The 144179-nt window shown below is 38.3% G+C and overlaps 3 protein-coding genes and 1 non-coding gene across 9 annotated transcripts; 3 read left to right on the top strand and 1 right to left on the bottom strand.

Annotated features, from left to right (window-relative positions):
• The first annotated feature begins 4354 nt into the window (after nt 1-4354).
• On the top strand, nt 4355-4462 carry LOC140642096 (U6 spliceosomal RNA). Its single transcript, XR_012038663.1, has one exon. It is a non-coding gene; the product is annotated as a U6 spliceosomal RNA (small nuclear RNA).
• A 21085-nt stretch (nt 4463-25547) lies between these two features.
• On the top strand, nt 25548-46681 carry LOC140641317 (glyceraldehyde-3-phosphate dehydrogenase-like). Its single transcript, XM_072840962.1, has 3 exons — nt 25548-30627; nt 40878-41704; nt 44183-46681. Exon 3 carries the CDS (start codon nt 44348-44350, stop codon nt 45227-45229), a length of 882 nt encoding a protein of 293 aa, XP_072697063.1. The 5' UTR covers nt 25548-30627; nt 40878-41704; nt 44183-44347; the 3' UTR covers nt 45230-46681.
• On the bottom strand, nt 25560-117565 carry RAD50 (RAD50 double strand break repair protein). Of its 5 annotated transcripts, none has more exons than XM_072840955.1 (26): nt 117482-117500; nt 115357-115440; nt 114070-114307; nt 99883-100034; nt 95924-96109; nt 95365-95569; nt 79985-80113; nt 79585-79750; nt 77776-77969; nt 76194-76400; nt 74528-74710; nt 73841-73998; nt 70338-70513; nt 69555-69792; nt 63274-63463; nt 62908-63034; nt 62279-62472; nt 59781-59891; nt 59243-59335; nt 59055-59168; nt 52547-52674; nt 50478-50702; nt 30512-30597; nt 29849-29991; nt 27231-27364; nt 25560-25882 (listed from the first exon to the last, which is right to left on the bottom strand). In XM_072840955.1, exons 4-26 carry the CDS (start codon nt 99948-99950, stop codon nt 25696-25698), a joined length of 3642 nt encoding a protein of 1213 aa, XP_072697056.1. In that variant the 5' UTR covers nt 99951-100034; nt 114070-114307; nt 115357-115440; nt 117482-117500; the 3' UTR covers nt 25560-25695. The 5 variants fall into 5 exon arrangements, with proteins under 5 accessions (XP_072697056.1, XP_072697054.1, XP_072697053.1 ...); XM_072840953.1 differs by lacking the exon at nt 117482-117500 and adding an exon at nt 117061-117115; XM_072840952.1 differs by lacking the exon at nt 114070-114307 and having other exon boundaries at nt 117061-117565.
• Nucleotides 117566-117576: 11 nt separating this feature from the next.
• IL5 (interleukin 5) lies at nt 117577-129159 on the top strand. 2 transcript variants are annotated; one of them, XM_072840963.1, is made up of 4 exons: nt 126568-127305; nt 127509-127541; nt 128411-128539; nt 128658-129159. In XM_072840963.1, the coding sequence occupies exons 1-4, from the start codon at nt 127162-127164 to the stop codon at nt 128754-128756; spliced, it is 405 nt and encodes a 134-aa protein (XP_072697064.1). In that variant the 5' UTR covers nt 126568-127161; the 3' UTR covers nt 128757-129159. The 2 variants fall into 2 exon arrangements, 1 of the variants encoding a protein (XP_072697064.1); XR_012037859.1 differs by lacking the exons at nt 126568-127305; nt 128658-129159 and adding an exon at nt 117577-117815.
• Nucleotides 129160-144179: the final 15020 nt, after the last annotated feature.

Below are 144179 nucleotides of genomic sequence, written 5' to 3'. Positions count from 1 at the left end.
TTTGTAGGACATTTTCTGGGCTCCCACGCTCCAAATGTTACAGTGATATTCTTCAGGGTCTTTTTTTTTTTTTTAAGATTTTATTAATTCATTTGAGACAGAGAGATACAGAGAGAAAGACAGAGCATGAGCAGGAGGAGAGCCTGAGGGAGAAGAAGCAGATGGCCCACTGAGCAGGGAGCCTGATGCAGAACTTGATCCCAGGACCCAGAGATCCCGACCTGGGCTGAAGGCAGACAGTTAACCATCTGAGCCACCCAGGTGCCCCAGGGTAAATTTGTTTTCATCTATCATATCAGATGCACAGTGGGCCCTTTTAAACTGAAAACATGTCATTAAGTTTTGGGCAATTTTCTTTCCTGAGAAAAAATTAAAACCTCTATTATCTTATTTTATTTTATTAATTTTTTTATTTTTATTTATTTATGATAGTCACACAGAAAGAGAGAGAGAGGCAGAGACATAGGCAGAGGGAGAAGCAGGCTCCACGCACCAGGAGCCCGACGTGGGACTCGATCCCGGGTCTCCAGGATCGCGCTCTGGGCCAAAGGCAGGCGCCAAACTGCTGCGCCACCCAGGGATCCCCTTATTTTATTTTAAAATATTTATGTAAAGTCATTGTTTTTTTAAAGATATATTTTTTTTTTTAGGGACGCCTAGGTGGCTCAGAGGTTGAGTGCCTTTGGCTCAGGGTGTGATCCTGGTCTGGAGATCGAATTCCGCATGAGGCTCCCTGCGAGGAGCCTGCTTCTCCCTCTATCTCTCTGCCTCTCTGTGTGTGTCTCTCGTGAATAAATAAATAAATAAATAAAATCTTTAAAAAATATTTTTATTAGATTCACAGCAAAATTGAGCAGAAAGCCCAGAGTTACCATATACCCCTGGCTCCTCACATACACAGCCTCCCCAATTTACCATATTCTCTGCCAAAGTGGTACATTTGTTACTTCTGATAAGTCTCCAATGACACATCATTATCACCCAGAATCCATAGTTTACTTCAGCGTTGACTCTTGGTGATGTACATCCTGAGTTTTAATGAATGTGTAATGGCGTGTATCCACTGTTATAATATCATATGGAGTAGTTTCATTGCCTTCAAAATTCCCTGTGCTCCACCTTTCCATCCTTCCTTCCCTCCCAACCCCTGGCACCACTCATCTTTTTGCTGTTTCCATAGTCTTGCCTTTCCAAAATGTCATATAGTTGGAAGCATACAATGGTTAGCCTTTTCAGATTGGCTTCTTACATTCAGTAATATGTATTTAAGTTCCTTCATGTCTGTTCTTGGCTTGATGACTCACTTCTTTTTAGTGCTGAACAATATTCTGTTATCTGGATGTACCAAGTTCATTGACCCATTCACCTACTGAAGGATACCTTGGTTGCTTCCAAGTTTTGGCAATTATGAATAAGGCTACTGTAAGCATTGTGTGCAGGTTTTTGTGTGGGCATAAGTTTTCTATTCTTTTGCATAAATACCAAGGAAATGTGGTTACTGGATCAGATGGTAGGAGTATGTTGAGTTTTGAGTGTCTTCCAAAGTGAGAGAGAGAGAGAGAGGCAGAGACATAGGCAGAGGGAGAAGCAGGCTCCATGCAAAGAGCCCAATGTGGCACTCAATCCCAGGTTTCCAGGATCATGCCCTGGGCGGAAGGTGGCGCTAAACCGCAGAGCCACCCAGGTTGCCCACATTCTATCTTTAAAATAAAAAACAGTATGGTTGTATGAGTACAGAATGGTTTTAAGTATATCTGTCAATTACCCTTGTGATTGTGTGGTTGACTGCGAGATACAGCCATCATTGCTCAGCATCACAAGACAGCATTGTATCACATATTGATAAGCTGAGAAAAGGTCAAAATTGAAATTTTGAAGTGTGGTTTCTACTGAATGTGTATCATTTTCACACCATCATAAAGTCAAAAAATCATAAGTTAAACCACTGTAAGCTGGACACCATCTATAGAAATCATACAATTGCCTACCTCATGGAATTAAATTAGAAATCAGTAACAGAAAGATAGCTGAAAAGTCCCAAGACGTGGAGAAAAAAAAAAATCTAAATAACACATGAGTCAAAGAAGTAACCTCAAGGGAAATTAAATAATTTTTTGAACTAAAATTAATTAAATTAACTTTCCTTAGTCTGGAATCTTCTCTGTGAAATGATTACATTATTAATATTAGCATAGCTACTCTTTTTAAAATTAGTGTTATCATGGTACATCTTCTATATATTAACTTTTATTCTAGAATTGTCTTTATATTTAAAATCAATTTATAATTGGGCCTTGTTTCTTGACCCACTCTCACAGTCTGTAAATAATTGGTGCATTAAGGCCATTTGTGTTCCAAGTTATTATTGATGTAACTAAATTCATATCTACCATAATTGCTATTGTTTCCTATTTGTTGTTCTTTGTTTTTTAAAAATTAATTAATTATTTATGTTAGAGAGCAGAGGAGCATGAGTGGGGGGAAGGGCAGAGGGAGAGGGAGAGAATCTCCAGCAGACTCCCCACTGAGTGTAGAGCAGGATGTGGGGCTTGATCCCACAACCCTGAGATCATGTCCTGAACTGAAATCAAGAGTTGAACACTTAACTGAGCTATCCAGGTGCCCCTGTTCTTTGTTTTTGTTTTTTCAATATGCATATATTTAAAGATGTTATTTATTTATTTGAGAGAGAAAGTGAGAGAGCACAAGGGGCCAGAGGGAGAACCAGATTCTATGTGGATCAGGAAACCTGATGTGGGGCTCGATTCCAGGACACTGGGATCATGACCTGAACTGAAGGCAGATGCTTAACCAACTGACCCACTCAGGTGCCCCTCCTTTGTTTTTATTGTTGTCAACTACCCTTTTTCTGCCTTTGGTTTTAATTGAGCATTTTATATTATTCATTTTTCTCTCCTTTCTTAGTATATTAGTTATACTTCTTTTTAACTCTTTTTAGTGATTGCTCTGTAGTTGGCAATGTATGTTTACAACTAATCCAAGTACATTTTTAAATGACACTCTGCTGCTTCAAGGGTAAGGTGAATACCTTATAATAACAAAATAATCCTGATTCCCCCTTTCCATCTCTTGTCTTGTTGGTATTCATTTAACTTGTATGTAAGTATGCTTATGTATGTACATGTATATTTATATATATTTACATATAAATATAAGTAATCAAATATATGGTTGCTATTGCTTTAAACAGATTGTTATGTTAGATTAAGAATAAGAAAAATAAATGTTTTTATTTTGCCTTCACTATTCCTTCTCCAGAGTTCTTCCTTTCTTTTTTTTTTTTTTAAAGATTTTATTTATTTATTCATAGAGACACAGAGAGAGAGGCAGAGACACAGGCCGAGGGAGAAGCAGGCTCCATGCAGAGAGCCTGAAGTGGGACTCAATCCAGGATCCCCAGGATCACACCCTGGGCTGCAGGCAGCACTAAACTATCCTTTCTTAGTATAGATCTGAGTTTTGTCATTTTTCTTCTCTAAAGAATTTCTTTTTTTTTTTTTTAATTAGCATTTTTGCATGGCAGGTCTATAAATTTTGTCTGTTTGAGAAAATCTTTATTTCTCCTTCAGTTATGAAGGATAATTTTACAGGGTATAGAATTTTAGGTTCATGGGAGTTTTTTTCTCTCAAGATGTAAAATATTTCACTTTGCTTTCTTTTTTGCCTGCCTGGTTTTTAAAGAAAAGTAGGTATAATTCTTTGCTCTTCTATAGGTGAGGTTGTTTTTTTTTTTTTTTTTTCCTTCTGAGTTCTGTTAGGATTTTTTCATAATTTTTTTCTGTAGTTTGAAAATAGTATGTCTGTGTGTATTAGGGTGGGGGCATTTTTCATGCTCAGTGGTCTCTGAGCTTCCTGGATCTATGGTTTGGTGTCTGACATTAATTTGGAGAGTTTCTCAGTCATTTTTTTTCAAATGTTTCTTCTCTTCCGCTTTTTGTCCTTCTGGAATTTTGATTATGCTTATGTTACACCTTTGGTAGTTGTCCCACAGTTCTGGATATTTTCCTTTTTTTTTTCTCCACCGAGACTTGTATTATCATTGCTTTTCAGTTGTGGTGGTTTCTGTTGAGAAATCCTCATGCTCAGAGGTTCTTTTCCTTTCCTGTGTGCAGTCTATCAGTAAGCCTGTCAAAGATTTTTTTTTTTTACTACACTTTTTTTGAGCTCTAACATTTCTTTTATTGTTCATTCTTAGAGTCTCCATCTCTCTGTTTATCCATTATTGCAAGATGTCTCCTTTGTCAGAACCTGCAGCATCTTTTTTTTTTTTAAGATTTTATTTATTCATGACAGACAAAGAGAGGCAGAGACACAGAGGGAGAAGCAGGCTCCCGTGCTCGCTTCGGCAGCACATATACTAAAATTGGAACTATACAGAGAAGATTAGCATGGCCCCTGTGCAAGGATGAGAAGCAGGCTCCCTGGGAGGAGCCCGATGTGGAAGTCAATCTCCAATTCCAGGATCACGCCCTGAGCCTGAGACAGACACTCAACTGCTGAGCCACCCAGGCATTGGGAACCCTTAGCATCTTAATTGAAGTTGTTTTGAACTCCTAGTCTGATAGTCTCAATGTCATGGCCATATCTGAGTCTGGTTTCCAGGCTTGCTCTGTCTCTTCCAACTGTGTTTTTGGCTTTTTAGGTTGTCTTGTCATTTTTTTCTTGATAGCCAGGCATATGTACTAGGTAAAAAGAACTGCTGTAAATTGCCCGTTAGTAACATGGTGGAAAGGTGTGTCAGGAGGGAAGTATTCAATAGGCCTACAAGGAGCAGGACTTACTACTCATAGTCAGCCTGTGAACTTCACACATGCTTCTCGGTCCCCATGCATCTTATGTGGGACAGGATGGCTAGAATGGCCTGGAATTAGGTTTTTTTCCTTCTTCCACTTGGAAGGCTAGAGCTGCTTGGAGCTGGGTATTTCTCTTTTCCCAAGTCAGTTACACTCTGATAAAACTGCAGCAGGTTGGGCTTTGATTAAATAGTTTTTCCTGAGGGCAGACCTTGTAAAGAAGAAATAGAAGGTTCTGGCATATTTCAGGATGTTACATTTCCCTTACCCCTGCTGGAAGCACAAGATGGTTGTTCTCTTATATTCCACTAAGAGGAAATAGTGAGCTTCTGGAGACAAAACTCAGAAAAGTATGAAGCCCCCTGATGACGGAGCTTCTTGGATTTTGATCTCTCAGGCTTGACAGTGATGAGCCTCCAGCAGTTCCTCATTGAGAGTTCAAGTTTCCCTACCTCACCACTGGTTCCTGCAGAGTAATTTTATTTTTACTTCTGATTTTGAAGTTCTAATCACATGGCTCAAAAATCAAAACTGTATAAATGAAAAAAATTCAGTGGAATGCCTCAACCCCCCTCACAAATAATTGGTTTTATTAGTTTTCTGGTGTATCCTTTCTGGATTTATGTAAATATCAGAAACTATGAGCATGCAGTTTGATTTTGCTCTCCTTCCTGCATATGACATAGCATCCCCTACACCTTTTGCATCTTGCTTTTTCTCACCTATCTTTATTAAGATCTTTCTCTATTCACACTTACATTTCTTGGAATATTTTTGAAAATAATTTTTATGACTTTTTTTCTCTGCATTTCTTCTCTTCCCTCTTATTGGAACTACTTTTTTTTTTTAATTACATATCTCCTAGTGTGCTCTTATTTTCTTTTTTCCCCTTATGTTCCATCTAAAAATGTTCTCTCCTCTGGGATATTTCTATAAGATGGGATCTCCCATCCCAAGGTATTGTGCTCTTTTCGGAATGTGTCTGTGTGTGTCTAATAGCACTGTGTTCTTGTTTCATTGATGGGATGTCTTAGCAATCTGTGAATTTTACTGATAGTTTTTTTTCTTTTTTTTTAAGTTTCTCTCTTCATAGGAAGTCTATTTCCTTCATGTTTTTTCTTTTTAATTTAATTTGATCTTTTTTCTTCCATGTTACAGGTATTTCCTTGGATCAGGTGATCCTAAATTCTGTGCTCATATTTAAGAGTCAGAGGTACTAAGAGCAGATTGAAGCCAACAGAGAGAGAGAGAGAGACAGAGAGAGAGAAAGACAGAGACAGAGAGGGAGGGAGAATGCGTATAGAGGTGGGGGGAGTTCACCATAGAGCAACTGGCTTGTGTTTATCTGGGGGACCTTCCATGCCAGCTTCATTGGGCCATTTTTTGACAGGTTGGCAGATTCCCCAAAGAAGAATCTCCCTGTCTCCAGCCTGGGCTAACAGCATTTTGGCAGGTCGGGCATGGGGGACCTCAGCATCTGCTAATTATTCGCTTAGTGCCCTAATTTCAGCACAAGTAAGCAGCCAGATGCCCTCTTCAGAGAAAAAATACTTCTGTCTTCTGCTGGAGTGGAGGCCTTCAACTTTGAGGAATGGAAACGGGGATCAAACTGCTTTTTTAAAAAATTTTATTTTTTAAAGATTTTATTTATTTGTTTGTTTGTTCATGAGAGACACACAGAGAGAGAGAGAGAGAGAGAGAGGCAGAGACACAGGCAGAGGGAGAAGCAGGCTCCATGCAGGGAGCCCAATGTGGGACTCGATTCCTGGACCAGGATCACGCCCTGAGTCAAAGGCAGACACCCAAATGCTGAGCCACCCGGGCATCCCCGAACTGCTTTTTAAATCAAGTTTCAACCTATTTTCAGCATTCCTCATCCAGAGGTGCTTGGTCTTCTGCCACTGCCTGAGCATGTGGGGGCATCTCTCCATCAGTGTAGGCCTCAACAATCTGCAGCTGGTTTAGGATTTCCTTTTCTTAGTTTAGCCAGACTGTCAGCCTGTTGTCATTCTGCTTTCCACCTTTCAAAATGCTCTTGCTCGGGGGATCCCTGGGTGGCTCAGTGGTTTGGTGCCTGCCTTTGGCCCAGGGCTCAATCCTGGAATTCGGAATCGAGTCCCGCATCGGGCTCCCGGCATGGAGCCTGCTTCTCCCTCTGCCTGTGTCTCTGCCTCTCTCTCTCTCTCAATGTGTGTGCCTATGATAAATAAATAAATAAATAAATAAATAAATAAATAAATAAATAAATCTTTTTAAAAAACACAAAAAACAAAATTCTCTTGCTCTTGTCTTTTTCTCCCTTTTTCATGGGTTTAATAAACCTTTAAAAAAATTTTACCAGGTGGGAAATTACACATCTATTCACTGACTTGACTTGGAATACATGTTTTCAACATTGTGGAGAATTTGTGGAAGGGATCAGCCATGAGAAGCAAACAATAATCTTTGTACCCCTGGCACAAAGAGACCTTAGTATGTAGTAAAAGTCCTTTTCTCATGCACATTCATATTTTGTTACAAACATGGGACAGTACATAATGTAATTTTCACCGCCTTTTTCACTTAAAATGTTTCCCATGTAAGTATTCTGCACTTTAAATAATTACACAAAAATGTTACTGTGTGAAGTGTAGATATGCAAAGAAAGAAAAATACCCTGTAATGCCAGCACCCAGAGATAATCATCACTGCAATGATAAGTACTTTCTCCCTTAGCTAAAACTGAAATCTTGGGGCACCTGGGTGGCTCAATCAGTTAAGCGTCTGCCTTCCACTCAGGTCATGATCCCAGAGTCCTGGAATTGAGCCTCGCATCAGGCTCCCTGCTCAGTGGGGAGCCTGCTTCTCCCTCTGCCTCTCCCCTCTTTCCCACCTCCCTCTGCTCATGCTCTCTCTCTCTCTTTCTTTCTCTCAAATAGACATATAAATAAGTAAAATCTTTAAAAGTGAAATCTTTGCTTTAAGTATTCAGCCTCGTATGGGAGACATTTTAAAATAATTACAGATACTTCACACAACAATTATAAGTTCATTAATTCATTAAGTAAATGTTTATTGTATGCTTACTATATGCCAGGCACTAAACAAAACAGCACAGACCTCACCTTCTTAGAGATCCATTCTAGTAGGTGGAGACAGATACATAGTATGTCATGTGGTAACAAGTGCAATGAAAAAGAAAAAATGCAGAGGACAGGCAGAGGAGATATTTTATGCTCTTCTATATGGGATGGTGAGGAAAGTTCTCCCTGAGGTGTTACTTGAGCAGAGACCTAAAGTACCTGAGGGACTGAGCATGCAGATCACAGGGAAGAGGTGTCCATGCTGAAGAGCAAGTGAGGAGTCTCTGCAGCAGGAGATCTCCCAGTGTACTGAGGATTAGCAGGGAAGCCGGTATGGTGGGATGGGGTTATCCAAAAGCCTGGCATGCCATTGTGAGGATGGGCTTTCAGATGAGTAAACCAGAGGGCCACTAGAGGTTTTGAGCAGAGGAATTACATGACTTGATGTGCACTTTGTTCTTTTTCAGAAGAACTTTTTATTTTGAACTAGTTTTAGATGTGTAGAAAAATTACAAAAATAGAGAGAATGTCCTTATTTTCCCATAGCCAGTCTCCTCTAATGGTAAGATCTCACCTAGTCATAGAGCAATTACCAAAGACAGAAAAATTGACATTGGCTTATTATTATTATTTTTAAAGATATTATTTATTTATTTGAGAGAGAGAGAGAGCGTGCGTGCGCAAACAGAGGGAACCCAATGCAGGGCTCAATCCTAGGACCCCGGGATCGTGATGCTTAACTAACTGAGCCAGCCAGGTGCCCCTTGCCTGAAATACGTTTTACCATGGTGTTTGCCTAATGCTGACTTTTCAGTTTCCTTCTTTTCTTTCACAAACATAATTTGTAGACAAAACTTGCCTTTGTCCCTCTTTATCTAATGAAATACTTGTTTCCATCAGTATGACCTTTAACCCGAGTCCTTTGGGATCTAGACCCTGAAGTGGAATTGTTGGATCATGTGATGATACCCTTTTGAATTCTGTAATTGCCAGAGCGGCTCCACCATCTTGTGTTCCCGCTAACAGGGCACAAGAGTTTCAGTTTCTCAATATCCCTGTCAACATATTTTCTGGATTTTTTTTTCTAGCCATCCTAACAGATGTGAACCAGTATCTCATTGTGATTTTGCTCTGTGTTTTCCTAATGATTACCAGCGCTGAACATCTTCCCATGTGCTTTTTGGCCATCAGATTATTGTATGGGTTTTTATAGCAGCATCCTACTGTCAGTACTTTACAGAGTACATCTTACTCTCTTAGTTGGTTTGGATTGCTGTTAAAAGAAGTACCAGAGACTGGTATTTTTAATATCAGCAAGTTGCTTGAACAAAAATTTATTTATCACTGTTCTGGAAGATTAAGGCACTGACAGATTCGGTGTGTGGTGAGGGCTGGTTTTCTGCTTCATAGATGGCCTTCTTGCTGTGCCCTTACATGATAGAAGAAGTGAGAGAAGCACTGTGGGGTCTCTTTTATAAGGGCACTAATCTTATTCAGGAAGACTCCATCCTCATAACCTAATTACTTCCCAGAGGCCCATGTCCAAGTACCATCTACTTGGTGATTAGGTTTCAACATATGAACTTTGGGAGGCACAAACATTAAGTCTCTAGTAGGAAGTTTAGGTTATTTATTCGAGATTTTTTTTTAAGATTTTATTTATTCATGAGAGACAGAGAGAGAGAGGCAGAGACACAGGCAGAGGGAGAAGCAGGCTCCGTGCAGGGAGCCCGATGTGGGACCTGAGCCCGTCTCCAGGATCACACCCTGAGCTGAAGGCTGATGGTCAACCACTGAGCCACCCAGGCGTCCCTCTTTTTTCTTTATAAACATAGGCATTCATAGCTATGCATTTTCCTCTCTGCACTGCTTCTGCTGCATTCCATACGTTTTGGGTGTTGTATTTTCATTTTCATTCATCTCAAAATCTCGTTTCCCTTGTAATTTCTTTTTTGGCTCATTATTTACTTGAAGTCTGTTTTTTATATTTCCATATATTTGTGACTTTCCTAAGTATCTATTATTGATTTCTAATATCACTCTGTTGTTGGAGAACATACTTTTGATGATTTCAATCTTTTAAAATATATTGAGGCTTGTTTTATGGCATTATATATGGTCTATTTCAGGTAATGTTCCATGTCCACTTGAGAAGAATGTGGAATGTTCTAGAAATGTCTGTCAGTTTAGTTGGTTTACAGTGTTGTTCAAGTCTTTTATTTCCTTGTTGATCTTCTATTTTATCCACAATGGAAAGTGGGGTATTGAAGTCTGTAACTATTACTGTCAGAATGGTCCATTTTTCCTTTTTATTCTGTCAGTTTTTTGCTTCATATATTTTTATATTGTGTATCTGTTGTTAGTTGATGCATGTTTATAATTCTTATGACTTCCTGATAGATTGACCTTCTCATCATTATTAAATTCCATTCTCTATCTTTTTAACAATTTTTATCTTAAAATCTATTTTTTTTCATATAGTACAACCATTCCATATCTTTTGGGTACTGTTTGCATAGTATTTCTTTTTCCATAATTTTATTTTCAACCTATTTGTATCTGTGAATCTAAAGTGTGTCTCTTGTAGACAATATATAGTTGGGTCATGTCTTTTTTCTTTTTTTTTTTAATCCATTCTTCTAACTTCTGTTTTCTAATTGGAGTGTTTAGTCCATTTACATTTAGCGCAAATATAGAAAACATATGATATATGTCTCCTATTTTTCTATTTGTTTTCTGTTGGTCTCATATATTTTTTTTTTTGTTTTTCTTAGTCCTCCATTACCAGTTTCTTTTGTACTGGGTATTGTGTTAGATATTTCCTAGTACAACATTTTAATTACTTTGTTTCTTTTGCTTTATGTTTTTGGGGAGGGAGCCAGTTATTTTCATACTGGTTCCTCTGGGGATTATGAATTAACATCTTAACTTAGATGAATAGCAACCTAATTTGTATTTCAAAAGCTCCTATATAGCTCAGTCCTTTCTTCTTTATACTATTATTATCACATGAATTACATCTTAAATTATAAGCCCATCAATACAGTGTTTAAAATATTTTGTAATGTAGTTATCTTTATTTTTATTTTTTAATTTTATTTATTCATTCATGACAGACACACACACAGAGAGAGAGAGAGAGAGGCAGAGACACAGGCAGAGCGGAGAAGCAGGCTCCATGCAGGGAGCCTGAATCAGGCCCTACCTGGACTGAAGGCAGTGCTAAATCGCTGAGCCACCCGGGCTGCCCTCTCTGATTTTTGACACTTTGTGATGCATCTAAGTGCAAATATCTTCGCGTTTGATTTGTTGTTGTTGTTTAGAGAGGAATATGGGGGCAGAAAGAGAGACAATTTTTTAAAAAGATTTTATTTATTCATTCATGAGAGACACAGAGAGAGAGGCAGAGACACAGGCAGAGGGAGAAGCAGGCTCCATGCAGGAAGCCTGCTGTGGGACTTGATCCTGGAACTCCAGGATCATGCCCTGAGCCAAAGGCAGATGCTCGACTGCTGAGCCACCCAGGTGTCCTGAAGAGAGACAGTCTTATCAGGCTCCATGCCCAGTGCAGAGCCCAATGGGGGTTCAATCTCACAACCCTGAGATCATGACCTGAGCTGACATCAAGAGTCAGATGGTTAACCAACTGAGCCACCCAGGTGCCCCTCTTTGAGTTTTTAATATTAGAGACGTATAATTGACATATAACATGTATTTAGTTTCAGGTGTATGACATAATCATTCAAATTTGTATATATTACAGAATGATCATCACAATCAGTCTAGTTAACATCCATCACCATACAGTTACAATTTTTTTCTTGTGATGAGAAATTTTAAGATCTACTCTCTTCACATCTTTCAAATATGCAACACCATAATATTAACTATAGTTACCATATTGTACCTTATATCTGCATAACTTATTTATTTTACAACTGGAGGTTTCTACATTTTTAAAAAAGATTTTATTTTGTTTTATTATTTTTAATTTTATTTTTTTTAAGTAGGCTCCATGCCCAATGTGGAGCCCAGTGCAAGGCTTGAACTAATGACCCTGAGATCAAGACCTGAGCTGAGATCAAGAGTCAGATGCTTGGGGTGCCTGCGTGGCTCAGTCAACTCAGTGTCCAGCTCCTGATTTCAGCTGGGATCTTGAGTTCAAGCCATCTGCATCACCCTTACCCATTTTACCACTCCCCTAATCCCCACCTCTAGAGACTACCAATCTTAGCTCAGTTTTGTTTTTGTTTTTATTTTTTAGATTCCACATATAAGTAAGATCATACAATATTTGTCATTCTCTGACTTATTTCACTTAGCATAATGTCCTCAGTCTACTTATGTTGTCTCAAATGGCAAGATTTCTTCCTTATTTATGGCTGAATAATATAAGATTCTGGGGTGTGTGTGTGTGTGTGTGTGTGTGTGTGTGTGTGTGTCTGTGTGTAGCATATGTTTTTAAAAGTTAACTTACCTGTCAATGTTTGCTTCCATGTTTTGGCTATGTTAATAATGCTGCAGTGAACATTGAGGGTACATATACTTTTGAGTTAGTATTTTAGTTTTCTTCAGAAAAATGTCCTGAAGTGGAATTACTGGATCATATGGTAGTTCTATTTTTAATTCTTTAAGGAACCTCCATACTGTTTACATAGTGGCTGTACCAATTTACATTCTCACCAACAGTGCATAGGGTTCCTTTCCTCCACATTCTTCAACACTTATTATTTCTGGTCTTTTTGATAATCATTCTAACAGGTATGAGGTGATACCTCATTGGAGTTTTGATTTGCATTTTTCTGATAGTTAGTGATGTTGACACCTTTGCATGTATCTGTATGTCTTTGAAAAACTATCTGGTCTGATCTGTCCATTTTGTAATCAGACTGCTTTGGGGTTTTTGCTACTGAGTTGTCTGAGTTCTTTAAATATTTTGGATATTAACCTTTTATCATATAAGTGATTTGCAAATATTTTCTCCCGTTTGGTTTCTTTTTCATAGTGTTGATGGTTTTCCTTGCCATACAGAAGTTTTTTAGTATGATGTAACCCTGCTTGTTTATTTTTGCTTTTGGTGTCAAATCCAAAAACTCATCACCATGACATATGAAAGAGCTTACTCCTTATGTGTTCCTCTAGGAGTTTTAGGTTTCAGGCCTTACATTCAAGTCTTTAATCCATTTTGAGTTAATTTTTGTGTGTGATGTGAGATAATGGTTCTGTTTCATTCTTTTGCATGTGGTTGTCCAGTTTTCCCAGTGTCGTTTGTTTAGAAGACTTCTCTTTCCCCACTGTATATTCTTGGTTCCTTTGTCATGTTAATTGACATATATGCATGGGTTTATTTCTAGCTTCTCTATTCTGTTCCATTGATTCAAGTGTCTGTTTCTGATCCAATACCACATTGTTTTGATTACTATGTCTTTGTGATATCATTTAGAATCCAGGTGTGTGATGCTTTCACCTTTGTTCTTTCTCAAGATTACTTTGGGTATTCAGGGTCTTTTGTGGTTCCCTACAAATTTTAGGACTGTTTGTTCTATTTCTGTGAAAACTGACATTGCAATTTTGTTAGAGATTGCATTGAATGTGTAGATTGCTTTGGCTAATATGGACATTTTAACGGTATTAATTGTTCCAGTCCATGAGCACAAACTAATTTTCCGCTTAATGTCCTCTTTGATTTTCTTGCATCAGTGTGTTAGAGTTTTCAGAGTACAGATCTTTCGCCTCCTTGGCTACATTTATTTATAGATATTTTCTTCATTTTGGTACAATTGTGAGATTATTTTCTTAATTTCATATTCTGATAGTTTGTTATTAGTGTGTACATATGTGATAGATTTGTGTATATTGATTTTGTACCCTGCAAATTTACTCAATTTGTTTATTAGTTCTAGCAGTTTTTAGTGGAGTCTTTAGAGTGTTTTCTCTCTCTCTCTTTTTTTTAAAAGATTTATTTATTTATTCATTCAGAGAGAGCGAGAGAGAGACAGAGACACAGGCAGAGGGAGAAGCAGGCTCCATGCAGGGAGCCCGATGTGGGACTTGATCCCGGATCTCCAGGATCACACCCTGGGCTGCAGGCGGCGCTAAACCGCTGCGCCACCAGGGCTACCCTCTCTCTCTTTTTTTGTTAAGATTTTATCCATTTGTTTTACAGAGAGAGAAAACAAGAACAGGGAGAGTAGCAGACAGAGAAAGAGGGAGAAGCAGACTTCTTCCTGAGCAGGGAGCCTGACACAGGGCTTGATCCCAGGACCCCAGGATCATGACCCGAGATGAAGGCAGCAGTCCAACCTACTGAGCCACCCAGGTGCCCCTAGGGTGTCTTATATATGATACCACATCATCTGGAAATAACAACAGTTTCATTTCTTACCATCTGATTTGGGTTCCTTTTATTTCTTGTTTAATTTTTCTGGCTTGGGGGATCCCTGGGAGGCGCAGTGGTTTGGCGCCTGCCTTTGGCCCAGGGCGCGATCCTGGAGACCTGGGATCAAATCCCACGTCGGGCTCCCGGTGCATCGAGCCTGCTTCTCCCTCTGCCTGTGTCTCTGCCTCTCTCTCTGTGTGTGTGTGACTATCATAAATAAAAATTAAAAAAAAATTTTTTTCTGGCTTGGATTTCCAATATTGTGTGGAAATAAGTGGCAAGAGTGAGCATCCTTGTCTTGTTTTCGATTTTAGAAGGAAAGCTTTCAACTTTTCACTGTTGATTATGATGTTAGTTATGCGTCTTGAGTTTATTCATTTTGGAGTTTGCTCAGCTTCCTGGATAGGAAGATTGATGTTTTTCATAAAACCTGGGAGGTTTTTGGCCACTACTTCTTCATGTTCTTCCTGCTTCTTTCTCCTTGCTTTTTCTGGGATTCCCATTATCCTTGGTAAACTGAGTATGTTGGTATACCTGACAATGTTTCACAGGTATGAGTCTCTGTTCATTTTTCTGCATTATTTTTTTCTGTTTCTCAGACTGAAGTAATCTCAGTCTCAGGTTCACTCATTCTTTCTTCTCTCATTTCAGATCTGCTGTTGAGCTCCTCTAGTGTATTTTTATTTCAGTTATTATATTTTTTGAACTCCATAATTTCTATTTGGATCTCTTAAAAATAACTTCTACCTTCTTAATGGTATTCTTTATTTGGTGAAAGATAATTCTCATACTTTAGTTCTTTAGACATGGTTTCCTTTAGTTTCTTGAACATACTTTTTTTTATTTTTTATTTATTTATGATGGTCACACAGAGAGAGAGAGAGAGAGAGAGAGAGAGGCAGAGACATAGGCAGAGGGAGAAGCAGGCTCCATGCACCTGGAGCCTGACGTGGGATTCGATCCCGGGTCTCCAGGATCGTGCCCTGGGCCAAAGGCAGGCGCCAAACCACTGCGCCACCCAGGGATCCCTTGAACATACTTATAATAGCTGATTTAAAGTCTTTATCTGGGCTTCTCCAGGAACAGTATTTATCAGTTGCTTCTTTTCCCTTTACTATGCATGGGTCCTATATTCCTATTTCTTTGTATGTTTCATAATCCCTTGCTGTAAACTGGACTTTTTATTTATTTGTTTGTTTTAGAGAGAGGAAGAGAAAGAGGGGAGGGGCACAAAGAGGGGGAGAGAATCCTAAGCCTGCTACACAACTGGCATGGAACCTGACATGGGGCTCTATCTCATGACTCTAAGATCATGACCTCAGCCAAAATCAAGAGTTGGATGCTTGATTTTCTGGATGGCGTCATCAGAAATGCTCTGGAAATTAGACATTTTAAATAATATAACTCAAGTCTGAAAATCAGGGCATTTGTAAATGTTGATGTTTGATTTTACTGCTGTTTGTTTCCTGGGTAATTTTGTTTTTGATTTGATTCATTTGGTTCCTATCTTTTTTTTTTTTTTTCTTGATGAGTCTGGGTAAAGATTTATCAACTTTGCTTATTTTTTGAAAGAGTCAGCTCTTGGTTTCATTGATTTTTTACATTTGTCCATCTTGTTTTTGAGGTAGACCTATGTCTCTATAAATTTCCCTCTTATAGTGGGAATCTTTGTTCCAAAGATTTGGACCATTATGTTTTCATTTGCATTTGCCTCCAGATATTTACTTCCTATTTGATTTCTTCACTCATTGGTTGTTTAGAAGTACGTTATTTAGCTTCCACGTGTTTGTGTCTTTTCCTGTTGTTTTTTTTCTTATAATTGATTTCTAGTTTTATACTGTTGTGGCTGGAAAAGATACATGATATGATTTCAGTCTTAAATTTATTGAGACTTGTCTTTTGGCCTCATGTTATCTATCCTGAGAACATTCCATGTACACTTGAAAAGAATGTGTATTTTGTTGTTTTGGATGGAATGTTCTGAATATATATAAAGTCCATTTGGTCTAATCTGTTGTCAAAGACACTGTATCCTAGTTGATTTTATGCCTGGATGATCTGTCCATTAATGTAAATGGGGTGTTAAAGTCACCTAATTATTATATTACTGTCCATTTTTCTCTCTTTTATTGGGGGAGAGGGCAAAGGGCGGGAGAGAATTTTTTTTTTTTTTTTGATGGGAGAGAATCTTAAGTACCCAACATGCAGCCTGACTCGAGCCTCTATCTCACAACCCTGAGATCATGACCTGAACTGAAATCAAGTCAAACACTTAAACAACTGAGCTACCCAGGTGCCCCTATTTCTTTATGTCTGTTAATAGTTGCTTTATGTATTAAGTGCTCCAATGGGACAAAGATATTTATGCTTGTTATATCTTTTTGTTGGATCCATCCCTTTATCATCCCTTCTTGTTTGTTGTTACAGTCTTTATTTTTTAAAAATTTTAAAATTTAATTTGAAAAAGAGAGCAAGAAAGAGAGCACAAGGAGGGTGGGGAGGGGTAGAGGGAGAGGGAGAAGCAGGCTTCCTACTAAGCAGGGAGCTCAATACATCATGGGACTCAATCCCAGGACCCAGAGATCATGACCTGAGCCAAAGGCAGATTCTTAAACAACTGAGCCATGGGTGCCCCCAGTCTTTGTTTTAAAGTCTGATATAAGTCTTGATATTCTGGCTTCTTTTTTTTCTTTCTTCCATTTGCATGGAATATTTTTTCCATCCCTTCACTTTCAGTTTGTATGTGTCTTTAGGTCTGAAGTGAATCTCTTGTAGGCAGCATAGAGAGGCATTTTAAAAAATCCATTCTGTCTTTTGATTGGAGCATTTAGACCATTACATTTAAAGTAATTATTGAGGGGATCCCTGGGTGGCTCAGTGGTTTAGCGCCTGCCTTTGGCCTAGGGTGAGATCCTGTAGTCCCGGGATCGAGTCCTGCGTCAGGCTCCCGGCATGGAGCCTGCTTCTCCCTCCTCCTGTGTCTCTGCCTCTCTATGTCTATCATAAATAAATAAATACATAAATCTTTTTAAAAAAGTAATTATTGGTACTTATTGCCATTTTGTTAATTATTTTCTGGTTGTTTTATATTCTTTTCTGTTCCTTTCTTCTCTTGCTCTCTTCTCTTGTGATTGATGAATTTCTTGAGTGTTAGACTTGGCTTTCTCTTTATTTTTTGTGTATTTATTATAGGTTTGGTTGTGGTTACCATGAGGTTCATATATAACATCCTACAATATAGCAGTCCATTTTAAATTGAGGGTCACTTAAGTTCAAATACATTCTAAAAGAACTTCATTTTTACTCCCCCCTTCATGTTTTATGTATATGTTGGCATATTTTACCTCATTTTATTCTGTGAATCTTTTTATTTTTTCTAAAGATTTTATTTCTTCATTTGAGAGAGAGAAACAGTGAGCAAGAGAAAGCATGGGGGTGGGGGCAGGGGTGGAGGGACAGAGGTCTGTCCTCTGTGAATCCCTTTAAATATTTTTCTTGATATAATTGATTTTGCTCCTTTTGCCTTTTCACTTTCATACTAGTTTATAAGGGATTGTTCTAAGAAGTGCCTGGCTGGCTCAGTCAGTGGAGCATATGACTCTTGATCTTAGGGTTGCGAGTTCAGGCCTCATGTTGGGCATGGAGCCTACTTGAAAAGTAAAATAAAATGCTATTTATAAGTGGTTGTTGTAATACCTTTACTGTACATTTGCTTTTACTCATGAAATGCTTCCTTTCATAGTTTTCTTCTAATTATGGCCTTTTCTTTTCCACTTAAAGAAACTTCTTTAACATTTCTTGTAAGGCCACTATAGTGGTAATAACTTCGTTTAAATTTTTTTGTCTGGAAAACTCTTTCTCTATCCTTCAATTCCAAATGATAACATTGTAAAGTCTTCTTGTGGTTTTTTTTTCCCCAGCACCTTGAATATATCATGACATTCCTTCTAGCCTGCAGTTCCTGCTGAAAAATCAGCTGATAGCCTTATAGGATTTCCCTTGTACTAGTTGCTTCTCTCTAGCTGCTTTTAAAGTTCTCTCTTTGTCTATTATTTTAATTAGTATATGTTATGATATGGACCTCTGTGGATGTATTTTGTTTGTAAGTCTCTGTGCTTCCTGAACCTGGATGTTTGTTTCCTTCCCCAGGTTAGGGAAGTTTTCAGATACTTTTGCTTCAAAGAAGTTTTCTGCCCCTTTGTCTCTTTTCCTCCTAGGACTCCTATAATGCAAATGTTTGTTCACTTGATATTATCCAAGAGAGCCCTTAACCTATCCTCATTTTTAAAATTCTTTTTTTCTTTTTGCCGTTCACCTTGATGCTTTCCATTACCTTGTCTGAATGAGTGCTGATTCTTCTGCATCCTCTAATATACTGTTGATTCTCTCTGGTGTATTTTTCATTTTGGTTATTTTGCTCTTCAACTCTGATTATTTGCAGTCCCCCCCGCCCCCCTTTGTTGAAGTTCTCATTAAGTTCATCTACTCCTTACCCCAGTCCGGTGAGCATCTTTAATGACCATTATTTTGAACTCTTTATCAGGCAGGTTGGTTATTTCCATTTCATCTAGGTCTTTTTCTTTTGTTTGGAGCATGTTTCTCTGTTTTCTCATTTTGCTTGACTTTCTGTGTTTGTTTCTGTCAGTCATGTGGAACAGCTACTTCTGGACTTGAAGGAATGGTCTTATGTATGGTCATTCCCTGTATAGACTTTGTAAGCCTGATTATTTTGGCTGGCTGGCTGGAGTTGTGGCTGGCATGGGCTGGGGGTCCCAGGGTACTTTATGATCCTGAGGCTCTTCACATAGAGGGTACCCTGACAGGACAGCTGAAGCTGAAGTAGGTTTAAGCTGGGGGGTTCCCTGGGTTTTTCATGCAGAGGGTATCTTGACAGAACAGATGAATTTATTTTTATTTCATTTATTTTATTATTTTACATTTTACTTTATTTTATTTATTTTTAGGACAGCTGAATCTGATGTGAGTGCAAGCCAGGGTGTCCTGGCTGGGTGGCTGGAGCTGAAGTAGGTGCAGGCTCATCCACACAGGGGGTGCCATGGAAAGTAGTGTGGGCTTGGAATGTTCCTTTGTGTCCCGTAACTGTGTCACCTTGGCATGAGGCTGGAACTATAGTGGGTGCTGACCAGGGGTGTCCAGCTGTGTGCCATGCTGGGGCCACCTTGGTGGGTAGTTTGGGCCAGTGTGGGATAAAGGCTCAGGGCTCACTGAGGACACAGACTGGAAATGGTGCCCAGACTCTGTTCCCATCCACCTTATCAAGATGTAAGGGGGAAAAAAACCTTGGTGCTCACCAGGACCTCAACCAGAGACTTCCAGCAGCTCTCCTGCTGTTTGGCAGAATTCTGGGGCTGGATCTTTTATATTCTAGTTCCTCTTTTAAGCAAAGGTGTTGTGTTTTTTTTTTTTTTTTTTTTAAGATTTTATTTATTTACTTGAGAGACTGAGCACAAGCAGAGGGAGAGGCAGAAGCAGAGGTGGAAGCAGAAGCAGGCTCTCCACTGAGCAGGGAGCCCGACATGGGGCTTGATCCTAGGACCCTGCGATCATGACCTGAGCTGAAGGTAGATGCTTAACAGAGGGAGCCACCCAGGTACCCCTAAGCCAAGTTTTTTTCTCTTTTTTTCCTTTCCTGTACCCTAGGGCACCTCTATGTGCTTCTGACCTCTTAGTACTCTCCCTCCCCCTGCCGCTCACAGGGTCAGGGGTAAATTTTGTTTCAGGATGGTGTATCCATCTGTCTTATCATTCTCTATGTGGTCTCTCTTTTGTTATGCAGAAGTTGTTCATTCAGCCCTCAGTTCCTCTTCAGGAGGAATTGTTTTGGAAGTAGGTGTGAATTTGGAGTGTCAGTGGAGGAGGTGAGTTCAGGGTCTTCCTACATCATCTGGGACCTGAAGCCTCCTTTCCTGGACTAATTTTGTAAAGCTATATTCTTTGTTATATGTGGTCACTGAATTCTCAGCTTAGTGGTAGTTAATGTTCAGACAGAGATTTCATGTCTTGAACTAATAAGTTTCCAAGCCTTTGTTGAAGGGCTGTGTCTTAGCAGTGATTGCGATTGCGGTTAGAGGTGCTGAAGGGGGTGAACTCCATTCAGGTCAAATAAAGAACAGCCCTGAGGATGGAGATTTTCAGTGAGCTTGCCAGACAGGGCAAATAGGAGTGGTTCTCTGTGGCTGAAGATTTTGGGGCACTCCAATCCATTCTGGTCCTTCCAGTCAGTGCTGGTTTCCACAAGTACTGTAGTTATGGGGCTTCTGGTTTTCAAAGCCCCCCCCAGAGATGGGGAGTGGGGCAAAGCCACTGGCTTTTCTGAGATTGTTTTCCCTCAATAAACACTCCTTGGCTTATAGCAAGCCTTTAGTTAATTTCCAAAGTTCTGAAAAAGTTTACTAGCTTTTGCCATTGTTCTTAGTGCTTTTACGAAGAGCTGATTTTTGTCAGATCTACTATTCCTTTATTCCCACATACGACTCCATCCCTTTTCCCTTCTTTAAAGGAAGTAGAATTTCTGTAGATACTAAAATTACAAATTTAATCGACACTTTGGATTCAATCCTTCAGGATTCTTTTTACAGCCTTTCCCCTTTCCTGATACACAGACATAATTCTCTACCAGTGAGAAACTGGTTCTTATTATCTACAATACTTGTATGTGTTTGATTTTCGTGTATAAAGTGGTTTCAGAATTGCTAACCATCCTGCTTTGAGAAACACACTGAGTTGGTTTACTCTTACAAAGATGACTGACAGCTGTGTTGAGAAGCTGTGAGCGTCAGGGGCAGGTCCAACCAGTGAGAGCCATTAGGTAGCTCCTCAGATTATTCAGGTTAGAGATGATGGTGACTTGGGCCAGAACAGTGGCGGTTTAGAAGGTAAGATAAGGTGAGATGGAAACATTTTGAAAGTTGAACCCAGAGTATTAAACTGATGGACTGGATGTGGGGCAGGAGATAAACAAAATATGAAGGATGCTGCCAAGTTTTTGCCTGAGTGATTGAAAGAATGGAAATGCCATTAAGTGAGAGCCTATGGGAGGTGCAGTTTCTGGGGGAAGGATTGATTATGGTCATTTTAAGTTTCAGATGTCTGTTAGATATTCAAGTGCAACTAGATGTCCAGTAGGCAGCTGATTCTGAGTCAGGAGCTGAGACAAGATCTGGACTGGAGACACATCTGAGGAGTCAGCATCTAGGGGATCGTGGAAAGTGCTGTCAGTGCCCTGCCTCTATCATAAAAGCTTCCGGTGTGCTCCTCCCCATTTCTGTCTGCTGCTGTTAACTGAATCTTTGTCAAAAGGCTTTTCTTAGTTTTTGTTTTTATTTTCTAACTGTGAAAGGCAGCTCTGTGGAAGGTGTACCTGGCAAGTCAGTAGCTGCCCCGCTCTGGAATGGCCCTTAGTCACTCTCAGGAGGTAGTAGGTGAATACCATGGCCCTTAGGTGTGTACTCTGCCACATTTCCCAGAATGTTCATGTGGGATTCAACTACAGTTGCCAGATGTGGTGACTGGCTTAAGAACACACTTGGCTTTTTATGAAACTCCCTAGTCTCCTGTTTCCTTCTGCTGGAATCATTTCAGATTCTACTGTGGGTGGAGAACTCAAATTAAGGTAATGTGAAAGCCATGAGAGTGAATGAGATCTCCCAATGAGTGAGTGCAGGGCTCAGAGGAGCAGACTCTGAGGACCAGAGGGCTGCCGCATTCTTAGGTCAGGGAAGTGGCATGTGCAGGGAGAAGCGGGTCTCTTGCAGCAATGTTGGGGTTGTTAGGAGTTTGAGGACAGAACCTAGGTGAGACAGTGATAGAATGATAGGCCACAGAATCTAGGCTGTTGAAGGAGAAAAAGGTAGGAGGGAAGCCAGGAACTGAAAAAGTGACAATATGGTAGGTTGAAATATTCGTGGGCTCACAGGATTGCTGGGGTTGGAGGCCCCCAGAGGGAACTGTGAACTTCTCAGGGGGTTTTTGGAGAGTGAGGTGCTGAACAGAGATTATGGAGAGCTTTGTTACTAGAAGTACTAGACTCTGGATAAGACAAGGGAGTGTCTTTTCATTTCAGGAAAGAATGAGGAGCCAAGAGGCCAAGGGTTATGTTACATCATCATCCAAAGGCTGAAATCACTGTGATTATGAAGTTAGTCTTGGGAAATGATGGCAAACTGGGAGCTAAAAATGCCCATGAAGAAGGGGGAGTGAGCAGGCTGGGGGCTCAAGAAAAAGGAAGCCAGAAAGAGTAAAACGAAGATGGATTTTTCTTGAACAGCCACCTGCTACTTACATTGTCAGGCAGTGCTAAGTAGTTTATGGTTATTTAATCCTCATTAACAACCCCCCCAGTATCTGTTTTACCTATTTACCTATTTTAAAGATAAGGAAATGGAAGTAAAAGCTCTGGATCCCAGAGCCAGTGAGTGGTGGTGCTTGGATTTAGCTCAGGATTTTGCCTCCTATTCTTCCTCTCCACATTGTGCCACCTACTCATCCCATGTGTGAAATGTGTCTAGAAGCAGCAATGAAAAGAAGGGACCCTACTCCACCTCCAGGACACAGACACAAGGGGAAATGGAGAATGGAAATGGGAAATCTCTTTTTAACTTGTAAATGACTGTTCAATTGCTTCTATTTATCTTGTATTGCCCTGTCATTTCATGTGGCAATGGCTGGAGCCTTAAGAAATATGTTGATAGAAGACGTGTTTTTTATTTAATGGGAAATGCTTCCTCTTTTGCTATTAAGAGGACTTTAATTTTGATTGGATGACAACACGAAGAAAATATTTTTGGGGCACCTAGGGTGCTCGGTCAATTAAGTGTCAGACTCCCATTTGGGCTCAGGTCATGGTCTCAGGGTGGGGAGATGGAGCTCCATGTCAGGCTCTGTGCTCAGCTCAGTGTGAAGTCTGCTTGAGATTCTCTCTCCCTCTGCCCCTTCCCTTGCTTGCACACTCTAAAGAAAGAAAATCTTTAAAAAATTCTTTGCAAAGTTATTAGGTTTGCTAAAGCTAGGAGATAATGAATTTTATAAAAAAATGGTGTTTGCGGTGTCTCGGAATTTTTCCTTTGGCTTTACTATGTTGATGATTTATGAACAGATTCATCATACTTTGAAATATTCTTGCATTCCTGAGATACTGGTTACTGTGTTATTGGTTATTATTTAATATATGGCTGGAATTGAAGCACTTCTAAGTAATTTACAAATTATTGGATCTTGCTCTGAGACTGGTCTTTTTCTCATGGTACTGATGTGGAGATCATGCCAGTTTGGTACACAGGGGAATTTTAGTTTTTCAAAGCATATTAGGATGACTGAACCTTGTCAGTCAATGGATAGGAAACAGATGGCTGGAGTGGTAGCTATGCTGCTTGGCCCTTTTATCCAGGAATCGGGTGAGGGTCTGGACCAGGCTTTCTCAACCAGAGTTCTTCATGTGAATAATAGGACACAGGAAATGATGCAAGTAACTTTTTTCAGTTCTTCCACAGACAGTATGTAGCTATAGCTGCCTTTGAACTCTGAACCCAGGGGCTAGGGGAGGCCAGCCCTCAGAAGGCGCAGTCACAAATCTTGTAGAACTTTGGACTACCTCAAATCTTGTAAAACTTTGGACTAATACTGCTGACCTGAAGCAGTTGATAAACACATATTCTCTGTATTATATCATATACTGTATTTTTAGCATGAAGCTAGAGAAAATACTAAGAAAAAGGAAATATATTTACAGTACTGTTCTTTATCAGAGGAAAAAAACCCCACATATACGTGGACCTGCACAGTTCAAACCCATGTTGTTCAAGGATCAACTGTAAGATCACTTCAGATGCACAGAAACTGATTACATACAGCAGATATAGTACGAGTTTCCTACTGCTGCTACAATGAACTAGCCTACACTTAAGGTGCTTAACACTGATTCTCTTATACAACTTGGGAGGTCAGAACCCCAGAATCAGTGCTCATAAGTCACTGTGTCAGCTGGTTCCTTTTAGAGGCTCTGAGGGGCAAGGGTTCCTTTGCTTTTTTCAACCTCTCTTGGTTGCTTATATTGCTTGGCTTACAGCCCTTCCCCCTCCTTCAAAGCACAGCACTGCAGCCTCTGCCTCTGGCAGCACATGCTCTCTTGATTAGGCTATTCATGATTACATTTAGGGTCCACCAGGATGATCTTATCTCAAGATCCTTACTTTTAATCACATCTGTCAAGTCCCCTTTGCCACATGAGGGAATACTCACAGGCTCTAGGGATTAGGACTTTGCTATCTTTGGAGGTTATTCTTCAGCCTATTGCAGATACCTTAGGACCTAATTCTTTCCACACCCTGGTTGAGAAAGGCTGTCTGTACCCTAGACTCAGTAGATTTACAGATGGCTCAAAACTGGTTGTGCCACATGACTGAGACTCTGAAAGATAAAACTCCACAGTCTAATTCAAAAGTGTGTGACTTGGTAGCATTCTGTGTATAATGTGTGGGAAAAGCTTCCCGATGTCAGCTGGCAACTCTAGGAGAAAGGTGTGACTGGACTTTTATTAGAAATGACATCTGAAATGAGCATGAGTCCTGCTCTTCCAGGTCTGGCTGGACCCCAATGGAAGGAGGTTAGGACTTGGTGAGAAGGCCTTGCTTGCCTACCACACTGGAATGCACACTTGGTGAACAATCAGGATTGATGGTGAGGCAGATAGTTGATACATAGGATGGATATAGAGAGAGGGACAGACTTCTTTATGATGGCAGCTCATGCTCCAAGCCAAAGGTGGCTTGCTCTTGATCAGAGCTTTCCAAAGGTGGATGTGCATAGTGGAGAACTTCCTCTTGTCTAGAGAGCCCCAAGCTGTGATGGCTACCTGGCAAGGGCATGTGGGGAGAGACGACGATAGGTATTGATTTAAATGATTACTTAAGGTTCCTTCAAATGCCAGTGCCCCATTTGACTACTGTGAATTTTATTTGGGGGAACCGGAGTCCCAGTGAGGGAGGTCACTTCCTGGATTTCTGAAGTTAAGAGCAGAGCCAGATATTAAAACCTCTTCATTTTTGGTCACCTTCAGATATTAATAATGCTCACTAATAACTCCTAAATTATCAAGACAGTGAGAACCTACTTCTCAAAAGTACATTGGAAAGTGGAAGTTGAGTGAAGTAGCTTTAGGTAATAGGAAGCAGTCATTTCCACCAGGAAGGGAAGCAGAGCAGCTGAGTCACCTGTGTTGCTATTGAGCCCCCCCAAGCCTGTCAGAGGCTGCCTGCAGGGGGTTGAAGTTCAGGAAATCAGTCCAAATTTCATGTGGAACAATTTTAATGATTCTAGATGCAGAGCTCCTCTGAGGGGACAGATTTTCCTACTGAGTAAGTTGATACCAGAAATAAGCAGTTGCCTGAGGACATGTATTTTTAAGGCAAAATCTTGACTATTTTTAATGAACGTAAGAACCCAGGGAGCTAACATTACATGTCACAATCTCTGAGCACTGATCGATGTTCTTCTTAATCCTGTAGAATTTCTCCACATATTCAGAGCGGCCTAAGAGCTCTACAAAATCTTCATCGTGAGTGATGACCAGAAGCTGGAAGTTACGCTGCTGTGAGCGACTCTTAATTATCCTGAAACAGTATATTCAGAACATTTTATTACTGGAAAGCTTAAATAGTCCTTTCCTTTTATATGAAAAAGCCACTGAGAACCTTGTCACAGTGGATGACACCATGTGTGCTGTGATGACCAGGGCCCCTGCCAGCCATGCAGGAAGCTGGAGAGCCTGGGGTGGCCTGAGGCCTTCAGTCCAGCTGGGTAGGAGCCCCCATCTCCTCTCCAGACAGTGCAGGTGCCCACAGTTGACTCTTCACCTAGGTCTGACTCAGGCACTGATAAGAATACATGATCTAGTTTCTTCCAGAACACAAAGTTGTTACTAAAGCAGGTAGAAATGTTTTACCTAATTTTCTTTAATATCTGTGGTGTTCAACTTTAGGAGTCTGACTTATTCCTTTGTCTGGGGTTTTTGTGTTTTGTGACCTGTTACTAATTCTCTCTGGAAGAAGAAGAAAAAAAAGACCAACTACAGGCAAGGGAAATTACATTTGCAAGTCCCACTACCTTCTTGGGAGCTGAGTCTACTTAGAATTCTGCCACCACCAGTTACCAGATGCATCATTAGTATGACACACAGGAGACCTGAGTGGGTGTACTGGGAACATTTTTGCTCATTATCTATATGCTGAGGTAACTACCTAAGAGACTGAAATCAAACTTTTTCTTTTAACTACTCATTTATTTATCCCTTGCCTACAGCTGGATGCACTTAGCTTTCAAAAGTAGTTGACCTTGTGTGATGGGCACACAAGACTACCAAGAGATGGCTGAGAAAGGGGCCCCATCCCTTCATCTCTGCCAGAAAGAATGTGTCTGGAGCCAGAGTACCCAAAACAGCTTCTCTAGCTTGGAAAAAGTGCCTTTTCTTTGCCAGCACAGTCTTTCAACTGCTGTCCATCCCTGGAGCCTGTACCAAGGGCATGTGAATGTGGCAAAGGTGTGTGCAATTTTACTTTCTAGATTCTACTTAACCACTATTCCACTTTTTGAATAAGAGCTGTCATTTCTCATAAAGCTGGGGAGATGGGCAAAATCCACTATTACCACCTACAAATGTTTTAGCAGGGCAGCTAAGGCCTCTACATGATGTGTGGGCATTGCTGGTGCATTTACAGAAAAACCAAACCAAGCCAGGAAACCCTTCAGTTTCCCTATGAACACACTCGGGGAGATGCAGGATGTGTCTGGGACTGCTGTTCACCACCTAGTTCTTTTTTAAGTATCTGAAGAATTACTATCAAAGGTCTGGCACCAACCAGTTTTCCCACAGAACACCCATCCAGAGAGGGTTTTCACCGTAATTTTTAAAGTAAGGTAAAGAGTTCTATCATAACCTGCCCCCAAACCAGAGATTCTTACTCAACAAGAGCATGTGCAAGAGACTCAATGTTTTCTCGGTCAAGATTTGTTGTTGGCTCATCCAAGGCAAGGATGCCACAGTTCAAGCAGAATGTTTCAGCCAACGCCAGACGAATGATGAGTGAGGCCAGTACCTGGAATAAAGCACCAGAGCTGAGTTGTGCATTGACCTTTTTCTCATTCACTTTAGGAAAACAGGCAGACCTGGCCTAATGTCTTTATAAGGGAAAGGATCAATGTCACGAGGTCACTGACTTTAGGCAAATCATTGCTCTTTTATATGGGAGAGTCTGGCACTGTGATCAGACTCTTAAACCCTTCCAGAAGGTGAGCCATCAGGTATATTATCTCAGCCTATCGTGCAGTGAAATAAGATGCTAAAAGCAATGGTGATTTTACTACCCCCAAATACACACAAATCATGTCAGCTATAATGAAACTTGAGAGCACACGTTTGAATCGGAAATGCATTACTTTTACTCAAAGTATAAGATTAACAACCTTAAAAAATTCAAGTCCTATTTTACTTTCCTGATAATGATATTTGTTAGAAAACGTAGACACGTTACATCTTCCAGAGTCCCACACACACTTTTCCTCTGTGAGTTATCTTTCAATCTCTATGTTCTATGGTGCAAAAGGGGCACCAGGTACTGTGGTGTTATTTACCTAGACTTAAGTGTAAGCCAAGAGAGAGAGAAAGAATAGTCCTGGATCAATTTACCAGGAGTGTAGGAGTATGGTTTTATTTAAGCTTACCTACAGGACATCCAAGGAACTGACACTTTGAGGTACTTTCTTGGTTAATTAAAAACCTAATGCTAAAACTCTCAGATGCAGCTGAAGCCATCTGAGGTATAAGGGGCACAGAATCAAGAGTGACAGAATAGTCTAGAAAGTAGAAACTACTTTTGCGTGAGCCGTCAATATCTCCTTCCACCAGTCTGTGAGCAAAGGAGCATCAGTGAGTGGAGTTAGTGATTTCAGGGCAGTTTAGAGCTTCTCTCTGATACCCAGGGCAGACTGGCAGACTGAAGCCAGGATCATAGCTTGGCCCTTTGGGGAAGACACCTTTTTCCTGTATTTGAACCCTACTGCAGCTGCCTCTTTCACCACCATGTACTCAGAGTAGAGTCTAAATGAAGTTCCTGGCCAACTTCTTTTTTTTTTTCCTGGCCAACTTCTAACAAACTATTTGTCTTCTCCCCCAACACCAAAGAAGCAATTAATACTAATTTTTATAATTTAGAGTGTCTATGGGAAATCTACTTTGTTCAGAAAATAATTTTCAAAAGTATTTTTAATCCAAAGGGACATGTTTCAAACTCTATTTTCTTATTCATTACCACTGAAAATCACCAAAGCAAGTAGGAATACTGATTATAGATCATAAATTTGTCATTTTTGCAAAATATGATTAAGATAATAATCTGCATGTGCCTTAAATTGGTATCTGCCATCTGGGCTGACAACAAAATACATACACGCAGGATTGTCTTTAAGCAAAAATTGAAAATTATGAAATACCTCAGATAATGTGAGCAGCCATTTCTAGAATCTTAAGATTTTGTTAAGAAACCCAGGAGTTCAGAAATGTTATCAAATATAATCCGCTTCTAATCTGAAAAGAGGAAGCTCAAGAATCTAAGCCACCATGGTTACAAACCTGTGCACAAAGGACCCAGCTTTGTTTCCAAAGACACAGACCAATTTTCCTGACTCTTTATTTAAAGCTTTACTCCTCTTTCTGATTTGCTCTGTGCTCCCTATCCAACATAGCCTGTTCTGCCAGCCTCGTGTGGAGCTAAGTAGCCTGGCTCAGTAGCTGAGGGGTGTGTCAGGGTGTATGTGGTACACGCACAGAGGGGAGAGGCAGCTGTATGTGTCATGGCTTCTGGTCTAGCAGAACCTTCTTTTAACATTTTTAAGCAATCTTTACACATGATGTGGGGCTCAAACACAACTCCAAGATCAAGAGTGCACATTCTACCAAATGAGCCAGCCAGGTTCCCTTAGAGGATCCTTCTTTCAGAGGGTGTGCAGGCCAGACCCATTGGCTAGGCCGATGGCAGAGGTTGGCAGGGACTCAGTCTCATGATGGGGCAGCTTTCTCAATGAGAATTTTACATTTTAGTGCCTCACCTGGCTCAGCCTAGGATCTGACTTAGTAATACTGCAGGTCACTCAGTCTATCATCCCACCCCACCTTTGATTGTTCTGAAATCAGAATGCACTCTTGCAATTAGTTGCATTTTTTTCTTTCTTGGTGACACATAAAATAGTGTTATGTCTTAGAACTGATGACACATTAACTTTATTCCTGTAAGGAGTAATATGATATAATGGTCACAAGCTGCATGTTCTGTGTTTGGCCTGTCACGTGAGAATGTTTCCGACCTTTCTCCTAAAGGACCATCTATGTTGCAGGAAATGCTGATTAGAACTAGAAGAGTGTAACGGGATAGCTGATCTGATCAACTTGATGCGGCAACAAAGAGCGCTGTGAGGAGCTTCTCAGCATTCACAGGCAGCCCTAGTTGCTTTCACTGCACTGACAGCAGTTTCTTCCCGTCAATTCACTGTGCACAGGTTACTCCCTAGGCTTTCGAGATACCTGCCTTTTGTCCAGCACTGCATCGTCCTCTCATATCCAAGGCTGTGTCTCCTTTTAGCATCACCACGCGGTAGTTATAATTCCGCCTTTTATCAGAAGCGGATACATTTTCATCGGCATCAGACCGAATTTCTATGTATTCAATATCTAACATACAAAAAAGAAGATTTCAGAGAAACCTACATTCTGTAGCTTCTTGTCACTTGCAAATATCAAGTAAGCCCCCATGAAACAACGTGTGAAGCTGACATTACCATTCAAACTGGCTGAGATGGTTCATGAGGCAAAAGCAACCCCAGATGCCCCAACCTTCAGTCTCCACTCTGCCTTTCTTAGTTCCCCTATTAAGAGTTTCCTCCTGCTGGTTTTCTTCTTATCGCCTTTCAGCTTATCCATATCTATGCTTCAACAGAATCTATTAGGTCATCAGTTAAATATAATATGTACATAGCCAAATATGTAAGTCCTGTCAGGCTTTGGAATAGAAAACTTTGCATTTTTTTTTTCTTGCTACAAGATGTCGTCAAGATAAGAATTCTTAGAAAATCTCCAAGAGATGTTTAGAAAGGGGTCTAGGAGGTAATGCTGGCATGATGAGAGATCCTATGTGCCAAGAACTAGGGACGGGGCTTTGGAAAAAGCATTCACAACAAACCATGTCAATTACCTTGTCCACGATAGGTACTTCGCCAAAGGTCACGTATAATTTTGTTGATTTCCTCCATTTTCATACTGTGAAATTTCATGATTGCTCTGGAAGAAGAAGCCATTGATACTTAAAAGGTAAAATAATGTAATGGTAAGATTAATGATATGTAATAGTATATTTTAAGAATATATGAAACATATAATGTATACTGTAATAAAAGAAACATCTTAACAATCTCATGAAATAACGAGTATTTCCAATGATAAAAGCAGAATACAGTAAGAGCTAGAAACAGGAACCAGAGCTACAACACTGCTGCATGGTCATGAATGAATGCAGCCAGGCACGTTCCCGGGCTCCTGAGTCCTGGCCCTGCCCATTGTCACTCCATGACAGGACAAATACTCCCTGAAAGAAATATTTAAATACTGTGAAAATCTCAGAAACTTTGTGGACAACTTTTTCCTTGGCTTACTGGAAGGACTGTAGCCACTAAGGCCTACCAGGTACAGAAGGACCTGTTGAATAAATGGATGGTAGTGAGTTAAATATGGGGGGCGAGATGTACAGGGTCCTCTACTCTGTGGGGACATAGTGTGACTCTGAACTGCTGTCTTTTTTCACTTTCTGTTACTATTAAAGTTTACCACAAGTGAGCCTGTTAAGGTATTTTAAAATTCCTCAGATGTGTGAGCTTTTCACCAACCAGAAGGTGTGGTTCAGAGAGAACAATTTAGTAAGAGACTTAAGCTGAGCTGAACCTCAAAATTTCTATTTTCCCTTCCTAGTTGAGGGATTAAGAAATCTTACCTCCAAGTATATGCATTAATTTCCATTTGGCCTGTCAGCTTCCACCCCCACTCCACAACATACTTTAAAAAACTAATACTTTCTGAATTCCAAAAAAAAAAAGGGGGGGGGGAAGAAATGTTAGTTTTTAACAGGCTACTTTTGTTTTTACAAACTTCATTCTTACTCTAGTCTCCTTTCATGAAAAAGCCCTTTGGTTCTTTGGAAATGGGTTTATGAATTAACAAATGTTGCATCGGTGACAAAAAGGCAAACATCATTGCCATGACCATACAGAGGATGTGAGGTGGCTCTACTTCCATTTGCAAGTCTCTTATCTGATATATACAAAAAAAGAAACTGAACGTAATGCTACTGCCTCTGCAGAATCATTTCATGATCTTTTGGTTCACCAGCAAGAGAGAAAGAAATGACTCAACATAAATACATTTTAAATATCAGATGAAGGATTTTGAAGTAATCAGACTGGAAAAAAACCGTATATTGTGCTTGCTGGTGAGAATGCTGCAAGCCTCCATTTTCCAATTCACACGCCTATCCCAGCCTGACATTTCACATTCCTGTCAAAAGGACGGACCAAATGTCTAAGTATTTGCCAAATAAACAACAAAATTCCTTGAGAATGTTCTTGGGACCAATCACGTAATCCATAGCTCTTCACACATTATAATCCTAATTTTTCAAATAATTTTATAAAAAGGTCATCTTTTCATTCAATTTAAAGATCTTTTATAACTAACCTAAATAAGCAAACCCACGGTGGAGAACAAACTCCAGGTGTCCAAGGTATACACACACAGCCCCTGCCATGGGTTCCTTATAGAACAGAGGTGGTGTATCCTGGCCTGAGAGAGACAGCACTACAAGAAACGGCTCTAGGGGATCCCTGGGTGGCTCAGCGGTTTTAGCACCTGCCTCTGGCCCAGGGCACAATCCTGGAGTTCCAAGATCAAGTCCCGCATTGCGCTCCCATGTCGGGCTCTTGGTGTGGAGCCTGCTTCTCCCTCCTCCTGTGTGTCTCTGCCCCCGCCTCTTATAAATAAATAAATAAATAAAAATAAATCTTAAAAAAAAAAAAAAAAGAAGCAGCTCTAGTCCTGAGAGAGATCTGGATCCCCCAAGAGGTGTGTCACACCAAGTTGATGCCTATTGGTTGGCCAGACCATCAGCTAATCTTTGTATTGTCTCTCTCCAGTATGGAGTTTACCACACCACTTGCAACAGTAGGGGATGATGAAGATAACCACATTAAATCCACTTGAGAATAGTGACATTAGTTGTTACTACTAATGACCATTTACTTTCTGGTAAATAATTAAATGTCATTTAATCCTTACAACAACACTGAAGAGTTATCTTTATTTATCCTCATTTTACCATCAAGAAAACTGATACTTTAACAATGAATTTTCTGAAAAAGAAATCGATCCCATTTATAATAGCATCAAAACCAATAAAATACTTAGGTACGAATCTAACCAAGGAAGTCAAAGATCTCTACTCTGAAAACTTCAAGACACTGTGAAAGAAATCAAAGACACATATAAATGTAAAAGTACCTCATGTTTGACTGGAAGAATTACTATTATTAAAATAACAGAAGCCATCTAAAGATTCAGTGCCATCCCTATTAAGATCCCACTGGGATTTTTTTTACAGAAATAGAGAAAACACTCCTACTATGGAACCACAAACTACCCTAAACAGCCAAAGAAGTCCTGAGAAAGAACAACAAAAGCAGGAGGCATCACACTTTGATTTCAAGCTATAGTCTTAAAAACATTATGGCACTGGCATAGAAATAGATCAGAAGAATTTAGAGCTCAGAAACAAACCCAAACATAAGCAGTCCAACTAATATTTGCCAAGGAAGCCAAGAATACTCAATAGAGAAAAGACTGTCTCTTTCAATAAGTGATGCTGGGATAAATGGATAGTCACAAGTCAAAGAATGAGACTGGACCCCTATGTTCAACCACTCATACAAAAATTAACTCAAAATGGATTAAAGACAAATTTGAATGTAAGACCTAAATCCATGAAACTCTTAGAAGGAAACATGGGAACTAAGTTCTCTGACATGACTTTTTATAAATTACACTGAAAGCAAAAGTAAAAAAAATAAAAAAATAAAAAAATAAAAAATTGGGGTGCCAGGGTGGCTCAGTCATTTGAGCATGACTCTTGATTTTGGCTCAGGTCATGACCTCATGGTTGTAGAATCGAGCCCCACATTGGGCACCCAGCACATGGAGTCTGCTTGATATTCTCTCTCTCCCCCTCTGCCCATTCCCCTGCCTTGTTCTCTTTCTCTCTCAAATAAATCTTTATATATATATAAAAAAAAAAAGCTTCTGCACAGCAAAAGAAATCATAAATAAAATGGAAAAGAAAGTCTACAGAATGGGCAAAGTATTCACAAATGATGTATCTGATGGGGTTAATATCTAAAATATATAAAGAACTCAGAGGTACCTGGGTGGATCAGCAGGTTAAGCATCTATCTTTGGCTGAGGTCATGATCTCAGGGTCCTGGGATTGAGCCCTGTATCAGACTCCCTGCTCAGCAGGTAGTCTGCTTCTCCCTCTCCTTCTGCCCCTTGTGTTCGCTTCTTTTGTAAATAAAATCTTAAAATATATATAATATATATACACAAACATATACATACATATACAAAGAACTCCTTTAATTCAATAGCAAAAAAAAAAAACGTTGACTCTTGAACATGGAGGTTAGGAGTATCAAGTACCACACAGTCAAAATCCATATGTAACTGTGGCTGCCCTAAACCTAACTTCTAATAGTCTATTGTTGACTAGAAGAAGCCTTACCTATAACACAAAAAGTCAATTAACATATATTTTAAATGTATTACATACTATATTCTTATATATACAGAGATAGCCAATAAAGTACATTAAAAGATGCTGTCACTAGTCTTTAGGGAAATACAAATTAAAACCACAGTGAGATAACATCTCACACCTGTTAGGATAGCCATCATCAAAAAGACAAGTGATAATGAATACCAGCATGGATGTGGAGAAAAAGGAACCCTTGTGCACTGTTGGTGGGACTATAAGTATAGCCATTATGGAAAGCATTATGAAGGGTCCTTAAACAAAAAATTAAAAATAGAACTACCAAATGGATCTAGCAATTTCCACTTCTGGGAATATATCCAAAGGAGATGAAAACACTAAAGAGAAATATTTACACCCCATGTTTATAGCACCATTATTTACAATAGCCACATTGTGGAAACAACCTAAATGTCCATGGATGGATAAAGATATGTAGTGTATATATTCAATGGATTATTATTCAGCCACTTAGAAAATGAGGAAATCCTACTATTTGGGACAACATGGATGGGCTTTGAAGGCATTACTTTAAGTGAAAAAAGTCAGAGAAAGACAACACTGTGTATGATCCCAATTATATGTGGAATCTCAACAAAACAAAAACACCGAACTGACAAAAAAGGGATCAGATTTGTGGTCACCAAGGTGGAGAGTGGAAGGAGGGAAAACTGGAAGAAGGTGATCAAAAGGTACAAACTTCTAGTTATAAGTAAGTACTAGGGATGTAACATATACCATGAATGAATACAGCTAGCACTGCCATATGATATAGAGGAAAGTCGTTGAGGGAATACATCCTAGCAGCTGTCATCACAAGGAGACATTTTTTTCCTTTTCTTTTTATTGTATTTATGGATTCTTTTACCTATTGTATCTTTTTTATTGTATTTCCTTTATTAAGAAAATGGATGTTAGCTGAACCCATTGTACTAATCACTTTGCAATATACGTAAACCAAACCATCACACTACATCTTAAACTTAATACAGTGGTGTATATCAATTATTTCTCAACAATGAAAAAAACCTGAAGTCTGACAAAATTACTAACATGGTTACAATTAGAGAAAAGTGATTACGATGTTAACAGCACTTGGATATCATAATTAAAATTAAAAAGACAGTTAAAATGCCACTTTAAAAAATATTTTACTGATTTTATTTGACAGTGAGTGAGCCTGAGAGGGAGCACAGGGCCAGAGGGGGGAAGAGGAAGCAGACTCCCCTGCTGAGCAGGGAGTCCGATGTGGGGTTCGATCCCAGGACCCCGGGATCATGACTTGAACCGAAGGCAAATGCTTAACCAACTGAGCCACCCAGGCACCCCAAAATGCCATTTAAAAAATATTTTATTTATTTATTCATGAAAGAGAGAGAGAGGCAGAGACACAGGCAGAGGGAGAAGCAGGCTCCATGCAGGGAGCCTAATGTGGATCTCCATCCCCGTGACCTGAGCCAAAGGCTAATGCTCAACCACTGAGCCACCCAGGTGTCCCTTGGTATGTCTTCATTATGTCTCTCTCACCTCTTCCACCATCCCATCTAGGTAACCTAGAAGTTGATGCTTATTTTACAAAATGCCATCTTGAGGGCAGCCCAGGTGGCTCAGCGGTTTAGCACTGCCTTCAGCCCAGGGCCTGATCCTGGAGACCCAGGATCGAGTCCCACATCAGGCTCCCTGCATGGAGCCTGCTTCTCCCTCTGCCTGTGTGTCTACCTCTCTCTCTCATTAATAAATAAATAAAATCTTTTTAAAAAATGCCATCTTGAAAGACACAAGGCTCAAATAGTTTTAGGAGTAAATGTTAGCTCTAAAGTATATAGAGTATTACACAGCAAGGAGAGATATAAGAAAAAAAAGGATATAAGAAAAAAAGTACAGGCTTAATTATTTTGCTTATAGATGCAGATACAAACATTCTAAATAAAATCAAATTTGGTGCTAAGGTAGTAAAAAGACCAAGCAATATCATGATCAGTGTTATCATGACCAAGTAGCATTTATCCCAAGGAAGCAAGACTAGTACAACAGGAAAAATAATTTAAGATAACTCACTGCATTAACAGATTAAAGAAAAAAATGATTATCTCAAAAATTTGTCAAAAAAAGTATTTGATATAAACCCTGAATTCTGACAAAAATACTCAGAAAGTGAAAAACAGAAGAAATTTTTTTAATTTGACAAAATGACTATCAGATATCCACAGCAAGCATCAAATTTTACGTTAAAATAGGAGTACTTCTAAAGTACAAGAGAAAAATGCCCCTTCTTATGGCTACTTTACAACAATATCCTCGAGATCCCTAACAATTCAGTAAGACAATAATAAGAAATGGAGAATAAATGAGGGGAAAATAACTTGTCATTGTTTCTGCAGGTGATATAATTGTGCACTTAGAAAGTCTAAGAAATCAACTGAAAAACTATTAAGACTAATAAGGTGATCAGAAATAAACATAAAAAAATTATAAGTATTATTATGTAGTAAGCAAAATCCAATAGGAAACATAATAGAAAATAGGATTCTACTCACAGTGGTAATAAAAACTATGAAATACCTAGGAAGAAATCTAACAAAATGGTACAGGATCTAGAGGAGGAAGCTATGAAAGCTATAAAAGCTTACACGAGAATAACCCTTACAAAAGAACAGAAAGAACTAATTAAGTAGGAGAAACTTACTACTGGGTGCAAAATGGGAGATAGTTAATGTTCCAGAGAAGTCCATTCCTTCCCCTAAGTAATCCATTAAATTAAATGCACTCCAAATAGAACTCCCAACAAGAGTAAAAAAAAAAAAAAATATTTAAATGAAATCCACAAGGTGACTCAAGTTAGTATGTAAGACATAACAGGAATAAAGATGAAATAAATCCAAATACAGAGAGAACTTTAGTTTATAACTGCTATTTCCCATCAGTGAGAAAAGATTCAAGAGTGTTGGGAAGAGGGAAAAATCAAAACTTTATTTCTTTTGCCTTTTATTTTTTAAAAGAGTCATTTATTTTAGAGAGAGAGTGTGAGAGTTAACAATGAGTGAGGGGAGGGGCTGAGGGAGAGAAATTTGAGCACTCCTTGTTGACATAGAGCCTAACATAGGGCTTGATCTTATGACTCTGAGATTATGAACTAAACTGAAATCATGAGTTGGACACTCAACTAACTGAGCCACCCAGGCACCCCATGCATCACTATCTTTATTAGACCTTAAATTTCAAACTAACTAAAGGATTAAAAGTTAAATAAAATTATCAGAATAAAAATTAACAATTATAAATAAATAATAAAGAAATAAATAAAACCATCAGCTTTGTAGTCTTAGGACTGGAAAGCCTAAGGGAGAAGCTATAAATAAGACAACTAAAGGTTTTCTGGGACTCTTGAGCGGGTCAGCAGTTGAGCGTCTGCCTTCGACTCAGGGCATGGTCCTGGGGTCCCAGGATCGAGTCCCGCATTGGGTTCTCTGCAGTGAGCTTTCTCTTCCCTCTGCTAATCTCTGCCTCTCTCTCTGTGTCTGTCATGAATGAATAAATAAAATCTTAAAAAAAAAAAAAAAAGACTAAAGATTTTCCTACCTAAAAATGAAAAGTCACAAAAAATACCATAAAGTTAAAGGTCAAATGACAAACTGGGAGTAACTACTTGCAAGCAATGTGAAAAGGATTACCATCCAAAATCTATTAAAAAAAAAAAAAGTAGTACAACTCACTAAGAAAAAGATAGCCTAGTAGATTGGTAAAGAGATATGAACAAGCAATTCTCAGAGAAATACAAATAGCCAACCTATGAAATGCCGTTTAACCTCACTACTAAACAAGGAAATGTAAAATTCAAGTGAGAACTTTTTTGTGCAATGGATTGGCAAAAATTAAAAAGGTTGATAATATGAAATGCAATCATGGAGAAATGGGCACTTTCACACACTACTCATGGAAACACAAATTTTGTGCTTTGGGAAGGCATTTTGGCACTAATGAGCTAAAAATGTACACACCCTCTGTCCTAGTAGTAACTGTTTCTAAGAAGCTATCTTTCTGGTATATCTGCCCAAGTGTGCAAAGACATATGTTGTAGCATGTGTAGTATCAAACATTTAAAAGCTTCCCAATATGTCCACTGGTGGTTAAATCAATTAGGTAACATCCATTTCATAGAATATTATGTGGCTATTAAAAATAATGATATACTTACATATATGAATATAAAAAATTTTTCATTACCTGTAAGGGACATAACAGAAAAATACCTACAGTGTGATACTATTCACCTAAAACAAAGATCTATTTGTGTGTACATAACATGCAAAAAAGCAATGGGAGGGCAATGACAATGTCATCAATGTAATAATATCTAAGTGCTCAATAAATTCTAGTCATTGTCACAGAAATGAACCTAAGTCTGCTATAAATCTTGTTCTGTGATTTACATAGTAATGGACAACAGGTGTGCTCGCTTCGGCAGCATATATACTAAAAAAAGTAATGGACAACAGGGAAGCACAAATATCTGTAATACATGGCTAAATGGTATAAGTAGTACAAATATCATGGAGTACAGGGAAGGAAAAATCACATCAATGGGAAGGGCTTCAACAAGGTAACATTCCACAGAGGATAAAGAGCACAGGGAAATGTGAGGTGTCTTCAGGGAACAAAATGGTTCGATTTGGTTAGAACATAGTGAATAGTGAGAGATGAGATGGGCAAGACCAGAGGTGGAAAGTCTTTAATATTACAAGTGAACAGGGACCACTACCTTTAGGAAAATACACCTGGTAGAAGTATAATGGGTGGTGAGGGGGAGTGCAATACAGGACTCTGTGGGAGCTGACTGATGCAGGCCCAAAGATGAACTTCACAACACACTTTGCAGCCTGTGGACTTTACAAGTAATAGACATTTAAGAATGACCTTGAAATCCCTGACCTGTAGTAAACTATCATTCTGCTCAGGCAAAGGTAAGTATTTCATGGGCTGGAAAGTGTTGTGGGTAAGTGGTCATCTGAGTAGCTGCACCAGCCCTACCATGTGCCTGAAGTGTGTAGGTCACTCTGTTACATTTATCCTCACTCTTGGGAAGTAGTCTGTTTTGTGAAAACTGACTTTCAGAAGAAAAGGTCCAACATCTAAGACAACAGTGGTTTATAAATTATTTAGTCTTATGTTTAAATACTTTTTTCCATGTGAAAGATTCCCTTAAAAATTTCAGTAAAAATTGGTTGGGTTCAGTAAAAATCCTGGCATCCCCAGGACAGTAATTCAGGATTTTTGCCACTTCTCTGAGTCTATTTTTTTTTATTTTAATTTTATTTTTTAAGATTTTATTTATTCATGAAAGACAGAGAGAGAGAGAGGCAGAGACACAGGCAGAGAGAGAAGCAGGGTCCATGCAGGGAGCCCAATGTGGGACTTGATCCCAGGACTCCAGGATCAAGCCCTGGTCCAAAGGCAGGTGCTATACCACTGAGCCAAGGATTCCCTGAGTCCATTTTTAAAATCATTTTGGACCCAGCCATTAGCAGAGAACTGAACATCTGAAAAGGAGTCAGAGCAGGTACTAAGGGGTTGGAAAAACATCACAAAACCTTACCTATCAGGGAAAGATCTTTCTAGTTCTTACTTCTTCCATTATTTAAACCATAACCAAGGCTCAAAATACTAGGAAAGAAAACTATCATTCTACAAAATTTGAAGTGACGCTTAAAATCTGAAGAGCACATAAAATGGCAAGTGGAAGTGGATTTCTCCATAGTCTCAGCTATTTCACTGAATAAAACATTAAGTAAAAGAGTCAAACACATATGTCTTATTAATAAAAAAATTAGTTCAGAAGTATGATAAAAACTACCAAGTTAATGAAAAGTTACCAAGTTAGAAAAAAGCAGTAAGATAGATTATACTTGCAAAAGACATTTTCCAAGATTATCCTCACTCTTGTATTTAAAAGTGTGCCAAATTTTGAGATATATAAATTGCTAAAAAAAAAAAATTAGCTATGATCACTGCTATTCGTGATCACACTGGATACTCTTCCTTATTGCCCTATTATTTACCACCGTGAGAACTTCCTGTCTCCCTACATTTAGGTCAGCGGAAGCACTCTTCTACAAGGGAATCTTCAGTGTTATGTTCTACTGAGTATCACGTCCTAAACAGTGACTTTCACTGCTTAGCAAAACTCAAAATCTGTCACTTACCAAACCGAAGTTGTACTTTTTTTTTTTTGATTTTTTATTCATTTATGATAGTCACAGAGAGAGAGAGAGAGAGAGAGAGAGAGAGAGAGGGGGGCAGAGACACAGGCAGAGGGAGAAGCAGGCTCCATGCACCGGGAGCCTGACGTGGGATTCGATCCCGGATCTCCAGGATCGCGCCCTGGGCCAAAGGCAGGCGCCAAACCGCTGCGCCACCCAGGGATCCCCGAAGTTGTACTTTTAAAAGAAAAATGACCTCTTTTTTTAGATGAAACCCTTAAAGGTTATTAAACTAATTTCCTAAAACCCTTAAAACTGTTGAGCTAATTTCCTTTAGCCAAATTCTTAAATATCAGCTTTTAAAATTCAGGGAGTGGTTCAATCACTGTTGAATGATAAACATTTGGTTAAAGAAACAAGCAGTGAGTGAGAAACGCCACCAGCCATCTTTTGGTTTTGTAATCTACCTGTGATGCTAGAGAGGCTGCTGATGTGGAACTGTACTGTATTCACAGTGATGGCAAGAATGGTGGCTATGAGGTGAACCCTGATCAAGCCCTCATCCCTAAGTTCTCCTCCAGTACCAGGAGCCGGGTCTGACAGACTCAGAGCTGGATGCCTCAGCTGCAAAACTATAAAAGTTAAGTGTTTCCAGTGAGTTTCAGAAGAAATGTGACTTAACAGGCAACATTCTGTATTTGGGGGAAAATAATAGTGGAAAACCTGGGGCACAGGATAGAACATAGTACTGAATGATTTATTCCAAAAATCACTTAATTGATGCCTTCTTTTTAAAGCAGTAAGAGGTAGTATATTCTAAATGATGTAGTTTCCCCCCATTCTCATATAGTGTTAGTGTCTCTGACCACTGGCAAGCTTATAATCAGTGATGTTTTTAGATGATTACTAATAACAGATGGTAATCAGCTTTTCTTGAAAATGCACTGCTAATTTCCTGTGTTACCCTAAATAGACAGCTGAATGCAACAATTACACTGATTGCATGCTTCATTCTAAGAGGTGAAACAATAAGGGAAATTTTGGACCTTTCTTCTAGGTGAGAAGGCAAATTAAAGGCTCACAACATGAACCTTACGAAGGCCACTATTTGCCAGCATAAGCCCACAAAGACTCAATTTTGGGGAAATCTGTACCACTTTTCTTCTCATTTAGAAAAATCCATTTGATTAGCAGATAACAGAACACAGTAAACAGCCTGTCTTTGTTCCTTAGGCAAGCCTAAATTGCTGGAAAGCACCTCTGCACCTCCCCACCCCCACAAGCTCCTCCTCACTGGCCCCATCAAGCCCACTCTGCTCAGTGTGATGGATCTGGCACTAAGGTACTTTTCTCTACTGAAGTGCCCTTTGTTCATTATTCAAGGCAGAAGGCAGATACAGACTGTTACTGTGGAGCACCTACCATGGCTCCCCTATTGGACCATTAGCAGTTTGCAGTAGGGACAGGGTATGATACTTCTGTCTTCTCACAGCCTGACAAGAAAAGACTAACGGGGTTTTTGAATGAACATGTGCCTGACAGAGGGAATTCATTTTCTACCTGCTGTCAAGGCTTCTTAGGGTATGTAGGGATAGCTGGAAGGTTCCTAGATATAGTCTTCTATTCAGTTAACACATATGGAAACCCCAAGTCTGCAGTTTAATGTAGTATGAGGAGGAGTTACCTTATAGCAGAACACCTACAAGTAAAATTTAAAAGAAGACCAACATGCCTAACTTGGCCCCTCAGTCCTGTCTACCTATCACCCCACTTAACAGCTCCCCCTTCACAGAACTTTTCATAAGAATTAACTATGCTGTCTCCACTTCTTACCCCCATTTTCTCCTCATCCAACTCCAAAGCTTCAGTTCAAACCATGCCACTGACATTGTTCCTCAAAATCAATAACATTTCCATTTGTCAAATTCAAGGGTCACTTCTGAGTCCTCATCTCATCTGACCTCTCAGTAACTCTAGATTCTTTTCTTTTTTAAAAAATTTTATTTATTTATTCATGAGAGACACAGAGAGGCAGAGGGAGAAGCAGGCTCCATGCAGGAAGCCCAATGTGGGGCTTGATCCTGAGACTCTAGGATCACGTCCTGAGCCAAAGGCAGACACTCAACCGCCAAGCCACCTATGCGTCCCAGTAACTCTAATTCTTTTTTTTTTTTCTAGATTCTTGAAATACTTTCTTCACTCAGTTTTCAAGATACCACACCTTTTACGTGTTTCTCCTACTTCAACTTCAGAAACATCTTGAGTCATGGAACCCTTCTCTTCTTTAAGTCATGTCACACAGTATCACTCTTGTGGCTTTAAATACTACATCTATGTTGATGATTCTCAAATTTATACCTTTCCTCAACTCCAGACTCTAGGTTACACATCCAGCTGCTTCAGGTGCCTACAAGTGCCTTACACTTAAACTGTCTAAAACAAAACCGTTGCTCAAGTAAAAATATGTAGGAGCAATCTTTGATTCTCTTCTTTCCTTTTCCTCCCCTATATTCAATTCAGCAGCAAGGTCAGTTAATTTCATATACCAAACAAACTTGAGTCCATCCACTTCTCTTCATTTCCACTGCTACCTCCCTAGTCTAGTCCACCACTATTTCTTGGATTATTACAACAGTCTCCTCACTGGTCTCCTCACTACCTTTGCTCCACTATGATCCATTCTCCAAACAGAAGCCAGGGTAGTTTCTTTTCTTTTCTTTTCTTTTCTTTTCTTTTTTAAAGATTTATTTATATGAGAGAGAGACAGACAGACAGACAGAGGGAGAAGCAGGCTCTCTGCAGAAGCCTGATGTGGGACTCGATCCCGGGTCCCAGGATCACGACCTGAGCTGAAGGCAGCCACCCAACTGCTGAGCCACCCAAGCGTCCCAGTTTCTTCAAGCTATGAATCAGATTATGTTACTTCCCTGCTTTAAACTCTCCAGGGACTTCCTGTCATACAGAGAATAATATCAAACTGTTTACCAATGCTATAAGGGCACCACATACACTGGAGACCATGTTTCTCTGACCCTATTCCCCTGCTCATTCTATTCTAGCCATGCTTACCTTCTTCTAGTCCTTGAATCCCTCCTGTTCAAACTGGTCTTGGAGCCTATACATTGGCTATTCTCTACACCTGGAAGGCTTGCATCTCTTTTTGTGTATATGTTGCTCCCTCTCATCAATCAGGTCCCAGCTTAAATGCCACATTCTCAGAGAAGATCCTGCCTTAGAAAAGGCTTAAAGTAGTCCCTCAATTACTCCCATCATCAAAGTTAAATTTGCTGGGTAATCCTAAATATCTTCTTAATCTTTTTGATAAATACTTGACCATTATAGGGTAAATACAAGAATTCAATTAGATTATGGCTAATATACAGTAAGTACTGATTCAATATTAACATCCTCTCTGTACAGCTCCCACCCTTGAAAAATTGAATCTCAAAGAATGTTTAAATAGAAACAGAAACCTACATTTTCCTATTAATAAAAGTTAAATTCCTTAGTACTAGTAAGGAATAGACAGTTCAAGAATTTATATTAAAGAATGGAACATGACAAAGAAAGCTGGACTAAATGGCCTCTGAGTTTCCCTTATAATTTTGACTCTACAGTGACTCTAATTGACTTAAAAAAAAGATTTCCATTTTATAGACAAGGAAACTGAACCCCCAGGCATTTAAGTAAGTTGCTAAATATCAAAAGTGAGAATCTGAATTCAAGTAGTCTCCAGGGAAAATACTTTAAACCATGTATTATGGATTTTTGAGACTTCAAAAAGGTAGAACTTGGCTCTCTGCTTCTCCCTGTTCAACAGACAGCCTCATCTTCTGGTGCAGTGCCAGCCGCGTCCCCGAGACACGTTGGTGAAGGTCAGAGTGAATGGATTTGGCTTATTGGGTGCCTGGTCACCAGGGCTGCTTTTAACTCTGGCAAAGTGGATATTGTCACCATCAATGACCCCTTCATTGATCTCAACTACATGGTGTACATGTTCCAGTATGATTCTACCCACGGCAAATTCCACGGCACAGTCAAGGCTGAGAACAGGAAACTTGTCATCAACGGGAAGTCCATCTCCATCTTCCAGGAGCGAGATGGGGTCTCCATCAAATGGGGTGATGCTGGTGCTGAGTATGTTGTGGAGTCCACTGGGGTCTTCACCACCATGGAGAAGGCTGGGGCTCACTTGAAGGGCAGGGCCAAGAGGGTCATCATCTCTGCTCCTTCTGCTGATGCGCCCATGTTTGTGATGGGCGTGAACCACGAAAATTATGACAACTCCCTCAAGATTGTCAGCAATGCCTCCTGCACGACCAACTGCTTGGCTCCTCTAGCCAAAATCATCCATGACCACTTTGGCATCGTGGAGGGCCTCATGACCACCGTCCATGCCATCACTGCCACCCAGAAGACTGTGGACGGCCCCTCTGGGAAGCTGTGGCATGACGGCCGAGGGGCTGCCCAGAACATCATCCCTGCTTCCACTGGCACCGCCAAGTCTGTAGGCAAGGTCATCCCTGAGCTGAACGGGAAGCTCACTGGCATGGCCTTCCGTGTCCCCACCCCCAATGTGTCAGCTGTGGATCTGACCTGCTGCCTGGAGAAAGCTGCCAAATATGACGACATCAAGAAGGTAGTGAAACAGGCATCGGAGGGCCCCCTCAAGGGCATCCTGGGCTACACTGAGGACCAGGTTGTCTCCTGTGACTTCAACAGTGACACCCACTCTTCCACCTTCAATGCTGGGGCTGGCATTGCCCTCAATGACCACTTCGTCATGCTCATTTCCTGGTATGACAATGAATTCGGTTACAGCAACCGGGTGGTGGACCTCATGGTCCACATGGCCTCCAAGGAGTAAGAGCCTCCTGGACCACCAGCCCCAGCAAGAACAAGAGGAAGAGAGGCCCTCAGCTGCTGGGGAGTCCCTGCCCCAACTTAATCCCCCAACACACTGAGAATCTCCTGAGCTCCAATTTACATCCTAGACCCCGAGGAAGGGGAGGGGCTTGGGGAGCCCTACCTTGTCATGTACCATCGATAAAGTACACTGTACCCAGCCAAAACAAAACAAAACAAAAAACAAAAAGGTAGAACTTATCAACTTTTACAAAAACATTTTTTTTTCATGACAACCAATAGAAATTATCTTACTGTATAATAGGTTTTTAATGATAGAATCTATTTTGATTCTTATCTCTCGAAATAAACTTGCCTTACTAGGACCAGGTCTCCTATTCCTTAGTGCTCAAAAAAGGTTTAGCAAGTTTATTGGGCAAACAGCATCTGTTGCTGAAGAACTAAAAAAGTAAAAAGCTTCCTAAAAGCATATATGAGATAGCAGGAAAGACTTAAAAGAATTATGAAAGGCAAAAAGGAGGGTATGTATGTGAACATGTAGTCTACCAGGCATAATAATGTCTTGCTAATGCTCTTGTTTCAAAACCTTAAATTTCAATACTTTAAACTGCTGGACCCCAAAACTAGGGGAGTTTTCAACATTTACAAAGGTTAAAAAAACAAGAGTTCTCACTTGATGCACACACAGATTTCTATGAGCTAGGAAAATGTAGAATGTTCACCTATTACACTTACCATGAAAGAGGATAGAAGGTGTGCTCATGGAATAACCGTCTAAGAGTCATTTTGGAATGCTAACTTAATCGAACAAAAATCTTAGTAGTATTAATTTAAAAAAATAACTAACATAATAGGCTCATTCCCAGTTTTCATGGACCCAACTTGTCTTAAAATATTATGAACTTCCCCAAAATTGTATATTCCAAAGTTATGGCTAGGTTATTCTGGGGCTACCTAATATTTTCATCATTACCTAAAACATTCCTCACACTGAAAGCAGGGTTCTCCTGCCTTCCTGAGACTGGTCTGTTGACTATGCACTTCCTGATTAGAAGAGAACCCATCTGTCTAGTTCTCTTAGCACTGGAGAGGATATTTTCCTTTTCAGAAAGCAACAAACAAAACCTAAGGTAAATGATAATTCTTCTGCCACAAATGCCTACAAACATGATAAAGATTTTTAACAAGAAGTATTTTACGTTCATAGTTGAGTTCTTAAGAAATAAAGGAAAATACCCATGTGATGGAAATAAAGGACTGAAAACCAACACAGTGTGTGATATGATACTGTAGCTAAACTTGATTATTGGGGATCCCTGGGTGGCTCAGCGGTTTAGCGCCTGCCTTTGGCCCAGGGCGCTGTCCTGGGGTCCCGGGATCGAGTCCCGCATCAGGTTCCTGGCATGGAGCCTGCTTCTCCCTCCTCCTGTGTCTCTGCCTCTCTCTCTCTATGTCTATCATGAATAAATAAATAAATCTTTAAAAAAAATAAACTTGATTATTATTTTCGTAAACTTCGCATTGGGTACTATCAACCAGATAGAACATAAAGCATAGGGCTTGAGAGGCACAGAATTAGAAATGATCCAACTTAAAGATTGAGACTCTTAATGATCTGTATCACCAACATTCAACGAAAAAATGGAAAAGTAGTAAGTTGAGCATTCAAAGTCCTGGGCAAATGCCTTACATGGGATGAGTTTAAGGTTCAGTGTTTTATTACCAGTGTAGTTCAGGAACTCCCAAACTGAAAAATTAACATAAAAACTGGACCCAGGCCAGTGTTATCCCTGGAGCTCCTAGGAGATAAAAACCAAAATTGCTATGTGGAAGGTCATTCTCACAAGAAGGTCATGAGGGAGTCTCACAGAAAAATAAAAAAAGCACTATGAAAGATAAAGTTACAATTAAGCATTGCATAAAACAAAAAATAATTCATTAGGGGTTAGAATTAGCACAAATAGTAGAAATATACTCCTAAAATGTGAAACACAAAAATCCTAATGTAAGAGTATAAAATATGAATTATTTAAAATGAGTAAAAGACACTTGAGAAATCGAAATACTAAGGAAAAAATATAAAAGAATTTCTATACAGGGGAAAGGAGAAAAAATGAGTGGGAAATATCATAAAGGGAGACAGAACATGAGAGACTCCTAACTCTGGGAAACGAACAAGGGGTGGTAGAAAGGGAGTTGGGAGGGGGGTGGGAGTGACTGGGTGATGGGCACTGAGGGGGTACTTGATGGGACGAGCACTGGGTGTTATTCTATATGTTGGCAAATTTAACACCAATAAAAAATTAAAAAAAAAAGAATTTCTGAAAAAACAAAAGCAAAATAAAACTTAGAGAAATGAAAAGCTTTAAAAAGGCAACTGTTAATAGGCAGGATGAATAGTAGCTAAAGAATTTATGACCTGGAAAATACTTATGAGGAAGCCAACCAGTTTATTACCAATACATGCATGCCTGTGGAGGAAAGAATGAAAAGGCTTATTTATATGCAATGAGAAATGAAGGGAGGAGAATAAAGAGAAATGGGAAAGGATGATATTTGAGGAGATAATACACAAGAATTTCCCAGAAATTATGAAACCTATCAATACTAAGATCAATAAATATGGTACTTGAACAGAAGAACTGAAAACTGACCTACCTCTGGAAGCACTCACACACAAAAAAATGCAGAATGCTGGAGACAAAGTAAAATCTTAGGAGAAGCAGAGAACAAAGGCATATTACTTCCAAAAGAATAGTAAGAATGATTTCTCAACAGTAACAGTGGAAGCCAGGAAAGAATGGAATATTTTCAAAGTGCTAAATAGGCACTTTGAAAAAGGGGGAGGAAACAACCAAAAAAACCCAACCTCTTAACCTAGAACTCTACACTACAAAAATTAGTAAGGGTTATACCCTGGGGAGGATAAAAAGGAAACAGAACAGAAAGAAATGAAGAGTAGGACTTTCAAGAAATTGGTAAACATGAGGGTTTATCCAAATAAGCACTGAGGATGAAACTACTGCAGTAGTAATTATTACTAATTTGAGATGATATAAAAACACAATGAAACTAAAATCCTAGAGAATAGAAATACTGCAGACAAGATCATTCATATTCAGGAAGAAGATCAAACAATTCACATTAGAGCCATAGTTTTTCAGTTTTGATGTGCATTAGAATCACCGAGAAGTTTTGTTCAAATGCTGCCTGCTGGGCCCTGTCCCCCAACATTTCTGATCTGGAGTAGAGGCTGAGACTTTGCATTTCTAACAAGTTACAAGGTGACACTGATAATGCTGCTCCAGGACCTCTTTGAGAATCAATGCATTTGATCTTAAATCAAATACACATATTAAAAATTGAAAGGGGGACACCTGAATGGTTCAGTCAGTTAAATGGTAGACTCTCGATTTCAGCTCAGGTCACGGTCTCAGTGTTATGAGACTGAACCCCTGCATCTGGCTCTGTGTCTAGCACAGAGCCTGTGTGAGATTCTTTCCCTCTGCCTCTCCCTCTCTCAAAATAAATAAATAAAGGTAAATACCCAAATCACTAAAGGAGAGCATATCATTTACAACCTGAAGAAGGGGAAAAAAAGGAATAAACAACAATAAATTAATCTCACAGAAAGCAGGTAAGTTGAAAAAAGGGTACAGAATTAAATACAACTCTATTATCAATTAAAATGAATTAAAAGGACAATTAAAAAAAAAGATGGACAGACTAGATAAAAAAAATCTATTTGTTGAGTATATCATAAGGTTGTAGTAATTAAGACAGTCTCAGTAATGGCAAAGAGTCAGACAATGTGAGCAGTGACACAGAGCAGAAAACGCAGAACCTACTTGCACACACAGGGATTTCTGATATATAACGGAAATGACCACTATAGATCGTTAAGGAAAGGATTGGCTACCCAATAATTAGATTCAGGATGGCTGGTTATCAAGGAAAAAATGAAACTGGGTTCTCACATCACAATGTATATAAAATTCAATTTAGGATTAAATACTTAAAAGTAAAAAAGCAATATTAAAGCTTTTAGAAGAAAAAACAGCAGTAGGAAAGGATTTCTTAAGATACAAAAAAAGCTAATTAGAAAAGATTTATAAATTCAACTGCCTTAAAATAAAATCTGTTCATTAAAAGTTTGAGATGATATTTATAATACATGTAATTAAAAAATTAAGATACAGCTGAGATAAGAACACAGGCAGATCAGTACCACCACTACCAAGACATTAAAAATGGGTGAAAGACATAAACACTTCAAAGAGAAAAAACAAGAGTAAATATGAAAAGATGTTTAGCATCATTAGAAATCAGGGGACTGGCAATGAAGACCACAATGGTTTACCACTATACACCCACCAGGTTCACAAAAATTAAAAAACTGACAAAATCAGTGTCAGAAGATGCTTTAGAGAAAACCCTTACATTCTGGTAACAGTGCAGATTAGTAAAACTACCTTGGATAACAGTTATTTTGTAAAATTGAGTGCAAAAAAAGTTCTACTTGTACATATATCTCAGAGAATCTCTTACACCTTTTTCTTCAGAAAAAAAAAAAGATATATCTCAGAGACATATCTTGGATAACATTATTTTGTAAAATTGAGTGCAAAAAAAGTTACACCTTTTTCTTCAGAAGACCTCATAGGAACGTTCCTAGCAGTAAAGGTTATATTAGTAAACACCGTATACACCATACAGTGTGGTATAGTCCCATGTCAGAATTCTGTACACATCAGTGAAAATGGATGAACTATAGCTATAAAAGCAACATGAGTATATAAAAACAAAATAAAAAAAAAGACAAATCCTAGAAGAGTACACAGAACATTGTATTTTTTAAAAGCTTGAAAAAAAGAACCAATACACACGATGATTTTTTTTTTAAAGCAGAGAAAGCAAAAATCTGTGTCAATTGTCACAGGGAGTAGGGGATGACAGAAGGCTTCGATGAGGAGCATCTAAGTGGATCCTAGTTAGTGACAATGGAAGAGTTCTTGGAATGGCTATGCAGGGTGGTATCAAGAGTACTCTTTAAGATTAATATGCTGTAAAACTTAACTTCATAACTTAAGTAAGCATGCATGTGTGTGTATATACATGTATATATATTTATTTTCCCATTCTGATATATATAACTATATTTAAAACATAAAAAAAAGAGGAAAATATGACTAAAATATGCTAGTTTATACTGACTGCAGTCAGAATCAAATCCCCAGTCTAATACTTACTGATCAAGGGTCTTATAATAAATGTCAAGATCCTTGTTCACAAGCTCTGTTGTTCTCATAACAATCATCATTTCCCTGTGCTTTTCCTCTGCATCCCGAAATTGAGGTTCTCGAAGTTCTCTTTTAAAATGAATAATTTCTTCCTCGTAGCCTTTCTGTCGTCCTATTGCCAAACTGTGATTTCTTTTTATATTGTCTATTTTTTCTTCCAACTTCTGATGTTCACTATAAATGGTAAACATGACAATTAAGGACCATTTTTAGCTTTTAGCAGCCTGAAGTGAAAAGTCAGATCTCTCTAGATAAAAAATAAGTCTCTCCTTGCTTTTTATTTAAGGCTTTAATACTAAAGAAATTTTTCTTCCTTCCCAAATCTCTGAATCATCCAGATTTCTGAACAGCTGATTTCTGTGTGCCAAAAAACTCTTATAACACGCAAACACTGACCAAGTTCCTCACTTTTAGACACCTAAAAAAAAAGTACTCTTGGTGATTAAATTACAAATTCACAAAATTCTGATTGTGAACTGAGAATGCACACTTACCAACACGGAGAAGTTACTAAGTAATAGGTGTCATCATTCCATTCACAATACATCAAAGGCAAAATACAACTTCATCTCAAACTATTAGTTTCTGTGGTAATACTTAGTAAAGGTCTGTACTTTATGAAAATAAAGTTTCACTTGCACAAGTATAGCATAGTAATGATCAAAGAAAGTAAAATACACAAACTTTTCTGGTAACTAGGGAGATAATAAAGATTTGTGTGCTTTAAAAAATCGTATTCATTTAACAATTACTTATTAAGCACCCTCTTATTAAGCACTACAGTTTATGGACATCATTACAGAACTGGCTTGATGATCTGTTTTGTTGACATTTCCATTGCATTCTAATTTAAGACAGATTTGACAAGGAGCACTTGTACTTAGTCTGAATGAATATTAAAAAATCACTCTTATGTAGTACCAAGCACAGAAGAAATTATAAAAATATCTGGTTTTGGTCTTCAGCAGTGAAAAATAAACTGTTTCAACTGTAAGATTATTCTAAAAGCTTCACTCTTTCAAACTTGCCACTGAGAGCACTACTATGTTAAATAGCTGAGGCTTGGGAACTAGGATATGTAGGTCACATTCCAGGCTTTTGTTATAACTTCCTGTGGATTTTTTTTCTGGGTCTCAATGTCCTAATGCTATAAAAATGAGACTGAAGATGAAGAGCTCTTCCAGTTGTAAAGTCTGATTTTTTTCAGTATATGAAAGAGATTTTAAACAGCTAAACCAATAGCGCTTACAGTAAGATTAAACCGTTAGGCTTTATAGAGTAAATTAAAATTTCATTTATAATATCCTTTAGAAAAAAATTAAACATTCTTTGATTCCGATCTAAAGTCAAGTCAAGAAGACAAAAAATCTATAAGGAATGGCTAAATTAATTAGAGGCCTATTTTTAACCAGTTAAGGTGGTTCAAAAATCTATTTGGCTAGTCCAGCCTTTTATAGCAGTCTAATGCTTAAGCATCAACCATTTCCTAGAGAATTCCTGAGGCAACTCTAAGGCAAAAAGGTAGCAACTGAAAGTAAATATCAATAAAACCACATGAAAGAAGTAGCAGACTAATCTTCAAAAAACAAAAACAAAACAGATCTGGTTGGCATGCAATTATAATGAGGACCGTCTAGAATGGGTCTCCAATGACAAATCACTTTGGCACTAAGTCCTCTGGCAGTATTAGAGACTATACAAACTGGGACCCAGGCATGGTCCACAGGCCATCTGTGTTCTTTATGCTTGATACCATTATCTTGTGAAGCAGGCTAGCAGAAATCTGGGACTTTGCATATTTAATCCTGCCCTTCAGTGCAGTAGGACTATAAATTCTGTATCACTTCTTCAGTTTATAAAGCCAAGACTTATGGTTATATAAAAACTCTGTCTACCTTCCTGTAAGTCTCAAGGGATATTTATGCTAAAATTCTTTTTTAAAAAATATGTATTGAATATTCTTCATACTTCAATAAAAAGATCTTTATTTAAACTAAAGACCCCTTTTAAAAACATACTTCTTCATTTGTAAAACCTGCATTTGACCCATTTCCTTCAAATGCTGTTTTCTTTCTTCTTCAACTTCTTTTAGTTCCTCATTTCTTTTTCTTAAAGTAAGGTTATCCTGTAGCCATCTCTCTTGGATCTAAATAATATTAAATTGGTTAACAAAAATAATCAAGTTATCAACTGTGATTCATAATAAACAATTGCTGACAGGTAGTACTAATTATACCTTTACTTAGAATTATGGTAAACTCGACAGAGGGAGAAGCCAGGGTAAAGGGATCTTGAAGCTTGGAAGAATCTGGATAGCCCACAAATACAAATACACAAAACAGATATTTAAATGACAAAATAAAAGAATATAACTAGATGTTTTAGTATTGTATAACTATATCCCATTGGATCATCTTGCATGGTAACCCCACAATAGAGCTTATTGATGTAAAAGATCACAAAAGAACAATATACTATCAAAAGTCTCCTCTCAACTTTTTTTTTCTAGTTGTATTTATCTCCTAACATATGCCAAGGCTGAGATACCATTAGGTATGTCAGGTAAGATCTTAACCTTAAAGCTGACAAATAACAGTCACAAGACAGAAGTTTCACAAAAATAGTATATACCTACATACCTGAAGACACTATCCCTGGACATTGAACTGAACTGAAAATTTAAGAAGTTGACAGGTTCTGAGTAGTTCTGTCCTTAAAAAGAGACCTGATCATGGTGATTATGAACTATGTCGTCAAGAGCCAAAAAGGAAACAGTTTACAAGTTTACAAGTTGACTCTTTGGAATGTAGGGGGAAAAAAATCACCTGCAGAAATAGGTTTGGCTCACAAAAGTCTGAATATAGAAAACTCAGCCTAAGTTCAGAGTCTAGACCTCTCAAGGAGAAAGCTAGGACCCTCCTCCAGTAACCCTTCCAACTGAAATAAACCCAGTATTGCGGGAAGTGGGAGGGAGGGACAGATCTTTGGCCTTACCTTGTTGCCAACAGTAATGGCACAGAAATTACTAAGGAGTAAGGATCTGGGAGGTGGGCCAGAAGAAGGGAAGCCAAGGATTTCTGCCACATGCTTAACCTTGCCCACCTATGAATCACTATTCTGAGGTGGGTTTTCAAAAAAAATTGTCATTAAGGTCACCTTCAGTTTTCCTACAAATAGTAATACAAATACATACAATGGACTAAGGGCATTATTATAAGTAGTTAAAAATAACTAAAATGATATGGTTGTAAACGTCCTTTTGTTGCCAGGTAACCTAATGTACCACTGCAGCTGCTGTGACTCTCAAAAATTCTTCCGTAGAAGACTACACTTGGACTTTTTCCTTATTAGGAACAGAAAACTAAGCACTTTTTTTTTCTTTTTAATTAGGTCAGCTTCTAGTTGCTTTTAACAATCATTTTGAAAGACATACAGTACAGTTGTTAAACAGCACAAGTTTTGAAGTCAGGTACACCTAGGCTCAAATCTCAGCATTACAACTTTCAAATTTGATGACTTTGGGCAAATTAATTTTTTTTTTTTAATTTTTATTTATTTATGATAGTCCCAGAGAGAGAGAGAGAGAGAGAGGCAGAGACATAGGCAGAGGGAGAAGCAGGCTCCATGCACCGGGAGCCCGATGTGGGATTCGATCCCGGGTCTCCAGGATCGCGCCCTGGGCCAAAGGCAGGCGCCAAACTGCTGCGCCACCCAGGGATCCCCGGCAAATTAATTTAAATTCTGAGCCTCAGTTTACTTGTATATATTATGATAATAATTCCACCTGTCATATAATGATGTGAAGACTGAATGAATGAACATATATGTAAAATAATCAGCACAGTGCCTAGCTCAGTAATTGATAGTGAAATGCTTTTTGGGTCAAAAATGTCCTTGTACTTTAAGCGTGAGAATTCCAATTATAGTCTACAAAATATAAAGTACTGGAGAAAGAGGAAAGAAAGCCAGATGCAGTTAAAATACAACACAATTGTTTTTCTGTAATATTAGCAATTTGGCAATGTTAGGTCACATTCTACTTTGGTTACTCACTACTTTTGTGACCTTGGGCGAGGCAGGTCACCTCCAGTTCCTTTCATCTAAAAAATGAGGGACACAGATTATTCAACTTCCAAATTTTTTATTCTGTGGACTAAATTTAGTAGAGCTTAAGTATGTAAATAAGGTACTGTTACGCTCAACTCTTAAATATTAACCCCATTTAGCTCAGATGACAGTCTATGCAGTGTAGTACCTAAAGCAAAATCTAAATATTAACTGCATTCTAGCTAACTGTGATGTAGCAGCACAATGAATAGATTGCAGTTCAGTATCTACCAAGTCTGGCTGGGAAAAACACCATTAGAGAGGATAGCCTGAAAGTTCTGCAATGCTCTGGCTCAGTGATTGAGGATATATATCAGAATCCCTGAGGAACTTTAAGAAGGCACAGATGCTTCTGCCCATACCCCAGAGATTCTGACTTATTGGTCTGTAATGGAGACATAAACAAGTATATTTTTAACAACCCACGTGATTTTTTTAAAATGGAGATGTAATTCATATGCCATAAAATTCACCGTTTTAAAGTGTGTAATTTAGTGGTTTTTGTATATTCAAAAGGTTATTTAAGCATCATCACTAATTCCAGAACATTTACCACCCCCATAGAAACTCAGTCCGTATTAGCAATCTCTCTCCTTTCTCTCTCCTTGCCCTAGCCCCTGGCAACACTCATTTGCTTTTTGTCCATTTGGATATTCCTATTTCATGTAAACAGAATCATATAATATATGGTCATGTTTTTTTGGATTCTTTCATCACGTAGCAAGTTTTCAAGGTTTATCCAAGTTGTGGCATGCATTACTATTTCATTCCTTTTCATGGCTGAATAACATTCCTTTTTATGATGTGATGGTTAATAGTGTCAATTCAACTGGGCCTCAGGGTGCCTAGACATTTGGTTGGACATTATCTGAGTGTCTTGGAGACTATGAACATCTGAATTGGGAGACTGAAACAGGTTGCCCCCCCTAATGTGGGTGAGCCTCATCACACCAACGACAACCTGAATAGAACAAAAACACCAAATCAGTGGTTACTGCTCCTGCCTGAATGTATGAGCTGGAACCCTGGTCTTTTCCTGCCTTTGGTCTTGAACTGAAACCTCGGCTCTTCTAGTTCTTACACCTTCAAACTCAGACTAGAACTATTTCATCAGTTCCCCTGGATCTCCACCTTACTAACTACAGATCTTGGGAGTGCTCAGCCTCCACAAAAGTGTGAACCAATTCCTTAAAATAAACTTCTTTCTATAAATTTGTGTATATGTATATAACCTGTTGGTTCTGTTGCTCCGGAGAACTGTAATACATATTGGATATATCACACGGATCCATTCATCAACTGATGACCATAATTTGACTAATGATGACATATTTTGACTAATGTGAATAATGCTGCTATAAATATTCTTGTACAAGTTTTTATGTGAACATGTTTAAAATTTTCTTGGTTGTGTACCTAGGAGTGGTAAACCCAGGAGATTCTGATGGGTTCCCCTAGCTAACCTTTGCTCTCTAAAACACTCCAACATTTATTTTAGGCCTCAATCACACAACCTTCTAAAGAACCTTATTAAGGAAAGACAAAAGAGATGCTGAAACACACCGTGGGGGAAAAAAAGAGAAAAAGCTCCATGAGGTTTGTTAAGGATATAGTGTTAATAATAAGCTACAGTGTCCTTCTTCCCATGAATGTCTATGGGAAATATTTTTCTTTGGTCTTAATATGGGTCCTTTCAGCTCTCAGACAATGTGAATCTTAATTATAGTTGTGACTTCCTATCTTCCTGTGACTATTGGAATCTTTAGCAAGCATATCACATTTCATGGGCTACATTTTATACACTTACTACTCAATTGCCACATTGTCTCATTTTCCCCACTAACTTAAAATGTTATTTGGCATTACTCTATGTATATAACTTATAATTTCTAGAACAAGGTAGTTTACAAAAGTGAGCTAATACAGTCAGATTCACTAAGTTTAGATCATCAACTTGAAAAGGAAAGAGTCGGGCAGCCCGGGTGGCTCAGCAGTTTAGTGCTGCCTTTGGCCCAGGGTGTGGTCCTGGGGTCCCGGGATCGAGTCCCGCGTCAGGCTCCCTGCATTGAGCCCGCTTCTCCCTCTGCCTGTGTCTCTGCCTCTCTCTGTCTCTCATGAATAAATGAAAAATCTTAAAAAAAAAAAAAGAAAAAAGAAAAGAGTTACAAATGGGTAAATCTTAATGATCTTTGTGTATGTTATACACGGAGGGACACTGATTTATAGACTGGGATTTTAAACAGGCATTCCACCTAAAAGCAAAGGATACATAAGTATCTTGTTATATATGCTATCATCAATTTGTAGTTACTCAGCATTTATTAGATGGCAGAGATTACTTTTTTTTTAAGCTTTTATTTTTGGGATTACCTGGCTAGTTCAGTCAGTGGAGCATGTGACTCTTGATCTTGGGGTTGTGAGTTCGAGCCCCATGTGGGGGATAGAGATTACTTAAAAATAAAAACTTGGGGTGCCTGGGGGTAGAGTCAGTTAGGAAACTGACTTATAACTTCAACTCAGGTTGTACATAACCTCAGGATCATGAAATTGAGCCCCACATTGGGCTCTGGGCTCATTGAGATCCTCTCTCCCTCTACCTCTGCCACCTGTATGTGCACTGTCTAAAATACATCTTAAAAAAATAAAAAATAAATAAAAATCTTAAATAAAACAAAGATTTTATATTTTTCAGTAATCTCTACATCCATCATGGGGCTTGAACTTACAACCCTAACCTCAAGAGCTGCATGCCTCACCGACTGAACCAGCAAGGCACCCCTAGATGGCAGAGATTTACTTTTGACTAATATTCATATATTTGAAATACCTAGCACTATGGCCAGAGGCCCTGCAGGCAGGTGATACAGCTAATCTTCAAACTGATTTTTAAAACACTATAACTAACTAGAATGAGGGATCCCTGGGTGGCGCAGCGGTTTGGCGCCTGCCTTTGGCCCAGGGCGCGATCCTGGAGACCCGGGATCGAATCCCACATCAGGCTCCCGGTGCATGGAGCCTGCTTCTCCCTCTGCCTGTGTCTCTGCCTCTCTCTCTCTCTCTCTGTATGACTATCATAAATAAATAATAAAAAAATTAAAAAAAAAATAAAATAAAACACTATAACTAAATGATTAAAGCATTCATATAGCAAATTTTGTTTATAAGAGCAGGAATAGAGAAATGGTAGACATTAACTATCATGCTTACATAAGGAATGCTGAAGATAATTTCTCAATGTGATTTTAATTATACTGTAGAAATTAATGTCCTTAATGGAGAAAATGAGACAGGAATTAACTGAAAAAAATGACAAAATATACAGATATTATACTTACAACTTTTAAGATTATTATGCCTCTATTCTCGTTTTGTGTGAATTTACGTTTCATTAAGAAAAGACAGAAGAAAAAAAGATATATGCAGGATATTCATTGTTACCATTTGCAGTATAAAAAAAAAGTGATCAATTTATGGCCCACACACAAAATCGAGTATTTCATAATCATTAAAAAGTACATGGTGGATCTGTGAGCTAACTTGATATAAAGATCAAATTGCATTAAGTGGACAAAGGTGGAGAATATGAATGGTATGATCTTATACATAAAAGTAAATATGCTCACATACATACACACAGATATATTATTGATTTATCTACCTGCTGATATGAATAAGAAACTTCTTTAAGAACAAACAAAAAACTGTTAATAGTTATGACATCTAGAAATGAGACTGAGAATTGGCAGAAGGGGAAGGAGAATATTTTTTTTAAAGATTTTATTTATTTATTCACGGGTGACACACAGAGAGAAGCAGAGACAGGCAGAAGGAGAAGCAGGCTTCTCACAGGCAGCCCGATACAGAACTCGATCCCAGGACCCTGGGATTACGCCCTGAGTCAATGGCAGATGCTCAACTGCTGAGCCATCCACGCATCCCGGGGAGGGAGAATTTTAAGTTAAACTTTTTATGTTTAAATGTTTATATTTAAAATTAGCTTTGCGGTGCCTGGGTGACATAGTGAATTAAGTGTCTGGACTCTTGCTTTTGGCTCAGGTCATGATCTCAGGCCCATGAGTTCGAGCCCTACACTGGGCTCTGCGCTGGACATGGAACCTGCTTAAGATTCTCTCTCTCCCTCTCTCTCTTCCACCCTGCTCATGCTCTAAAATCAGTCAATAAATAAAAGCTTTTGTGTTTATACTTTTACCAAATGAGTCTTTTTTTTTTTTTAATAAAATTGGAAAAAAGGAAAAGACTATGTTATTAGAATTGCTTTTCTCTACTGTATGCATTTCTACTCGATGGATCTATTGAAAACAAAAGTAAAAATAAAGTAAAATAAATTAAGTAAAAACATAAAGAGAAGAATGTTACTGGTATAAGTAATATCAAAAGCCAGTAGCAAAAAAGACCTACCTTCTGTGTATCAATATCTTGTCTCATGATTCCCATTTCTTTATTTATATTTTCTTTGTGTTTCTCACATTCACTTAGTTGAGCTATTACTTGATTAAGTTCATTTTCTTTTTGCTGTACGAAAGAAAATTCTTTGAGCATGGAAAATAAAAGTATAAACAAATAAATAATTTTAAGTTTTAAATTACCTTCTTATAGTCATCTTTCCCATCTTGAATATAATTCTCAATGTCTTTCATATAACCATGAATATTTTTAACCTTTTCTTTGATATCATTCATCTGTGGAAAAATATTTATTTTAGTATTTATTTAATACTAATGTTTATATACTGGTTGGGACACGGCATTTAGAAAGATTTATTTCCAAAGAAATATATATTAAGGTAACAAAAACTTAATAGGCAAGCCCAGTGGAGCAGTGGCTTGGAAGTTGGGAGACTTGGGTTCCACTTCCCATCACCACCAAGTTTTATAATGAGACAATTCCCTTTATCATCTATGGGATTGGATTAAATAGTCTCTATTCTCAACTTCTATTTTAGATTAAAAAGCAAAATAATTTAATTTTAATCTTTAACAAGAATTTTTAATGTCAATTATGTCACAGATCTGAAAATACTATTTACCTTATGTTTTTAATTTCATGTGAAACACTAATGTCCAACATGGTGCTCTGAACATTAAGTTTAATATAATGTATTTGATAATAAAAATAATATCTTACTTTATCCTGTGCTATTTTGTTGCTTTTATTTTTTTTGTTGATTAATTCTTCTTTTTCCTGTTGGAACTTCTCCAATATTGTTTCCAAAGGGCTTAACTGCTCTTTAGCATCCTAAAAATAAAAAATACAGACTTATACTCTATCATTTTATTTCAGGTGTCAGACTTTATAGTCCTCATAAAAGCACCTTCTATGTGTCAGGCTTTAAAAATTAACTCATTTGCTTTTTCCAATAACCCAATGAGGAGCCCTACCATTATTTTCATCCCATATGTCAGATCAGTAAACAGGCATACTAATGATTTGTCTGGGGTCATAAGAGCCAATAAATGAAGGATTCAGTATTCAAATCCTGCCTAGCACCTGAGTCTTTCTCTTAGCCACTATGCTACATTGCTTCACCACTGACTTGATTCCTAATCCAGGCCATGTGCCCCAATTATATGAGCATGTGGCTTCAGGTGTAGTTTTTATGAGTTTGTAGGGGCTCTGTGTGACCAAAGAAGCGGTTCAGTTCAGGCCTCTCTTTTACAGATGGGAATATGACTACAGAGGACACTTTTGTCCTTAAGGTTAGTTTGCTAAGGCTAAGTAGGTATTTTACAGTAATAAAAAAAATATAAGTACATTGATGTTGGTGTATCCACACCTATATTGGAAGAAAGGGGGCTTTGAAATAACAAACTATTTTACTAATCAGGAGTCTACGTTGTTCAGCCTTACAACATTTCTAGAGCAGAATTACATGACTACCACTGTTGAAAACAATGATCCTCAAGCACTCTAAAATAATGAATATTGAACAAACCATAAAAGTAGAAATAACTCCTTAGTATCAGACTTCAGTATAGGTAAATTTTTGCATTTTATCATATTGAGAAGAGGTATGGTATGCTGGGAAGTCAAATGTAATAGACATTGAAGACCTATCTGAAAATAAACTGTGCCTCTTACTAGCTGCATGAACTTGGCTAAGACCTGGGGTGTCCCTAAGTCTCAAACTTTTTTTATAAAAGGGGGATCTAGTCACAATTCTCAACCAGGCTAGTAAGACACTGAACTGTTTAATGTTAAAGGGCTTTATAAAGAGTAAAAAACAAAATTTTTAAAAAATATTTAATTTATTTATTCATGAGTGACACAGAGAGAGGCAGAGATTCAGGCAGGGGGAGAAGCAGGCTCCCTGTAGGGAACCTGATGTAGGACTCAATCCCAGGACTCCAGGATCGTGCCCTGAGCTGAAGGCGGATGCTCAACCACTGAGCCACCCGGGTGTCCCAAGAGTAAAAAAAAAAAAAGCTATTACTATTTTATATCATACTCTAAGCCTCTTATCATATGCAATCCAAAAATACTTATGAAGCATTTATGGTAATTAGTGACAGAGTCAGTAATATATTTAGTGCTCACTGAATGTTTATAATTATGAAAAACTAGGTAAAATTGTTATGTCTAAGGGGCACCTGGGTAGCTTAGTTAGTTAAACATGTGCCTTCAACTCAGGTCATGATACCAGGGTTGTGGGACTGAGCCTTGCTGGACTCCCTGCTCAGCAGGAAGCCTACTTCTTTCTCCTTTGCCTTCTGCCATTCCCCCTGCTTGTGTGCTCTCTCTCAAATAAAAAAATAAAATCTTTAAACAAACAAAAAAACGAAATTGTTATTTTTTTTTTAATTTTATTTATTTGAGAGAGAGAGAGAGAGCGCGCACGCACGCGCGCACGAGAGGGGCAAAGGGAGAATCAGACTCCCCACTGAACAGGAGCCCAACGCAGAGCTTGATCCTGGAACTCTGGGATCATGACCTGAGCTGAAGGCAGATGCTTAACTGACTAAGCTACCCAGGCACCCAAGATTATTATTTCTAAAACCGTTCAAAAATTTGAGTGGGCCTTAGATGTGATTAATCTAGATGAGATGCCAAATGGTTTCCATTCCACGTAGTAACTCAATGCCTGCTTACTACAGTGGGAAGGATTCTGAAACTACATCTAGAATCAAACAGAAAAAGCATTACGACTAAGAGATAGGGTCTGCCATGGATACAGGATCGGCAGGTAAGACAAATATCCCAGACAGGCAGGAATCCTTCTGTGTAGTTAGCCAGCCACCTAACCACTTCCAGTAACAGGAAGTTCACTAATTAACCAGGCAGCCAATTCCTCCATATTATGGCCAAAACCTTTACCTATTAATACAAGGTTTGTCAACACAGGAGCCACAAAAGAATTATACTATTTTCTATTTAATTCTCACAATAACCAGAGTTCTAGTCACTATGCCAATAAGAAGCATTTCACATATGTGAACTTATTTAAAAAACAGGTATGTGGGACATCTGGTTGGCTAAATCAGTAGAGTATGAGACACTTTATTTCAGGGTGGTGAATTAAAGCCCTATGTTGGGCATAGAGCCTAATTAAAAAAAAAAGATAAAAAACAGTTTTGTATGAAATTAAAAAAAAAGAAAGATAAAAAACAGTTTTGTATGAAACTTACCTTTATCTCTCTGGATAAGGACTGAACTTCAGTGGATAATTCCACAGTCTGTTCCTCCATTTGCTGTCGACGTTGTAAATTAGTGGATATCTGAAGTTTCTCTGATTTAAGTTCATTTGTTGTACTTTTTAGGTATTGAATCTGTTCCTGCTGGTCCTGTATAAGCTTACGATTCAATTCCATCTTACTGGAAACTACATGAAAACATAGTCACACAGCGATTAGTTTAAGGATACAGAAAAATACTATGATCAGCAAGCTTCCATTTTTATAGCTCTATGGAATTCACAAAGGCTCAGCTTCTGTGGATCCCACCCACTGCAAGAAAAGTGATACAGAATCCCTCCTGGTCACCCATGGGTTAAAATCACAGGGCAGGCAGGACTAAGAAAGAGTAGAGCTCATCTGATATCCATCATTCAAAATCTGTTATGCAAAGCAAGGAAACAAGTAAGGCTTTTAGAAAGAGGATGAATATTGCGAACTGGAAGAAAGACAGTTCCCTGTCCACATGATAGATATAAAATGTATGATAAAAAGCATATGCTAGGATGTTGAAGTCTTTATGGGTACATGAAAAAACTAACTATATATAAAAAAAAAGAGAAAGAAAAAACTAACTATATTACCTGTATCTAATTTGTGTTGTTTTTCTTGTTTTTCCTGGTTTACTTGTTGAACAGTTCTATCCAAGTCTAGTCCTTGCAGCTTAGCTGCTTGTTGTGCAATTTTTCTTTCAACATCTTTAAGTTCCATCTTAAGAACAAAACAGTTATTTCCTTTAACAAACTTACATTATCATTATTTGGTATCTTTAAAAGTTGCTATTATTTTAAAATCTCAATTTGGCACCAATTTCAGATATAATTTTAACAAAGTTTAATAGGATAAAATGAATTTTAATAATTTAAATGATATAAATAATAGGAAACTAAAAATGAAAATGAATCACCATGAAACAGGTTTTATTTGACCTTCAACTACAATAAACTTACCTGGAACCTCTCCATAATTGTAATATCTGTCAGACAAACTTTAGCACTTTCTTCTTCAGGCATTATTGTGCCTAAGAGCGTTTCCTGTTCCTCTATGTCATTCTTTAAGCGCTGTATGTCTCTATTGACATTCTGCAGTTTGTTTCTTAATTCTGGTATTTCCTTTTCCTTCAAATCAATTATGCTTTGCCTTAACAGAGAACACAATTAAAAATAAGCTAACAAATAATAATAATTTTAAAAAAGCTCTCTAAAAAGCTCTCGAATGCTTTCTTATCATGAAATGAAGGTTATGTATTTTTGGCAAGAGTATCATTAAGTGACTGTATCCTCCTCAGGGCATCAGATCAGCGGTACATGATGTCATAATATCTTATTAACGGAGATGTTAATCTTATTCACTTGGTTAACATGGTGTTAAGCCAGGTTTTACCCACTATAAAGTTACTATTTTTGTCTTTGTTATTAATAACAATCCTAGGAATACATGGGGACTGTGTCAGTATCTTGTTTCTCTTCAAATTTTTGCCCACTGATTTTAGTATCCAATAATAGATTTTTCTCAAAACAATTAAATAGTCTCCCCCTACCCCCATGCTGATCCACGGGGGATATATTTCAAGACCCCTGGTGGATGCCGGAAATCATGGATAGCACCAAACATTATATTATTTTTTCTGCAATAGAATTTATAAACTAGGCACAGAGATTAACAACACTAATAATTAAACAATTATAACAATATACTGTAATAAAAGTTATGTGAATATGGTCTCTCTTGAAATATCTTGTACTGGGGCACCTGAGTAGCTCAGTTGTTTAAGTGTCTGGTGATTTCGGCTCAGGTCATGATCTCACAGATTGTGGGATCAAGCCCTGAATTGGAGAGTCTGTACTCCAAGTGAAGAGTCTACTTGAGATTCTCCCCTTCTATGCCTACCCCCACCCAAGTATGAATGCTCTCAAATAAATAAATATTAAAAATATCTTATTGTACTGTACCCTCCCTCCCTCTTGTGATGTTATATGGTAAGTTGCTTATATGATGATATGAAGCAAGGAAAATGATGTAGGCCTTGTGACTTCAAATTGGGCTACTGTTAACATGATGATATGTCAGGAGGACCATCTGCTTCTGGACCACAGTTGATCTCAGGTTAATGTAAAGAACAGAGAAGAAAACTGCAGGTAAGAAGGACTACTGTATTACTGTGATATTTGCCAAACTGAGAGATTTTCAATAAATTAACTGACTATACTGATCAAAAGTGTCAAGATCATGAAAGACAGACTGAAGCACTACTGAAGACTGCAGGAGCCTAGGGAGAAATAACAACTAGGTGCCAGGTGGGATCCTGGGCTGGGTCCTGAAATAGAAAAACAACATTAATGGAAAGACTGCTGAAATTCTAATATGCTTTGTAGTTTAGTTAACAGTGCCACACAAATGTTAATTTCTTTGTTTTGACAATTAACTTATGGTTCCATAAATTGTGAATATCAGGAAAAGCAAGGTGAAGGGTAGATGTGAATTCTCTGTATATTTTTGAAATTTTTCCGTACATCTAAAATGATTTCAAAACAAAAAGTTAAAAAAAATGATAGAAAGGAGACCACTCAGCCAACTGTTACACGTGTTTACAGTACAGAAGCTGTTAACCACTTTACTGCTGCTACTGTTGCAAATGGATTACAACTCCTGTGGCAGGTACTGGCTTCTTATCTATTATTGTTGACACCTCTGAAACAATAAAACTGATGTTTAATCTTAAAAAAAAGCTATCAACTGTACTTCTGAAAAATTCCAGAATTCTTAATTATAAATTAGTATGATGAATTAATTTCTAATGGAGTCTTATAATAAACTAAAGGAAAAACCAGAAACTCAAGGGTTTGCTCTTACATACTACTACTACTTAATGATTTTTAAAAAATCCACACCATGACCAAGAAATGCCAACCTAAAGTGGTCTTTGGCAACAGAAGACCTAGTTTGTTATGCCACTGAGATGAAAAAATGTCCTGAGTAAATATGAAGGTATGTAGATTATGAGTAGTTCCATACCCATGTTACTCCCTGAATCTTGTGATCATAGCCCAGAAGTTGATCTTAAAAAATGTTCCCAGTACCTAAAAAGTTACATAGCTATGATAGCCTAATGAAATCATTCACTTGAATGGGGACATCTTTGTGAAGAACTACATGCATCCATTCAGTTTTAGCCCTATCTTTACATCTTCACATACACACACAAAAAATCCTCTTATTGATGTGGTCCAGGGGTTTTTGACAATTTCTGGCAATTATCTATGATGCTAAACGCTAAAATAAGTATTATCAGAAAGAGAAAAGATGTTTCCCAAAAGAATAGGTTATTGAAATTAGGATGCTTTGGTTTTGTAAAATTTTCACAAACTCAGTTCATCTTTTTGTGACAGCATTCCTTTTCCAAGGGAATTTTATGTAAAAGAAACCAACACAGATATGGTTGGTTGAAAAATCAAAGAAATGGGGAAAAATACTTTTTATTTAACTGAGATTTGTAATAAACCTGATTCAGTATGAAGCAAAATGAGAAACAGGTATATTTTCATCTGAGATTTCATTCATGAAGGTGTTCTTAAACCTTTGGCCTTTAAATGGTTGGTGTTGGTGACCTTTGGCCTTTAAATGAAAATATTTTCCTCAGAGAGAGTAAGATGTGGCTCTTCACTAGCTCTTTGAGCTCACTTTCAATTACTTTTCCCTTTGGCCTCAGGGATTTTGTACTGCCTGGAATGTTCTTCTCCTGGACAAATGCATGGCTAGCTCCCTTACTTCTCTCAGGTCCACACTCAAATGCCACCTTCAACAGCAATTCCCCTCTCATCAATTCTCTACTTCCTTATCCTGCTGTATTTTTTTCCAAGGCATTCATTTACTTGTCCACTACTTATTTATTTTTCCAGTTCAGGTTATCTTACTTTGCATGTGACAATCAGAATGACATATGGGTGCCACTCTAGATACTGGGGTACTATATGGATTAAAGTTAGCCACAAATACTTTGACAGTCTTCTCGCTGAGAGGTGGAGTCTGTGTCCTCTCATGGAATCTTGGCAGGCTCTGTAACTCTGACAGAGACCAAGGGATAACAGCAGAAGTAACACTGTGCCAGTTTCTGGGCCTATGCCTTCAGATACTAGGAGCTTCGATTGCCTGTCTCTTGGACTACTTGCTCTTAGGATCCTTCATTTGGTAATCCAACCACTATGCTGTCAAAATCCCAAGACACATAGGCACTGTGTCTGACAGCCCCAGTTGCGTTCCCAGCCTGTAGTGTCACTGCAAGTCATTTGAGTAAGCCACCTTGAGCAATGGGTTTAGGAGGGTCTTGAGATGACTGCAGCCAACATCTGACTACAATCACATGAAAGACTCTACGAGGAACTACCCAGCTAAACCCAATTATCCCACGGACCCATGAAATATTCTAACAATGACTGTTGTGAGACATTAAGTTTTGAGGAGGTTTGTTACAAGCAATAAATAACTGGAACAGATATTGTAGCTCTTTTTTTTTTTTTTTTTTTTTTTGTAGCTCTCATTTATTCAGCAAATACTTAGCAATGTTACAACACAGATCCTTAAGGAAGTACAACTATGAATAAGGAATGTACCTTACTCTGAGATGGGGAGCTTTGATGGCAAGCGTCATAAAGTATAATACAAAGCTGATTTCTGCTATTTATATTAGTATGACACAGAATGAAGCTCTCAATTCCTCTAAGTGCACTTTCTACCAACTTCAAATTTTATCTTTTCTTTTCCTTTTGTCTCCTTATCACATTCTCTCTATAGACCCCAATAATCTCATTTTCACCCTTTCAAGATTATAGAACTTATCTATTATTGCATAACAAAATATCCCAAAACTCAGTAGCCTAAAACAACAGCACTTATTTCAGGATCAGGAACAACCATATGGGTCCTCCTGACTCAGGCTGTTTCACTGAAATTCCAGTCAAGCTGTTCGCCAGCGGTGCAGTCACCTCAAGGCCTGACTCCTGGATAATCAGTGTCCAAATGGTACTTGTGGTGGAAGGCCTCAGGTCCTTGTCAAGTGGGGCCTTTCACAGGGAGACTCTCATGGCAGGTGGCTTCCCCCATATCCAAAAGAAAAGGAGAACAGGCAGCTGTACTGCCTTACCTAACTAACCTAATCTTGGAAGGGATATGCTATCACTTCTGTCATAATTTATTGGTTTCATAGACCCATCTGGGAACATGGGAGAAGACTATACAGGAGCATGAATACCGGGAGGGAGAGATCGATCACTGGGAATCATCTTGGAGGCTGGCTATCACAAAGCTTATCTTTGTAGCCTTTTCCTGAAATTCCTCTTCAGTTTTCCGGACAACATACTCTCTTAGCTTTTCTGCTTCTAGAGTTGTTCTCAGTCTTATCCATTCAATATATTAACATAAGATTAATTTCTTAAAACACATTTTTCATTAAATCCCCATCATCTATCAGTGAATGTTGTAAATAGGCCTGAACATATAACATAGCCCTATCTTCTCAACTTATGGGAATCAAACTCCCCAAATGATTCCTCTAACTCGAGATCACCTTTCTATTATAGCACACTCTCCTTCCCTTTACACACAGTGCTCTCATTTCTCTCTATACTTGCCTTCTGTTAACTGAGTCAAATCAACTTCCCTACATTTTATTTTTTATTTTTAGAAGATTTTGTTTATTTGAGGGAGAGCCAGCATGCGTGTGGGGGTGGAGGGGCAGAGGAAGAAGCAGACACCCTGCTGAGCAAGGAGCTCAAAGTGGGGCTTGATCCCAGAGTCCTGGGATCATGATCTGAGCTGAAGGCAGACACTTAACTGACTGAGCCACTCAGGTGCCCCCTGCTTCTTTTTAAAGATTTTATTTATTTGAGAAAGTGAGAGCACAAGCTGAGAGAGCAACAGAGGGAGAGGGAGAAGCAGGATCCCTGCAGAGCAAGGAGCCCAATGTGGGGCTTAATCCCAGGACCCCACGGATCATGACCTGAGCTGAAGGCAGACATTTAACCAACTGAGTCACCCAGGTGCCCTCAAATTTCCTTATGCTTTACATTCCCCTCCCATATGTTCTCAAAATCTTATTCTCATTCTGTAGTCTTCTAGCTTCTCTCCTCTTAACTAATGCATTTGTCTGAACCAATTAAGAACTTAAGTGCAGCTTTCTAAATATTCAATTCGGAGAGCTTGTCTCCTTACATAGACCATCAGCCCCTTGAAGATTGTGTCATTTTGGTCTCTGTGACCAATCTCTGCTCTATGTTGTGGAAGACACCAAGGCATCATCACATACTTTTCTGACTTGATTTTATTTATAAATAGGCCATCATATGAATTTCTTGAATAAGTGAGGGAAAAATAAACAAAATCATGATGACTCATTCTTCTTGAAAGTGGAAAAGACATACAAACATAGTTTAAAGTTTGTCTGTTGGGGGAGGTTTTCAGTATTTTAATTCTTTTGATGAATTGAGAAAGTGAGAGATCAGCCAACAGGTCTGTATCTGTCAAAATTTATGCCCTCAAGCCAAGTCTCAGAAATTAACACATACATACACACAAACAAAAAACAGTAGAAATTATAACTGCTCTATGACTAGTTTAAGAAGTCTACTTTTACATAATTTTTTTCTTTTTTAAAAAATTTTTATTTACTTATTTGAAACAGAGAGAGAGAAAAAGAGAGAGAGAGAACACAAGCAGGGGAGAAGGGCAGAGGGAGAAGCAGACTCCCCGCTGAGCAGAGAGCTGGATGTGAGGCTCAATCCCAGGACCCTGAGATTATGATCTGAGCCAAAGGCAGATGCCTAACTTACTGAGCCACCCAGGCACCCCAATAATTGCCTTTTTTCTTCTTTTTTTTTAAAGGATTTTATTTATTTATTTGACAGAGAAAGAAAGCACAAGCAGAAGGAATGGCAAACAGAGGGAGAAGGAACAGGAGGCTCCCTGCTGAGTAGAGAGCCCCACTTGGGGCTTGATCCCAGGACTCCAGGACCATGATCCAAGCCGAAGGCATATGCCCAACTGACTGAGCCACCCAAGGGCCCCACTTTTCCTTATAAGATAAATAACATGAGATGGGACACACTGGTTCAGAATCTTGACTTGTACTTTTATTCATCTAACCCACTGTGGAACACCTACCATATGCCAGGGACTGGATGGGTACCTTTTACAGTGCTGCTGTTCATGTACAGTAATGGTAAATCCCTATTCTTACCTCATAGGGACAAGTCCCAGCATTTCATCACGCCGCTTTTCTTTTTTCTTTAGTTCTGATTCTGTTGACTTGAGTTTATCTGGAGCAAGCCGCAGCTTAGACTGCAAATCACTGATGACTTCCTGTAATTCAGCTTCTGTTTGAAAAACCCTCTGACAGACAGGGCAACATGACTGGTTTTCATCCGTTAGCTGAGTAATGAATTGAGAGTAAACTGCTGTAGCTCCAGCTAGCATGGCTAATTTTAAGAAAATACATAAATTACCAGTGAGAAGAATACACAATATAGTTTTGTCATTATGGTTCTATCTTTGATATATGATTATTCATCATTTATAAACATACAATGAAAAAAATAAAAATTCTGTTATTTACATATTCTTTGAAAGGGGACAATATAGTCAGATTTGTATAAATTACTTTCTGATAACACACAAAAACCATCACAAAATTTTGGAGCATATTGTGTGCCAGAAACTGTTCTAAGAGCTTTATACTATAATCTCATTTTCTCTTCTTTAACATCCTGAGTAGTAGGTAATTATATCCTCTGAAGAAAAGGAATGATTTTCTGAAGAAAAGAATCTGAAGAATCTGAATCTAAGAAAAGGAATGATTTGGTAATTTGCCCAAAGCCACAAAGTCAGTAAGTTGTAGAACCGGGACTGAAACTTAAGACCTTGTTTCTAGAACCAAGTTTTTAAAACTCTCATCCTTCATAATAACCTGTGAGTGAAAATTTACGAGTCAAAGTGCCTTGATAACATAAAGATGGTAACTTACCTCGCTGTTTTGAGGATTTTTCAATTTCTTCTTTAAGCCTATCTAAATCACTTTCAAAGTCCTGGCTACCACAAACATCAAACAGCTTGTCTTCATAACTGGACAACTGCTCTTCTTTCCTTTTTAGTTCATTATTTATATGATTTTTATTTTGCTCAGCCGAAGCTAGTTCTTTGCTAAAATAAGAATATGGATTACAATTTTACAACATGAGAAATGAGTTTGAAAAGTCTAAGTAGATACAAAACAAAATCTGCCAATAAGTATTTCAAATGTTTGCTGTGACTAAGTATTTTTTTTGAGAAGTCAAAGCAACAGTCCATTTCTGCCTGAACTCTACCCCAAAGACAGTGATCGCCTTCCAAACCTGGTCGTTAACCTACTCCCAGACAAATGTGTGTAGGCAAAACTGTGTGATTTCTGGGGGTTCATGTCTTAGATCTCAGGTTAGGAACCTCAGCAAGAATATGCCTGCTGGGCAGCCCTGATGGCTCAGCGGTTTAGTGCTGCCTTCAGCCCGGGGCCTGGTCCTGGAGACCTGGGATTGAGTCCCGCTTTGGGCTCCCTGAATGAAGCCTGCTTCTCCCTATGCCTGTGTTTCTGCCTTTCTCTCTCTGTGTCTCATGAATAAATAAATAAATAAAATCTTAAAAAAAAAAAAAAAAGAATATGCTTGCTGGACATACTGGAGAGAGAGAAGAGAAAGGGAGAACATTCTCTTAATTCCCTTTGAACCTTTCACTATCACTTCCCTTCACTCCTGAAAGAACTATAGGATACACTTCCCTTACACTTACAGGATACAAAGAATACACTTCCCTTCACTCCTGTAAGACCTTTATCCCTTCCTTTTTTTTTTTTTTTAATATTTATTTATTTATGATAGTCACAGAGAGAGAGAGAGAGAGGCAAAGACCTAGGCAGAGGGAGAAGCAGGCTCCATGCACCGGGGGCCCGACGTGAGATTCGATCCCGGGTCTCCAGGATCGCGCCCTGGGCCAAAGGCAGGCGCCAAACTGCTGCGCCACCCAGGGATCCCCCTTCCTTTTTTTTAAAAAAAAGATTTTATTTATTTATTCATGATAGACATACATAGAGAGAGAGAGAGAGAGGCAAGCAGAGACACAAGCAGAGGAAGAAGAAGCAGGCTCCATGCCGGGAGCCTGACGTGGGACTCGATCCCAGGACTCCAGGATCATGCCCTGGGCCAAAGGCAGGCGCTAAACTGCTGAGCCACCCAGGGATCCCACTTCATCCCTTCCTTGTTGCTGTCATCTACTTATGACATTATCCATTCCCTTTCATTCATCAAAGACCTTGCTCAATAGTATAATTCATCTCCACTACAACTCCTAAAATTATCCTAGCCAACCTCCATACCAATATAGATGAGGGTTTGCAGGTTATGATGCACTAGGCAAGTCATTATGAAGTCAATATAATGGATCATATTCAGCATATATTTAAAAATGAGACAATAAAATACATTGGAACAGACTACCCATGGTTAGGACACAAACTATTTTGAGAAACTTATTTCAGATTAATGTGTATAAGTCCATGTGTGCTACATCTTGATACTTTCCATTATGAGTCACAGTAAAAATATGGCAAAAATAAAGGTGATGCTTTGGCCATCCCAGCCACTGAGCAATGGTTGTCAACATCACTATCTTAGCACCTAACACTCCTGACCCCCTCCTTGAAGGTCTATTTTCTCAAGATGTCAAGAACTACTCCTGTCTGGCTCCCTCCAGCTCCCTGAATTCTAGTTTCCTTCACTTTCTCCTCTTGCTTTGCTTACCAACAGTAAATGTTTTTCTCTTTTCTTCATATAACCCCTTTAAGATGATACAGTCTATACTAATGATTCCAATTATTAGTCATTCACAAAGCAACAACTTCCAATCTCCTGAACTTCAAGCTCTAATATTCTATTCCCTAATAGACATTTCCGTAAGAAACACAAACATGGCCAAAAGTGAATTCGTGATCTTCTCAAATACCTGTATTGAATTTTTGACTCTCTTGACACTTTGAGTGCAAAGTGACAACAGAATAAAGTGATCACTTTATTGTGGTAAAAACCAAATTATATAAACTTTACCATCTTGATCATTTTTAAGTATACAGTGCAGTAGCATTAACTATATCACATTGTTGTGCTATACATCTCTGAAACTTTTACATCTTGTAAAAACTGAAACTCTGTAACCATTGAACAACAATTCCCTTTTCCCCCTTTCCCTACTTCTTAGCAACCATCATTCTACTGTTTTCAAGAGTTTGACTTCTTTGGGTATCTCACATAAGTGGAATCATGCAGTATTTGTCCTTTTGTAACTAGATTATTTCACTTAGCAAAAATATCTTCAAAGTTCACCCAATTAGTGCACGACAGGATTTCCACCCCCCAACCCTCAGTAAGCTTTACACTCAATGTGGGGCTTGAACTCACAACCTGGAGAGCAAGAGTCACATGCCCAACTGAATGAGCTAGCCAGGCACCCCAGGATTTCCTTCTTTTTTAAAGCTGAGTAATATATACACAAATATCCACCAAATCTTTATCCATTCATCATCTGGCTGCTGACACTAATGCTGTAATGAACATGGATTTGCAAAAATCTCTTCAAGATCATGTTTTCGATGCTTTTGTATACTCAGAAATGGGATTGCTGCAATATCTGGTACTTTATTTTTATTTTTTTTAAGATCCTCCATTTTCTCTATAACCTATATCATTTCATATTCCCGCTAACAATGCACAAAGGTTCCAGTTTCTCAACATCCTCACCAATACTTACTTTCTGGTTTTTCTTTTTTGGTAGTGGCCTTCCTAAACTGGTGTGAAGTGATATATCATGTGGTTTTCATCTGTATTTCCCTGATGACTCAAGTACTTTTTCATATACTTACTGGCCATTTGTATATGGTCTTTGGAGAATGGGAAAAATTCTTTGCCCATTTTTTAATGCAATTATTTGTTTTTGTGTTGGTGAATTACAGGAGTTCTTTACATATTCTAGGTAATTATCACTTATTAGATAAATGGTTTGAATATTTTCTCCTATTCTGTCAGCTGCCCTTTCCATAATTGTTTCCTTGCTGTGTAGAAATTTTTAAGTTTAACATAGTCGCATTTATCTATTTTTGCTTTTGCTGCCTATGCTTTTCATGTCAGGTCCAAGAAAATATTTGTCAATTTCAATATAATGAAGCCTTCCCCCTAAATTTTCTACCATTAGTTTTACAGTGTCAAGTGTTGCTTTTTGTAAAGGAGAATTTTAATCCTCTCATTAAATTCTGCAAACTTTTAAGGAACAAAAGGCCCAAATCAATTTCAACATTTCACTTGATTTATAAAATACAGAAGAACCAAAGTCAATTAACACAAAACATACCAGTTTATAACAATAAATAATAAAACAACTAAAGCAATGAAAAATAAAAACATGAGATAAGGGATCTATAGTACATCTTCAAATGTTACAACTACTTACTTCAATTTGGCCAGTCTGTCCCTGGTCTGATTAATTTCTTTTGATTTACTATGAAGCCAGTCTTCAAGCTGTTTTTTGTTGGGAAAATATCCTAACAATGAAGTTAATTCATCACTGTGTCGAGATTTTATTTTTCTAATTTGTTCATCTTTGTCAGCCTACAGAAAAAAAAAATTTTTAAAATAAAGTCCAAGATTTTACACATTGTATCAAGAACAAAAATAAATTTTAATTTACAAATCTGAGATCAAGAGTTACATCCTCTACCGACTAAGCCAGCTAGGTGGCTCAGAACAAAATAAATTTTAGACTGATTAAAATTCTAGGCTTAAAAAATAAAACAATAGAATGCAAGAAGAAAATAAAAAAACGTCTTGAAGTTTCACAGTGGGAATTGCCTTTCCGTGCCATAAGAGAAAAGAGTCTGACAATATATAAAAAGTAAAATTTCTGTATGATATATAATAAAAATTAATAGCAATGGGCATGTGTATATACACTTCTGTATTATTAATTTTTGTAATCAGAAAACAGTTCTGCTCCGAAGTCTTTTTTATAGAGTATTAAGCTCACTTAACTCCTAAAATACATTGCCAGCACCACCTAAACACTTCAAAGTGCATCTATTATGAATGTAAATTATTTTAAATACCAGAAAGTATAATTAGAACAAAAAGAAAGTCATACTTTGTCTTTGGTCAGCATTTCCATCTGGGTGCGTGTTGTTGTATGATGGTTTAACTGTTCCATCTCCTGGTCCAATTTACGCAGGGTCCTGTCTAGGTCTGCTTTCTCGTTTTGAAGGCTTATTACTTCTGTTTTTAGAACTTCTACATTGCTGTTTTTCTCAGCCTTGCTTAGCTCACGTTCCTTATTAATAATTCAAACACACAAGTTTATATGTTTTGTGTTAAAATAAAGACAAAATGTATTAGAAATCAACTATTCACCAGAATTACCAAAATATTACTGTTTGCCCTTATCCAAGAAGAGAAAAAGCATAAGAAATAAGATTTTTAAAGAAATTCTTATAAAGTTATCTTACTAGGTTATAATGGTAGAAAATTAGTTAATAAATCTTGGAAGGACAAACAGGAGGGAAAAGTGAGAATTTAGTGTAAAACTGAGAAAAATATACCTACATATACAGTTTAGTGACCCTTTAGTTGGTAATTATTTATCAAGTACCCATGTAACTCATTACATTGCTTGGCATGTAGAAACCATAAAATAGTGTAATACGGTCTCTGACCAATGCTTTGCCATCACAAGGCAATATTGTGACAAACTGCTAAACTGACAAAAATGTATGGTAGATGGTACAGAGCAAATAGAAATGTTTACTTATATTATCAAGATGGGATCTGAGAGGGAGATTAGCCAAGCTTTAGGATGCCCACTTTGGTGGCAGAAATGTGAAGGAAGGGGACAGATTAGAAATGAGGAAGAGAAACTTGGAAATTCATGAAAAGAAGAGATGGTCTAAGAAAATTTCTACCACACACAAAGTGAGAACATGTCAAGAATCATATAAAATCTACAGTGTTTGGAACCTAGAGGGAAAATACTTTTTTTAACTTAGGTAAGTGTTTCTTAGCCAAGGTACTCATAACAATCACCTGGTTTTGTTGGGAACACATTTTTCTTTTTTCTATTTATTTGTTTATTTATTTATTTTTAAAGATTGTGTTCATTTATTCACGAGAGACACAGAGAGAGGCAGAGATATAGGTAGAGGGAGAAGCAGGTTCCCTGTGGGGAGTCTGATGCGGGACTCAATCCCAGGAGCCCAGGATCACGACCTGAGCCAAAGGCAGATGCTCAACCACTGAGCCACCCAGGCACCCCACGTTTTTTTTTCTTTTAAAGATTTTACTTATTACAGAGAGAGAGAGAGAACATGCATGAGCAAGGAAAGGGCCAGAGGGAGCAGCAGATTCCTCGCTGAGTGGGGAACCTGACATGGGACTCAATCCCAGGACCCTGGGATCCTGACCTGAGTTGAAGGCAGATGCTCAAGTAACTGAGTCACCTAGGCACCCCTGGAACACATATTTCTATTCCCCAATCTAGAGATTTTGATTAACAAGGTCTGAGGTAAGGTTTAAGCATAAGTCTTTTTTAAAAGCTTCGGAAGTGATTCTAATTTTCAATCCACCTAGTTCCAGAATCAAAGAGTTGGTATGATTAAATATTCAGATGTTTTCATTTTGTATGAGATTCATAGACAAGGTTGACATTTTTATTGAAATGCCATAATCTTAACGATTAGCAATAGGCAATATACCTCAGAATATAAGATTCTAAACATTTGATATCTTAAAATTAATAGATTACTCAAATAATATCTTACAGCTTTTGAGAGCTCCTGGTCCAGTTCAAGAATCCTGTCTGAAGATCCTTCCAACTGCTGTAATTCATACTTCACATTTCTCAGCTCATTCTGCTTCTTACTTAGGATTTCTGATTTTAGCTCAATTATTCTTCCCAGTCCAGTTTTCTTATCCCTTATCTCATCTATCTGTTCTTGTTTCAGAGTCTCTTTTTCTGCAAAGTCATTCTACATATGAGAAGAATGAGCATTAACAATTTTTTTCACTGAACAATTTATTAATAAAGTTTCTTAAATGCAAAATTAACACATGCACACTAAGGAAAATATAGCAAAGTAAAAAATATAATGACTATCAACCAGAGAGAATTATTAGTAACTACGAGCAAACTTTTTCTTTATAATCACCTTTAAAAAGAAAATTTGGAAGACAAATACTGTATGATCTCACTTATATATGGAATTTAAAAACAAACCCAAAAAACAAAAAAACTCATAGAAAGATTAGATTTGTGGTCATCAGAGGCAAAAGGCGAGAGGAGAGAGAATTGAAGGACAGTGGTCAAAAGGTTCAAATTTCCAGTTATAAGATTAGTAGGTACTATGGATATAATGTATACCATGAGGACTACAGCTAACACTGCTGTATAATACATAGAAAAGTTGTTAAGGAAGTACATCCTAAGAGTCTCATCACAAGGTAAATATTCTTTTATTGTAACTACATGAGGAAATGGGTATTAGTTGAACCTATTGTGGTAATCATTTCACAATATATGTAAATCAGTCCATCATGACATATGCCTTAAGCATATAGAGTGGTATATTTTTTTAAATTTATTTTTTATTGGTGTTCAATTTGCCAACATATAGAATAACACCCAGTGCTCATCCCGTCAAGTGCCCACCTCAGTGCCCATCACCCAGTCACCCCCACGCCCCACCCACCTCCCTTTCTACCACCCCTTGTTCATTCCCAGAGTTAGGAGTCTCTCATGTTCTGTCTCCCTTTCTGATATTTCTAGAGTTGTATATGTTAATTATTTCTCAGTAAAACTGGAAAAAGAGAAAAGAAATTTAACTTAAAATCAAATTTAAAACATAGCCTGTATTTTCTTCATATTTTTATCCTTAAAAAAACTGAGGACAAACATTATATGGTCTCATTCATTTGGGGAATATAAATAATAGTGAAAGGGAATAGAAGAGAAGGGAGAAGAAATGGGTAGGAAATATCAGTAAGGGAGACAGAACATGAAGACTCCTAACTCTGGGAAATGAACTAGGGGTGGTGGAAGGGGAGGAGGGCAGGGGGTGGGGGTGAATGGGTGACGGGCACTTGAGGGGGGCACTTGACGGGATGAGCACTGGGTGTTATTCTGTATGTTGGCAAATTGAACACCAATAAAAAATAAATTTATTATTAAAAAAAAAAACTGAGGAAAGTTGCTTCCATAAAGTTTTGTTCTATCTCATATAGATTATATCCTAACACTAACCTGAAAATCTGACAAAACTCATTTTGTCAGAGGTCCACCCAAAAATTAAAACTATAATATCACTAGAGAATCTGACACAAACAAAAGAATATAGAAGCATTTACCATCAGTTGGCTGGCAATTTCTGCTTCCCTTTCTTGCCTCTCTCTCACAAGTTTGTGAAAATTTTTAATATGTCTTTCACTGAATGGTCCACGCTCAAAGCCGTCCAATTCTAGCTGTGTTGCCAAAGATTGAATTAATGAATCTCTAGCTCGGATATGTTCTTGATGCCGATCTGCTTGTAGCTGTAGACGACCTTTAAAAAACACAACCATAATGATTCTATTTTCAACTGGTTTTTTTAAAAATGAAAAAACCTGGGGATCCCTGGGTGGCACAGTGGTTTGGCGCCTGCCTTTGGCCCAGGGCGCGATCCTGGAGACCCGGGATCGAGTCCCACATCGGGCTCCCGGTGCATGGAGCCTGCTTCTCCCTCTGCCTGTGTCTCTGCCTCTCTCTCTCTCTCTCTCTCTCTGTGACTATCATAAATAAATAAAAAAAATTAAAAAAATTTAAAAACCTGTACATTCATATGCAGCTATAAAAAAAAACAAAACACAACAGAATCTCTTATAGCCTTTACCCAGATCTCCTCATTGGTAAATGTGGTATTGTGACATAATAAGAAATACATATTTGGTCTTTGTCCCTGCCTAACACAAAACAACCAAAACTCTTAGAATTTCTGAGTGATACAGGTGAAAAGAGCATCTTTTGTTATTCATTTTAAGTCCTTTTCAGCCATACTTGAGTTTATTCTAATGAGGTGACTCTTAAAAGGATGAGAGCTGGTTGTCAAAAGAACTATGTGATTATAGAGTAGGAATTTTCAGTATCCACCTTCTCAACTCTACAGAGCAGCTGAAGATTAATTCAATCACCAATGATTTATCCAACCATGCCTATATAATGGAACTTTCCCATAAAAACCCTGAACAACAGTGTTCAGAGAGCTTTCAGGGTGGTGAGAACACATCAAGGTACTGGTTCATGACTCCAGACAATTAGTCTCAAGAGCTGAATTCTGTCTGCTGAGAATTGGAGAATTAAATTACTTGGTATGGAAAAACCCACACATCTGGTGTCAGAATTGTTGTGAGCAGAAAAACAGGCTGCCGCCTCCGTTCCCGCGCAGGCCCCGGGGGCGCCGACGGCCCGGCCCAAAAAAAAGAAAAACAGTATTTCCTTTAGTAATATTTTGTAATACTATAGCATAATTTCACAGTCAGATAGATATTGACACTGATACAATTCATCAGTTTTATTAGATTTCCCCAGTGTTACTTTTATCTGCTTGTGCATATTAAGTTCTATATGACAGTGAACATAATACAGTTCAAATACCACAATAAACTTTTGTAACCATAAGGTTTTATAACTGTAACCATACTTGTTACTTTTTTTTACCTTTTTTTTTTTTTAATAAAAACTTTATTTGAGAGACAGAGAGAGAGAGAGAGAGCAAGCACAAACAGGGGGAGGTAGAGGGAGAGGGAGAAGCAGGCTGTCCACTGAGCAGGGAGTCCAATGTGGGGCTCAATTCCAGGACCCTGGAATCATGTCCTGAACCAAAGGCAGACGCTTAACTGACTGAGCCACTCTGGTACTCCTGTTTTTTGCCCTTGTCCCTTTTATAACCATAACCATACTAAACCTCCTGCCCCTCCTCCTACTCAGTAACCCTGGCAATCACTTATCTGTCCTCTGCTTCTAAAATTCTGACATTTCAAAAAAGTTATATAAATGAAAACATACTGTAAAAGCCATCTTTTGAGATTGTCTTTTTTCACTCAGCATAATTTCCTGGAGATTCATCATTCATGCAGAAAATGCAAAGTTGGAAAAAAGACCAAGTTAACATTTTGTCCTACCCTGCTCAACAAGCAGTTCTGATTTTTCCTGATTGAGAAGCCTTGATTCTTTATTTAACTTTTCCAGTTCACGCTGACAGTCTACCAGTCTCCTTTCTTTCTCCCTTACTGTTCTCTGGTGATTGTGATATAAGTCATTTAGTTGCTCATCAGTCCCTTGAAAAACCTGTGTAGAGAACCAAAATAAAGAGCTTTATTGAATAAATAGAAGTTATCACTCTAAGGTACAAAATATGAAACAAAGCTTATTCAAAATCCTTTCTTTTAACACATACATGGAAGTCACACAAACATCAAGATTTGTATTTTTTCCGAAATATGAGTGGCAAATGGATTCAAATAAGGCTCATTATAATAATCTCAAAATTCTGAAGGAGAATAAAATTCTACCACCACAAACCTTTTCCATTTTCTGTTCCAGTTCACTATTATCTTTCTCCATTTGCTTCTTTCGGCTATCCAAGGCTTTAATTTCATTGTCAAGTCTCATTATTTTAGAGAGATTTTGTTCAATTTCTTTTAGACGATTCTGAAAATAAACCAATACTCTACATAAATTTCACTACAGTTTATAGTGGAAATGAATGAAAAGAATAAAGATGTCCTGGGCTAGATACTTAGTAAAAGTGATCTCTCTCATTTAATGCTAATAATGCTGTAAGTTATAGGAGGCACTGAGAAACTGAGGATCAGAGACATTAAATAATTTGCACAACTTCTCAGAGCTACTAAAAAAAAATCAGTAATTAAAACACCACTTCTAGCTCCAAAGCCCATGTCCTACCCTCAACACCTCCCACAAAAGTCATTCATTCACTGGGTAGAGTCACATTATGTAAAGTACCACATTATAAAAACTTAATCTTTAACAGGCTCATTTATTTAAAAAAAAAAACAAAACTACTGAGTGGGCGAGAAACTCATCATGAGTCACAAGTGCATTCTGAGGCTGAAGGCAAAATTTAGACAGAAAACTATATTTTGATTCAAAGTCTGCTCAAGCGCAGAGAATTCTGAGCAAGTGAAGTGTGACAGATGATCTCACTGGCCTGCTTCCAGGGACAGTTGGTTGCCTGATCTCCTAGGAATACTTAAAACCAGGCTCAGAGTGTTCTTTCCTTGGACTGACACTGAGGATACTCTTCTAATGTTTGCCTCTACAATTCCAAGGCTGACCAATTCCTCTTCTGAGAAGGGGTGCCTGGGTGGCTATGTCGGTTAAATGTCTGACTCAGTTTCAGCTCAGGTCATGATCTCCCAGTTGTGGGATCGAGCCCCAATCAGGCTCTGTGCTCAGTCTGCTTCAGATTCTCTCTCCCTCTCCTCCATACTCTTGTTCTTAGTCTCATTCATATAAAATAAATAATAAAATAATAAAATAAAATAAAAAATAAAAAATAAAAAATAAAATAAAATAAAATTAAATTAAATTCTGGGGAGGAAAAAAACCCTAATTTTAAAAACTGCCACACTAGTAGAGTGCTTTTATATCAACTTTAGCTTTCACTGGTGTACCTAAATACACCCTTAATTTCAATGTCATTTAATAAAGTTATAGTAATACCATATCTTGTGATTTGTATATTAACATGTAGCATGTAATCACCATAAAAACAGGAACTTTGTTTAGTAATGCATCCCCACACATGAAATTGGTGCTATGTTATTAGCTAAATCAAAGGAATAATTTTACCGATTATAATTCATAGCTATCATTGCATCAATGCCTACTATATTGAAGACATTGTTTAAGATGCTGCTATACATTCACTCTAACCCTTACGAGACTACTAGCTAAATAGGAGACTTGGAGGACTCAATGTGCATGAAGTCACATTCTTAATAATGTGAGGTAAGATTGGAGGCAGGGTGGTGTCGCTGCTAACACTATAGGCTCTGGGTACTGGAACAAGGTAAATCTCAACTTTATCTTGCACCATATAAAAAATTAACCTGAAATTGAGCATATACTTAAATGTAAGAATGCAAACTATAAAACAGAGAAGAAAATTTTTGTGATTTTGGGTCAGGCAAAGATTTCCAATTAGGAAACCAAACAAACTGTATGAGGAAAAAAGGATAAACTTGATTTCATCAAAATTAAAAACTGCTGCTCTTGGAAAAGCAGTTAATAAAATACAGTATTTGCAAAACACATACATGATAAGGGCCTATATCCACAAAAAAAGAAATCCCACAGCCAAATAAAAGACAAAAATCCCATTTGAAATAGGCAAATAGGGGATTCCTGGGTGGCTCAGCAGTTTAGTGCCTGCCTTTGGCTCAGGGCGTGATCCTGGAGACCTGGGATTGAGTCCCATGTCGGGCTCCCCGCATGGAGCCTGCTTCTCCCTCTGCCTGTGTCTCTGCCTCTCTCTCTGTATCGTAAATAAATAAATCTTAAAAAAAAAAAAAAGAAATAGGCAAATATCTGAATGATACTTAGCAAAGAAGATATGGCAAACACATAAAAAGACACTTAACATCTATAAGCATTAGAAAAAAAATAAATAAAAATTATGATAAAAAAAAAAACATTTGCAGATACTACCATGCTATAATGGCTACAATAAAAAAGACTGAAAATACTAAATAGTGTGAAGGATGAAGAGCAACTTCACTCTTATATGTTGTTAGCAGGACTACAAAATGGTACAATCACTTTGAAAAGTAGTTTGGCAGCTCATAAGGTTAAACATACACTTACCATACAACCTAGCAACCTACCACTAGGAAGTTACCCAAGAAATTTGAAAAGATATCTTGAAAAGCCTGTATACCAAGTTTATAGCAATTTTATTCCTAATAGCTAGAAGCTGGAGAGAGACTATTATCCATCAACTAGGGAATGAAAAAATTATAATATATCCACACAATTTATCCTCAACAGTAAAAATAAATTAACTACTCATACATGCAATACAGGTAAGTTAAAAAGATTTAAAAGATTATGCTAAAAACCAGAAACAAAATGCTATCTAATACATGATTCCATTTATATGACATTCTAGAAAAGGCAAAACTATGACTTAACAAATCAGTGGTGGGATCCCTGGGTGGCGCAGCGGTTTAGCGCCTGCCTTTGGCCCAGGGCGCGATCCTGGTAGACCCGGGATCGAATCCCACGTCGGGCTCTCGGTGCATGGAGCCTACTTCTCCCTCTGCCTATGTCTCTGCCTCTCTCTCTCTCTGTGTGTGACTATCATAAATAAATAAAAATTAAAAAAAAAAAAAAAAAGAAATTAAAAAAAAAAAAAAAAAAAAAAAAAAGAACAAATCAGTGGTTACCAAGAGCTGAGAGTAGAGGGAGGGGACGACAAACAAACTTCAGAGAACTTTTTTGGGATAATGTGAATGCTCTATATCTTAACTGTAGTGATGGTTATGCTACCGTATGCATTTGCCTAAACTATCAAATTACGTACTTTGCAAAAGGTGGATTTTACTATATGTGAATTGTTTTTCAATAAATCTGACTTAAAAAAATATGGACTTAGGATTTAGTGAAATCTGGACTCAAATTCTGGTTTCACACCATAGGAACATCTGTGCAATGTGAACATCTGTGCCTCAGTTTTCTTGCCTATAAAATCTCATAGGATTACTACAGGGCTTATTACACAGTGCATTTTAAAGCACTCTTATCCGTGACTAGCATATCATAGACACTCAACGAATGGGACCATTCATATCACTTGTGAAAAAAATTCTGTGTTCTGAAAAATGTCTTTTGAGCAGTTTAACAAAGAGACCAGACTGATTCTTAAAAGCCCTGGATATTAACACCTCAGCTATGGTACTACACTCAGAAACTTGTCAGCTTCTATTACTGTCTTTTGTTGGCATTAACCTTATCTGGGCTTGGATCTATTTTGACACCTCTAGTGACTTCATTCCTTAAATCCAGCCAGTCCACCATATCCTGAATATCATTTCTTTGAAATCTGTTTTTTTTTTTTCTCAATTTTCATTCCAGTGTAGTTCACATACAGTGTTATATGTATATGTGTTTCTGTTCAGTCCCTGCAGCACAAAACCCAGGTTCTATTCCCAGAGCACACCACCTGGTAAAAGAAGCCAGGACAAATACAAAGACAACACAAAATGTAGCAGTATTTAAAGCTTAGGTGTTAGTGTGAAATGAGACCATGAGCAAGTTCAGGTATCCAAGAACCATGAACTTATGTGTGGAAGAATACACAAACAGGCCAGAGGGTATTTTTTGAATTCAAAAACAAGTTTCCCAAGGCGTTTCCACTGAAGGCAAAGAAGGGCCAAGGTCAGGACAGATTGTGGTGGGATGAGAATAAAGCAGTATGACAGAATTCCTAAAGAAAGAGGGAATCTATAAAAAATGAGAAGCATGAATGCAGTATTGAAATGAAGCGGGCTTCTAGAGGACTCCTGGGAAGGTGATCGGACTCAAACTTTATGTTTAGTTCCACGAAGGAAAGAAACCTTGTACGTTAGAGCTAAAACCAAACCAAACAAAAACTTTGAAATCAACCACTTAATAAATATTTTCTGAACCACCTGCTATGTGCCAGACACTGGGATAGGCTATGAGGACTCAGAGAATAAAAATTAAACCCAGGGAGAACTAATCAAAACTAAACACAAATAAAGAAACAATATATATATATGTAAGTGATGAATCACTAAATTCTACTCCTGAAAGCAACATTACAGTATATGCTAATTAACTAGAATTTGAATAAAAACTTGAAAAAAAAAAAAGAAACAATACCTCACTATTTGTTACAGCCTTAGTTAGAATCCTGGCACCACTCAGCAAATGCCAGTTGTTATCTGTTTGCCATATCTTGATATTCATTCCTTTACAATGTTGTTTCTACCAAATGGATTTTCTTGATACTGTTTAAGAAAAGTTTGTTTTTCACTGCCTCTCCATCTCTAATTACCCACTTATTCATAGTCAACAAAATCATATCCCCAATTCATTCCTCTCTGGCCAACTCAGACAGAAATTCTCTTTCTTATTCCTTAGAGGTCTTACACCTGTCTCTCTCTGCTGTATGTGTGCCTTTCTAACCAGTCTGCTCCTAAAGAAGGTAAAATGTGTTCCAGTATCTTGGGAATTACCACACAATATCTATACACGGTAATCAGATAGCTCATTCTAAAATATCATTCTTACTTTCATACTTTCATTTTTCACTTATCATTCATACTTTATCATTCTTTTGTCTATTAAACTAAATTCTAAACCCAATGGTTCTCCATAATCTGACTGCAATTCCCTCTCACTCATTTTACCCTGGTTTACTTAACCCAGGCTCTTCCTCACATGATCCTGTTTAATAAACTGTATGTGTGAATACAGACATATAAAAATGTAGATGTAAATACATTTATACTGTATATATACATAAAAAGAAAAACTGCAGGTAGCCTGTATCTGGAAGGTCAGAAATGAGGAGTAGGAAGATTATCTCTTACTTTTCAACTCATATTTTTTCCATAATTTTTTTCACTGTGAGCATATTAGTTTTAAAAGAAAAAAAATACAAACATACATAAAATGCCTTCTACTCAAGTCAGTTTGATTTTTCCCCATTTTTTAAGGAAGAGTTCAGCCATCTCTCCTCCTTTGAAGGCTTTGTGACCAATTTCTATTCAAGACCATCCCCCTCTTTTCTAACAGCTTTATTGAGATAGAATTCACATATCATTAAATTCACCTGTTTAAAGTGTACTGATTTTCAATGCTTGTTAGTATATTCATAGAATCGTGCAACCATTACCATAACCGAATCTTAGGATGTTTCAACTTCCAAAAGAGAAACTGTGTCAATTAGCAATCACTGTTCATTCCATTCTACCGTCTACCCAATGCAATCATTAATGTATTTTCTGTCTCTATAGTTTGCCTATTTTGGACGTTTCAAATAAATGGAATCACATGACATACAGTCTTGTGTAATTGGCTTCTTTCAATTAGTGTGTTTTTGAGGTTCTTGCCTGTTGCAGCATGTATCAGAACTTCATTCCTTTTTATGGCTGAATAATATTTCAATGTAAGGTTATGCCACATTTTATTTAGCTAACGGTTTCCATTTTTTGGCTATTATGAATAATGCTGCTATGAACATCCCTATACAAGTTTTTTTTGTAGATAAATTTTTTTAAGTTCTCTTGGGTGTAAGATTCTCAGGAGCAAAAATGCTGGATCAGGGATCCCTGGGTGGCGCAGCAGTTTGGCGCCTGCCTTTGGCCCAGGGCGTGATCCTGGAGACTCGGGATCGAATCCCACATCGGGCTCCCGGTGCATGGAGCCTGCTTCTCCCTCTGCCTGTGTCTCTGCCTCTGTCTCTCTCTCTGTGTGACTATCATAAATAAATAAAAAAATTTTTTAAAAATGCTGGATCATATGTTAACTCTATGTTTAACATTTCAAGGAATTGCTTAACTGTTTTCCAATGAGAATGCACTATTTTACATTCCCACCACCATATATGAGGGTTCCAATTTCTCCCTATCCTTATCGACACTATTGTATGTCTTTTTGATTTACAGCTATTCCAGTGGGTGTGAAGTAGTATCTTACTGTGGCTTTGGTTTGTATGTTTGTGATGAATAATGGTGTCAAATTTCATGTGTTTTTGGACAGATATATACCTTCTTTAGAAAAATATCTATTTAGATCCTTTGTACATTTTCAAATTGTTATTTTTTTTATTACTGAGTTATGAAGAGTTTCTTACATATTCTGGGAAAAAGTCCCTTTTTAGATAGATGACTGGCAATTATTTTTTCCCATTTTGTGTCTTTTTGCTTTCCTGATGATATAGTTTGCAGAGCAAGTTTTTTTTTTTTTTATTTTGAGGAAGTCCTATTTATCCATTTTTCTTTTCTTACTTGTGCTACAGCCACCACACCTTTTGGCTCCTAAAGAATCTATATTTTAAACTATATTATTTGCATAGCTCTTTAAATTACTCCTCTGTGATCCTAACTATCTTCTTAAAAAGTATCCTTGTTTCTCCAAATAGATTTTAAGTTCTTTAAAAGCAAGGTCCAAAGTTTTGGCCTCTTCATCCCCAAGAGCAACTGCACAGTGCTATGCAAAAAACAATATTCACTAAATAATGCAATAATGTCAATGGATACTGAGAATCAAAATCAAAGCTTTTCTAGTTTACAATCCAAAAATCTGTATCAGGCAGTTGGAGGATGGCAATGAAATAGGAGGACCCTAGGCTCACCTCATCCCACAAATACAAGTAGATAACTATTAAATCATCTTACGTACCCCAGAAGTCTATCTGAAGACTGGCAGAACAAACTCCACAGCTAAAGGTAGAGAAGAGGTCACACTGAAGAAGGTAGGAAGTGTAGAGATGTGGTTTGGGAGAAAAGGGATTATGAGCCCTGGGTGAGGAGGGAGCTGCAGTTGCAGAGAAGAGTGAGGAAACAGACTAACATACAGGGTAGCACACAGGGAAAATGGATCCCCAGAGCGATCGGCTTAGAAAGCGAAGAGGGCCTGAATTTTTTGAGTTCTTGCAAGCAGCCTGGAGTTTCAAAGTGTTTGACTCTAGGAAAGCTCAGAGAGCCATGAGGCTGCTCTTGGAGAAAATGCTGGACAAACAGCCAGTAGTCATATACCGTGGAAAGAGCAATCTAAAGAACACCTGGGGCACACAGTGGGGAGGTTAGTTGTTCATCTCAGAACATGTCCTAAAGAGGCAATGTTCATTCAGGGATTGGTCCAGAAACAAAGGAATTGGCATTTCCCTCCCCAGCCCTCAGGGCCATCTGTAGGAACCAGCAGAGCCCTGACACTCAATACCTAACTTATACCAAGCTACACACAGCCTCCACACTCTAGTGGAACCTCCGGTCCTTGTCACACTCATCTCAGTCCCAATGTAGCAGGTCTCCTCCCCCAAAACACTGGCCCAAATCTCTGCCAACACCCCATCTCCCAACTTGGGAGTTTTGCAAAGCTTCAGTTCTAGTGGCGGTGGTGACAGATCTCATTTCACAAGCAGATCAGAGTACACCTAGTTAAAACATGCCACAATCAGGCCAGGGACCCACCATTGCCCACAATAGGCAAAGACAGCCTCTGCAGATGACTGACTGGCTTGAAGGATAAAGCAGCCAGGACACAAAAGGAGATCACATGAAGCATACATAGGAGATGCTCCCAGAAGGGTCAGGCCCCATAGAACAGGGGACACTATATGGCAGGGCACTACAGGACCTCTTCTTCATAAAGCCATTACTCTCAGAAATAGGAAACATAGCTGACTTTCCTGACACACAGAAACAGGCAGAGAGATAGACAAAAATGAGAAGACAGAGATATTTCTCCCAAATCTAAGAAGAGGACAAGGCCACAGCTAAGGATCTAAGTGAAACAGATATAAATAATATGCCTCTTGGGAGAATTTAAATAAATGATCATAAGGATATGCACTGGACTTGAGAAAAGAAGAAAAGACAATAGTGAGACCATTAACACAGAGTTAATGAATAACATAAGCAAATATAAAGAGCTCAATAAATGAAATGAGAGGGGCACCTGAATGGCTCAGTAGTTGACATCTGCCTTCAGCCCAGGGCGTGATCCTGGAGTCCCAGCATTGAGTCCCACACTGGGCTCCCTGCATGGAGCCTGCTTCTCCCTCTGCCTATGTCTGTGCCTCTCTTTGTGTGTCTCTCATGAATAAATAAATAAAATCTTTAAAAAAATAAATAAATGAAATGAGAAACACATTGATGGAATGAATAGCAGGCTGGAAGAAACAGAGGAAAGATATAGTAACCTAGAAGAGAGGTTAATGGAAAGTCACCCAACTGAACAAAATGGAGAAAAAAGAATTATGCAAAATGAGAACAGGCTTTGGGAACTCAGTGATGCCACCAAACATAATAATAGTTGTATTATAAGAGTCTTAGAAGAAGAGAGAGAAAATGCGGCAGATAATTTATATGAAGAAATAATAGCTGAAAACTTCCTTAATTTGAGGAAGGAAATAGATATCCAGATTCAGGAGGCACAGAGACCCCAAACAAAATCAGTAAAAGCAGATTCACATCATAGTATATACTGTAATTAAAAAGGCAAAATATTTGAAGCATCAAGATGAAAAGAAGACACTTATATACAAAGGAAACCCCTTAAGGGTATCTATCATCTGACTTCTGAGCAGAAACTTTCCAAGCCAGAAAGGAGTGGCATGATATATTTAAAGAGCTGAATGGGAAAAGTCTATAGCCAAGAATACTCTATCCAGAAAGGCTATCATTTAGAATAGGAGATCAAAAATTTCCCTGACAAGTAAAAACTAAAGGAGTTCATGATCACTAACTCAGCCCACTGCAATAAATATTAAAGGGGGACTCTGTGTGTGGAAAGGAGAGCCCAAAATGACAATATGAAGATAGGAAACACAAATCAAGAAAAATGACTGTTTCTGTAAAAAAACCACTCAAGAAATCCACAAAATAAAAACTGTAAAGTATTATGTCATATACCTAAAATGTAGGGAGGAAAAAAGTAAATGGGTTTAAACTTAAATGACCATCAACTTAACATAGGCTACTATATGTAGAAGAGATTATATACAAATCTAATGGTAACCTAACGGTAACAAATCAAAAACCACTAATAAATATGCAAAGAATAATGAGAAAGAAATCGACATATATCACTAAAGAAAGCCAGTAAATATGAAAGAGATAAAGACAGAAAGTATCAGAGAAAATCTTCAGAAACAACCATAAGACAATAAAATGGCAATAAATACATATTTATCAATAATTACCTTGAATGTAAATGGACTAAATGTTCCAATCAAAGACAAAGGGTTACAGGATGGAGATAAAAAAAAAAAAAAAAAAAAGACCTATACCAGAGCCTCGTTTTATTTCATTTTTTGAAAGATTTTATTTATTTATTTGAGAGCGAACAAGCAGTGGTGAGGGGCAGAATGAGAGAAAAGGAGAAGCAGACTCTGTTGGGCAGGAAGCCCGATGAGGTCTCAATTCCAGGACCCAGTGAGCATAATCTGAGCCAAAGGCAGATGCTCAACCAACTGAGCCACCCAGGCGTCACCAGAGGCTCATTTTAGGCCCAAAGGCAGGGGCTGCCTGGGTGGCTCAGTGGCTGAGCAACTGCCTTTGGCTCAGGGCATGATCTCCTTCTGGGGATCAACTCCTATACTGGGCCCCCTATAGGGAACCTGCTTCTCTCTCTGTCTGTGTCTGCCTCTCTCTGTCTTTCATGAATAAATACAATCTAAAAAAAAAAAAAAAAAGAATTAGACCTAGAGGCAGTTGCAGGGATCCCTGGGTAGCTCAGCGATTTAACGCCTGCCTTGGCCCAGGGCATGATCCTGGAGACCCGTGATCAAGTCCCATGTCGGGCTCCCTGCGTGGAGCCTGCCTCTCCCTCTATCTGTGTCTCTGCCTCTTTCTCTCTCTTCTCTCTCTCTCCCTCTCTGTGTGTGTGTGTGTGTCTATCATGAATGAATAAATAAAATCTTTAAAAAAAAATAATAAAGGCAGTTGCAGATTGAAAGTGAGGGGATAGAGAAACACTGATCACACAATTGAATGTTAAAAGGAAGCTGGGGTAGCTGTACTTATATTGGACAAAATAGGCTTTAAGACAAACACTATAACAAGAGAAAAAGATACTATATAATAATCAAAGGGACAATCCAACAAGAAGATACAAAAATTGTGAACATTTATGCACCCAACATAGGAGCACCCAAATACATACAATAGTTAATAACAAACATAAAGGAACTAATTGATAGTAATACAATAATAGGAGACAAACACCCCACTTACATCAATGGACAGATCATCTAAAGAGAAAATCAACAAGGAAACAGGGTCTTTGAATGGCACACTGGAACAGATAGACTGAATAGACATATTCAGAATATTTCATCCTAATACACGAGAATACACAATCTTTTTCAAGTGTACATGAAACATTCTCCAGGATAGATCATATATTAGGCCCCAAGACAGGTCTCAACAACTTCAAAAAGATCAGACATCCCATGCATTTTTTCCGACCCCAAAGCTATGACACCAGACATCAACCACAAGAAAAAATGTGAAAAGAACACAAGTACATGGAGGTTAAATAACATGCTAAGCAACGAATGGGTCACCAGGAAATAGAAGAAAGTACAGGGAAGGGTGCATGGCTGGCTTGGTGGGAGGAACATGCTACTCCTGATCTCAGGGTTGTAAGCTGTGCTCACTTCGGCAGCACATATAATAAAATCAGGATTGTAAGTTTAAGTTCCATGCTGGGTGAAGAGATTCCTAAAAAAATAAATTAAAAAAGTAAAAAAAAATAAAAATAAAAATAAAAAGTACATGGAAACAAATGAAAATGAAACACAACAGTCCAGAATCTTTGGGACATAGCAGAAGTCATTCTAACAGGGAATTTTATAGTAATACGTACCTACTTAAAGAAGAAAAATCTCAAATAAACAACCTAATCCTACACGTTAAGGAGCTAGAAAAAGAAGAGCAATCAAAACCCAAAACCAGCAAAAGGAAGGAAATAATAAAGATTAGAGCAGAAATAAATGATATAGAAATGGAAAAAAGACAAAGCAGGGGCACCTGGGTGGCTCAGTTTGTTAAGCATCCAACTCTTGGTTTTGGCTCAGGTCATGATCTCAGTGTTGTGAGAACAAGTCCGGTGTCGGGCTCCATGCTCAGCAGGGAGTCTCCCTCTCCCCCGCCCCCGTCCCCCCTCACCTTTCTCTCTAATAAATAAATAAATCCTGAAAACGAAACAAAATAGATCAATAAACCCAGGAGCTGGTTCTTTCAAAACACCAACAAAACTGATAAGGTCCTAGCCAGACCCACCAATACACTAGTCAATAAATAAATAAATAGGGGATCCCTGGGTGGCGCAGCGGTTTAGCGCCTGCCTTTGGCCCAGGGCGTGATCCTGGAGACCCGGGATCGAGTCCCACGTCGGGCTCCCGGTGCATGGAGCCTGCTTCTCCCTCTGCCTGTGTCTCTGCCTCTCTCTCTCTCTCTCTCTCTGTGACTATCATAAAATAAATAAATAAATAAATAAATAGAGCACAAAGAGAGTGCTCAAATAAAATCACAAATAAAGGAAGAGAAGTAACAACCAACACCACAGAAATACAAACAATTTTAAGAGAATATTATAAAAAACTATATGCCAACAAACTGGACAACCTAGAATAAATGGATACATTCTTAGGGACATATAACCTATCAAAACTGAATGAGGAAAAAATAGAAAATTTGAACAGACTAATAACCAGCAAGCAAGTTAAAGAAGTAATCAAAAAACTCCCAACAAAACAAAACTCCAGGACCACATGACTTCACGGGTAAATTCTAGCAAACGTGTAAGGAAACATTAGTATCTATTCTTCACAAACTATTCCAAAAAATACAGAAGGAAGAAAAGCTTCCAAATTCATTCTGAAGCCAGTGTTACCCTGATACCAAAACCAGATAAAGACAGCATAAAAAAAAAGAGAGAGCGAACTACAGGCCATTATCTCTGATGAACACAGATGCAAAAATCCTCAACAAAATATGAGCAAACCAAATCCAACAATACATTAAAAAAATCGTTCACCACAATCAAGTAGTATTTATTCCTGGGTTGCAAGACTGGTTCACTATTCATAAAATCAATCAATATGATACATCACATCAATAAGAGAAAGGAGAAGAACTATGTGATCATTGCAGCAGATGCAGAACAAACATCTGACAAAGTGTAACATCCATTCATGATAAAAACCCTCAAAAAAGTGGTTTAGAGGGAACATACTTCAACATAATAAAGACCATCTAGGAAAAACCCACAGCTAACATCCTCCTCAATGGGGAAAGACTGAGAACCGGAATTTCCCTAAGGTCAGGAACAAAACCACTTTTATTCAACATAGTACTAGAAGTCCTAGCCACAGCAATCAGACAACAAAAAGAGACAAAAGGCAACCAAATTGGTAAGGAAGAAGTAAAACTTTCACTATTTGTAGGTGACATGATACTACATGCTATTAATGCATAGTATACTAAACCATGTATGTATAGTATACATACACTAAACTGTATATATGTATAGTACATGTGAACTCTATATATCATACATTCTAAATATGTATATATACACACACACCTGTGTATATAGACATGTAACTGGAAAGACCACCAAAAAACTGCTAGAACTGATAAATTCAGTAAAGTTGAAGGACACAGGATCAATTGTGTTTCTGCACACCAATAATGGAACAGCAGAAAACGAAATTTAGAAAACAATCCCATTTACAATTGCATCAAAAACAGTAAGACAACTAGGAGTAAAGCTAACCAAAGAAATGACAGGCTCGTACTTTGAAAACCATAGGATCCTGATGAAAGAAACTGAAAATGACATAAAGTGGGAAGACATTCCATGCTCATGGATTGGAAGAACAAATAGTGTTGAAATGTCTATACTACCAAAAGCAATCTACAGATTTAATGCTATCAAAATACCAACAGCATTTTTCACAGAACTAGAATAAACAATTCAAAAATTTGTAAGGAACCACAAAAGACCCTGAATAGCCACAGCAATCTTGAAAAAGAAAGCAAAACTGGAAACATCCAATTCTAGATTTCAAGTTATAGTACAAAGCTGTAGTGATCAAAACAGTATGGTATTGGCATAAAAAGAGACACATCAATCAATAGAGCAGAAAATCCAGAAATAAACCCACAATAATATGGCCAATTAATTTTCAAAAAAGCAGGAAAGAATATCCAAGGGAAAAAAAGACTGTTCAACAAATGTCAGGAAAAATGGTCAGCTACATGTAAAAGAATGGACTACTTTCTTACACCATACACAAAAATAAAACAAATTAAAGACCTAAATGTGAGACCTCAAACCATAAAAATCCTAGGAGAGTGTAAGAAATAATTCCTCTGACATAGGCCATAGCAACTTTTTTGACAGGTCCCCTCAGGGAAGGGAAGCAAAAGCAAAAATAGACTATTGGGACTACATCGAAATAAAAAGCTTCTGCACAGTGAAGGAAGCCATCAAAGTAATGTTAACTTACAGAATGGAAGAAGATATCTGCAAATCACATATCTGATAAAAGGGTGAGTATCCAAAACATACGACGAGCTGATACAACTCAACACCCAAAAAACAAATAATCCACTTAAAAAATGGACATAAGACATGAACAGACGTTAGACGTTTCTCCAAAGAAGACATCCAGACACATGAAAAGATGCTCAACATCACTGCTCATCAGGGAAATGCAAATCAAAACTACAATGAGATATCATCTCATGTCTCCCAAGGTGCTGCTGAGGATGCAGAGAAAAAGGAACTCTTGTACACTACTGGTAGGAATGCAAACTGGTGCAGCCACTCTGGAAAACAGTATGGAGGTTCCTCAAAAAATTAAAAACAGAACTACCCTAAGATCTAGCAACTGCACTACTGGGCATTACCCAAAGAACACAGGAACACTAATTCAAAGGGAGACATGCACCCCTATGTTTGTAGCAGCATTATTTACAACAACCAAAATATGGAAGCAGCCCAAATGTCCATCAACCGATGAATGGTTAAAGATGTGATGTATAAAACAGTGGAATATTAAATAGCCAAAAAAACTGATGAATTCTTGCTATTTGCAACAATATGGATGGAACTAGAAAGTATAATGCCAAGTGAAATAAATTAGAGAAAGACTGATTTGATTTCACTCATGTGGAGTTTAAGAAACAAAACAAATGAGCAAAAGCAAAAAAAAAAAAAAAAAAAGGAAAAAGACAAACCTCTAGAAACAAACTCTTAACTATAAAGAATTAATGGTTATCAGAGTGTACATGGGTGAGAGGATGGGTGAAATAGATGATGGGGATTAAGGAATATTTTTGTCATGATGAGAACCAGATGATTACAATAAAAACCTTTTAAAATAGACAAATAAAAAATCTTTAAAAATCTATACCAGTATTTGGAGACAAGTTTAAAAAGCCAGATCAGTAACCTTTAAATGATTTTTAAAAAAATCTTGTAGTTCTTGTACCTGTAGTAGTTCTTGTACCTGTAGCCCTAAGCACCATATACCATGTATATCCTTCACACACAGGAAACACTCAATAAATGTTTAGGAAATCAGCATTTTTATTTATGGTCTTTATAGCCTTTCTTATAAACCACAGAAGTTTAGAAAGCTGAACTCATATGCAAATATTATCAACATGTTATGCATCAATTCCAAATTCTGTACAATGTTAAGAACATCCTGAAAATTACAAAAATTCCCTGGAAAGATGTGTCAATTAAAAAAAAATCTCCTTAAGAATATAGAAATGTGGAAGGGGAGGTGGGTGAGGGGATGGGGCGACTGGGTGATAAGCACTGGGTGATATGCTACATGGTGGCAAACTGAACTCCAATAAAAAAAAAAAAGAATATAAAAATGTGTAAAGTGGGGTCATTATTCAATTACTAAACATCTACATTAGTAACTTAGTATGACGGTACCATTCCTTCTACTCTCAAATCCAAGCTCTTTGGGCAATTCTAACACTAACCATCTATTACACACCTAAGATATTAACCATAACTTTATATAGTGTCTGATAATTTTTTCAAGAAATATATATATTAAAATTTATATAAAGTGCTTTAGGGGTGCTACCACGATAAAAGGTTACTTTCTTTTTTTTTTTACTTTCTTATTATATAAGAAATCAAATTACCTTCAATGGATCAAGTTCGTTCTCATAGGATTTGACAATTTCCTTTGATGATGTTAACTGGGCTTCCTTACTAGTAATCTGATCACGTATCTCACAAGCTTTTTCCTTATTTTGCTTCAAATATTTTAATTCTGTTTGACATTCTTTTACTTTCTGACCTTGTGTCTGACGTACCTGCCGAAGTGTTTCCAAGGCTTTAATGTACCTTTGGAGATATTAAATAAAAATCAAACTTCTGTACAAGGCAATTACAGTAGATTCAAATGATGGAATATTACACAGTTGTTAAGATAACATTTACAGAGTTATTAGTAACTTACAAAATGCTTATGATATAATGGTAAATGAAAAAGTTATATAAAAATTATTAGCCAGATCAAGAGAGATGTGCAGAAAGTAAACAGAAAGGAAATAGGCCCACTGGTTACTACTGGATGACAGATAATAACTGATGACATTTTACTTTTAAAACTTTTTCTCTTTTAAAAAAAGAAGCATCCAAATTATATCATTGCTCAATATTTTAATGGGTTATAAAGTCTCATTAAAGGTTACAAACCTTGTTGCTGAAAAAATCTCATCAAATTTTTGCTTCAGGGCCTTTCCCTCACTTAAAGGCCAATTAGAGTCTTCTTGGTGACAAAAAATGACATTATTTAGCACAGACTTGGAAACACCAAGAGAACTTATCATCTCTCGGTCAATTTCTGCACACTTAGAGCTGAGACTGACCTTCTCACCATGCCTACAGAAAACAAAAATTGAGAATTTATGTAAAATAAAAGAACCCCTCCATTTGTACTTATTTAACTGTTTAATCAATCCTTTATGCTGTACTTGTTTTAAAAAAAAAAAGAAGAAGAAAAAAATAAAAGTCCCCTCATTCATCCCATTACAATATTCCTCAGGGTAAAAAGTTTAACTCTTAAATGATCAGCAGTTCCATTATGAAAAGGAGGTAAAACAGGGCAGGACAGGAAAAGATGCCAGAAATTGATTTTTTACATGTCTGTACTTTTAAATATGATAATTTAAAATATTTATAGATGGTAAACAGAGAAAACTACCTTACATCTCCAGAACTTGAAAATAAGAGAAATAAGAGGCTTAAAAGAATAAAACAAAACATGATGGTCCATAGTAGACAGGCAATGGTGCCAATAAAAACATGTGAAGACTATGTTGTTTAGATAAGGACTGTTCAGTAACAGACACGCTGTGAAAAGAGAACAAACTTTAGTGATACTCACCTAAGCAAATCCAAGGAGGATTCTTAATCAGTAGACCTCAACTTCTAAGGTGACAGAGACAAATAAATCCAACAGAGAAGTGTCTTTAGGGTCTTTTATTTTTTTTCTTTAGGGTCTTTTAAAAGATGAGCTCCCTACATCATTATACCTAGGGCCAGGAGCTTCCATGCCCTTCAATTCCAAGAGATCTCTCAATACCTTTCATCAGAAGGACAAATTCAACATTTTCTTTCCTATCTTCTGTTCAGTATCTGTTAATAACTAGATTAGGAGGGCAGAAGCAGTGTCTGTGTTTATTGTCATTTATATATTCCAATATGCATTTTGAAAACACTACACCAAATACACTGAGAATGTTTTATTGGGGGATTGAATGGACACAGATCAAGAGGTTATCTGGGTAGCCCAGTGGGTCAGCGGTTTAGCACCGCCTTTAGCCCAGGGCCTGATCCTGGAGACCCGATATCGAGTCCCACGTCGGGCTCCCTGCATGGAGCCTGCTTCTCCCTCTGCCTGTGTCTCTGCCTCTCTCTCTCTCTCCTCTCTGTGTATTCTCATGAATAAATGAATAAAATATTTTTAAAAAAGGAGATTATCACATTAGACCAGGGAAAGATGATGGTAGCTTGAAATCGAATGGACACTGCACAGATGGAAAGAAAGATTCAACAGACCTTTAGGTTAAATTCACAGGACCTGGTAATGAACTGAATATAGAGGGCAAAGAAGTGTCAAGATAGAGGTTATTGGTTTGTTGTCACTGTATGGATAGGGGTGCCATTGGCTATGATGAAGAGCACTGTAAGAATATCAGGGTGTGGGAGGTTTGTTAGAAGGCACCAAGGAGAAAGACTTGGTTTTTAACATGTTGAAACTGAGGTGTCTTTGAAAGAACAGGTAAAACATGAGAAAGACAGCTGCATACATGGGTCTAAAAACAAACGTCTGGAGACCTAAATCTCTGAGTCACCTATAAATACACAGTAATTTGAGTAATGGATAAGAATGAGATTAACTAGGAAGAAAATATAGAGCAAAAATAGGAGAGGATCTAGGACAGCCTGTTGAACTCCTACCTTTATTGGCTGAGTAGGATGTGGCCATGAAGAAGATAAAGAGAAAACAGTGTCACATCATGGAAGTCTATTAAAAATTTTCAAGAAGTTATTAACAGCTACCATTTACTGAATTAGAGTGCACAGAACAATGGCCCTTCAGAGATATTTATGTTCTAATCCCTGGAATTTGTGAACTTGTTGGGTTACATGGCAGAATAATGATACAGATGGAGTTAAGGTGCTTATCATCAGGACCCTAAATAGATGGATCACCCTGAATTATCTTGGTGGGCCAACACAATCACAAGGGTCCTGAAAGGGGAGAGGGAGGCAGAAGAAGAGGTCAGAGTGATGGGAACTCTGCCGACTATTGCTGACTTTGAAAGGTGAAGGAAGGCCATGAGCCAAGGAATCCAGTGGGTAGACTGTAAAAGACAGGGCATGGAAATAGGTTTTCCCTCGACCTCCAAAAAGGAACACAGCCCTCCTAACATCTTGATTTTAAGCCGATGAGACCCAATTTGGACTCATAAATTACAGAAATGTAAGATAATGAAGGTGTATTGTTTTAAACCATCAAATTTGTAATTTATTTGCAGATGGGAAACTAATACATAAGCTCCTATTACCTATTAAACATTTTATATGTATTAGCTCAAACCTTAAAACAACTTTCTAAAATATATACAGTAAAAAAAAAAAAATATATATATATATATATATATATAGTAGGGGATCCCTGGATGGTGCAGCGGTTTGGCGCCTGCCTTTGGCCCAGGGCGCGACCCTGGAGACCCGGGATCGAATCCCACGTCGGGCTCCCGGTGCATGGAGCCTGCTTCTCCCTCTGCCTATGTCTCTGCCTCTCTCTCTCTCTCTCTGTGACTATCATAAAATAAAATAAAATAAAATAAATAAAATAAAATAAATAAAATAAATAAAATAAAATAAAATAAAAAATAAAATAAAAAATAAAATAAAAAAATAAAATAAAATAAAATAAATAAAATAAAATAAATACAGTAATAATGAATCCCTCTTTTTTTTTTTTTTTTTTTTGAATCCCTCTTTTATAAGTGAAACAAACACAGGCTTCTATGTGATCTGTTTTGTAAAGCAATAGCATTATCCTAATTAACACTGAGGGTACCTGTGACCTTAGTTGGAGCTGTTTCAGTAGAGGAATGGGGCTGGACGAGTAAGAAGGAAGAAAAGAAATGGAGACAGTGAGTATCAACAACTCTTCCTGAGAAGACTGGCTGTAAAGGGGAAGAAGAGACAGTAACTGGAGTGGAATGAAATCCCAGGAGTGTGGGAGAGATCTGTGTTTAAATGCCATCAAAACAAATCTGCTGGAGAAGCCATTAGCTAATATACTGCCTCTAGCATATAACAGGTGCTAAATGTTATTAATGAATGGAATTATTTCAGTAGTTGGACAAATAAATAAACAAGTAAAAGGAAGTGGTAAGGTGACAGTTAAGTAATCTGCTCAACAAGGATAAAGCCTTGAAGCCAGGGGAGGCTAATTCCAAAATCCAAACCCATTACAAGATAATACCTGCCTCTAACAAAGAGTTGAAAGAGATAGATGATCTCTTTCTTCTTTTTTTTTTTTTTTTTTTTAAATTTATTTATTCATGATAGTCACACGGAGAGAGAGAGAGAGGCAGAGACACAGGCAGAGGGAGAAGCAGGCTCCAAGCACCGGGAGCCCGATGCGGGATTCGATCCCGGGTCTCCAGGATCGCGCCCCGGGCCAAAGGCAGGCGCCAAACCGCTGCGCCACCCAGGGATCCCTATCTCTTTCTTATTTGTTATGCTTCTCATCTCACGCACTCCTAATACTACCATTTTCTATTCAATCTATACTTGAGTGATTGTGCACCTTTAATTGAGCAACTGTTCATAAATTACTCAAAGGAATGTAGCATTACCACTAAATCATTTATGGGATCATTCTGTTTAACTGATAAGTAGATAGAACAACAAATGTTCATAGTGGATGAAGCCCTATGTGTGTAGGGGCAGAGAGTACTCAGGAACTCTACTTTCTGCTCAGTTTTGCTGAGAACCTAAAATTGCTCTAAAAAATAAAGTCTTTAAAAAAATTAATATGCCCCCCAAAATAATAGAGAAAAACCCATTAGGTTCCTTGAACCTAAAAGACTGAAAATGAACAGATATTCAAATATAAAATAAACACCTACTTTGTTCTAGTAATGACTCCTTCCAGGGTTTTAAATTCCGTCTTTTTGCTTTTCTGAGTACACACCATAGCTCTCTGCACAGCTATAAGTTCTCCATTGACATCACGAAACCGCAGACGAATCTGGGCTCTAACATCTGTTTCTTGAGCAACCTTTGAAGGTAAATGGAGAAAAATTATGCTACCTTAGTATCAGAATGTTAGTTCTAAAATAAAAGGCACAAGAAAAAAAAAAAAAAAAGGCACAAGAAATCTTATCAAAAATGAGGACAAAAAAGAAAAATGTCCAAAATAAGTGACATTCTATATGCTATTCAATATAGAAGAGGAGAAGAATAGTCTTTAATTGATTTACTAAAATTGTTTATTTTCTGTTATTCAGTATTAGATCAAATATGTAGATTTTTCAAATAAATAAATCTTACCTTCTTAAATATCAAAAGTGTTTTCCAAAAGATTTTTTAAAACATACACAAGCTTACAAAAAGTAAAAAAAAAACAGTATACAAAACTACTCTCTGAACCACTTGAGATTAAGTTGCTGATCTGATGTCCCATCAATATTTCCTAATAAAATAGGGATACTTTCAAATCTAAAAATCAGGAAATTTAGTGACGTACTACTACCATATGGTCCCCAGATTCTATTTAGGTTTTGCTGATTGTTCCAAATATGTCCTTTAAAACAAAAGAATCCAGGTCAGAATAATACACTGTATTATATACTATTCAGAATTACATATTGTTGTCATGCCTCTAGTTTCTTTCAGTCAGGGACAATTCCTCAGATTTTCCTTGACTTTCCTGATTGATTACTTTGAAAATTACAAAACATTATTTTATGGACTATCTCCCAAAATTTGGTTTGTCTAATATTTCCTCATGACTAGAATCAGATTATGCAACTTTGGCAGGAATATTACAGAAGTGATGTGTGTTCCTTTCATTGTATCTTGTCTAATGGGACCATGATTTCAATTTATCCCACTACTGGGATAATGGTGGTATCTGCCACACTTCTCTCATAAAAGTTTTTTTTTAATACTTTGCTATTAATAAATATTTGGAGGAGAGATATATTGAGACCATATTAATATCTCATACCTCATCAAACTTTCTTCCACAACTTTTAGCACCTATTAATGTTTCTTACCTGAATGAACTAGTTCTATGATAGGGATCAATTAGTTATTTTCCAGTTCCATTATTTCTCCTACATTTATTCATTAAGATTCTACTATACTATAAAGGGTTTTGTCTTTTCCCCCATTATTTACTTTCATTTAAAAAATATCACTGTAGGGATCCCTGGGTGGCGCAGCGGTTTGGCGCCTGCCTTTGGCCCAGGGCGTGATCCTGGAGACCCGGGATCGAATCCTACGTCGGGCTCCCGGCATGGAGCCTGCTTCTCCCTCTGCCTGTGTCTCTGCCTCTCTCTCTCTCTCTCTGTGTGACTATCATAAATAAATAAAATAAATAAATAAAATAAAATAAAATAAAAAATATCACTGTAGATTCCTACATTCCACACCTGGACTCTAATTTCCAACCAGGTTGCCATAGTTAACATCTGTGGATGCCTTCCTCCCTTGGCTTCACCAACTGGCTTTCGTATTGAATTAATTAGGAATGAAGGAAGGTGCTGAGTTTTTACCATGAACACTGAATTTTTTTTGTTTTGTTTTGAAAGATTTTTTGAGAGAGAGAGAGAGAGCATAAGAGCAGGCACAAGTGGAGGGAGGAGCAGGAGATAGTCTTCGAGCAGATTCCCTGCTGAGCAGAGAGTCCACCGTGGGGCTAGATCTCAGGACTCATGAGATCATGACGACCTTAGCAGAAACCAAGAGTTGGATGTTCAAGTGACTGAGCCACCCAGGCATCCCACAAATTTAGATGTTTTTGTATTTATTGATGTTCATATGATTTTTCTCCTTTATCCTGTTAATGTGGCAAATTACACTGATCAGTTTTCGAATGTTAAACCTTGCATTCCTGAGATAAACTCAACTTATTCATGGTGTATTATCTCTACTTGCATATTGATGAATTTGCTAACATTTTCCTATGGATTTTTACATTTTTGTTCGTCAGAGGTATCTGTGGTTTGTTTTCCTATAATGTCTGTCTGGTTTTGGTATGAGGGTAATGCTAGCCTCGTAAAACGAGCTGGGACATATTTCCTCTGCCTCTCTTTTCTGAAAGACTTTGCGTAGAACTGACATTATTTCTTTCTAAAATGTTTGGTAGAATTCAGTGAAATTATCAGGGTTTAAAGTTCTCATCATGAGGTTTTAACTATCAATTTCTTCAGTAGGTGTATTTTTTCTTGGGTTACCTTTAGTAGCTGGTGTCCTTAAAAGAATTTGTCCATTTCATGTAAGTTGAATTTATTGGCATAAAGTTGCTAACAACAGTGCCTTATTATCTACACAATGTCTGTATGATTTGTGGTGACATTGCCTCTTTTACTAATACGGTAATTTCTTTTTTTAAAGATTTTATTTATTTATTCATGAGAGACACAGAAGGGCAGAGACATGCAGAGGGATAAGAAGGCTCCCCAAGGAGCGCCAGATGCAGGACCCAATCCCAGGACCACAGGATCACTCCGAGCCAAAGGCAGACAGACGCTCAACCACTGAGCCACCCAGGTGCCTCAATACTGATAATTTCTGTCTTCTTTTTCTTGATCACACTGCTTAAAGGTTTATTAATTTTATTGGCCTTTTTTTTTAAAAAAAAAAGAACTAGCTTCTGGTTTTACTGGTTTTCTCTGTTGTCTTTGCATTCTTCACTTATTTTTGCTCTTAATTTAATTCCCCCTTTTGCCTATTTTGAGTTTAATTAGTTCATCTTTTTCAAGCTTAAGATAGAAGCTCTCAGGTTTTTAATTTAGATATTTTTTATAATATAAACACTTGATTCTATAAATTTCTAAGCATTATTTAGCTACATCCCACAAATTCTTCTCTTATGTTTTTATTTAAAGTCTTTTCTAATTTCTCTTGTGCTCTTTTAATCCAAGGGTTATTTAGAAGTGTGCTACTTAATTTTCAAATATTAGGGATTTTCCAGTTATTTTTGTTACTGATTTCTAGTTTAATTCTAATGTGGTCAGAGAATACTGGTTTGTATGACTTCAATCCTTACAAATTATTAACACTTGTTTATGGTCCAGAATATTTGTGAATGTTCCATGTGTTCTTGAAAATAATGTAAATTCTATTGTTCACTGGTGGAACGTCTTAACAAATGTCACCTAGGTTTATTTGGTTAAAAATGTTAAAATTGTCCATATCTTTACTGATATTTTGCCTCCCTTTCCTTTTCTCTACCATGAAGGGTGTTGAGATCTACAAATACAGTTGTATATTTATTTCTCCTTTTCGTTTCATAGATTTTTGTATCTTCCATATTAAAGCTTTACATTTAGAATTGTTGTATCCTCTTTTTTTTTTTTTATTTTTATTTTTTTAAATTTTTTTTAAAAATTTTTTTTTTTAATTTATTTATGATAGTCACAGAGAGAGAGAGAGAGAGAGAGTGAGAGAGGCAGAGACACAGGCAGAAGGAGAAGCAGGCTCCATGCACCGGGAGCCCGACGTGGGATTCGATCCCGGGTCTCCAGGATTGCGCCCTGGGCCAAAGGCGGGCGCCAAACCGCTGCGCCACCCAGGGATCCCAGAATTGTTGTATCCTCTTGATGAACTGAACCCTTCATGATCATAAAATGTCTCTTTTTACACCGGTAATGTTACGGTTTCTGAAGTATACTGTCTAATATTAATATAGCCACTTCAGCTTTCTTATTGTTGGCATATTTTAGTATTTTTTTCCAGCTGTTTACTTTTAACCTATCTGTACTTTATTTAAAAACACTGTTATTCCTTTTGTTTTATTTGGGTCTTTTTTGTTTCATCTTGCAATTTTTCATCATTACGTTTTCCTTTTCATCTTTCTACACATTTATAAGATTTGTAATAATGTTCTAAGGGTATCTGCTAATTCTATCATCTCTTTCATTTTTTATCTGATTCTACAACTGAATTTTCTCCTGGTTATGGGTTCCCTCTGTCTCTCTGCATGGCAGGTAATTTTTTACTGTGAATTTTACATTGTTGAATAAAGAATTTTGTTTTACTCCTTTAGTGAGTATTGAACTTTGGTCAGGCATGCAGTTAAGTTTTTTGAAGTTTCTTTCGAACTTTTGTTTTTCAAGATTGTAAAGGGGGATCTAGAGCATTCTTTACTCTGAGACTAATTTAGTATCATTTCCCCTTAACCTCAAAAAACTCCTTTAACATTTCTTGTGGTACAAGTGTGTTGATGACACATAATTGTCATTTCTTAAAAAAAAAAAAATCTGGGATCCCTGGGTGGCGCAGCGGTTTAGCGCCTGCCTTTGGCCCAGGGCGCGATCCTGGAGACCCGGGATCGAATCCCACGTCGGGCTCCCAGTGCATGGAGCCTGCTTCTCCCTCTGCCTGTGTCTCTGCCTCTCTCTCTCTCTGTGACTATCATAAATAAATAAAAATTAAAAAAAAACATTAAAAAAAAAATCTGAAAATGTACTCCATTTCCTCTTTTATTCTTGAAGGATATTTCTGCTGGATATAGGATTTTAAACTGAATGTTATTCTCCAGCACTTTGAAGATATCACCTATCTCCCAGCTTTATAAAATCTGAAAATGGGGACAGCTGGGTGACTCAGCGGTTGAGCATCTGCCTTCAGCTCAGGCATGATCCTAGGGTCCAGGATCAAGTCCCACATCGGGCTCCCTGCAAGCAGCCTGCTTCTCCCTCTGCCTATGTCCCCACCTCTCTGTCTCTCGTGAATAAATAAAACCTTAAAAAAAATCTGAAAATGTACTCCATTTCCTCTTTAATATTTAAATGCTATTGCTGCTGGATATAGAATTTTAAACTGAATTTTATTCTCCAGCACTTTGAAGGTATCACTTAACTCTGGCCTGGATGGTTTTTGATGACAAGTCTGTCGTCATTATTTTTCTCCTCTGCATAATGTTTTACTTTATCTTCAGTCTGCTAAAATTTTCTTTTTATCTTTGGTTTTCAGCAGTTTGAATATAATATATAATGTAAGTATGTTTATGCTCTGATGTGTCAAACTCCTTGGGTCATTTTTACTTTTATTTCTCTACCGATAGTTCTCTATACACATAACCACCTTTCCCTTTAAACTGATGAATTTATGTATCTTTGTCTGCTAATCCCAAAAGCTGTCACCTCCAGATCTGTTTCTATGTATAGTTTTCCTTCTAGTTATGGATCACATTTGCTTCTTTATATATCCACTAATTTCTTTTTTATTACATCTTAGACTCTTAGGCCCTGTAGATGCTACACTTAAGACTTTGGACTGTGTCAGCTTCCTTTAAAAAGAGCTGGGTTTTGTTTTAGCAGGCAGTTAATTTATCACAAACACATCTTGATTCTGTCAAAGTTTATTTTAGGATTTGTTTGGATGGCCCTTCTGAGGTCTCAGAAGAATGGTAGGGGGGTTCCACAAGACCTCCCTACTCTAGCATATCAGAACTCAAATGCCACCCAACAGTGAGTAACCTCTAGATTATCCATTCAGCTCACAATCCCACTCCTCTACCCTAGTAGTTGTTCTCTGCAAGCCCTCACTAAATCCTGTCCTGGACATATGTAGCTTAGTAACTGGCCAAAGATTCAACAGTCCCTTACACAGATTTATGGTACCCATTTCTGTAAAGCAACCCTATTCCTATATTTTTCCCACAATTTACAGCCACCTCAGCAAACCCACACTTCTACCTTTGTTTCATCTACCTAGTTTTTCTCTTTGGGGTTCTAATCCCACATGTAGAAAGCTAGAGTGAATGTACAGTCACATCATATATTTCTCTTTTCTGAAGATCAGAGCCCTGCAGCATCTGTTGTCCAATACCTAAAAACTGTTGCTTCAATTTTGTGTTCCAGTTTTACAGTTGTTTATCTTGGAAGCAAAGGCATAATACTTACTATTCTACTGTAACCAAACACAAGTCCTGAATCTTGCTTTTTTGTTTGAATCACAGACTACCTTTTGCTGGCCTTTTAATAAGTTTTTGGCCTAAGTCTAACTTTGATATTAATTCATCAAATTATTCAAAAAGTGACTAGGCTCAAATTTATTAAGCACTTGTAGTTTCTGTGTGCTGTTTTGGTTTAAAATGAAGGACACTTTTTCCTTTGAAGTATGGAAAACAGGTTAAAGAGAAGAGTAGAAAAAGGTGTGTTAAACATCATCTTAAGAGACAAACAGAATGGTCTGGGAACACAAAGTAGGGAACTCTCCTAATCTACCTGGGAGAGTTCTGGGAAGATTTTCTAAAGGAAGTGAATGTTTTAAACTGACAGATGGGCAGGAGTTAGATGAAAAGATCTGAGTAACTGAATAGTTTAAGTAATTTCAGAAAAGTATGGTGTAGAAGTAGGGGAAGGAGGAATAAAGACAGAAAACAAATGTTTTGTTAAAATGCTTTGTACTTAAGGCAACAGAAAGTCACTGAGAGGTTTAATCCAAGGGAAACACATGTAGTAGATATGCATCTTAGACTAATTACTCTGCCTTCAGGATAAACAAATTGGGCGGAGGCAAGACAGGGGGTAGGGAGTAATCCAGGAGAAACAGAAAGATAGCCTGATAAGAGCTTTAGCATTAAGGACGGAGGTAAGGAGGTAAAGTTGAGGACTGGCTGCCCAGAAGTTGTAGGATTCAAAATTAATATACAGAAATCCACTACATTTCTATACATTAATAACAAAATAGTGGAAAGAAAAATTAGGAAAACAATCCCTTTTACAATCACACCAAAAAGATACCCAGGAATAAATTTAACCAAGGTGAAAGATCTATACTCTTAAAACTGTAAGACAATGATGAAAGAAATTGAAGATGATACAAACAAATGGGAAAATATGCCATGTTCATGGATTGGAATAATGTTAAAATGCCCATACTATCCAAAACAATCTAAAGATTCAATGCAATTCCCATCAAAATACCAACAAAATTTTTCACAGAAGAACAAGTAATCCTAAAATTTGTATAGAACCACACACAGAAGACCCTGAAAAGCAAAAGCAATCTTGGAAAGAACAAAGCTGGAGGGATCACAATCCAAAATTTCAAGAAATACTAAAAAGCTGCAGTAAAAATAAATAAATAAAATAAAATAAAAATAAAAAGCTGCAGTAATCAAACAGGATGGTACTGGCATAAAAAGACACACAGATCAACAGAATAAAGAACCCAGAAATAAACCCATGTTTATTTATTTATTTTTTTAAAATTTTTATTTATTTATGATAGTCACACAGAGAGAGAGAGAGAGAGGCAGAGACACAGGCAGAGGGAGAAGCAGGCTCCATGCACCGGGAGCCCGACGTGGGATTCGATCCCGGGTCTCCAGGGTCGCGCCCTGGGCCAAAGGCAGGCGCCAAACTGCTGCACCACCCAGGGATCCCTAAACCCATGTTTATATGGTCAATTAATCTACAACAAAGGAGACAAGAATATACAATATGGAAAAGACAGTTTCATCAATAAATCGTGCTGGGAAAACTGGACCATTTCATTTGCTATGACACTGGACCACCTTCTTTTACCATATTCAAAAGTAAACTCAAAAAACACCAAAGACCTAAAGGTGAGATGTGAAGCCATAAAACTCCTAAAAGAAAACATAGTGGACATCAGCCCTAGTAACATATTTATGAACATATCTCCTCAGGCAAAGGAAAGAAAAGCCAAAATAAATTAATGGGATTATATCAAAATAAAAAACTTCTGTAAAGGCAAGTAAACCATCAAAAAAACAAAAACAAAAAAGCAAGCTACTGAATGGTAGAAAATACTTCCAAATGATTTATCTGATAAGAGGTTAGTATTCAAAATATATCAAGAACTCATACAACTCAACACCAAAAAAACCCAAATAATTGGATTAAAAATAGGCAGAGGAACTAAAGAGAGATATTTTCCCAAAGACATACAGATGGCCAAAAGACACATGAAAAATGCTTGGCATTACTCATTATTAGGGAAATGCAAATCAAAATCACAACGAGATATCACTTCACTCGAGTCTGAAGGCTAGTATCAAAAAGACAAGAAATGATGTGTTGGTGAGGATATGGAGAAAAACGAACCCATGTGTACTGTTGGTAGAAATGTAAACTGGTGCAATCATTGTGGAAAATGGTATGGGGAGGTTCCTTAAATACAAAACAATAGGAATACTAGGGATGCCTGCGTGGCTCAGCAGTTGAGCATCTGCCTTTGGCTTAGGGCGTGACTCTGGAGTCCTGGGATCGAGTCCCACATCGGGTTTCCTGCATGGAGTCTGCCTCTCCCTCTGCCTGTTTCTGCCTCTCTCTCTCTCTGTGTCTCTCATGAGTAAATAAATAAAATCTTAAAAAAAAAAAATACTGTATGATCTAGTAATTTCACTAAGGGGTATTTATCCCCCCAAAATGAAAACATAATTTGAAAAGACAATAATGCTAGCCTTGTTTATTGCAACATATTTACAAGAGCCAAGAGATGAAAGCAACCAAAGTGTGCATCTATAGACGAATGGATAAAGATGTAGTATATACATATAATGGAATATTACTCAACCATAAAAAAAGAATGAGATCTCGCCATCTGCAATAACACGGATGGATCTAGAGAATATTACATGTGAAATAAGTCAGAGAAAGACAATTATTGTATGATTTCACTTGGAATCTAAAAAACAAAACAAAAAATCAGAAACAGACATAAATATTGGGAACTGGTAGTTGCCAGATGGGAGGCAGGTAGGGGAATGGGTGAAATAGATCAAGAGGATTAAGAGGTACAAATATCCAGTTATAAGTTAGTCACAGAGATGAAAAGTACACCATAGAATGAGGTCAATAATACTGCAATAACATTTTAGTATGAAGACAGATGTTATCTAGAGTTATAGTGGTGAGCACTGTGCAATGTATAGAACTGTTGAAATTACTATGTTGTGCATCTGAAACTAATATAACACTGTATGTCAAATATACCTAAACACAAAACTTAAAAAAAAGGGAGAAAAAAGAGCTGCCTCTTAGAATATAAATATCTCAGTGAGGAAATGGCCAGATGTTGATATTCAGCTTTGAAAGACATGGGGCTTGATGCTATCATTTAGCTCAAGGAAAGTAGTTGCTAAGGTCTCAATCCACAGTAGTTAAAGGAATTATGCATCTATGTACTAGAAAATTGTTTTAGTTTAATTGGTTTACAACATGCCCGGTATACCAGCAGGCCAAATAAACATTCATTCTCCATGGCACCTACCTTTCTAGGACTTAGCTATCTGGCAAGTATCAAATTATTAAGTAGAACTGAAGCAAAAGGTATCTTGTAACATTTTAATCACAGTATTGTTGGCAAGCATACTGAGGTAGAATCTCTTCAAAAGGAGCAATTTAGATTTTTTTAAGGCAAAAAAATAAATACTACACTTTAGAACAATTTCTGTCCAAAAGAATAAAACAATAAAATATTTTAACCCCTTCCCTTTCTAGTTGGAAAATCATTAAATGGGGTAGAGGAAAGTATGTGTTCATGCTGGTTGAAGGTGCGGGGACATGGCAACTCAGCCTAGAGCAGGGTAACTGTGTAGGCTGAGAAGGGTGTCCACAGGGGGAGACAGCCTGCCTAAGGGCTTCAACAGTCCAAGGGCGTCAGAGTTCAAACAGGGTGACAAGGGCGTCCATGAGAAGGGAGGAGCCAGCTCACAAGGAAGACATAATGTGGAAATTCAGAGCCTGACAATGTTAAGGAGGGAATCCATGAGAGGGAAAGTTTGCTGGGGTAATTCAAATCCCAGATTAGAGAGGGCATCCCTACGAGAGATGATCAGAGACTGAGCAGGGTAAGATGTCCACTTGAGGGGAATGAGAAGGTGGTCTTGCATGGGAAATCACAGCAGGATGGGCAACCAAGCATGTGATGGGGCCAGCCTGAGGAGTTAGAGCCTAAGCAGAGTGAGGAGGGACTTCACACAGGGTAGCATCAGTCCGGAATGGGGTGTTGGGAGCCCTACTGATAGTGATGGGAGATTCATTACAAACACGGAGATTGATCAAATAAGTAAATATATTAAGAATATAGTCAATTCCTTGCTTCTCACGGTCTTCACTGTATTTACCAGGCAATGTATTAAATTCTACTCTCCAATTTACTCAGTGCTTGATGAAATCCAACTTTCCAACTTGCTCAGGGCTTACCACTGAGCCACTGAACTAGACAAAAGAAACACAACCATGATGACTAGTCTTCTTACAAACTTTCACCCACAAACCTCAAGTGAACCAATGACACCATCATGCAACCCTGTTAACACTCCCCTCACCTTACCTCTGAGCTAAAAACTACCTTATACTTTTCCCAAGCCTCTATAAACCCCTTCTCCCACACTCAGTCAATGATTCCATTTATTTTTTCCACTGAAAATATAGAAACAATCCAAAGACAACTGATTTATTCTCTCACCACCAAATATAATTATATGCTCTGTCTGCCATCCTCTTACAATGGATAAACAATGTATACTCCTATTAACTCCTTCAGTCAAGCAATGGATCCTATCCTTGTCTACTCAAGAATTTAACTCTGCAATTATCCCTTCTTCTGCACTCATTTTCTTCCCTCTATCCAGGGTCATTTCTACCAGTCTACAAATGGTCTATCCCATTTATAGACTTTATCCCATATTTATCCATGGCTTAAATTCTATAGTGCTTAAAAACACAAATATGGGAGCAACATGTGATAAAGAAACTGCTGCAGAAATAAGCATGTGGTTAATTTACAGTATCAACCAGAAGCAAAACAAAGCTGATGAGACGCAGACAAGAGAGAGTTGAGCTTCTGAGGGTTCAGGTCAATTGAGATGCGAACAAGGTAGAGAATGAATGGGAGGGACTGAGGTAGTCAAAAGTTTGAAAGAAGTAGAGGAGAAGGGGGGGAAGGTAGGCAAATGGAGCAATATGGAAATCAAAGTTCCTAAGAAGAGACAAATAACTGAAGACAGTTAAGAAAGATTGGTCAGAAGTAGCTGAAAAACTCAGGTGTTTTAGACATGGTAGACAGGATGAAGTATGGGGGGGAGGGAATTAAAGAAAGGAAAAGAAAAGACAAGAGAAGCTGAATATGTAAGACGAACTGAAATGATAAAAACACAGCAGGTTAGGAAATTGAGGGGATTTGGGCAATTCGGGTAAGGAAACGGATTCCTTCCATAACAGCGAGTGTCAGTGACTCAAGGGAGAAGCACCGATGAACAAAATAGTGTGGGTGGAAGCTCAAAACTGGGAAATCATAGTAGTTGATAAGCAGGCAGTAAGCAAAGCTAGACAACCAAGGCCAGAAGAACCAGACGGAAGACATGAGCAGACAGCTAAGAAAAATAGCTCTAGAAAGAAGCAAGCATTTGGAAGGAGGAATGGGTGATAGACTGAAATTGTCAGAGATGCTAGAGCATCAATCAACTTAGAAACATCCAGAAGAACGACAAAAATAACAAGACACAACAAAACAAGAAAAACTGCCAACAAAACTCTCCTTAATCCTGCAAACCTTTCAACTAATTCCTTCTTTCTACTCAAAGCAAACTCATAAAACAATTCCGTGTTTTGCTTTTTTATCTCCTCTGGTTTGGTCAAGATGATCAATGGCCTCCAAAGAGCCCAACCTTCCTGGCTTGGGCTATCAACATAATTGACTCAGCTGATGTCTCCCTTTTTGTTAACACTTCATATTTTTGTCTTCCAAGACCCCACTCTCCCAGTTTTCCCCACTTTACCACTTATTCTTTTAGCCTCTTTTGCTGGTGCCTCTTCCTTGTCCCTATTTCTACATGCTAATGTGCTTTAGATTAAGATCTTCCATCTCTTCTCTGTATTCACTCCTTACGTGATCCCATCAGGCTTTCAAACTACCTACATGTAACTAACTGTATCCATCAATGATTCCTAGTTTTCTCTCTCTAGCTTGAAACTCTCCCCTGGACCTACTTCTATTTGCCTACTGGACATTTTAGATATCTAACACACATCCCAAATTTACACATTTAAACCAGAGCCACCCAAATTTCCTTTTCCAGAGTTTCCTCATTATGATAAATGTCAACACTACTTTACCCAGTTTTTCAAGTCAAAAAGGTTGGAATTATCCAGATCATTAACTCAGCTATCAGTACTATTTTTAAAATGCAACTTAAGCATTTTTCAACATTTCTAACATTACCACCTTAATCAAAAGGTGGTATCTCACCTGGATATATCTCACCTGGATTATCACAAAATCTCCTTTACTAGGCCTCCCCTCTGTTGACCCTTACCACCTACAGTCTTCTCTCAGCTGCCAGACTGCTTTAAAATACACACCATACCCTTATCCTGTGTCATTTCTACCAAAAGATTCCTATTTAAATGAGAACAGAACCCTAAGGCTTGCAGAACCTAGTCCTTTCTGATTTAGTTTTCTACCAGTGGTTCCCCTCGCCATTTTGTTCCTCCTTGTGATTCCTTGAACACATCAAGCATGCGCCTACTTCAGGAACTGGAATGTTAACTCCTACAGATTGTGAACGACTCATTCCATCTAGAATCAACGAATATTTAAAAGGTAACTCTGGCTGCTGTGTGGAAAAAGAGAACTTCAAGAATGATGGCAGAAAAAGAAATTTGAAGACTATTAGAGTAACTCAAAGGAAAGAGGAAGGTAACTTGGACTGGGAAAGGAGCATTGAAGATGGAATAAAGGGGCAAATTCTAGACATATTTAGTGCAATCGATGAGCCTTACCCTAGGAGAACCACCTTATGATCATGGTATGTTCCTCGCCAGGTTAAGTATCTATGGACATATTTGAGAAGGCTAGCCAAGAACTGCTTCTGAACTGGCAACAGAGAGAGACGAAGGAATCAATCAAAGCATGACACACAGGTTTTGGCATGAGCAAATGTATGGATGGTGATATCATTTATTAAATTGGGAGAGGATGGAGGCAGGACTAGACATGGAAAGGAATAGGGGAACAGGGAACCATGAGTTCTGTTATAAAAATGTTAAAGAGATACCCCTTAAATATCAAAACAGTTGGATATATATATCTAGAGTTCAGGAAAGAAGTTTGAGCTAAATATACAAATCAGGAATAATCTGCACATAACCAGTACTTAAAGCCATGAGAATGAATGAGATCACCCAAGAAGAGTAAGGCAAAAATACCCTTAGCAAAGGAGACTAAAATATGGCTAGTGAAAAAGAAGGTATAAGATAATGGCACCTGGAAGCCAAGAGCAATGTTAAAAAGGGAATAAAAAGCTATATCAAATCTTCTGAGAAGTTACTGAGAATTACAAAATGACAACTTGATCTGGCAATATGAAGACTGTCAGCAGCCTTGTAACAGCAATTTTAGTGAGAGGAAGAAAGAAGAAAATCTGACCAGAGCAGGCTGGAGACAAAATGGGAAGCAATAAAGTGAAGATGATGAGTACATACAACTCTAGTGAACTGAGCTATAAATTTGAATAGAAGTAGTAGCCAGAGGATGATCTGGAGTAAAGAGAGAGAGAGTTTTTTGTCTGTAGATTTTAGCTACCAGAGCATGGTCATATGCATGATCCTATAAAGAGAGAAAATGTTGGGGATCCCTGGGTGGCTCAGCGGTTTAGCGCCTGCCTTTGGCCCGCGGCGCGATCCTGGAGTCCCGGGAACGAGTCCCGCGTCGGGCTCCCGACATGGAGCCTGCTTCTCCCTTCTTCTGTGTCTCTGCCTCTCTCTCTCTCTCTCTCTATCATGAATAAATAAATAAATAAATCTTTAAAAAAAAAAAAAAAACAGTAAACAATTTACCCTTAATGCAAGAGAAAACATAGTACCAATACAGGTGAAGGGTATTTTGGAAGATCTGAAGATTGGAAAATGTGGAAAATGAGGTACTTTTTATCTGATTCCTCCCAATTTTTCAATAAATTACAAGACAAGATCGTTGACTGAGGAGAAATTGCAGATTTAAGGAGAGAGGTACGAAAAGTCACTGCAGAGAGGGCTCATTCAGTGTACTAAATGATTTTACTATCTCAGAGAAAAGGTTATAAATACTTTAATAATTACAGTTACCTTTAGTCACATTAAAGTGGCAACACCTTAAATGAACATCAACAGAGGGTCAACTGAATAAACTATAGAATATAAACTCAGTGGAGGGATCCCTGGGTGGCGCAGAGGTTTGGCGCCTGCCTTTGGCCCAGGGCGCGATCCTGGAGATCCGGGATCGAATCCCACGTCAGGCTCCCGGTGCATGGAGCCTGCTTCTCCCTCTGCCTGTGTCTCTGCCTCTCTCTCTCTCACTGTGTGCCTATCATGAAAAAATAAAAAAACATTTTTAAAAAAATAAAATAAAATAAACTCAGTGGATTAGTAATTAATTTTATTAAGACCAATGTAATAAAAGCATGTATATATATTAATATATGCACAGTATGTTACTAAAAATTTGACTCACACAATAGTATAAAGTGCTACTGGTGTTTTGAAATATTTATGTTTCAGTGTATTTATATCCACAAATGTGTTTTTATAAATATCAAAAAAAGGTCTGGGAGAAATATACAATGAACTATTAAGGGGGACTGGCAGGTAACAGAGGGAGGCAAATGAACCCAACATACATATAAAACAAGAGAAACCTATAAGCCAAAATACGTACTATAGAAAATTCTATGTCCTTTACACTTAGTAATGGTATAAACACTATAATTCAAAGATTCGTACACAAAGATTTTAAATTATGGCACATTTTAATGGAAAACCAAAAGCAATCTAAATGTAAGAAAATTATGCAACTATTTAATATGTTCATAATATGGGGTGCCTGGGTGGCTCAGTGGTTGAGCATCTGCCTTTGGCTCAGCTCATGATCCCGGGTTCCTGAGATAGGGTCCCGCATCAGGCTCCCTGCAGAGAGCCTGATTCTCCCTCTGCCTGTGTCTCTGACTCTCTCTCTGTCTCTCATGAATAAATACATAAAATCTTTAAAAAAAATGTTCATAATAGGCTACATATTTTAGGTAGAAAATATTTCAGACATACAAAAAGTATAAAGAATAAAAGCAGCACCAATATGCCAAATACTTAGGTTAAGAATTTAATTTATTCTTTAATGACATGGGACCTTATGATAATGTTAAGTGGGGAAAGAATATCAGAATACAAAATTAGGGTATGACTTTAGCTATGTAAGACTGTATGTACAGAATAAAATACATGAAAATGTTAACAGTGGTTGTCACTGGGTCCTAAGACTGTGTGGACTTTCATATCTCTTTATACTTTTTGCCAGGTTTTCTACAATAAGTCTTATCATTTTATAACCATAAAAATACTGAAGTTCACTAGCACCATTACCTTGGGATCATGAACAAATGTATTTCCTTTGGTTCCAGGAGGAAAATCGCCAGTACAAATGTATTTTAGACATTCAATGATGGTCTAAAAAAACAGAAATTTATATTAGCTTTGAGAATCAGAGAAGTTTATCATAAAATGTTAATTCGTTATAAAAACATTAACCACAGACTATAAGAGATATGTCAGAAAAAATTTGATATTATGAAACTTGTAATACAGATATGATTAGGTGTTAAAGAATAACTGCATTGAAAAGCTAATTAAAAAGGTATACTAAAATAAGAAGTTACTGTTAAAATCTTCTATTTCCAATTAAAATCCTTTAATAACAATAGCTAATGTAAAATATGGTTACCATAGCTGATAACACCATATTATATAAATGAAATTTGCTGATGGTAAAAAAATGTAAATATTCTTCCAAAAAAAGAAATAGAAGAAAAAGAGGTAATAGATGTGTTAACTGGAGAGGAGGGATCCTATGTATTTCCATACATATGCCAGTATGTATGGCATATTAAGTCACCTTAATATACCCTTTAAATATCTTAAAATTTTATATATCAATCACACTCTAATAAAGCCAAAATTTTTTAAAGTAAAATTTTAAAAAATGGCTAATGGTTACACAGGCCTTACTATGTGCCTTGTATTTTACTCACCACCCACCTTTACATACATTAACCACTTAATTTTCACATTAGTCTTAGGTTGTAGAAAACTCTTTTAACTCCATTTTATGAGAAAACTAAAGCGCTATGCCTCTGGGTCACCCTTGCCCGATCACATAGATTATATGTATTTGGATAGCTAGTATTTATAAACACTATGCACTTAATTCTATGTACACAATAAGTAACTTTTCCACACAAGCAAAAGTAGATAAAAGACTGGCATTCAATGCTCAACACGAAACCTCTTTCTGTATGTTTTTTGCTACGTTTAGTCTTCTCTGTTATACAGACAACGCCCTGCTTTTTCTCAAGCCACCCTTAAAGAGCAGACAGCCTCTTGGCTATACTTTTCTAGTACCTGCATGCCACTCCGGGGTCCAACTCAAATTTCTAAATATTCCCTGGTCCTCAAAAAGCCAAAATCAGTAAGCTGTGCTCCAATTTTCTATTCTGACTGGGTAAGAGCATCCTAACAACAGTTATCCAATGTAAGTAGGCCCCACAGCATCAGTTTCACTTTTAAGTCATTTATTTTCCCATTTATTATGCTTACACAGTCGGCATACTCAGAAACTCGTCTACGAAGTTCCTATGCCCATCGTATTTTGTAATTTTTTAAGAAATTCCTATAATGGGACAACTGCCAGGAAATGAATGCTATGTTTTGGGAGCAAGGAAAGTGTATTTAAAAAAACAAAACAAACAAACAAAAAATCAATGCAGACTACAGCTTCGTGCAGGAATGAAAACTCGCTGTAAACCTTGTCCTCCCAACAAGCCCGGACACCCTCACGAGGCTGGGACTGGTCCCCTCCCAGGGGCGCCGAGGCCCACCGTCCACACCGGGCCACGCCCAGGGCCCGGGGCGCCAGCCGCAGGCCCACACACTTCCTGGGGCCCCAAGAGCTGAGCCATAGGGACGCCTCGCCTTTCATCCTTACTACTGTTGGGCTCCCCAGACATTTTACCCTCTAGATTTCGCAAGGTGTGGCGGACGGTAAACTGAAGGCGGCTACGGAGAACTTACCGTCTTCCCCGCCCCGTTGGGTCCAACCAAAATTGTGAGGGGGCTGAAAAAAGTGATAATTTGCTTATCTTTGTCCTCTATTCCAAAACTCCGCACGCCCAAAATGCTCATCTTTTCGATCCGGGACATGTTTGCAAATGGTTCTTTTCTCAACACGGGGGGACCTCGGGACCTAGAGGCGCGGCCCACCGAGACTTAGGGGTGAAGCCGGAGCACGACGAGCCGGGCTGTGGGGACTTGCGAGTCTCCGAACTGGGAGGCTCCAGGGAGGAGCGAAGGCTCTGGCTGGAACGCTTCCTCCCACACCGGCTTCCTTCCCGCTTGACTGGCGAGGGAGGGGGCGGGGGCGGGGGCCGGGCCGGGGGTGCCCGCGTAGACGCAAAAGACAGACCCTCGGGACCCCGCACAAGGGAGCACTCACGGATTCCCGCCGCGGCCGGCCCGCGGGTCACGTGCGACGCCACGACAGGCGTGCATTTACGCTGCAGGCCCGGGGCACGCCGGGAAGTCGGAGGCTCGCGGTGCGCGCGCAGCTCTGGCTTCCGGGAACGGGTCTGCCCTGAGGGTGTGCTGGTGGCCGCGCGGTGCTCAACGCTCCCGGGCAGCCTTAATGAGCGCTAGCTGTGAGGACGGCGAACCTTTGTGACAAACGGCGGTTATCATAGTACGATTCTGGAACCCCTGGAATGGAAGGGAGTGCGGTGTCGGCTAATGTCAAAACTATCTTCTGACCCTGTTCGGTTTGTTTCGCTAATGTACGCATCTGACGTATGGTGACGCCATCGCACTGATGGCTAATAGGATGCGTGCTCGTGTATTTCTTGTGCTTAAAAAAAGAATCTCAATTTTAATTTTCAATTGAGTAAATATTGACAGTTGTAACTCACATCAAACCTCTTTGGGAATCCTGAATAATTTTTAAGAGTGTAGGAGTTTAAGACCAAAGGTTTGAGGGACGCCTGGGTGGCTCAGCGGTTGAGCATCTGCCTTTGGCTCAGGTCGGAATCCGGGTGCTGAGATCGCGCCCCGCATCAGGCTCCCTGCATGGAGCCTGCTTCTCCCTCTGCCGGTGTCTCTGCCTCTCTCTGTGTGTTTCTCATGAATGAATAATTTAAAAAAAAATCGCAAGATCTACCCTCTTAGCAAAATTTTAAGTATATGATATAGTATTGTTATGCACTATAGTATGGTTAACTACAGGCATTATGGTACACGATGTTTCATAATTCATCTTGCATAACTCAGTCTCTTAAAGGTGTCTCTTCTTATAGTGGTACTTAGAGGAATGGATTTCCTTCACATCATATTTGCAAGTATTTTATAGTTTTATAACAGCATTTGGCTTTTGATCTACAACAGCAGTTCTCAAACTTTTGGTCTTTTTTTTTAAGGTTTTATTTATTTATTTTTTTAAATATATTTTTTTAATTTTTATTTATTTATGATAGTCACACAGAGAGAGAGAGAGAGAGAGAGGCAGAGACACAGGCAGAGGGAGAAGCAGGCTCCATGCACTGGGAGCCTGATGTGGGATTCGATCCCGGGTCTCCAGGATCGCGCCCTGGGCCAAAGGCAGGCGCCAAACTGCTGCGCCACCCAGGGATCCCAAGATTTTATTTATTTATTCATGAGAGACACAGAGAGAGAGAGGCAGAGACACAGGCAGAGGGAGAAGCAGGCCCCCTGCCAGGAGCCCCATGCAGGACTCCATGCTGGGACGGCAGGATCAGGTCCTGAGCCAAAGGCAGAGGCTCAACCATTGAGCCACCCAGGGGTCCCAGTGATAAGTGTTCTTATCACAAAAAAATTAAAAATAAGGAAAGTGGGAGGAAATTTTTCAAGTAATGGATAAACCAATGGCATTGACTGTAGTGATGGTTTCACTGGTGTATATTTACCTTGGAAGTCAACAAGTTGTATGTATTACATATGTCCACCATTTTATATAGTAAAAATTTTTAAGTAAAATAAGGGGAACAAAAAAAATGACTGAATATTGCTTTTTGGAACCCAATTTACAGACGGCTATCACATGCAAGAACCTATAGAAAAAATACAGCTATTACAAAACAGTAGTGGAAGACATAAAAATCAAAGCAAAAACTTTCGATTATTGATCCAGAAAAATGTAGAAAATGCTCTCCACTTAAAATCAGTCATTTGCAGGACTTAATACATAAACTAAAAAATTCAAGTCAAAGGATGCAAGTGAGGAAAGCCAGTGAGTACTCTCTTGATGTACCAAGAAAGAAACAGGAAAGCATCAAAAATCATATATTTTAAGTAACTAATGGAACACAGCAGATTGAAATTATACAGTAGTGCTTTATGTAACAAGCTAAATGTAATTTTAAAAATGAGAAAAGATAAGAGCCCATTTTAAAAGTCAGTTTATTTAAATATTATTTACATACAGTAAATGTCTCCCTTTTACAGAGTACAGTTCCATGACTTTTGACAAATGTAAATAGTTGTAAACCAGCAAGGCCATTTTTTTTCTGCACAGCATTTGCATTGCTTAGATACTTGGATATCAATAGGAAGAAAAAAAGCAAATCTGTATCTACAAATTACCACTCTAAGTTTCAGGTGGATGAAGATCTATATTTTTCTGGCAGCAATAAGAGTAGAGCCCAAAAATGTAATTATACACACTTTTATTTAAAAAAAAAGATTTTATTTATTCATAAGAGACACAGAGAGGCAGGCTCCCTGTAGGGAGCCTGATGCTGGACTCAATCCCAGGATCTCAGGACCCCAGGACCACGACTTGAGCCAAAGCCAGACGCTCAACCACTCAGCCACCCAGGTGCCCCTTACCCACACTTTTTTTTTAAAGATTGTATTTATTCATGAGAGACACACACAGAGAGGCAGAGACACAGGCAGAGGGAGAAGCAGGCTCCATGAAGGGAGCCGGATGTGGGACTTGATCCCAGGACTCCAGCATCACACCCTGAGCCAAGGCAGACGCTCAACCACTGAGCCGCCCAGGTGTCCCGACCCACACTTAAAAAAATTTTTTTTAAAGATTTTATTTATTCATGAGAGACACAGAGAGAGAGACAGAGACAGAGACACAGGCAGAGGGAGAAGCAGGCTCCACGCAGGGAGCCCAATGTGGGACTCGATCCCGGGACTCCAGGATCACGGCCGGGCTGAAGGCGGCGCTAAACCGCTGAACCACCCGGGCTGCCCCCGACCCACACTTTTATATGAGAATTTTTGTGATGCCTGAGCGTCTGCTTTTGGCTCAGGGTGTGATCCTGGGATCCGGGATCAAGCACCACCTTGGACTCCTTATGGGGAGCCTTCTTCTCCCTCTGCCTATGTCTCTGCCTCTCTCTGTGTCTCTCATGAATAAATCTTTTTTTTTTAAAAAGGAATTTTATGACTCAACATAAGAAATTAGCAATGATTGAGACAACCAGTCTTTTTATATGTCTCCTGCTGTGATTTTTTTTCAAATGTAGCTGACTCACCATGCACATTAGTTTCACGTGTACAATATATTGATTCAACAAATTTATACAGTATGCTAGGCTCACCGAAAGTGTAGCTACCACGTGTTGCCATGCAACCTATGACAATACCCTTGACTATATGCTTCTGTGATCTTGGCATGAAGTACCAAATATCTCCTATGCAGTTTGGTTTTTAAAAATTAACTTGAATCTAATCTTTTTTAAAAAATTATTTATTCATGAGAGGCAGAGGGAGAAGCAGGCTCTATGCAGGGACTCCGACCCGAGACTCGATTCCAGGTCTCCAGAATCACACCCTGGGCCAAAGGTGGCGCTAAATTGCTGAGCCACCCAGGCTACCCAACTTGAACCTGATCTAATCACACTTTTACACTTAGCCTCAGGCATTAGGATTAGGTTACTAATTCCACAAGGACAGAAAAGACAAATCTGGAAGGAAGGGTGTGTTATAAGACACTGGTCCAGGTTCTCAGGTCAGTATCATTAAAAGAAGGACTGCTGCAGATTTTAAAAGAGTTTTTAGAAAATATTTATTTAAAAAATATTTATTTTATAGAGAAAGGGAGAGAGAGGAGCAGCCGAGGGAGAGTGAGAGAGAGTACTAAGCAGACTCTGCACTGAGTACAGAGTCCAATGTGGGGCTCAAACTCACACCCCTGAGATCATGACCTGAGCTGCCCCTAAAAGACTTAAAAAAAAAAAAAAAAGCAACACATGGTCCTGGGGTGGATTCTTGTTTGTGCATAGAAATGTGAAGGGAATTTGGGGGATACAAAGGGAAATTTGAATGCAGTCCAGAAATTACATGCTAGAAAATTATCATTGTTAATTTCATTATATTTGATGCGACATTATCTTGCTGTGTAAGAAAATGATTCTTTTTTGAGATATATATGAAGTGTTGATAATGGAGCATCATGCTTTTCTGTAATTTACTTTAAAATACTTAAGGAGGGATCCCTGGGTGGTGCAGCGGTTTGGCGCCTGCCTTTGGCCCAGGGCGCGATCCTGGAGACCCGGGATTGAATCCCACGTCGGGCTCCTGGTGCATGGAGCCTGCTTCTCCCTCTGCTTGTGTCTCTGCCTCTCTCTCTCTCTCTGTGTGTGACTATCATAAATAAATAAAAATTAAAATAAAATAAAATACTTAAGGAGAAAACAGCAAGCTGAAGAAAAAAGTTTACAAGATAAAGTAGCCAGATTCTATTACAAAAAATTCAACTTTGTTAACAGTTTTATAGGAAACTATAAGACTAAGAGAACATATAGGAAACTATAAGACTAAGAGAACAAACTAAAGGAAGGGGGTAGAAATGAATTTCGATAAAAATGATTAATCCCTAAAATAAAAAAAAACTGAAAGAGCAAACCAATCCAATTCCTATTTCTCAGTAAACTATTACTGGAAAATGTTTTCTTTTTCTCTTTTTTTTGAAAATGTTTTATTTTTCTTATATCATAATTAGTGAAATGAAAAAAAAACTTCTATGAGTTATTTTATACTTACTAGTGAATCTCGTTTTCTTTGTAGTACTTTCTGACACATTCTTTTTCTGATATTGATGTTGATACATTAGCTTTCTTTTGATTAGTGTTTATCTAGTATATCTTTCTATCCCTTGATTTTCCATCTTCTAATGTCATTTTGCATGAAGTATATCTCTTGAAAATAGCTGACAGATGATTTTGGGTATAATTTCATAGTGTCTACCTTTTAATAGGTGAGTTTAATCTTTTCAATTACCATGATTCATGATAAATTTGGATGTATTTCTCATATCTCTTTCAATGCTTTTCTTTGCTTCTTTTTCTCCTTTCCTGGTTTCTGGATTGACTAAACTTTTTTTATGCCCTTGTTGTGTTCTACTGATTTGGAAGTTGTACATTCTATTCCTGTTCTTTTAGTGGTTCTTCTTAAATTTTTCATATGCCTATTTTAAAGTCTAAAGTTAATACCTTTAGGAAACTTTTAAACAGTACAACAACAGTAATATATACCAACTTTGATCATTGTATCTTCCACATTATCATTGTTTAGTATTTTTGTTCCTCATTGTCTTAAAATCCCCTAAGTAAGTTATTTTTTGACCAGCATTAATTTATTTAGGTTTACCACTATTTGTCAGTCTCTTTGATAACCACGGCTTCTTGCATCACACCTTTCATGGGAGGTCATTTCACTTATCACATCAGCAAAACTGTTTAACCCTAGTGCTGAAGAGCCTTCAAGGAAAGAAATCTATCCCACAGTGCTGATAACCATGATTAAACAGTTATATTAGTGCAAGTGCTTTGTAAGTTGTAAAACACTAAAAATGCAAGGGATTTATTTTATTTCCATTTAATATTTTCAGAGGGGTGATCTGGTAAAATGTAACAAGAGCTGTAAAAATGTTCACACAAGTTTCTTAGCATAAGGAAATATTTTTTTAAATTATGCAAAGAGCTTTCTTAGCATTATTTATAGTTGTGAAAGACTAGAAACAATCCAATCAGTGAAGTAAACAATAGATACAATTTCATCTAATAGCAGATAACCTTGAAAATAATAAGTAGGGATCCCTGGGTGGCGCAGCGGTTTAGCGCCTGCCTTTGGCCCAGGGCGCGATCCTGGAGACCCGGGATCAAATCCCACGTCGGGCTCCCGGTGCATGGAGCCTGCTTCTCCCTCTGCCTATGTCTCTGCCTCTCTCTCTCTCTCTCTCTGTGTGACTGTCATAAATAAATAAAAATTTAAAAAAAGAAAATAATAAGTAGATACATGAAAGAGAGGTATTAATAAGCAAAAAAGATAAACACAAGCTGCACATACTCATTGATTACAAGTCTATGAAGTTATCCATGCATTAATAAAGATTGGAAGAAGTCATAAAAAAACTCAGTTGCCATGCTGAGGGGAGGAAGTTCTGTGTTTCTCTTCCCGTAATGTTATTTATTCAATAAAAAGAATTATTTTAAAGATATTGAAAGCATGAAGGTTAAAATACGGTAAAAAAAAAAAAAAAAGAGATGCTATCATTTTACCTTTAGTCACCACAAAAAATTTGTGGCATCATGCCCAGTCGATTGATTAGAATCAGTTCATAGAAAAGTCATTTGACCTTAAATGACTACACAGTTAGTAAAAAAACCACAGTTATCAGTTTTTTAAAAACACGTTGCCAATTTGGAAGCCACTAATAGAGATAAAGGTTTTTGGGCAAAAGTTTGGATGTTACCCATGAATACAACTTTTCAACACTATTCAAAATCCTTTTGCATAATTACTAGTAATTCTTAAAAATTCCAAGTACTGATTGCTAATTTTCTATTCTCCTAAAATAATGTGGGTTTTAAAAAAATGCCAGGTAGTTCACACTGACTTGGTCTCTACAGCTGAGCCTTAAAGTTTTGCTTTATCTTTTTTTCCAGGAGTGTGCCAAAGATTTTTTTAAAATTACTTCATGCTCCCAGCCTCAGGGAATAGACTCCTTGAGTTTCCACAGTATTCATATTAATTTGTTCAGCTAACACAACATGACTGCGTATTCATTCAGTTATTTTTTTCAACAAACATTGAATGCCTACAATAATAGGCCAGTCCTTGAAGACAAAAAGGTCAATTAAATAAACTCTTTCTACTCAAGGAGCTCAGTCTAGTAAAAAGGTCCTGAAGTGGGACGCTTGGGTGGCTCAGGGGTTTAGCGCCTGTCCTTCGGCCTGGGTCTCTGCCTCTCTCTCTCTGTGTGTCTCTCATGAATAAATAAAGTCTTAAAAAAAATAAATAAAAGGTCCTGAAGTGCATGACATCTACAGAATGCAGTCTTTTTAATAATCATAATAGTAAAAACAATCATTAACTTCTTTCAACTTGCAATGTTTTGTTTAATAAGCTTTTATTTCAAATAGTTTTAGAGTTGCAGAAGTCGCAACAATGTTATAGAGAGTTCCTGTGTACCCTGCACCCAATTTTCTCTATCGTTTATATTACTATATATTATATTTGTCACAACTGTGGAACCAACAATTGGCACATTACTAGGCTCCACTGTTTTTTGGAATCTCCTTAGTTTTATCTACCATCCTTTTCCTGTTCCTGGATTTCACCCAGGACACCACATTACATTTAGTCACCATGCTTGGACTCCTCTGGGTTGTGACAGTTTCTCAGACATTGCTTCTTTTTGATGACCTTGACGGTTTTAAGGAGTATTGCCTGGCTATTCTGTCCCTCTGGGGTATTTGGATATGTATAATGTTTTTCTCATGGTTAGATAGAGGCTATCGGGTTGGCGGGGAATACCACAGAGATAAAATGCCATTCTCATCACATTATATTAAGACTAGTTGCTACTAATGTGACTTATCACTATTGATGTTGATGTTGGTCACCTGGCTGAAGTTTGCCAGATTTCTCCACTGCAAAGTTCCTCTTCTTACAATCTCTTTTCCATATCGTATTATTTAAAATGTATTCCTTACTTCAGGAGGATGATGCACACCTTTTGTGAGAGTGGAATATCAACAAAAATTATTTGGAAAAAAAAACTAAAAAAAAAATTTATTTGGAGTTCCCTCCTGCACAGTAGATTAAAATAATTAACTTTTGTATGCAGTTTTACATTAATAAAGTTCTTTCAAATATTATTTTATAGTCTTTGCTATAAGAGAGTTTAAAGTCAGGTTTGGGAGATCAGTTTCACAGAGCAAAAGTTCAAAAATTATGACAAGCAACATAATTTTGGACATCCATGTTCATAGTAGCATTGTTCACAGTAGACAAAAGATGGAAGCAACCCAAATGTCCATTGACAGGTAAATGAATAAACAAAATGTGGTATATTCATACAGTGGAGTATTGCTCTGCCCTAAAAAGGAAGGAAATTGTCAAATGCTACAATGTGGATGAATCTTGAAGATATCTTAAGTGAAATAAGTCAGTCACCAAAAGACAAATGCCATATGATTCCATTTATATGTTGCCTAGAGGAGTCACATTTGTAGAGACACAAAGTAGAAGCATGGTTGCCAGGGGCTGGCAACATCCATTAAACAGATGTAGAGTTTCAATTTTGCAAGATGAAAGGAGTTCTGGAGATGGATTGTACAACATTGTAAGTGTACTTAACACTACTGAACTATACACTTAAAGTGATTAAGAAGTTAAATTTTATGTGTATTTTACCATAACAAAATATTTTAGGAGAAATATTATTTTGAATAGAAGACATTTTTCAGTAACTAGCCCTCCAACTTGACCTTGTACTGTAAATCATAGGCTGCACAACGGTACACTATAAGTTTTTAAAAATATGAATTGCCAGCATTTAAAAATCAATAGGTTATATATAATAATTGGGGTTTCTGACTTCTTTATAAAATGGGATGATTCAGCTACAGAAGTCCAAGGGTGTTACATGGAAACAATCAGTGGAAGCTGAATAGCATCTGCCACCTTTAGACAGGTCACATATGCTGCAGTTCACTGTAGCCTTACCGCCTTGTTGTATTACACCTGTGTATTCCATTGATTTGCACAGTCAGCTAGCAACTTGAGTGGGGTAAAGCCTATTTCCAGCCTCAGAGAGAACCAATCCGTATATCCCACACCCCTGGCAACATGTTCAAGGGTGAACATGTGGTCCTTTGTCATAAGGAAGGGGAATTCCAGGACTTTTTTTTTTTAAAGATTTATTTATTTACTTACTTATGACAGAGAGAGAGACAGGAGGAGGGAGAAGCAGGCTCCATGCCAGGAGCCCGACGTGGGACTTGATCCCGGGACTCCAGGATCGCGCCCTGGGCCAAAGGCAGGCGCTAAACCGCTGAGCCACCCAGGGATCCCCGAATTCCAGGACTTTTGATTGAGCAATCAGAATAGTACAATTTGCCTTCTCCTGCTGCTCAGAAACAGGATACATACAGATCCAGGAGATCTGACATCATCTTGGGACCATAGTGGGAGAGCTGCCTGACAAGGGAGCCGAGGAAGAATCACCAAGGAGCCTCTCTCCTGGACCATTTGGTTGTATGATCTAACAATTCCCTGTTTGACTTCAGTCTGGATTAGATTTGGGGTCACTGGCAACAGGAAGGGTCCTAACCTAGTCTCTGGTGAACTTGGCCCTGCTAAGTTTTGATGATCTCTAATCACCATCTTTCCACCTGTATTTTACATTCCTCTTAAGAAAGATCAGTCTAGCAACAATAGTGATAGAAGTTAGTCAACCTGAAAAAAAGATATTCCCAATATTTATACATTCTGGTATAAAATTTAATGCATCATACTTCTCCTTTTTACACACATTTTTTAAGAGGAAATTCAGTCTTCTGATTTTAAGAAATGCAAATGTGAGGTAATGATGTATCAACCCAAAGATTTTCTTTGTAATAGAAAATGTTTTTAAAGGGGGGAAAATAGGGATTTTTATTATTATTAAAAGATAAAGGCAAAATTATTTTTTAAGATACAAGGCATTGGAAACAATTCATATTACGATACGCCATTATTGGGCATTCTCTATCTGATTGTTAGAAATTATTCATTTCCTCAAAGATAGAGAATAAATTGGTTGAGGATGCAATCTTGTACTATGCACTTTCTTTGCCCAAGGCAAACACTGAACATTTCAGAGCTATGAGAATGCTTCTGAATTTGAGTTTGCTAGCTCTTGGGGCTGCCTATGTTTCTGCCTTTGCTGTAGAAAATCCCATGAATAGACTGGTGGCAGAGACCTTGACACTGCTCTCCACTCATCGAACTTGGCTGATAGGCGATGGGGTAATTTTCTTTTTGATTCCTACAGTCTTTAAAATGCATGGGTAATTGGTGGTGGTGGCTAGTTTTTAAAGATCCATTATCAATAATGAAGTAATGAGTGTTAATAATATATAATGGGTAACCATGTTACTCAGAAGAATTATATTAAAAGTTATGAACCTTACAATACATTAAAAATGAATGTTGTTTCCTTTCTTTTTCAGAACCTGATGATTCCTACTCCTGAAAATAAAAATGTAAGTTAAATTATGATTTGATAAAATGATTACATGAATCAGTTTCATATTTTAAGCTATAAAGTATCAGTTAACATTGGGATGATTTAATTTTATCTATTTTGTTTTTATGTGTGCGGATGTAAATTATGTGCTTATGAATATTAGGAATGGTGTTAGGAATGGCTCTACAATATTAAGTAGAATCCATTAAGCAAGTGGATCAGGCCCTTTTTTGATGTTGTCAGTTCTCCATCTCAAAGAGCCTCGTGTCAGGCATTCTTTCCAAAAGAATTCCATATTGGGTCAGAGATACTTCCTAGGCTCCATTCACCTCTGTCGTTGGCTTTCCTCACTTCAACGTTTTTCTGAAAGTACTAGCAACTTGGGGTTATATTTTTAGAATTATGGTCAGTAGACATGAAAATATACAGTGAAGTCCTATATTAATAGTCACTTCCACATATTTAAATGATTTTTAACTCTAATGGAATCATATACATCTGGAGTATGTCATGGTCATATTAAAATGTTAAAAATGTGATATCATTAGTCTAAATAGAATAAAATTACCAGCTAGAACTATACGAGGAAATTCTGAGGTGAGGTAAATCAGTAAGGCAGTTGTATTATACCTCGTAAGCATTTATTTTTCATTAATCATTTCATTTATATCATTTGTAACACTTCTCAGTAATTATATAAACATCATTTACTTATGGTAATTATAGCTTAGTATAAGGTGGTTTCCCACCTGGAAAAGACACAAGTAAAAACCTCTTGGGAGAAGGGAACTTGTGTAAACCCCACAAAACAAAGTCTAACTTTTTGGACCAAATTTTTATGCCTTGTTTTGATGAATTATATTTTTTAAAATCTTCCTCATTTAGCACCAACTGTGCATTAAAGAAGTTTTTCAGGGTATAGACACATTGAAGAACCAAACTGCCCACGGGGAGGCTGTGGATAAACTATTCCAAAACTTGTCTTTAATAAAAGAACACATAGAGCGCCAAAAAGTAAGTTAAAGACATTTGGCAAAAACCTAAGTATATTTGTCTGACTCTGCCTGTTTTTTTTTTTTTTTTTTACAAGAATTGACAGTTTCCTACAATATCTCCTCTGTTCTTTTAACAGAAAAGGTGTGCAGGAGAAAGATGGAGAGTGACAAAGTTCCTAGACTACCTGCAAGTATTTCTTGGTGTAATAAACACCGAGTGGACACCGGAAAGTTGAGAACAAACCGGCTTATTGTAGTGGAAGATTTTGGAGAAGAATGGTTTTTTGGCGATGAGAATGAGGGCCAACCAACAGTAGGGACTTAATGGCCAGTATAACTAAGCTTCAGAGACAAAGTAAATATTTCAGGCATCCTACTACTTTATCACTTCACACAGATGAAATATATTTGAGATATATTTCAGGTATCACATCATTGAAGTATTTTCCTCCAGTTTGCTGCAGGCAAAATAAATATGTATTTTAATCTTATTTAACACAGCGTTCTATAAAATGTCTGTTAACTTAATATTTATTTATGAAATGCTTAAGAATTTGATAAATTAATATTTATATCAGATTAGGCTATGTTCCAATAAAACAAAAATAAACGGCTCTGATTCAGTTCGTTGCTAGCCTCTATGCTACTCCTTTTTTTTTTTTTCTTCAAGATTTACTTATTTATTTGAGAGAGAGCATGGGGTAGGGGGCAAAGGAAGAGAATATCCAAGCAGACTCTCCCTTAGCAAGGAGCCTGACACAGGGCTCTACCTCAAGACCCAGACACAGGCCTCGATCTCAATGACCCATGAGATCGGGACCCGAGTTGAAACCAAGAGTCAGACACTTAACCAACTGAACTACCCAGATGCCCCATCCTACTCTTGAAGTGAGCACAGTCTGTGTGAAAACATGCTGGGTTTGGAGGGAGAGCCTGCATCTGTGCTGGCTGAACATTCCCGTCTTCCTGGTAATGGAAGCCACAGAGTTGCTAGGCATACTGCAGGTGGAAGTGACCCAGCAGGCCCTAGTGGGCATGTGGGTATAGGAACATGGGCATGGACTGAGCATGGTTTCCTCACCACAGTATACCTGAACCGGGGAGGGCGTGGGTTAAATGGTAAGTGATGAAAGAATGAATGAATGAATGAATGAACTTTCCAGGGCTGCCCATAGAATTAAAATGACTTTCAAGGATTTTCCTAGGAGGAGAATATGTAAAAATCTGTAACTAGGTCTCTTCCTAGCCAGTGAGAAGAATCTGGCAGGTCAATCCTATTGCCAGTTCAGGGAAGGAGGCAGAAACCCTCTTGGTGGGGCCCAGAGCACCGCGGCCTGGGACAGTACTTCCTCATCTCACCTAAAGTAACAAAAGGTGCAGAGAGACTAGGTTCTGGTGGCTCAGTGGTTGAGTACCTGCCTTTGGTTCAGGCCATGATCCCAGAGTCCTGGGGATCGAGTCCCACATCAGGCTTCCTACTTGGAGCCTGCTTCTCCCTCTGCCTATGTCTCTGCCTCTCTCTGTGTGTCTCTTATGAATAAAAATAATAATAATAAGACTGGTTTCTAAAGGGTCCCATCATCCTGTATTCCCAGGGGGTAGAGCAGCAGCACTCTGGCTGCTTATGACGATCAGTACCGTAACTGAAGGTTCTTCTGTTTGAGGAAATTTCTCAAGGATCCAGAATATGTGTTCTTTAAAATGTATCTTAATACCAAAATAGAACTAAAGGAGAGATCCAAGAAAAATATTCAACTATGCTATTGACTCCTTCATTCATTTACTGGTCACAGGGTCTACACTGTGTGCTGGGATACAGTTGCAAGCATAGGCTGGCACTCCTTACCAATGGGTGCCATTACCCAGGGGAATTATCTGCATGGATTGTGTGGGTTACACTTGGCTGTTTCTGGGAAACAATCACTGTTTCTGGGCATAGGAGAGGGGACAGAGCAGGCAGGCATAGAGTCTCGGGTTGGAGAATGCAAGTCCCTCTGTGTAAGAAGACACGTTTTCCTTCCAACACAAACCCAGGCATAGTGGTTAATGCTCTGCTGTGGCCCAGACCCCACCCCCAACTGTGTATCTACCAGGCCTCGAGAGTCAGAGCCAAGCTGATGAAAAGGAAGATGGGTCAGCACAGCCCCATGCTGACTGTTCTAAACACTGTCAGGAAACAGGAAACTTGATTTGTGAAGAGACTGAATGTCAATTTAATTCAATTCAGCAAATATTTACTGAACTCCCATCTGGTCTAGGACTGTTCTAGGGACTAGGATCCACCAGTGAATGGAACAGATAACATTCCCTTCCCTTACAGACTTACATTCTCTCTCTGGACCTATGAAGGTCCAGTACAGTGCAGGTGGGTTTAAGGCTAGAAGAGCCTATCTGAAATCCCACTTGTGAACGCTTACCAACCTACCAGAGCTCAGAGAAACTAAAAGGAATCACCACTGTATGCAATCAACCCAAATGGGACTTCTTAGATGTACCAATGGTTTTTAAGGCAGAAACTATGCTCCTCAAGCTGATTTTACTTTCCTTTTATTTCAGAAGCAAAGCCATCCTGATGGCCCCTAGCAAGTCACATCAACTGGCCCCTAGCTCAGGCCTGATGACTGTGGGGCTCCAGAACCCAGAGCACCCAGGGAGAGAAGGAATCGGCAGCCTCCAGGTTGTAAGACTATTTTCCAGAGCCTTGCTTTTCCTCTCAAAAGCTTATCCCAACAATGAAGCATCCCTTCACTCTATCTTAGTAATATCACTCTTACTGTCCAGTGAGAGGAGCTAGTGTGAGCTAATAGGCTGAGTTTTGGAGGGACACTGAGGACCTTCCCAGAGGACACCTTGACATAATATGTCCAAAACCAAAGTCAGCTTTTGTCAGCCATCCTCATCCCCTGAAACCTGCCACTGCTTCTCCTCTGTGTCTTTCTTTCCCCTCTTCCTCTGAGGTCCCTTATTTTGGCTAATGTAACCACAACTATTTCACCATCACCTTTCTGGATGACCCCCTCACTAAATTTAACCCACTGTGCCCTCCATCCACCATTCAGCCTCTGACATGTCACTCCTATTCCACCTCTGTGTCCCCACTCCTCCAGTGGAGGCTGTGATCTCTCAGCTAGACTGAGTCAGCACTACTCTCTGTTTCAGGCTCTCCTCACGCCTTGTCGAGTCAGGGCTGTGGGTAAAGTACACTCATGTCCACATGTCCCAAGGCACAAAAACCTCTGATCCACTTGAGACATCTCTGTGCATATCAGTCAGGCTCACTGTCTCAGGTCTAGCCGCCTTCACAGGGCATACCTCTGCCTCCTCCAAACCCTGCCATAGAGAAATGCAGGCATCTCTCACTTAACATTGTTTATAAGAAAACACTAACTAGGAGCCTCGTTCCCATTATTTTAAGTGGAAAAACTTTTACTGCATTACATCTCAATCCAAAATCAACCAACTTTCCAAAACACAAAGCAGTAAAATGCCTGAATATAAGCAACATGTTAACATATTAGGTTGCAAAATATTTTTAAATTTATTTTTTGTATTTCATTATTTAATGAACTGTGGCAAAATATTTAAAACACTACTTCCTGACCATCAAACCATTAATATGGCTGCTTTGTTTATATAATACACTACATGTCTCCTTGGTTGACTGTCAGAGCCTTTCCAATGACCTTTTGTGAACCTTAATATGGAAAGAAAGTAAAGACTTTCTCTGTTGAGCTCGCTACCACCACTTTACTCAAAAATGCATCCACTTTGGGGGAATAAGTATAACATCTTTCCTACATAAATACTGGTAAAACAAAACAAAACAAAAAACCCAAAAAACAAAAAACCAAAAAAAAAAAAAAAACCCCACTGTGTTGAAGGACACACATTCTATGAAGAAATGTTCCACGTGGAAAGCCTTCCGTAGAGCATGCTAGTCTTATTCTTTCCAGAATACCTCTGAGAATGTTCACACTGCCATGTGTGCCTCACGCTGCCCACGCTGCCTCAGTACATCTGTCTTTTCCCAAGCAGAAAATGTGTAACTTTCTGCCCCCTCTTTCATTCCCTGCCAACCATCAGAATTAGTTGCCCCTTCTCAGTGCCCTGCGTGACTTTGAACATTCCTTTGCCGGAGCTCTTGCTTTTACATTACAGCATTATCAGATCCATCTGATATATCTCTGTATGTATAGCAGTCAGAATAGTCTAGGTGATGCTGCAGTAACAAATCATCCCTGAATCCCAGGGGCTGTATACAACAAAAGTTTGCTTCTAAATTACACAGTCTTCTGTGGGTGTGGCTCTGGGCAACCTTCCAGAGCAATTGTCTTCTGTGTGTTGGTTCAGCAGTTCCAGGATACTTCCATCTTGTTGGTATGGAGACTCCATATCAACAACTGCCTTTGCAATTCCCTTGGTAGAGAGCAAGAGCAATGAAGAATCACACATAAATTCTTAAGTATTTCACATCATATTGGTTAGTGCAAGTCACACTGCCAAGAGTAACTTCAAGAGCCAAGGAAAATACAGTTCTCCCATGTGCCAAGAAAAAGAAAAGTCAGAGGCAGTGGAAAGGGCGACTGGATGGCTCAGTCAGTTAAGTTTCTGACTCTTTGTTTCAGCTCAGGTCATGATCTCAGGGTTTTGAGATGGAGCCCCATTACCTGCTCAGCACTCAGCGGGGAATCTGCTTGAAGATTATCTCCCCCTCCCTTTGCCTATACCCCTACTCAGGTGAGTGCTCTTTCTTTCAAATAAATAAATAAATAAATAAATAAATAAATAAATAAATAAATAAATATTTTTTTCTAAGAAAGAAATACTGGAGAGTAGCACTAATATTTAACACAATAGATCCTCAACAAATGTTCACAATGTTGCAGTGTTATGCTGAGGAAGGGGAGTAATGTAAACTACCATTTACTTATCTCCTTAAATGGGTTAGGACTTCACTAGACACTTTATATCACTATCTCAGTTAATTCTCATCACAAGCCAATGAGAGGCAGTAGTATTCCTTCTTTATGATATGAAATCAAAGGCTCAGAGAGTTTAAATTACCAGCCAAGGTCACACAGCTAATAGGTTATAGGGCTGAGATTCAAACCCATGCTGACACATCATTATCACTCAAAGTCCACAGTTTACATTAGGATTCACTCTTGATGTTGTACCTTCTATGGGCTTTGCCAAATGTATAATAACATATATCTGCCACTATGGCATCACACAGAATAGTTTAACTTCCCTAAAAATCCTCTGCATTGTGTTTCTTCATCCTTCCCTCCTTTCTAATCCCTGGCAACCACTAATATTTTCACTGTTTCTAAAGTTTTGCCTTTTCGAAATATCCTATCGTTGGAATCATATAATGTATAGCCCTTTCAGATTGGCTTCTTTCACTTGGTAATATCTATTAAAGGTTCTTCTGGGTCTTCTCATTGTTTGATAGCTCATTTCTTTTTAATGCTGAATAATATCCCATCATCTGTATGTTCCACAATTTATTTTTCCATTCACTTACTGAGGGATATCTTGGTTGTTTCCAGGTTTCAGCAGTTATAAGTAGAGTTGCCATAAACATCTATGTGCAGATTTTTGTGTGGATATATTTTCAACTCTTTTGTGTAAATACCAAAGAGAGTGATTGTTGGATTGTTTGGTAAGAATATGTTTAGTTTCTATTAGAAACTGCCAAACTGTCTTCCAAAGTGGCTGCAACTACTTTGCATTCCCATCAGCAGTGAATGAGAGTCCCTATTCCTTCACATCCTTGCCAGCATTTGGTGTTGTCAGTGTTTTGGATTTTGGCCAAACAGGTGCATAGTGATGTCTCATTTTTATTTACAATTCCACAATAATATGTGACATTGGGCATCTTTTCATATGCTTATTTACTATATACATATAGTAAATATAAAGAGAAGATATATATAAAAGATATGTAGAGAGAAGATATATACACACACACAGAGAGAGAGAGAGAGAGATGTCTGTTCATGTTTTTTGCCCATTTTAAAATCAGCCAAAATCACTTTAGGAGGGATTAAAAACTGAAAGAATGTATTACCAGTAAGCTCTCACTAAAAAATTTTGATAGATTGTACTTGTGGGAGAAAAACCATCTCAGAAGGAAGGTCTATAATGCAAAAGGGAATTAAACAGTCACTGTCTTACACAAGATGATGGTGTCTTCCTCCAGAAAGGATATACTTCACTTCCAGCAAGCAATTAGGGTAAGAACAGGTCATCTCAATCCAGTCTGAGATGCAGGTGATTGAAAGCTGGGTTTTAGTTTTAAAAGACTGGTCTATTTCTGTTAGTTCTTAAAGTATGACTCTTTAGGGGTCCCGGTGGAAAGCCTGGAAGGATTTACAGAAACCCCTTCCTACTTCGTGGGCTCCAACCTCCAATTTTTATTCCTTCATATCCATGAAATGGCTTAAAACTCTGCTTTACCCATGGTCCCTCAGCCATAGCGTTTCTTTTGGCTTCTCGGCTGCTCAGCTCCTCCACTTCTATTCCACTGCTTACTAATTGGTAAGTGCCTCAAAGCAAAAAGCTATGTCAAATGTCAGGACCATTTCTAAGCTTACCTCCTTTATAGTCTCTCGAGTCTTCATTGCCACGTTAGTTCTCTGATTGTTCTAAATAGATTTTTCAAACCATTTGGCCATCTTTCCTAATTGTTTAGCTCCAGGGTAGTTTGTACAAGCTAGTCTGCCACAGCCTGAGTTGAAAGTGTGGTTCTGGTTTTTGCAGAGGAAAGAAGATAAATGCAATGGAAATATATACCTTTAAATCCCCCTGTCCCCATATATTTCAAGTCTTTCATAGTGGCAGTCATCCAGGAATACAGTATTTGTCTTTGATTTTCTACCTTGACAGGGTCCGGATAGTTTCAAGGCCTTCCACTTGTCCCCTACTTCATGGGTTAGAGAACCAATATGAAGGCTCTCCCAGGTGTTAAGAATGTTTATCCCATGTATATGGTAAAGAACCAAAAAAATAATCAGAGGGTGTAAAAAAGATTCATGCCAAAGCTCCATTTGTTATTTGTCCTAAGCAATTTCCATTCTAACCAGAATATCATGGTGGCATTTAGGTTTTCCAGGTGTCTGGGTCAGCTCACACCTCGTATGTACCAATCTTTGAAAAGTCTGAGTATTTCCTGGGGCACCTGGGTGGCTCAGTTGGTTAAGTGTGTGACTTGGTTTTGGCTCAGGTCATGATGTCAGGGTCTTGAGATCGAGTCCCGTGTTGGGTGCTGCACTGGGCATAGAGCCAGGTTAAGATTCTCTCTCTCATTCTGCCACTCCCCCCACCCTGCCACCTGCTTGTGCTTGTGCTCTCTCTCTCTCTCTCTCTAAAAAACAAACCAAGAATACAGTTTTCTGAGCCCCACTCTGGATCTACGTCTGGCTCTGTGCTCAGTGGAAGTCTGATGGAGATTCTCTCCCTCCCCCTCTGTCCCTCCACTCCTCCCCACCCTATCATGCATGCACGTGTGCACTCTCTCAAATAAATAAATAAATAAATAAATAAATAAATAAATAAATAATAAATAAAAATACTTTTAAAAAAGAGAAAAGTCTGAGTATGTCCTTTACCAGTACATAGCTATTCTGATGAATGGCTCTAGGTCTCATTGGTAAACGGTTGAAGAAATAAAGTTTACTGTATGAAGTAGGATTGTAGGGTCCCTTCCATTTAATGAGTGGGCACTGGCATCTGGGAAATGGATAAATAGTCTGATTTTCCATTGTGGTGGCTCTTGCACACCTCAATCTATAAGCTCTTGATTGTATCTAACTACCTATGGCATACAATAGCATGTTGATTGATTATCCATCTCTCTTGCCTCTTGAAATCCTTCATTGTATTAGCCACCATTATAAAATCAAGGGTCAAAGGACTTTATATAGCCTGCCTGCTCATTGCAGTAATTATGACCACTTTGCTTCTGATGGTTAAGTGCTTCCAACCTAGCCTCTGCCATTCTAGGGATTCCGTCTTGCCCACTGATATTAGGGAGCCCATGTCAGTGGCAGCGTCCCCCACCTTCAACTCAGCTTATGGAGAACTTCTACTATTAAGCTTTGTAATGATGCCTGTTTCTCCTCCCTAGTGCATCTTGTGCTGTGTTAGTGAGAGGAGTGTTCTCTGTGCCCTCCAGAGAACAGAGTCAGAGAGCGGGTACTCAGACCATGTACAACATATCCATCTAGTATTCCTGCTTCCTGAGCTATCTGCCCTCTTCTTCAACATTATGGAAAGGAAGTTCTGGCACCTCCATTTCATATTCTGTAGGCTACCACCAAGTCAGGCTTCAAAGAGCCATTCCAGCAAACTGTTAGGATCAGCTCTGGGTGTTCTTGCCAAAACATTAAATCCTGCATCATCGTGAATAGCCTCCCTATCAAGGAATTCAATTCTATCTACTCAACTCCATATTCTTCTGGACTAATAAAATCCATGTGGTCTTGGTTTCTGACAGTACATATATGTGAGATCCCGCACACCTGAATGTCAGCTGGAAAGCTAATGCCTCTCAGCTTCAAACACATCTTCTATATGCAGCTAGAACTGGGAGCCTGAAAGCCAATTTCTCCTCTACCAGCTGATTCTCTGTTAGGATCTGTCAGTAGGGGGTGCTAGACTAGGAGGCTGGAGGAAGAGGAGACTTGCTCCTTCCTGTTTCCTTCCTATTCCTTGTTTTTGCCTCCTATTTCTGTCCTAATCCTAATCTTAGTGTTACCCTGGCAGCAGTAGTTCATTCCAGCAGCAGCAATTGGTTAAAGTTTGCAGTTTCACCAACATTCATTTGAACAATGTTAGTGTACCTCACCCTTCTCCCCCAAGACCCCAGCACCTCTCTACCAGCATCACCTTCTCCCTAGAGATCTGGATTTCATTCCCATAGGCCCCTTTTCTGAGCTCAGAAACCCCACCAGCCACAGAGTAGTGCCTCTTTACAGAATTTTGAGTTTCAGGACCATGAGTTCCGTGCCCTAAGGTTGTATGTTTTAATCATTCTAACCTTTTCCCTTTGATCTCCATACGGGCAGTAGCTGCTTTCCACAAATCACCACCTTCCTAAAATCTTATTGTTCCCTTTTTGTCTCTTCAGTTATCCAATACCTGCTTAACAATTATTTATATTCACTTCTCTCTATTAAAATAACTGGTGTAACTTCTTTCTTCTGATTGTGCCCTAGTTGATCAAACTATTCTGAGCTCTAATTCTGATTACCCTGCAAACAGTGGGGAGTATTGAGGGAGGGTTAGTTGGAGAACAAATGTCATCTTTTGACATCACTTGTGTCAAGAGAAATGATTTTTCTGTCTCCAAGCATGGAGGAGCTAGTCCACTTTGGCAAGGGGAAAGGGCTGCTTCTGCCAGTTAAGGAGAACTCAGAAGAATTTGGGGGTTTCAAGAGTCTCAGGTTTTCTCACTCACATGTTCCTATCTCAGGTCTCATGATCCCATACTCTTGCTAGAAGAGCCACAACTTTGCCATAGAAGAATGCCAAAGGTGCACAACTATTCTCCTCTGAAGCTCTACAAAAATCTGCAAATAATCAGACCCTGAACCTAATTTTCAACCCAGTCTGCAGTCTGCCTTGTGGCTTCAGGAGATAAGGGTCTCTTCTTCATTTTTAAAAAATTTTATTGGGCAGCCCGGGTGGCTCAGTGGTTTAGCGCCGCCTTCAGCCCAGGGCGTGATCCTGGAGACCCAGGATCGAGTCCCACGTCGGGCTCCCTGCATGGAGCCTGCTTCTCCCTCTGCCTGTATCTGTGCCTTTCTCTCTTTTTCTCTCTCTCTGTGTCTTTCATGAATAAATAAATAAAATCTTTTAAATAAATAAATAAGTAAAATAAAAAATTTTATTTATGTAATCTCTGCACCGAACGTGGGGCTTGAACTCATGACCCCCAAGATCGAGTTGCCTGTTCTTCTGACTGGCTAGCCAGGTGCCCCAGAGGTCTCTTTTAAAGTTACCATAGAAGTCTGCTAGCATTCAGAACATACCTTAAATTGGAATTGCTCTGAGCCTATTGCTCTCTAAAGGTCTCCAGGGCTGTCAGAAAAGTCACTGTGCTCTGCAATCCTTATAATTAACATGGCTTCCATATATCTCATCCATTCCGTCTTCCATTGCCTTGCTCTCCATTTACCCTTCATCCAAATTAACCAGTCAAAAGCTTAAAAGACTCCAAAGCCACTGCATACCAGAAATTACTGTCAATCTGCTTAGCACCAGCAATAGGTTCCTATTATTTTATAGAGGTGAGTAATTGAACTTCAAAATTTCATTCCAAGGGTCTGTTACATCTGAAACCAATTGTCCATAGCTCAGGTAATCTTAGAAATCAGAGCCTGAGGCAAATATTAAGTACTGACACTTAATTCAGGATTATAAGCCTAGTTTGGTTAGGTTAAATGAAAAAGGGAAGTGAGGCAAGAAAGTTGTGCAGCAGTGTGGTGTGATATATTAGTGAACTAGCCACAACTTCACACCAAGATGTGAGCAAGCATAGCATATCTCTCTGCAGGTATGTTTGTCCCAGGGAATTTCTGCAGGAGTGCTGAAAGAAGAAGGCAGAAGAGCACAGAGAAAGGGCTAAGGAGAAAGGAATTCATATGCCAGGCTCCCTTTTGTCTGCGACATTCCATTGCTCAAATTCTCCTCTATTGCATTATTGGGTTGGTGGCAGCCACTTTGATGCCAGCCTTAATTTCATATAGTGTGGCATTTCACCTATGCCTAGAAGCGTAGGGGTAACTTGGTGTGAGGGGAGTGCTGACCAAGAGAGAGTAAGAGAAGGTGGAGGAAATCTGAGAAGGCGCACAAATATGTGCCCAATACAAATATAAATTCCAAAAATGGATGCAAGAGTTGTATTACCATTAGAATAATTGAATTAATCATTTAAAGTATTCCCACAAAGAATACACATAGGCTAGACAGTTTTATTGGCAAGTCTTCCCCAACTTTCAAGTCACGTGGGTTTCAAAACTCACGTATAACAAACGAAACACAATATTTCCCAGTTTATTTTGAGGTGAAATCAGAGGGGAATGTCATTAAAAAAAGAAAATTATGATCCTATACTCATTCATGAACATGCACACGAAAATTGTAAAGAAAATGTTATCAATCCAAATCCAGCACGTGTAAAAAGATATTACATAATAACTAAGTTGAACTTATTCTAAGAATTCAAGATTCAAAATTAGAAAATCTATTAATGCAATTTACCATGTTAAATAATTAAAGAGATAAATCACATATCAATGCACAAAAAGCATTACTGAAATTTAACATCCACTTATTGTAACTACTTTCACAAAGTTAAAATAAAAGGGAACTACCTTAATCTGGTAAGTTTGCAGCAAATATTGTACTCAATGGTGATATGTTAGAAATATCCCTTCAAAAGCAGTAACAATGCAGGGGTGCTGGGTGGCTCATTCAGCTAAATGTCCAACTCTTGATTTTGGTTTAGATCATGATCTCAGGATTGTGGGATCAAGCCCTGAATTGCGCTTGGAGCTTTCTTGAGATTCTCTCTCTCTCTCTCTCTCCTTCTACACCTCCCCCTTCAATATATAAGTAAATAAATAAATAAATAAAAGCACGAACAATGAATGAATGTACAGGACCACTTACATGCACTGTACAATCCCAGGGAGCACCATTTACATCATAGACATTGTGGATTTGAATATGTATCATGATATTTCCTAGCAGACAGAAGTAAAGGGTACTGAGGAATAAGTTTCTTTTCCCAATTTGCACAAAAACTTTATATGGGCTACTGGGGGCGCTGGATAATGTTAAATCCATTTCTTTTAAAAACTGTGACTGCAGATACTGGGCTTTGCAACAAGATTATAAATAGTACTAATAAATATGAGGATTGTAACAGAAGAAACAAAATTCATGTACAAACACAAATACCTGCATATATATATATATATATATATATATATATATATATATATATAATTTTGCAGGTGATGCAAAAATGACAAAAACAAAACGTCAAAGAATGTAGAGGTAGTAAAGGATTATAAGTAATAAGACTTGGGATCCCTGGGTGGTGCAGCGGTTTGGCGCCTGCCTTTGGCCCAGGGCGCGATCCTGGAGACCCGGGATCGAATCCCACATCAGGCTCCCCGTGCATGGAGCCTGCTTCTCCCTCTGCCTATGTCTCTGCCTCTCTCTCTCTCTCTTTCTCTCTCTGTGACTATCATAAATAAATAAAAATTAAAAAAAGTAATAAGAGTTTAGCAAATTGCTCGATCAATATATAGAATCAATTACATTGTTACACATCACTAACAAATAGAAATATAATCTTAAAGATTATAACACAAAAATAAAAGGTGCCAAGGAATAAATCTAATAAAATATGAAAAACTTTATTGAAAGTTGATTTAAAGCTTTATTAAAATAATTTTTAGGGCAGCCTGAGTAGCTCAGCAGTTTAGCGCTGCCTTTGGCCCAGGGCGTGATCCTGGAGACCCAGGATCGAGTCCCACATTGGGCTTCCTGCATGGAGCCTGCTTCTCCCTTTGCCTGTGTCTCTGCCCCTCTCTCTCTCTCTCTCTCTGTGTCATGAATAAATAAATACAATTTAAAATAATAAAATAACAATAATTTTTAAAGGATCTTAACAAACACAAAGACCTACCATGATCATGAATACAAAAACTCAATACCATAATTTGGAACCTTACCTATAAATTAAATGCAAATCCTATCAAAACCCCAACAATTTTTATCATGGTACTTACAAAGCTGATTCTAAAATGTACACGGAAGGATGAGAGTCCAAGAATAACCAACACAATCCTAAAGAAGGAAATCAAAGTGGGAGATCTTGCCCCAAGAAATATCAAGAATATTTAAATATCAAGAATACTTAATAATTAGATCAGCATGATCTTTTTTTTTTAATTTTTTAATTTATTTATGATAGTCACAGAGAGAGAGAGAGGCAGAGACATAGGCAGAGGGAGAAGCAGGCTCCATGCACCGGGAGCCTGATGTGGGATTCGATCCTGGGTCTCCAGGATCGCGCCCTGGGCCAAAGGCAGGTGCCAAACCGCTGCGCCACCCAGGGATCCCCCAGATCGGCATGATCTTGACATAAGGTAGAGTAGTGGTTCTTCACACAGAGCAATTTTCTCCCCTAGGAGAATATTTGGCAACTTTTGGTCATCACCTTTGGAGAGAAGAAAGGGGCTACTGCATGATCTCATGTGGAGAGGCTAGGGATCCCACATTGCACAGGAGAGCCCCCACAGCAAGGAATTATCTTGTATAAAGTGTCAGTAGTGCCAGGGGCAAGAAATAGCAGAGGAGAGAGAGAGAGAGGAAGAGAGAGAGAGAGAGAGACTAATAAATAACAAATTTTAAAAAGACTTTATTTAGTTGAGAGAGAGAGAAAGAGAGAGAGCACAAGCAGAGGGAAGAGGGAGATGTGGAACTCAATCTCAAGACCCAGGGATCACGACCTGAGCAGGAGGCAGATGCTTAACTAAACCACCCAGGTGCCCCTAACTAACTTTTTTTTAAAGAGGCGGGTGGGACGCCTGGGTGCCTCAGTGAGCTGGGCATCCAGCTCCTGATTTTGGCTCAGGTCATGATCTCAGGATTATGAGATGAAGCCCCACGTTGAGCTCCACAGTTAGTGAGGAGTCTGCTTCTCTGTCTCTCTCTTTCCCTCTTCTTCTGCCCCTCCCCTTGTTCTCTCTCTCTCTCTCTCTCTAATAAATAAATGAATCTTCAGAAGAAAAAGGAGAAGGAAGAGAAGGAGGAGGAGGGTGGCACCTGGCTGGCACAGTTGGTAGAGTGTGCGACTCTTGGTCTTGAGGTCATGAGTTCAAACCCTACATTAGGCATGGAGACTACTTTATAAATAAATAAGAAAATATGACCTTGAAGTGAGCATATCCAGCTGGAGACAGCTGGAATGTTTCCAGGAAACTGGGTAATTCGAGGAAATTTTATTTAATAATGGCGTCATCATTAAATAACAAGCTGTAAGGAAACCAGGAAGGCAAATGTCATCCTCTGGCACTAAAAACAGGAGCTGTAACAGGAGAGGGATAGTTGGTGAAACTCCAAGGTACAGAGAAGATGCCTGTGGGAAAAGGGCCACCAGTAGGAGCTAGGATCTTCAATCAAGGGACACAGCTAACCTGTAGCAGCCTCACAAGAAGAGAGCTGGGAGAAAAATACCTTGACTTCACTTAGCTCCTACCCTTGGTTTGCCTATGAGAAACCTCCTCATGGTCAAACCCAACAGGGGTCCCAGGAGTAAAGAAGTCATTAATGTAGGGCAGACAAGTCTGACTCCAGGACAGAGAGAGAAGGCCAAAGATATGGATCTGAAGGAGCAAAAAAGAGCTCTCCAGAATGAATGGAAGGATTTCATAAATACAACCCTCAAAGCACAGTCATTAAGGAAAAGTCATTAAGGATTTCATAAATACAACCCTCAAAGCACAGTCATTAAGGAAAACTTAACATTCAACGAATTCACTGAGTGAACAGACAAGTTACAAGCTAGGACACAGAATTGTGTTACGTATAAATGACAAAGGATTCGTTTTCAGAATGAGTAATAAAGTCCTCTTAATAAGAAAAAGATAAGTCTTCAATAAGAAAAAGATAAATAACCCACCAGAAAAAAAAAAAGGTAAATGACATGAATAAGCATATTCTCAGAACAGGAAGCACAGATGGCTAATAAACATAAAGAGATGTTCAACCTTGTCAGTAGTTAGGGAAATGCAAAATTAAACCACAATAAGATAGTATCTCACACCCACCAGACTGGCAAAAATTTTAAAAGTCAAGATATTACAAGTCTTGCCCAGAATGTGAAGTAAAAGGAATTCTTATACATTGTGTGTGGGACAGTAAAAATTGGTACTTTTGAAATGCAGTGCCTAAAAGCATTGAAGACACTTGTACTCTTGACCCAGATTTTCAATCTGATATACATACTAAAGAAATTCTTGCACATGGACATTAGGAGATTTAAGAAAGTATGTTCATAACAGCATTGGGTTTTCTTTAAAAAATATTTTATTTTATTTTTAAATAATCCCTACACTTAACATGGGCTTAAACTCGTGACCTCAAGAGTCAGATGCTCTACTGACTGAGCCCCATAAGATTTTTTATTTTAAAAAAACTTTAGGAAAAAAATAATAAAATAATTTTAGGGACACCTCAGTGGCTCAGTGGTTGAGTGTCTGCCTTCGGCTCAAGGTGTGATCCTGGAGTTCTGGGATCAAGTTCCGCAACAGGCTCCCCATGGGGATCCTGCTTCTCCCTCTGCCTATGTCTCTGCCTCTCTCTCTGTGTCTCTCATGAATAAATAAATAAAATCTTTAAAATAAAATAAAACAAAATAATTTTAGATTTACAGAAAAAATTGTGAAGAGAGTGAGAGTTCCCTTGTACTCTACATCCAATTTCCCCTACTATGAACATCTCAAAATTGGATGGTACATTTGTCACATTAATAAACCAATATTGATACATTACTATTAATTAAAGTCTATGTCTTATTCAGATTTCTTTAGTATTTACTGAACATCCTTTAGCATCACTGTTTTTAATAGCTAAAA

This window comes from Canis lupus, chromosome 10 (genome assembly GCF_048164855.1).
Source record: "Canis lupus baileyi chromosome 10, mCanLup2.hap1, whole genome shotgun sequence".
Taxonomy (NCBI): domain Eukaryota; kingdom Metazoa; phylum Chordata; class Mammalia; order Carnivora; family Canidae; genus Canis; species Canis lupus.
The sequence above is the reverse complement of the archived record's forward strand: the minus strand, read 5'-3'. Positions and strand labels throughout refer to the sequence as shown.

What these genes read in the sequence shown, in the direction of transcription:
- RAD50 (XM_072840952.1), bottom strand. Translation starts at nt 117,189, where the DNA reads ATGTCCCGGATCGAAAAGATGAGCATTTTGGGCGTGCGGAGTTTTGGA. An exon ending in AAATTGCCAGCCAACTGATG is followed by an intron (nt 76,401 to 77,775) that starts GTAAATGCTTCT and finishes TCTCATATGTAG; the next exon opens with AATGACTTTGCAGAAAAAGA. An exon ending in CAATTATGGAGAGGTTCCAG is followed by an intron (nt 63,035 to 63,273) that starts GTAAGTTTATTG and finishes TTTGTTCTTAAG; the next exon opens with ATGGAACTTAAAGATGTTGA.
- IL5 (XM_072840963.1), top strand. Translation starts at nt 127,162, where the DNA reads ATGAGAATGCTTCTGAATTTGAGTTTGCTAGCTCTTGGGGCTGCCTAT. An exon ending in CTTGGCTGATAGGCGATGGG is followed by an intron (nt 127,306 to 127,508) that starts GTAATTTTCTTT and finishes TTTCTTTTTCAG; the next exon opens with AACCTGATGATTCCTACTCC. An exon ending in CTACTCCTGAAAATAAAAAT is followed by an intron (nt 127,542 to 128,410) that starts GTAAGTTAAATT and finishes TTCCTCATTTAG; the next exon opens with CACCAACTGTGCATTAAAGA.
- LOC140641317 (XM_072840962.1), top strand. Translation starts at nt 44,348, where the DNA reads ATGGTGTACATGTTCCAGTATGATTCTACCCACGGCAAATTCCACGGC.